Source organism: Epinephelus lanceolatus, chromosome 5 (genome assembly GCF_041903045.1).
Source record: "Epinephelus lanceolatus isolate andai-2023 chromosome 5, ASM4190304v1, whole genome shotgun sequence".
In the NCBI taxonomy this organism is placed as follows: Eukaryota; Metazoa; Chordata; class Actinopteri; order Perciformes; family Serranidae; genus Epinephelus; species Epinephelus lanceolatus.
In genome coordinates this window covers 446,961-585,000 of record NC_135738.1, presented here as the reverse complement: position 1 = coordinate 585,000, position 138,040 = coordinate 446,961, and the positions used below count along the sequence as shown (strand labels likewise).

The window sequence follows — 138,040 nt, the reverse complement described above, 5'->3', positions numbered from 1 at the left end:
GAGAACGGTGAGCAAAAATCCCAGAACTACACGGGGGGACCTGATGAATGACCTGCAGAGAGCTGGGACCAAAGTAACAAAGGCTACCATCAGTAACACACTACGCCGAGAGGGACTCAAATCCTGCAGCGCCAGGCGTGTCCCCCTGCTTAAGCCAGTACATATCCAGGCCCGTCTGAAGTTTGCCAGAGAGCACATGGATGATCCAGAAGAGGATTGGGAGAATATCATGTGGTCAGATGAAACCAAAATAGAACTTTTTGGTAAAAACTCAACTCGTCGTGTTTGGAGGAAGAAGAATGCTGAGTTGCATCCCAAGAACACCATACCTACTGTGAAGCATGGGGGTGGAAACATCATGCTTTGGGGCTGTTTTTCTGCAAAGGGGACAGGACGACTGATCCGTGTTAAGGGAAGAATAAACGGGGCCATGTATCGTGAGATTTTAAGCCAAAACCTCCTTCCATCAGTGAGAGCATTGAAGATGGAACGTGGCTGGGTCTTCCAGCATGACAATGATCCCAAACACACCGCTCAGGCAACAATGGAGTGGCTCCGCAAAAAGCATTTCAAGGTCCTGGAGTGGCCTAGCCAGCCTCAGACCTCAACCCCATAGAAAATTTGTGGAGGGAGTTGAAAGTCTGTGTTGCCCAGCAACTGCCCCAAAACATCACTGCTCTAGAGGAGATCTGCATGGAGGAATGGGCCAAAATACCAGCTACAGTGTGTGCAAACCTGGTGAAGACTTACAGGAAACGTTTGACCTCTGTTATTGCCAACAAAGGTTATGTTACAAAGTATTGAGTTGAACTTTTGTTATTGACCAAATACTTATTTTCCACCATAATTTACAAATAAATTCTTTAAAAATCCTACAATGTGATTTCCTGGATTTTTTTTCTCATTTTGTCTCTCATAGTTGAAGTGTACCTCTGATGAAAATTACAGACCTCTCTCATCTTTCTAAGTAGGAGAACTTGCAAAATCAGTGGCTGACTAAATACTTTTTTGCCCCACTGTAACTATGTGTTCAAAAGAAGAGCTGAAGATCGTGCACTTGGTACATATTTTTTGAATCCAGTACCTTTTTTGTTTTGTGGTAGTTTGTGATCGTTTAGCCAAAGTGTTGCTAAAACATTTGAAGAAAAGTCAGTCTGTAATTTTTCATTCGATAGCGATGATGTCATTAAACGTAGCTCCAGTACAGAGTCGAGACTGATGTGTTGCACAGAGAGGTTTTAGCTGTTGTCCCTAGTTTGGCTTTTATATGTCGACCTACAGTGTTATTTAAAATATACAGTCTAAATCATCATGACATTCAAACTTTAAATAAATAAAATGTCTCCATAGTTACAGAGTCATTTCATTTGATCCAATCAGGTGCAGTGAGGTCTCAGAGATTATAACTCTGTCTTTTGGCTCTGATTGGAGCTCCACACCTTTCTGTTCATATGAATATCAGAAGTCATATTGTGTGTGAACGCTGCAGCTGCAGCTGCAGCTGCGTCAGCTTTGACTCTTTCACCTCTCTGACGTGTCCAGATAACATTTACATCTAACGTCTTATATCAGGTTATATTTCCTCTTCCTCTCTGTCTCCTCTCTTCCTCTGTAAAACACACTTTATTTCATGTCTCCCAGTAAAAACTGGCTGTGTCCCTCCACCACTGCCTCCTCTGCCGCCTCCTCTGCCACCTCCTCCACTGCCTCCTCTGCCGCCTCCTCCACTGCCTCCTCCACCGCACTGTTCCGCGCCGCTGCCCTGCGATCTAACATGGCAGCAACATTACCATCTCTATGTAAATTGCTCTTTGACACACAGACGAGAGGGTGCAGAGTGTTTGTCAAAGCCTCCTCCTCCTCCTCCTCCCTGACAGGGGAAATTACAACGGCTGCTGAGTGGAGGAGCGCCCGTCTGGCCTCCTCTGTTAGAGATACTTGTAGACAGAATAAAGACTCTTTCTTTAAGAGGGGAAGCCAATGTGTGTTTAAGTGTGTGTGTGTGTGTTTAAGTGTGTGTGTGTGTGTGTGTGTGTGTGTGTGTGTGTGTTTCAAGGCCAAAACACACTGGCGCCGTACGTCGCGCATCAAAACAGCCGCCCCCATTATTTTCTATTTACAAACCCACACCGGCGGCAGCTCGACGCGTGGCGACGTGCCGCTCTGCGGCACTTTATGCTATTGTCCTATTTTTCCAGCATCACCGCCCTTGGAAAAGCACTATTTTGTACTTCCCAGCTCCCGTAGTTAATTAATAACATAAAGACAACTACAAAAAGCAACGTATCGTCGTTGTCTAGTTGTCGTGGCCGTCCTGCGTTGTGTGTTTTCTTCTTGCGCCCCATCTTCTTCCTCATCTTTTGTTCTAATTGGCAGTTGGCAACCAGTACCTCCACCTAGCGGACTGGAGTGTGCAATAGAAATCCGGTTGATGCCCCACAGCGCGATGCTTTTTGTGTGTGTTGGGGGCGGCACTTGACTCGTGTCAATGACGCCGCCGTCATATGACGCCGCCGTCATATGACGCCGCCAGTGTGTTTTGGCCTGAAGTGTCTGTGCGTGTGTGTGTGTTTTTTTGTGTGTGTGTGTGTGTTTCCTCCCAGATGTTACAGCGTACGTTTAACCCTCGGCCTGTCAGGACTGATTCATGTCTCTCTGAGAGTCAGTTTTGTGGCTGTGCAGCAGCACCTGAACAGGTAGATGTGACCCGGCCGGGCGGTCGGCAGATGTTCCTCAGAAACAGTGTGGCGTGTTCTTCCTCCATCAAACAGCAGCAGATCTGAGTGATTCTCCAGCACATCAAAGTGAATATGTAATTAACGTGCTGTAATTGCTGGCAGTATCTCTTTTTATTCCAAGATGAAATGATGCTGAGTGCTCTCCCAAGCCAAGGTCAGCGGCCCGAGCCTATGCAGTACATATTTAATGCGGAGAGACTGGATCCTACTGTATTTTAAAACCATCCTCAGCTGCTCATTTCAGCTGTCGGATAAATAACTCTCTGACTCTTTACTCTGCATTATTTATTCTCCTCTCAGTGTCGTTAACAAGATCGTTCAGTCCTCTCAGTGATTGTTCATTTCCTGCAGAGCCACCAGTAGCCAGACCACAACCAGAAAACACTTAACATTAAAGTGAATGGGCTACCTCTGCCTGGTGTGCTGACGTGGTTTCGTGGCTCATTCTTCATCTCAACATCGTTTCAGCGTCGCCGCCATGCTCTATAAACCTCGTCCCGACCGCCACTAGTACCAGCGCTCCCTGCAAACGGCATCATGGGCTCTCTGCACGCTTCAAACGTATAAACTGAGGAGCGCTGAGCTTTGCGAGCGGCCCCTGAGAATCCATGTAGGCTGAGACAAGACAGCATTGTTGGATGGAGAACACCCTAAAGTGGTGCGGTGGGAGATGGAGCTGGTTAAATTAGCGTCTCTGTGCCAATGATATCAGATGAAGCAGAGCTTTCAGGGCCTCGTCCGGTGCTGGCTACACGCATGACCTCATCAGCTGTGGCTCGGGCGGTTTGGCAGCGAGGGAGCGTGTATAAGCTGTGGCAGCAGATGACAGAGAACACAGCAGAGACATTGGTGCCGACACTGGCAGCGCTCTGATCCTTAAATGCTTTATTTGATAGAGTTAAGTCAACAGGAGTAATGTGCTGGAGTAATGTGCTGGAGTAATGCGCTGCAGTAATGCGCTGGACGCATCTCCTCTCAGAATCACACACATGATGTCAAACTGTTTGTTCACTTGTTTGAGACGCAGCATGGCAGCTTTGTGTCGAGCGACGGCAGTTTGGAAAACCTCAACGTTTTCTGCTCAGTGTGGCTCAAATACATAATCCACATTATAATAATATTAATTTAATCATCAAAGTCTTTTGTGATGATGAGATGACACACAGCGACCTCCCAACAAAACCCAGCTGTGAGCAATCAGTGACACTCAAAGAATAATAAAACAAAACTCAATAAAACGCCTTTAATATGCTGAAAATGGCCGACGCAGAATAATAGTTACTCACATTGAACCCTCTGAATGGTCGTCACACGTGTCTCCTTTCAAAGGGAACTCTTTATAGTCTATCAAACATTAGGTAAGTGTTACTGAATCAAACTCTGCACTTTGTTTTAAACATGGGGTGACACAGTGTGACACAGGTCAGAGGTCGCCAACCTTTAACACCATTTTTTTAATCTGTCTGGAGCTGCAGTACATATTTGTTCCTTATGATGAAGCTAACAGTCTATTAAATCTAAATTAGCCTATCATCATTATTAATCGTTGTAAATGAGCAGACATTGCTCTGCAGCGGGCTGTTCATGAATATTTGGTACTTTTAATTTTGCAGCTTTGGTGGTGAAAGAAATCAAATCTGTTCCTCATCTACAAATCTGTCCAAACAACATTAGAGTCTTGATTTTCCTCTGATCCGAGCTCGGGAGACTCAAAGCTATTGAGATTCACCAAAGTGTAGGAAACAGCAGCAGGCTGTTCATGTGACACGTTTCAGTTTTATTGAGTGTGCAGGCTGCAAAATTTCACAGCTGGAAAATGTAATAATCACTTTTGGTTTTTGATAAATGAAAATTAAAACGTTAAAAATAATTAATTTAATTCTGTATATTTTTTGTCAAAGCTGCAGTGAGCCACAGGAGAGCAGATGAAGAGCTGCAGGTTGTGATGGTTTCTTTTCCACTGCCAACAGTAGATGATTCTGTTGTACTGGTGCGTCACATTCAGCGTCACAGACGGGTCAGAAAAACAGGTTAGTGACCAGCAGAGAGCAGCATGGAGGTTACTTCTTTTATTATATCTCTCTAACCTGTTCAGTCACTCTCAGACAGACGGTATTTTGTGGCAGTGTGTTCGTTGCGTCTCGCCGGCTAAAAGGCTAAAATTTCCATCAATGCCAATCAAAACTGATCAGAGCCGGAGCCAGTAACCACTGCAGAATCATTTCACCCAGGACTGTAACCTTTCCCATTAAATAAAGATGTCAGATGTTAGTTGGTTTTTGTCCGGTGTGAGAGGAGCTGTACTGAGGCTCAAAAATGTTTGGAAAAAAAATCTAAGTTGTTAGAGTAAAAACTGAATTGTTTAACAGAGTCTATAATTCTACAACAGACAAAAAACAGATGAACAAAGTGATTAAAACTTTTCAGACCTGCACAGTGAGCTGACGGAGAACTCCTCATCCTGCTTTTATTTAACAGATTTTATTAATCAGCTAAAGGAAAGTTTCAAGGTAAATTACAGGATGTAGGACTGCCTCTAATTTAGCTGGTCTCTGAAGTCAAAGAAAAATGCTTTACTGACACAGTGATCAATTGTATATCAGTGACTCACCTGTGTGACTTCAGTCTGTTTTTCTCTGGTTCCTCGACGGAGAACGAAGAATCCAAAAATGTAGAAAATCATTGATGAATTTGAGTGAACGACAGGGTTCAACTTTAAAACCAGCAAAACTACATTTAAAACATCAAACTCTCACAGCTGCTGCAGTTTAATCTGTAAAGTCTCATCGAGCCAGTCGGATCATCACCAAAAATCTGTCGTCATCATCTTGATGAAAGGTTGTTGGAAATACATTTTTTATCCTAACCCTGAAACAGTCAGATACAGTAATCTCCTTGTGTGTTTAATACAGCTGGTTGAGAGCTGTAGATTTGTGTCCTCCGTCTGTCAAGAACAGGGCACTGTTAGAAAAGAGATTTTTAATCTCAAGCTTTTTCTGGTTAAATACATAAAATAAATCAAACCCCAAATGTATTTGTCAGAATAAAAACAAAAGGTTTTTAATTTTGGTGTCTTTGATTCTGAGAGGAGCTCCAGTGTTTCACAGCACTGAAAAAACCTGCAGCAGAACTCAGCGCTGCCTTTAAGTGCAGCAGTAAACGTGGGTGAAATGATGGATGTACAGTAAGCGCACTGCTGCAGCCGCTCAGAGACGTGATGCACGTCAGCACAGAGCAATGTGACAGAAAACATCCCGTCCACGTCCCTGATGTGTCGCTGCCAGGGGACAATTAATAGCAGTTACAAAGTATTTTCTGTTCCCATGTAGATCAACAATGTCTCGGGCACCCCGTCCCCTCCCCCGTCCCCCCGAGGACTGTGGCCTGAGTCCTGCATGTCAGCCTCTTCACATAATGAGGAGACAGCGGGTGTCATGTCTGGACTTGGCAATCTGTTAGCGACATGAGAGTTAGAGTATTAAATGGACTAACTGCCGGCTTTACTGTCGAGGAACACCGGTGTCTGAGCCCAATGATTACCGCCGCCCCAAACAAAAATGACATTTGTCTGACAATAAAATTGGATACTAACCTGTCTGAAAGCCGTCTCCATTTGCCTAGAACAAACGTTGGCGTCAGCAAACAGTTTGACACACTTTCTCCCCTTGAATGCACAGAGAAGGCGAAGCCATCCTCTGGCTCACGGTAATGGCCCCTCATTGTTGGCCGCAGAGGATGTGGCGCTATTCATACCGGTGGATGATTGAAAAGAAAATTGAATCCCTTTTGATGTGATAAATGTGTCTATTACTGCATTTGCACACAAAATGTCGGTGGAAATTATAGTGGGGAGGCAGGGCTCACAGGAGAAAATACATAGGGATGGCATATTGGCTAGCTTTGATTGGAGCTGAAATATAAATATACTGTACCGGTGGATGTAATGAGTCCAAGCTCCCTGATTTTTCCACAGGAACTTCACAAATGAAAGGCCTTGAGAGCCCCAATTGTGAGACTATATAAAAAGGTTAAATGTCTGCATAGCTCTCCCTCTCTGTCTCTCCTCAGAGAGCTGTCTGATAAAGGACACCAACAACTGTTTGCCTCGTAATAAAAGGAAATTTTCTCCTTTCAAAAACTTGTGAAAGACAGCAAGAAGCTGCAGGAAGAAAGGAGCCACGGCAGTTTGTGTTGCAGCCTGAAGGACAAACTCGTTTCAGATGGTTAAGACAGTCGATGAAGAGCTGCGATGTTTATGTTTGTCACAATGTTCCCTCCATGTTCCTCCTGTCGCTCTGGAAACATCTGGAATCAGTTTTACATTTTATTCTTCTCAGTTCACCATCTGTGTCATTTCAGGTGTCTCGTCCACATATTTAAATATCATTATGATATTAATGTGACAGGTCTTTATGAGGAGACGTTTCCTCTAAATAACGAGTGCTGTGTTTAAATCAGAGCCAAGTCTCAACGGTTCCCTTCAGGCTCATTTATTCTCCCTTTACATATGAAAACAGATCCGTCTGTTTCAAAGGTTGTAAACATCACTGCACTCGTACTTCCATGTGTCCTGTATGATGTCATAGATAAAGCCAATAGAGGTCACTAGAGGGCGGAGTCAAAAGTTTCACACAATAACAAACAAGGTGATGGAGGAGGTCATAATAATGAACCTTTAAACAGAGGCAGTGCTATAGACATGGTGGACTATGCAGACATTAAATACATCCTGATGTGGACGGAGAATTATTTTCACTAGATTACCAAATTTATTATTTATATTAATCATTTCATTATCTTCCACCATTATTTAAATGTCTTTGTCGTCTCCTGCAGTCGTATCTTTCCTGAACTACGCTACACCAGAGATAATGGATAAAGGAGATACCCCACCGTAGGCTTATCCCATGTTAAGAAAACAGTTACTCTTCCTGTCTCCTAAGTGGGTGTGGTTAGCTCTCCCTCCAGTCAGAGCCTGTTCTCTCTCAACCCCCCAAGAGGAACTGCTCTGTTTTGTCTGTAGCCCATTGTTTTCAGAAAATGTGAAGGCAGAGTACAGACAGGAGGCGCTGTCTGTTTCTGTGTCCAGTGCTGAGCATTAATGAGTCCTTAGCTGAAAGGGACAGAACAGGGACTGCCTACTAAGTCGGGTGACATGTTCTCCCTGTGTCAGTGTGGGTTTCCTCCAGGTGCTCTGACATGTTCTCCCTGTGTCAGCGTGGGTTTCCTCCAGGTGCTCTGACATGTTCTCCCTGTGTCAGCGTGGGTTTCCTCCAGGTGCTCCCACATGTTCTCCCTGTGTCAGCGTGGGTTTCCTCCAGGTGCTCCGACATGTTCTCCCTGTGTCAGCGTGGGTTTCCTTCCTCCAGGTGCTCTGACATGTTCTCCCTGTGTCAGTGTGGGTTTCCTCCAGGTGCTCTGACATGTTCTCCCTGTGTCAGTGTGGGTTTCCTCCAGGTGCTCTGACATGTTCTCCCTGTGTCAGCGTGGGTTTCCTCCAGGTGCTCCGACATGTTCTCCCTGTGTCAGCGTGGGTTTCCTTCCTCCAGGTGCTCTGACATGTTCTCCCTGTGTCAGTGTGGGTTTCCTCCAGGTGCTCTGACATGTTCTCCCTGTGTCAGTGTGGGTTTCCTTCCTCCAGGTGCTCTGACATGTTCTCCCTGTGTCAGTGTGGATTTCCTCCAGGTGCTCCGACATGTTCTCCCTGTGTCAGTGTGGGTTTCCTCCAGGTGCTCTGACATGTTCTTCCTGTGTCAGCATGGGTTTCCTCCAGGTGCTCCGACATGTTCTCCCCATGTCAGCGTGGGTTTCCTCCAGGTGCTCCGACATGTTCTCCCTGTGTCAGCGTGGGTTTCCTCCAGGTGCTCTGACATGTTCTCCCTGTGTCAGCGTGGGTTTCCTCCAGGTGCTCTGACATGTTCTCCCCGTGTCAGCGTGGGTTTCCTCCAGGTGCTCCGACATGTTCTCCCTGTGTCAGTGTGGGTTTCCTCCAGGTGCTCCCACATGTTCTCCCCGTGTCAGCGTGGGTTTCCTCCAGGTGCTCTGACATGTTCTCCCCGTGTCAGCGTGGGTTTCCTCCAGGTGCTCCGACATGTTCTCCCCGTGTCAGCGTGGGTTTCCTCCAGGTGCTCCCACATGTTCTCCCTGTGTCAGCGTGGGTTTCCTCCAGGTGCTCCCACATGTTCTCCCTGTGTCAGCGTGGGTTTCCTCCAGGTGCTCCCACATGTTCTCCCTGTGTCAGCGTGGGTTTCCTCCAGGTGCTCTGACATGTTCTCCTTGTGTCAGCGTGGGTTTCCTCCAGGTGCTATGACATGTTCTCCCTGTGTCAGCGTGAGTTTCCTCCAGGTGCTCTGACATGTTCTCCCTGTGTCAGCGTGGGTTTCCTCCAGGTGCTCCGACATGTTCTCCCTGTGTCAGTGTGGGTTTCCTCCAGGTGCTCTGACATGTTCTCCCTGTGTCAGCGTGGGTTTCCTCCAGGTGCTCTGACATGTTCTCCCTGTGTCAGCGTGGGTTTCCTCCAGGTGCTCTGACATGTTCTCCCTGTGTCAGCGTGGGTTTCCTCCAGGTGCTCTGACATGTTCTCCCTGTGTCAGCGTGGGTTTCCTCCAGGTGCTCTGACTCGTTTCCTGGTCCAAAAAACTTCATCTGGCCAAAAACTGTGACGTTAACTGACTTCAATAATAAGAACAAGACAGAAATGTGACAAATGTTAAGATGTGCTGCTGATTTTGGAGAAATGTGAAGACTTTAAAAGATGAAATGTGCTACAGAAATAAATATCTGAACACAATATGACACTGGAAATGAAAAACGGGAGCACACACACACACACACACACACACACACACACACACACACACACACACTCTTCTTCCTCTGTGTTTTAATCCTCATTATTCCATCAGAAAGAGTCTTTGTTGATGTTAATGAAATTTTTTCCTTGAACGAGTCCTGAGTTCTTGAAACTTCTCAACATCTCTTTATAAAGAATTTATCAACAATTCATATTTTAAATCTGATCTCCTACAATTTTACCGACAGTTCATTAAATCCTACGACAGGAACAATCTGAGGTCACGGCGCTGAAAAATGGAGGTCATCCTTTATGTTGGACACGCCCACAGCACAGGCTCAGGTGACTCAGGAGGTGTATCAGACATTTTAGACACTGTCTTCACTTTTTCTTTTATGTTGCTTTAAACAAAATTGTTTTCCTGTTTAACAAATCAGATCCCCCAGTGATCCTCCATATATCACTCTGACACCACAGCTCATCACATTAAGAGGCGGTTAGGTGGTTATTTAAGGTACAAAAAAGACCCCATGCAACCGTCGGCCGTATGTGGTGGTCTTGTTTAAAACTTGCTCTCTTCTGGTCATCTTTATTTGACACACATTTCCCAGATATGTGGCTGTGATATTCTCCTTCAGGTGTAATCTCAGGGGTGCTGGAGAGTGGAAAAAATTGACTTTCCCCTCGGAGTTGAATACAGTATGTCTTCTTCTTCTTCTTCTTCTTCTTCTTCTTTGAACGGATGCTGCACATTTCATAACATATGATAGGCCACAAAAATCTATGAGACTGCTGGACGGTATCAGTTTGAAACACTGCCGGTAGCTACGTAACATAAGCTGCTGAAAGTCCTCGTCAGGCCGGAGAGGAGGTGGACTTTCACCAAGAAGCCTGCAGTTCACTTCCCGTGTGCAGTTTATTTTGAAAAAGACTGTCTACATCTAATGAGCAGACACCAAACATATCCTGTGTAAGAGGAAGTTTATTCTGAAAAGACACAATGCATGTACCTGGTGTAAATTGCTACAGTGTACCAGAAGGTCAACAGCAGACGCAGGAGGAGACCTAGTGCGTCATACGTAGACGTCAAAGTTCACCGACAATAGTTGGGATCTTCCTGCAGGCCAACAGGGCGCCACCCAGAGGGGGTGCCAGAACTGACCCATGGCTAAGCCCCGCCCTCAAACGCGATGAGCCAATCACAGTGCGTATAGCCATTCCCATACACTGGGACATTCTCTGCCTGGACGTCCATTGAAATGCATTACAGAAAGTCAGTTTTGTTGGGTTTTATGAGCTTTTTCTGAGATTTGAAGTTTAAAAATGGTCAAACGGTGTGCATGGGGTACATGCAACTCTGACACAAGGTATCCTGAGAGGGTGGGCGACCAGGTGTATTTTTTACACTTTAAACCACATCTCAAGCGAGAAAAGTGTCTCCTTTGGATAAAGTTGTGTGGTAACGTTAGACCACAACATCAACTCAACGTGAATAAGATTAACAATGATGTCTACATCTGTTCTAAGGTAAGTCAACATTGTGTTTGAGGCAACATATTGTCACTTTGCTGGAAAGAAATATAAAGTTATCTTTAACATCTCTAGCTAACGTTAGCTAAAGTTAGCCTAACGTTAGCTCCTAGCTGCGTTGTTCATCATGTCACCTTGTTTGCTGGGAGTTCATTAGCCTATTTTGTTCTAGTTTTGTACTTTGGTGATCGTACATCATTGTTAGCTGTTGTCCAAAGGGCTCTAGTTAAGCTAATGTTAACTTCTGGAGCTTAGCTTCATTAACTTATCTGTAATGGCAGAGATAACAAAGGTTGGCAAACGTTATGCTGAATGATTCAGTGTAAATACTGTAGCACCAAACTAACGGAGAGACACTCTTGGTAAAGATGGTAAAAAGGCCGTTATCCTTTTCTCATATTCTGAGCCAAAAACCTTAACTTCAGTGGCACTTTAACTTGTTGTCTTTGATGGTGACGGCAACCAGATGCGGTTCACAAGCGTACACTGTGACCTGTAAATTTTGGCTTGTAATTTAAGCTTTTCATCGACCTTCTCAACAATAAAATGATGAATATATCCCTCCAATGCGTAGTTTAGGCCCTTTTGGTTACTTCTCAATGGCATCTGATCGTTATGTCTCCAAAAATCATCAGTTGCCTCCTGTGAAATGCCGTGTACTGTGACACCTGCCATAGCGCCGGGCACTGAATGAGTGGAGGGGGGCGTGGCTTAGCCATAGGTCAATTGCAGCCCCTGTTTTTTTTGACATTCAGAAAAGTTGACCAAACTGATCCACAGATCTAATGCTGACGGTCGGGCTGTAATGACACCTCCTCCGGTGCCAGAAGAAGCTCACCTACAGGGTGCTGGATGTTTTACGTCCGGCCCTGTCAGCAGGTCAGAGTTTTACCTTGTCAGTGAAATATCTCAGCAGTTATTGGATGGATGGCCGTAACATTTTGTGCGCAGAGGATGATTCACACTGACTCTTCCTCCAGAATAAAAGCATGAGGTCCACATCTACAGTTCAGAATGAATCGATTCTTTATCCAGAAATCTTAGAAAGCTTTGTAGCTGTTTCCATAAGAAGGAAAGTGAGGACACATGATCCTTTATCAGCAACAAAATATATTCTGTAAATAATGAAATCCTCTGCTCCTCTATTCTGCCTCCACTCATTTGATTTCCTCGTTCTGCTGAATAGACGCAGCTCCTGCTTCCAGTGCTTTAATGAGTCGCGTGAAAAAGACTCATAGTCGAGATAATGTCAAGAAGTCAAGCGAAACTCCAGCAACATTAACTCAGTTTTGATACTCTTTCATGCTGTCTTCAACACAACTGGTACTTTGTTGATCCTTTCATAAATGATTAATTTTCAAGGCTCAAAGGCCCAAATGTTAATGTCTTCATTCTTGGTGTGAACAATGAGGACGAAGAGCAGAGAAAGAGGAGCCAGACATACAGTAAGTGAATCTGTCTGAAAAGTGTCAGAACAGTGTATGTATGGATGCCTGGCTCATTGTGTGTGTCATCTCTTTTTCAACGAGCCCTCTCGTTCAGCTGTACTTGAGAGGTACATGCACTAACACAAACACTGACTCCACTACTCCATTCTACCGCCTGACCCTTACATTTTTAATCGAGACACTCATCTCTCTTTCAATACACAACATCTTTGATGATGAGACGCTCTTTGATGGCAAGTGAATTTCATTTTCGTCTAAAAGCTTGCAAAGTATTCGGTTCAAGACGATCACCACATTCGTGACTTCTAGGCAATTACTGTAATGATGCAAAATGGTAAACATTGGCCCAACATCTAAATAATTTAACAGGCTGAAAACATGCTGCTCCAATGTTTATGAGATTCATTTAGTGTTTACACAGTGATCCTGGTGAAATGTTCCATGGCATTGAGCGAGCATGAAAGGTCATGTTTGAATGAACTCACTCTATGATATTTAAATGGTTCCTGCAGATTACATGCCGACTCCGCTCAGACAATAGACTCCACCCATTTCAAGTCTTTGCTGCTGCAGCCAAATGAAATGCATCTGAAAATTATTTACAGCATCTCAGAGTCCTCTCGTTCGGCCTGATTTCTGTGCTGTGTTCACTTTGGAGCTTGAATTGAGTTCAGTAAAGTAAACTGAGATCTGAATCCTTGGTGCGGCCCGTGGGACTGTGCCGCAGTGATGTTTGCAGCGTGTCAGAACAGTGCGGTGGGGCGGCGAGTATCAGAGCTGTGCTGAAATGAACTCTCTGTTTGGAGAGAGAAAACGCTGAGCTCCATTTGGACTCATGTGTTACGTCTTTGTGGCTGACTGATGTCTGTTTGAATGCATTACAGACATCCCATAATGAAAATTTAATTAATTGCAGCTTTTTATTCTCGTGTTGCGATTCACTGGACACTTGAAGAATGTTGAATGAAGTAGTAATTTCAAGTGCAGTTGAATTTTTTTTATTTTTTTTATTTTCAGGGACTTATTTACATCTTTCAGTAAATTTTGAGTTTCACTTCATTATAAAGTAAAGTTCCCTTCGGAGGCATTTTTTCATTAGCTGAGCCTCTGATGGAGCATAATACATGATTAAATACGTAAGTACAGAAAAGTGAAAGAGGTTTACTGAAGCACAAACTTCACTTCATCATCAGGCCTCATCACACAGCTTCAACATCAACATTTGTTTCTCCCACTAACGACGCTCACATGCTCAAATATTCTGAGTTTTTCCCCTTATTCCAAAAAGACAATGTTTCCAGTAAAGTTCATTTATGCTCAGTGTTGGATACAGAGACACACTCGTGTTCATTTGGACTGTATTTGTGCACAGTTTGTGGAAACTCAAAGGCTCATTTATTCTCCCTGTACGTATGAAAACCGATCAGTGTGTTTCAAACATCACTGCCCTCATACTTCCATGTGTCTTTAATGACGTCACAGCCAACAGGTGACACTTAAAGTAAGTAAGTAAGTGAAATGTATTTGTATAGCACTTCTCACAGAGAGAACTCACAAAGTGCTTCACAACTAATTAAATACAACCAAGAATACATACATCCAAACATACAGAGACACAAAATGAAACAGCAGCAGTTGTTGCAAAACTAAATCACTTAAGACAAGTTGAAGAATGCCTGCCTATACAGGTAGAGAAAGTGCTTCTTAAAAACTTCGGCAGATGCTGTGGCTCTCAGATCCTGTGGGAGGACATTCCACAATCTGGGCGCAATGGACTCAAAGGCCCGGTCACCTCTAGTTCTGAGCCTAGTGTGAGGAACTGCCAACAGGCCGTGATCGGCAGACCTAAGTGTCCTACTAGGAGCGTATACATGCAGCAGGTCAGACAGATACTCAGGTGCCTGACCATGAAGGGCTCTATATGTTAAAACAAGGATTTTGAACTGGATCCTAAAGCTGACAGGAAGCCAGTGTAGGGAGGCCAGGACGGGAGTAATGTGGCAGTTTTTGGGTGATTTGGTGAACAGCCTGGCAGTGGCATTCTGCACCAACTGAAGGTGATCTACAGAAGTTTTAATGAGACACATGAAAAGAGAGTTGCAGTAATCCAGACGTGATGACACAAAGGCATGAATGATCATTTCCAGTTCAGCATGTGATACAACAGATCTCAGTTTTGCAATGTTTATAAGGTGGTAAAAGCATGTACGGGTCAACACATGGATGTATCAAGGCCTGGTCAAAAATAACTCTGAGATTTCTCGGGTTAGAGCGGATATTTGAATTCAGGGACCCAATAGGGACAGCTAGCCACCTTAGAACCAGTACAGTCAGGAGCGACAATAAGGACCTCGGTCTTTGCAGCGTTAAGCTGGAGGAAACTGTGGACCATCCAGTCATTAATTGCAGACAAACAGTCATGCAGTACATTCAGACTGTCGGTCCTGTCAGGATTAAAGGAAAAATACAGCTGAATATCATCTGCGTACATATGATATGATACACCCTCAAACCTGCTGATAATGATTCCAAGAGGAAGCATATACAGAGCAAACAAATTGGACCCAAATTCAATCTTTTCACTCTATTGTCATACATACACACACACATACACCCACACACACACACACACCCCAAATACACACACACATGCACAAACAGGACCTATACATGCACTTGAACCAGTGACCCTCCACCTCCCAAGCCAAGTCTCTATGGACTGAGCTACTGCCGCCCAAACTGACGCTAGGATCGATCTTCAAAATGAAAATGTTGCATTGAGAGTATTGATATTTAGGGATCGATCTGTCCCCCTACTGTAGACAGCTGTGGTCTGTGAGGACATTAAATACATCATGACACGTGGACGGAGAATTCTTTCCACTTCATGTACTATTCATTAGCGATTTGTTCCTTTCCATCATTTGTTAAAAGTCTTTGTTGCCTCCTACAGTCATACCTCGCTCGAACTACACCACGCTGCCTCTATGAGCTCCAGGTGTCCAGTTGTTCTGCTCCATTTAATCTGCATCTCTATGCTTTTAGAAAACTTGCACAAATAGAGATGAAATGAACGCAGAGTGCAGACAGAAGGCTCCGTCCGTCTTTGTCTCCATATGTAATGCTGAGCATTAATTAGCCCTATGGATACTGATGAACCGTTGGCAGTGAAATACAACTGTAGGAGACAATGAAGAGATTTAAATAATGGTGGAAAAGAACAAATCAGAAAAAAAATAAATTCTCCCTCTACGTGTCAGTATATATTTAATGACCTCACAGACCTACAACGCTGCCTCTGTTTAAAGGTAAAACATTACGACCTGTTGACTCCGCCCTCTAGTGCCATCTATTGACTGTATCTATGACATCATGAAGGACACATGGCAGTCTGAGGGCAGCGACATTTACAATGTTTGAAACGGACAGATCTGTTTTCATATGTTAAGCAAGTATGAATGAATCTTAAGCTGCGTCAGGCTGGCGTTGTGATATTTGATCAGATCCTTAAAGCTTCGGATCTCTGAGTCTTTAATCGTGTTTAAAAGCAGGTGTGTTTTTGTTCTTCCAGCAGAACTGTGGGCTGTTTTCTTTTGGAAATACATTCTTGTGTCAGTCTCACAAACTGTTGGCAAGCTGGTTTGTGCACAAAGCATGAAGACAACACACATTCTGTAAACACGTCCAAAGAAAGGTCGAATGATGTCAACATTATCCCACGTCTTCATCAGGAAAAGGCTTGATTCAGAATATGTAAACAGAAGATGCTGCTGACATGACCACGTGTACCTGCTGCAGAGCTCCAACCGGCAGAGGTTAATGTGTAAACTCAGGGCGAAGATGTCCAAAGGAACATTGTCCCCTGATAAGCAGGCTGGACTGCTGAGTCACTGGACACACAAGTGGACACTCTCAGTGACCTGCAGATCCCAGCCATGTCTCTGGAATAGTTCTGACAAAGCAGATCTTTGAGTCCTCTTGTGGATTTTATCGCCATCATCAAGACAGAGATTAAACCTTCATCCACGTGTGGAGGATGTTTTAATGTCTCTGGACAGAGAAGGACTGTTCTGACAAGTTCTGGACCTGAAACTTTGTGAAGGTGAAATTTCTTAAGACTTTAAATCAGCTGAGCTGAAAATGGACAGCGTGTCATCTGGTGACCAGCTTCTCCATGTGGACCTCCTCATTGATGAGCAGGAACCTCGGAGAGGAATCCTGGAGCTCCTCAGCCGACTCCGTCCTCACTGGAAGGCACAGGACATTCAGATGAAGGCAAGTCAACGGTTGTGTCTCATGTCTCTGCAGCGTGTCCTCATACTACGAATTAGCATCCCACTAATGATGTTAAATACTCATCATAAAGTTACGCAGTTCAGGTTTAGGAAAGGAAACATGGTTGGGTGTCTTTAGGTTCAGGCAAGTAAAGTTTCGTTTGTGAAGTCTATTAAAGGAAACATGGAGACGATGTACCTTACAGTGACTCAGCGTTCACACGGTCCTGAACACCTGTCTCCTCAGGTAAAGTCCCATCAACCACCCCAACCTTCCTCCTTCCTGTACCGCTTCATACTCCCATTGGTGCATTGTTCACGTGATCACAGCCTTCCCAAACACGTGGGTTTTACATGTTGTACTGGCTCATGATTACGCGGGATATGTACAAATGTTGGTGCATCACTTTTGATAGGAAAATAAACAGACAAAAGAATGTTGATAAATCTTGGAGGGAATCCAGAAGATGAATCGATGAAATCCTCCAGGCTTTTCTTTTGCGTTTCAGCCTAAACTGCCTGATTTCATGCAGCTTTTCTGAAACATTTCAGTGCGTGTTGTGATGTTTTGGACGTTTGTTTTGCAATGAAACTGCAGAAGCAGCTTGAAATAGCAATTTCTTTTTTTTGTGGGTAAAATTGATTAAAAATCAAAGATAAATTCTTCAAGTGAGAATAAAACCACACTCTTCTGAGTCTGTGAATAATACTACACTATGTTTACCACTAACCTGCATATTTCTGAGTCTGTAGTCTATCCAGGTGTGTCTTTGTGGAAAAGTGTTTTGTCAGTCGATCTTTGTGTCCCATCACAACATAGCACACGGTGCAGAACAATTTACCCTTACCTTTGTGCAGAACATCAGGGGATTGTTATGCGCCGTCTTTAAAGGTATTTTTTGTTGGTAAATGTGGGACGTCAGCATGTCTGGATCGTCAGGTGAGTTTGGTGACGTTGTGCGGGCGACTGCGGTTATTTGTAAAACTTCCAGCAAGTTACAATGAATGGTTAAACTTGTGGAAAAGTTGGAGTGATTGGACAAAGAAATTGCAAGGTCGTGCAGAATTGGTTGGGTTTGCATTAAATGTTGTGATTGTGACATGGGCACATCCTGGAGAGAATAAAGAGTGAGCATGTACGCAGGATTTTTAAACACGGGACGACTCAATAGAAATAGGCGAAAGACTCCGCTGCATTGTCAGTAGATCAGAGCGGCTCTGCAGCAGACGAACATGGAAAACAGAAAGCAGCATGGAGGCCGATGAAAATGATGCTGTGTTTACTTCCTCCTTTTATATCTTTTACTTATTCCGTCTCTCTTTCAAACTCAGTGCAGACTAATCTGGATCCATGTTTTGATGCTGCTTGGACGGAGATGGACGGTATTGTGTAGCAGTGCATTTCATCGGTAAAGGGGCTAAAGTTAGCACGTTGTGTTTACATCACTGCCAATCAGAGCCGGAGCCAATGAATATCCATGACTACTGCAGAGTCATCTGACCCAGGTGTGAATGCTGATTGTTACCTTTCCCACTAAAAGCCAGACTTTGTGCAGTGGGAGGGGCTTAAATGTTTAGCATCTCTGTTGAATGTCTGAAGCTTTGCAGTTCAGATAAACTTCATTTCCTGTGACTTGACTTCACATTGAACCTGTGTTCACCTTGTGTTAAACTGACAGAGCGTATTGGGGAGTTTTTCCTGATCAGCTGTGAGGGTCATAAGGACAGAGAGATGTCGTATGCTGTAAAGCCCTGTGAGGCAAATTGTGATTTGTGATATTGGGCTTTATAAATAAAATTGATTGATTGATTGATTGATTGATATACATTGTATCATCCCTGAGGGGAGGTAAAGCTTCTTTCCTGTGGACAAGAAAGGTCAGAGTTCAGGGTTCATGTTTTGGGGGTTTTGTTCTTCCATCAGACAAACACTGATTAGAGTTTAACATGGGAATGTTTGACAGACTCTAAACTTCACTGTGCCCAGTGTTTACCAGCCTGGTCTGGTCTGGTCTGGTCTGGTCTGGTTTGGCTTGGTCTGGTCTGGCTTGATCTGGTCTGGTCTGGTTTGGCTTGGTCTGGTCTGGTCTGGTCTGGTCTGGTCTGGTCTGGCTTGGCTTGGCTTGGCTTGGCTTGGTTTGGCTTGGTCTGGTCTGGTCTGGTTTGGCTTGGTCTGGTCTGGTCTGGCTTGGCTTGGCTTGGCTTGGCTTGGCTTGGCTCGGTTTTCTTTGGTTTGGTTTGAGCCGTCAGCCCAGCAGGGATCTGCATCTCCATGACAACAGGTCTACCTGCTGAAGGTGTGTCTTTACCTGATGAAAGCAGCGGGCTGATTCACGGCTAAAGTCCCTGTTATTGTTGCTGCAGGTGTTTTTCCATCACACAGCAGGGCGGGTTAAAGAAGTTTACCTGTTGGAGGTGAGCTGTTTGTCTGCAGCTCTTCATCATCATCATCATCATCATCATCATCTCCTCACTGTAGCTGTTTCTGATTTCACTCTTCCTCCCTGCCGTATTATTAGACTCAGGTGCTGTCAGAGTTTTGCTAATTCAGTGATGAACACATTTCACTTCCTGTAGATTCGTCACAATAAAAGTCTCCTGTTATTTTGTTACGTAAAAACTTTTATCGTGAAGCAGCAGAATAAGGAAATGTTGAGTTTTTCACTGATAGCGGAGATACTGGATGAAGCGAGATACCCCACTCAGCTCACTTCCTGATTCAGTGACGTCAGCGCCACGCCCCCGTAGGAGACTTGCGGCAGCTCTGAATGTATTGTCGTCAATGAGGAAAATGAACGTGATCACAATTTATGGTCAATTCTTTAGCCCTGTAGTCACTAAAGTAAATATTGGGTTCATTTTCCACAAGCCACACATCTTACCAACATTCTGACACTAAAGCTGCATTTTTCATCCGCACAGATCAAGAGAAAGTTAACTTTGTTTGAGCCCTGTCCATCTCAGAAAACAAGTTCTCGCGAGATCTTGTGATCTTGATAAACAGGCGGTAAAATCACAGTTAGCTTACAAACAGTTATTTACCGCTAGTAATAAATAAAAAATGCCCAAGATTTGTGCAACAATAGGCTGCAATAACAGGAAGAATGTATTTTCATTCCTCCTGCTTCTCGATCCGCATACACAGACATCCACAGAGCCTCTGTTCAACACGGTGGTGGTGGTGGTGGGGGGGGGGGGGGGGGGTTGAGGGAGAACAGGCTCTGATTGGAGGGAGAGCTAACCACGCCCACTTAGGAGACAGGAAGAGTAACCGTTTTTTTAACATTGGATAAGCCTACAGTTGGGTATCTCCCTTCATTAAATATCTCTGCTGATAGCGAACATGAACCAGTAAAAACAGGATGCAAACCACAGAGCGTCAGTCAGAAGCTACAGACGTACTGAGAGCTGAACTTTAAAGACACCTGTCTCTCTGGTCTCCTGCAGACAGAGGGGAGGAGAGTCTGCAACACACACAGCTAGTTTCAGAAGGGGGGTCGTTGGGGGTCGGCTGTGGTCGGCAGCACGTCATCACTTCCTGCGCGAGGGTGGGTGGCCTGGCTTTAGGACCTACACTGGAGAAGGTCCATCTCTGGAGCAGCTCAGCGTGGCACGACGTGTCTAAACTGACGATGGAAACACAAGTCAGTGCAGCATGACTCGACTCAGTGGCCAAACGTGACCGTGGAAGAGGTCCAGTTGTCACCGCGTCATGAGTGTCACTGTGACTTGTGTAAATATTTTCCATCCAGCTGTGTGTGTTTAGTGTCTGCAGCCAGAAACTACAGCTGATAAGTTACAGCAACACTACATCTGATTTTTATCTCCCTGCTGTCATTTTCATGTTGAGTGTAGAATTAATGTGAGGTTCATGTGTTCACCGGGGACGTGAAGCTGAAGCCTTTTGTATTACTGCAGCTGAAGCAGTTTCACAGAGCGATTTCCCTCGTGGCTGCCGTCCAGTAAAGTGAGACTTGTCTCAGTATTACTGAGGTGGTATTTTACACACTGAGATTGCTGTGATACAAAAGTGAAGGTGGCTGCAGAGCAGACAGAACATATTGTCTCTGTAATTTCATTTTACAGCTCCATGCTCTCTTTTTCCTGCTGTAACTGAACAGAGGAGTCTGAACGCTGCCTCTCTGTCAGTCTGTCTGTCTGTCTGTCAGAGTTCTGTAAGGATGAACTTGTGTTGTCTTGTTTGAATAATCTTTATTGGGACTTCTGTGCTGACGTTCAGCTCCACATCGTGGTGGCTCAGTTGATCTAATCAGTGTGCACAGAAACGCAGCAGGTTCTGAATATGTGAAAGGTTTATTTAACCTGAAGTGTGAGTGAAGAAAACCAGCTCTCTCTTTAGCTGAAGTAAAGCCACGCCTGACAGAGGAACTCACCAAGAGCCAGATACTGAAACTCTGTGTGGACTCATGACTCAAACTGTGAGTACGCACCAAGACAGAAATGTGCCAACGCTTTGTTTTGGTCACGTTTATAACGACGTGTTTATGTTTGATCCTAAACCTGAGTCACTGTAGCGCTGTTCATTCTGACAGCTAATTTAGATTTAGTCTGAGTCTTGAGTCTGTAACGTTTATTAGTTTTAGTCACATTTTATCCTTCATTGTTTTAGTTGATGAAAATTCAAAACAATTATGTCTGTTTTCATCAATGACTGTGTCACATGGAGAAGGTTCTCCAACAGTCCAGATCAGCCGTCAGTACACACAGCTGTAGATAACTGCAGCATCCTCAACACTAATTCATCACATTTCTACAAACCACCATTGCGGTAAAATCTCGATCATCATCATTATTAAACATCAGAAGGACGATCAGTGATTCCTTCATGTTCAAACTGAGAACCATCACATACAGACAGGTCAATTAAAATCATGCTGACATTTAAATAAATGATTTTGGATCAACTTTATAAATGTTCCTTTGACATTTTACAGAACGCTGTGTTAGCTGCAGAAATAATAAACCAATCAGTGAAGTTGTCAAACCACCAGAAATCAATGTTTCCTGTCTCTCAGCTAATATTTAATCTCCTCCTCCTCCTCCTCCTCCTCACCTGCAGCTGTCTCAGGTAAAAGTGTGTGTACACCTGGTCTGAAGAACACCTGAGGTGTGTGACAGTGTGACATTCACGTAATATAGTAAACAGGCTCACGGCGCTGATGACGGATCGGACGTGTGCAGCAACTGTGTTGAATGAAGAAGAGAGAAGATGGTGTTACCTCAGAGTTTCTCCTCCTCTGTGTCGCTGCATCACGTCCGTCTGTGCCAAAGACAGTGTGAAAGTCGAGAGTGCTCACTCTGCAGGAAAATCTGGAGACCAAAACATCCCAGGGTTGAGTTCACTGTACAGCACTGACTCACAATAAAAACACTGCTGGACTTGAAACACTCTGAGCTGACTGAGGAGTCTCTGACTGATGATTTCACTCTCTGCCTTTAAAGCTTTGTGTCTTCAGTAGGAACCAATGTGTCGGGAGACGAGAGCCAAAGTTCGGGGAGTTCATTAAGAGACGGACTCACACATCGTTGGTCTTTCGTTGACAGTAACAGAAATGTAGAATATCACCAGCCGAGTGCTTTAATATGGAAACTTCTGACCTGCTGACGAGACATGTTTTCATTTTTCAAAATAAAAGCACTCTGTGGAGTCGATAAATTAAAAGCACACACGGTAAATATGAGACTGTACAGAAATACAGAGTAAAGAAAAGAAAAGCGAGATGAGAGACAACAACAGCAGAGGGTTTACTTTATTTGAACCCAGAGAACAGAAGCGTGGTGCGTTCAGGTCCCATGTGCAAACACAAGGTCCAATCTGTGAGAGAAATAGGGTTTCTGTTTGTAAGGTGAAGGCACTCTGGGCTGGTGACCTCTCCATCTGCAGCAGGTCCAGTAATGTACACAGACCACTACATGTTTCCCCTCAGTCCCTTTAATGATGGATTGTGTTCAGTCTACACACACACACACACACACACACCTCCTCCTGTTACACCTGTGATATTAACTGTCTGCTGCTTCACCTCTGTATCGGCAGGTGTGGCTTCAGTATTTGTGGGGACATATGGGCAGCGGGGCGTTTGGGGCTCCTCCGTCTGAAACATTTGAACATCAAACACTTCATTTCACTTCTTTCATTTATTTTTCTCCTGCTTTCATGTTTTTATTGAGGGGGACTTTTTAAATATTGACGGGGACATGTCTCTTGTGCCCCCCACAAAGTCTGCACTTGTTTTATGATCTGTCCTACGTCTCTTGTTTTTATTTCTTCATGTGAAAAATTTTCAATTAGTTTTCTGAGGAAATCTGAGTTTCACATCCATATTAACCTGAAAAATAAAAACCTAAGGAAAACAAGAGAAACAAGACAGGAATTATAAGGGGAGCATCTTATCTCCTATTCTGTTTAATTTCTACCGAGTGAGTTATCTAAACAGTTAAACTCCTATAAAACACATACAATACAAAAAAATCAACAAACACAATAAAAAAAAATAGTCTAGTGACCTATTTTTAAAAGGCACTTATAGCAGTGCTCCCAAAGCTGCAGCGTGCAGCGTGTGGCACTGTACACAATGTTTACCAGAACCAAAACAATTTTATATCCAACATCAGAGGCCGACCTGAGGATCTGCAGGGCCTGTTGTTAATCTGCATTTCTCTGTGCACAGAAAGGACTTCAGGAAATTCTCTAAATAAATAGTTTTTGTTTTTAAATGACAGGAACTGAATAATATCAAATGAAACACAGAAGCTTTCCTGTAAAGATCAGATCTGGAAAGCAGAGAGGAAAAGAATCTGACGATAATGTCAGAGGGAAAATATCCAAGTGTCCTCTTTATAAATACTTGATCAGATGTCGAGGTGGCTGTTTGTTCACTTTATATCTGTGTGATGGAGGGATGATGGGATGGAGGGATGGTGCGTTCAGGGCTCAGAGGGGTGTTACGTTCAGGGCCCATGTGAGGCTCAGTAAAAATCAGTGCAGACTGTGGCACAGAGTGAGAGACTGTGAAACCACTGAATGACAACAAGAGTCTGTCAGGAACCTTTGAGACAATCAGTGGTCACTGTGGGATCATTGTACGTCTGTCTCTGTCCTCCACCTGCTGCTGTCCGTCTGTCTCTGTCCTCTACCTGCAGCTGTCCATCTGTCTCTGTCCTCTACCTGCAGCTGTCCGTCTGTCTCTGTCCTCTGCCTGCAGCTGTACGCCTGTCTCTGTCCTCTGCCTGCAGCTGTACGTCTGTCTCTGTCCTCTGCCTGCAGCTGTACGCCTGTCTCTGTCCTCTACCTGCAGCTGTACACCTGTCTCTGTCCTCTACCTGCAGCTGTACACCTGTCTCTGTCCTCTACCTGCAGCTGTCCGTCTGTCTCTGTCCTCTGCCTGCAGCTGTACGCCTGTCTCTGTCCTCTACCTGCAGCTGTCCATCTGTCTCTGTCCTCTACCTGCAGCTGTACACCTGTCTCTGTCCTCTGCCTGCAGCTGTACGCCTGTCTCTGTCCTCTACCTGCAGCTGTACGCCTGTCTCTGTCCTCTACCTGCTGCTGTACGTCTGTCTCTGTCCTCTGCCTGCAGCTGTACGCCTGTCTCTGTCCTCTACCTGCAGCTGTACGCCTGTCTCTGTCCTCTACCTGCAGCTGTCCATCTGTCTCTGTCCTCTACCTGCAGCTGTACACCTGTCTCTGTCCTCTGCCTGCAGCTGTACGTCTGTCTCTGTCCTCTACCTGCAGCTGTACGCCTGTCTCTGTCCTCTGCCTGCAGCTGTACGTCTGTCTCTGTCCTCTGCCTGCTGCTGTACGTCTGTCTCTGTCCTCTGCCTGCAGCTGTACGTCTGTCTCTGTCCTCTGCCTGCAGCTGTACGTCTGTCTCTGTCCTCTGCCTGCAGCTGTACGTCTGTCTCTGTCCTCTGCCTGCAGCTGTACGTCTGTCTCTGTCCTCTACCTGCAGCTGTACGTCTGTCTCTGTCCTCCACCTGCTGCTGTACGTCTGTCTCTGTCCTCCACCTGCTGCTGTACGTCTGTCTCTGTCCTCCACCTGCAGCTGTACATCTGTCTCTGTCCTCCACCTGCTGCTGTCCGTCTGTCTCTGTCCTCCACCTGCTGCTGTACGTCTGTCTCTGTCCTCTACCTGCAGCTGTACGTCTGTCTCTGTCCTCCACCTGCAGCTGTACGTCTGTCTCTGTCCTCCACCTGCAGCTGTACGTCTGTCTCTGTCCTCCACCTGCAGCTGTACGTCTGTCTCTGTCCTCTACCTGCAGCTGTACGCCTGTCTCTGTCCTCCGCCTGCTGCTGTACGCCTGTCTCTGTCCTCTACCTGCAGCTGTACGCCTGTCTCTGTCCTCTACCTGCAGCTGTACGTCTGTCTCTGTCCTCTACCTGCAGCTGTACGCCTGTCTCTGTCCTCTACCTGCAGCTGTACGTCTGTCTCTGTCCTCTACCTGCAGCTGTACGCCTGTCTCTGTCCTCTACCTGCAGCTGTACGTCTGTCTCTGTCCTCTACCTGCAGCTGTACGTCTGTCAGAACACAGATCAGCAATATTTGCTGAAAGATCCGTACGTTCTTTTTTCTGCAGTCGTGTGTCTTTAATGAAATTTCGGGTCAACGAGCCGTGACGGTGGTAAATTAGCAGCTTGTAAATGGATCCGGTACCAAAAGAGTCCTGAAAGCAAACATGTTGCATTTATTTACCTCTGAAGCTCCAAGTGGAACCGTGTTTACTGTGATTGATCCAAGATGGTCGAGGATAAACAGGAAGTGAGACTCAGAGGAGGAACATTTCTCTGACACAGTAAGATATGACTGTCTGTAACTGTAACACAAGAAGCGTCTTGTTTTTGAGGCTTAGTCGTTTCATCACAGTGTCATCATCTGTAAACAGACGCAGAAGCACCTCTTAATGCTTTTGTAGAGAATCAGTGTCTGACTTCCTGTCTGACTTCATGTCCCTCCAGACGTTCACAGAGGGCATCACCAACCAGCTGATCGGCTGCTATGTGGCGCCTCTGCAGGAACCCGGCTGCGTTCTGGTGCGACTGTACGGCAGAATGACGGAGCTCTACGTCAATAGGGACCGGGAGGTGGAGATGTTCCAAGTCCTCCACGCCCACAGGTGTGGTCCCCAGATCTACTGCAGCTTCCAGAACGGCATCTGCTACGAGTTTGTGAGAGGGACGGTCCTGGACGATGATCTGCTGCGGCAGCCGTCCATCTACAGGTCGGTGCCAGAACAGCTTTCAGATTCACCCTGGATCAGAGACTGTGAGCTGAGTGTGTGTGAACTGAGAGTGTGAGCTGAGTGTGTGTGTGAGCTGAGTGTGTGTGAGCTGAGAGTGTGAGCTGAGAGTGTGAGCTGAGAGTGTGAGCTGAGTGTGTGTGTGAGCTGAGTGTGTGTGAGCTGAGAGTGTGAGCTGAGTGTGTGAGCTGAGTGTGTGTGAGCTGAGAGTGTGAGCTGAGAGTGTGAGCTGAGTGTGTGAGCTGAGAGTGTGAGCTGAGAGTGTGAGCTGAGAGTGTGAGCTGAGAGTGTGTGAGCTGAGAGTGTGTGAGCTGAGTGTGTGTGAGCTGAGTGTGTGAGCTGAGAGTGTGAGCTGAGTGTGTGTGAGCTGAGTGTGTGTGAGCTGAGAGTGTGAGCTGAGAGTGTGAGCTGAGAGTGTGAGCTGAGAGTGTGAGCTGAGAGTGTGTGAGCTGAGTGTGTGAGCTGAGAGTGTGAGCTGAGAGTGTGAGCTGAGAGTGTGTGAGCTGAGAGTGTGAGCTGAGAGTGTGAGCTGAGAGTGTGAGCTGAGTGTGTGTGAGCTGAGTGTGTGAGCTGAGAGTGTGAGCTGAGAGTGTGTGAGCTGAGAGTGTGAGCTGAGTGTGTGAGCTGAGAGTGTGAGCTGAGAGTGTGAGCTGAGAGTGTGTGAGCTGAGAGTGTGTGAGCTGAGAGTGTGAGCTGAGAGTGTGTGAGCTGAGAGTGTGTGAGCTGAGTGTGTGAGCTGAGAGTGTGAGCTGAGAGTGTGTGAGCTGAGAGTGTGAGCTGAGAGTGTGTGAGCTGAGAGTGTGTGAGCTGAGTGTGTGAGCTGAGAGTGTGAGCTGAGAGTGTGTGAGCTGAGAGTGTGAGCTGAGAGTGTGTGAGCTGAGAGTGTGAGCTGAGAGTGTGTGAGCTGAGTGTGTGTGAGCTGAGAGTGTGAGCTGAGTGTGTGAGCTGAGAGTGTGTGAGCTGAGTGTGTGTGAGCTGAGAGTGTGAGCTGAGAGTGTAAGCTGAGAGTGTGTGAGCTGAGAGTGTGTGAGCTGAGAGTGTGAGCTGAGAGTGTGAGCTGAGTGTGTGTGAGCTGAGAGTGTGTGAGCTGAGTGTGTGTGAGCTGAGAGTGTGAGCTGAGAGTGTGTGAGCTGAGAGTGTGTGAGCTGAGAGTGTGAGCTGAGAGTGTGAGCTGAGAGTGTCTGAGCTGAGTGTGTGAGCTGAGAGTGTGAGCTGAGAGTGTGTGAGCTGAGAGTGTGAGCTGAGAGTGTGTGAGCTGAGTGTGTGTGAGCTGAGAGTGTGTGAGCTGAGAGTGTGAGCTGAGAGTGTGTGAGCTGAGAGTGTGAGCTGAGAGTGTGTGAGCTGAGTGTGTGTGAGCTGAGAGTGTGAGCTGAGAGTGTGAGCTGAGAGTGTGTGAGCTGAGTGTGTGTGAGCTGAGAGTGTGAGCTGAGAGTGTGAGCTGAGAGTGTGTGAGCTGAGTGTGTGTGAGCTGAGAGTGTGAGCTGAGAGTGTGTGAGCTGAGTGTGTGTGAGCTGAGAGTGTGAGCTGAGAGTGTGAGCTGAGAGTGTGTGAGCTGAGTGTGTGTGAGCTGAGAGTGTGAGCTGAGAGTGTGAGCTGAGAGTGTGAGCTGAGAGTGTGTGAGCTGAGTGTGTGTGAGCTGAGAGTGTGAGCTGAGAGTGTGAGCTGAGAGTGTGAGCTGAGAGTGTGTGAGCTGAGTGTGTGTGAGCTGAGAGTGTGAGCTGAGAGTGTGTGAGCTGAGTGTGTGAGCTGAGAGTGTGAGCTGAGAGTGTGTGAGCTGAGAGTGTGAGCTGAGAGTGTGTGAGCTGAGAGTGTGAGCTGAGTGTGTGTGAGCTGAGAGTGTGAGCTGAGAGTGTGTGAGCTGAGAGTGTGAGCTGAGTGTGTGAGCTGAGAGTGTGAGCTGAGAGTGTGAGCTGAGAGTGTGAGTTGCGTGTGTGAGCTGAGAGTGTGTGAGCTGAGTGTGTGTGAGCTGAGAGTGTGTGAGCTGAGTGTGTGTGAGCTGAGAGTGTGAGCTGAGTGTGTGTGAGCTGAGTGTGTGAGCTGAGAGTGTGAGCTGAGAGTGTGAGCTGAGAGTGTGAGCTGAGAGTGTGTGAGCTGAGAGTGTGTGAGCTGAGAGTGTGTGAGCTGAGAGTGTGAGCTGAGAGTGTGTGAGCTGAGTGTGTGAGCTGAGAGTGTGAGCTGAGAGTGTGTGAGCTGAGAGTGTGTGAGCTGAGGTGTGTGAGCTGAGAGTGTGAGCTGAGAGTGTGTGAGCTGAGAGTGTGAGCTGAGAGTGTGTGAGCTGAGTGTGTGAGCTGAGAGTGTGTGAGCTCAGTGTGTGAGCTGAGAGTGTGAGCTGAGAGTGTGTGAGCTGAGAGTGTGTGAGCTGAGAGTGTGTGAGCTGAGAGTGTGTGAGCTGAGAGTGTGTGAGCTGAGAGTGTGAGCTGAGAGTGTGTGAGCTGAGTGTGTGAGCTGAGAGTGTGAGCTGAGAGTGTGTGAGCTGAGAGTGTGTGAGCTGAGTGTGTGAGCTGAGAGTGTGAGCTGAGAGTGTGTGAGCTGAGAGTGTGATCTGAGAGTGTGTGAGCTGAGTGTGTGAGCTGAGAGTGTGTGAGCTCAGTGTGTGAGCTGAGAGTGTGAGCTGAGAGTGTGTGAGCTGAGAGTGTGAGCTGAGAGTGTGAGCTGAGAGTGTGTGAGCTCAGTGTGTGAGCTGAGAGTGTGAGCTGAGAGTGTGAGCTGAGAGTGTGAGCTGAGAGTGTGAGCTGAGAGTGTGAGCTGAGAGTGTGTGAGCTGAGTGTGTGTGAGCTGAGAGTGTGAGCTGAGAGTGTGAGCTGAGAGTGTGTGAGCTGAGTGTGTGTGAGCTGAGAGTGTGAGCTGAGTGTGTGTGAGCTGAGAGTGTGTGAGCTGAGAGTGTGAGCTGAGTGTGTGTGAGCTGAGTGTGTGTGAGCTGAGTGTGTGTGAGCTGAGAGTGTGAGCTGAGAGTGTGTGAGCTGAGAGTGTGTGAGCTGAGAGTGTGTGAGCTGAGTGTGTGTGAGCTGAGAGTGTGAGCTGAGAGTGTGAGCTGAGAGTGTGTGAGCTGAGAGTGTGAGCTGAGAGTGTGTGAGCTGAGTGTGTGAGCTGAGAGTGTGTGAGCTGAGAGTGTGTGAGCTGAGAGTGTGTGAGCTGAGTGTGTGTGAGCTGAGAGTGTGAGCTGAGAGTGTGTGAGCTGAGAGTGTGTGAGCTGAGTGTGTGTGAGCTGAGAGTGTGAGCTGAGAGTGTGAGCTGAGAGTGTGTGAGCTGAGTGTGTGTGAGCTGAGAGTGTGAGCTGAGAGTGTGAGCTGAGAGTGTGAGCTGAGAGTGTGAGCTGAGAGTGTGAGCTGAGAGTGTCTGAGCTGAGTGTGTGAGCTGAGAGTGTGAGCTGAGAGTGTGTGAGCTGAGAGTGTGAGCTGAGAGTGTGTGAGCTGAGAGTGTGAGCTGAGAGTGTGAGCTGAGAGTGTCTGAGCTGAGTGTGTGAGCTGAGAGTGTGAGCTGAGAGTGTGTGAGCTGAGAGTGTGAGCTGAGAGTGTGTGAGCTGAGTGTGTGTGAGCTGAGAGTGTGTGAGCTGAGAGTGTGAGCTGAGAGTGTGTGAGCTGAGAGTGTGAGCTGAGAGTGTGTGAGCTGAGAGTGTGAGCTGAGAGTGTGAGCTGAGAGTGTGTGCGTGAGAGTGTGTGAGCTGAGAGTGTGAGCTGAGAGTGTGAGCTGAGAGTGTGTGAGCTGAGTGTGTGTGAGCTGAGAGTGTGTGAGCTGAGAGTGTGAGCTGAGAGTGTGAGCTGAGAGTGTGTGAGCTGAGAGTGTGAGCTGAGAGTGTGTGAGCTGAGTGTGTGTGAGCTGAGAGTGTGTGAGCTGAGAGTGTGAGCTGAGAGTGTGTGAGCTGAGAGTGTGAGCTGAGAGTGTGTGAGCTGAGTGTGTGTGAGCTGAGAGTGTGAGCTGAGAGTGTGAGCTGAGAGTGTGAGCTGAGTGAGTGTGTGTGAGCTGAGAGTGTGAGCTGAGAGTGTGAGCTGAGAGTGTGTGAGCTGAGTGTGTGTGAGCTGAGAGTGTGAGCTGAGAGTGTGTGAGCTGAGTGTGTGTGAGCTGAGAGTGTGAGCTGAGAGTGTGAGCTGAGAGTGTGTGAGCTGAGTGTGTGTGAGCTGAGTGTGTGAGCTGAGAGTGTGAGCTGAGAGTGTGAGCTGAGAGTGTGTGAGCTGAGTGTGTGTGAGCTGAGAGTGTGAGCTGAGAGTGTGTGAGCTGAGTGTGTGAGCTGAGAGTGTGAGCTGAGAGTGTGTGAGCTGAGAGTGTGAGCTGAGAGTGTGAGCTGAGAGTGTGTGAGCTGAGTGTGTGTGAGCTGAGAGTGTGAGCTGAGAGTGTGTGAGCTGAGAGTGTGAGCTGAGTGTGTGAGCTGAGAGTGTGAGCTGAGAGTGTGTGAGCTGAGAGTGTGAGCTGAGTGTGTGAGCTGAGAGTGTGTGAGCTGAGTGTGTGTGAGCTGAGAGTGTGTGAGCTGAGTGTGTGTGAGCTGAGAGTGTGAGCTGAGAGTGTGTGAGCTGAGTGTGTGAGCTGAGAGTGTGAGCTGAGAGTGTGAGCTGAGTGTGTGTGAGCTGAGAGTGTGAGCTGAGTGTGTGTGAGCTGAGTGTGTGAGCTGAGAGTGTGAGCTGAGTGTGTGAGCTGAGAGTGTGAGCTGAGAGTGAGCTGAGAGTGTGAGCTGAGTGTGTGAGCTGAGAGTGTGAGCTGAGAGTGTGTGAGCTGAGTGTGTGTGAGCTGAGAGTGTGAGCTGAGAGTGTGTGAGCTGAGTGTGTGTGAGCTGAGAGTGTGAGCTGAGAGTGTGTGAGCTGAGAGTGTGTGAGCTGAGAGTGTGAGCTGAGAGTGTGTGAGCTGAGTGTGTGAGCTGAGAGTGTGAGCTGAGAGTGTGTGAGCTGAGAGTGTGTGAGCTGAGTGTGTGAGCTGAGAGTGTGAGCTGAGTGTGTGTGAGCTGAGAGTGTGAGCTGAGAGTGTGTGAGCTGAGAGTGTGTGAGCTGAGAGTGTGTGAGCTGAGAGTGTGTGAGCTCAGTGTGTGAGCTGAGAGTGTGAGCTGAGAGTGTGAGCTGAGAGTGTGAGCTGAGAGTGTGTGAGCTGAGAGTGTGTGAGCTGAGTGTGTGAGCTGAGAGTGTGAGCTGAGAGTGTGAGCTGAGTGTGTGAGCTGAGAGTGTGTGAGCTGAGAGTGTGAGCTGAGAGTGTGAGCTGAGAGTGTGTGAGCTGAGTGTGTGAGCTGAGAGTGTGAGCTGAGAGTGTGTGAGCTGAGTGTGTGTGAGCTGAGAGTGTGAGCTGAGAGTGTGTGAGCTGAGTGTGTGTGAGCTGAGAGTGTGAGCTGAGAGTGTGTGAGCTGAGAGTGTGAGCTGAGTGTGTGTGAGCTGAGAGTGTGAGCTGAGGTGTGAGCTGAGTGTGAGCTGAGTGTGTGAGCTGAGTGTGTGAGCTGAGAGTGTGTGAGCTGAGTGTGTGTGAGCTGAGTGTGTGTGAGCTGAGAGTGTGAGCTGAGTGTGTGAGCTGAGAGTGTGAGCTGAGAGTGTGAGCTGAGTGTGTGAGCTGAGAGTGTGAGCTGAGAGTGTGTGAGCTGAGTGTGTGTGAGCTGAGAGTGTGAGCTGAGAGTGTGTGAGCTGAGAGTGTGAGCTGAGAGTGTGTGAGCTGAGTGTGTGTGAGCTGAGTGTGTGTGAGCTGAGAGTGTGAGCTGAGAGTGTGAGCTGAGAGTGTGTGAGCTGAGTGTGTGTGAGCTGAGAGTGTGAGCTGAGAGTGTGTGAGCTGAGTGTGTGTGAGCTGAGAGTGTGAGCTGAGAGTGTGTGAGCTGAGAGTGTGTGAGCTGAGTGTGTGTGAGCTGAGAGTGTGAGCTGAGAGTGTGAGCTGAGAGTGTGTGAGCTGAGTGTGTGAGCTGAGAGTGTGAGCTGAGAGTGTGTGAGCTGAGAGTGTGAGCTGAGAGTGTGAGCTGAGAGTGTGAGCTGAGAGTGTGTGAGCTGAGTGTGTGAGCTGAGAGTGTGAGCTGAGAGTGTGTGAGCTGAGAGTGTGAGCTGAGAGTGTGTGAGCTGAGTGTGTGTGAGCTGAGAGTGTGAGCTGAGAGTGTGAGCTGAGAGTGTGTGAGCTGAGAGTGTGAGCTGAGAGTGTGTGAGCTGAGAGTGTGTGAGCTGAGAGTGTGAGCTGAGAGTGTGAGCTGAGAGTGTGTGAGCTGAGTGTGTGTGAGCTGAGAGTGTGAGCTGAGAGTGTGAGCTGAGAGTGTGTGAGCTGAGTGTGTGAGCTGAGAGTGTGAGCTGAGAGTGTGAGCTGAGAGTGTGTGAGCTGAGTGTGTGAGCTGAGAGTGTGTGAGCTGAGTGTGTGTGAGCTGAGAGTGTGAGCTGAGAGTGTGAGCTGAGAGTGTGTGAGCTGAGAGTGTGAGCTGAGAGTGTGTGAGCTGAGTGTGTGTGAGCTGAGAGTGTGAGCTGAGAGTGTGAGCTGAGAGTGTGTGAGCTGAGTGTGTGTGAGCTGAGAGTGTGAGCTGAGAGTGTGAGCTGAGAGTGTGTGAGCTGAGAGTGTGAGCTGAGAGTGTGTGAGCTGAGAGTGTGTGAGCTGAGAGTGTGAGCTGAGAGTGTGAGCTGAGAGTGTGTGAGCTGAGAGTGTGAGCTGAGAGTGTGAGCTGAGAGTGTGTGAGCTGAGAGTGTGTGAGCTGAGAGTGTGAGCTGAGAGTGTGAGCTGAGAGTGTGTGAGCTGAGAGTGTGAGCTGAGAGTGTGAGCTGAGAGTGTGTGAGCTGAGTGTGTGAGCTGAGAGTGTGAGCTGAGAGTGTGTGAGCTGAGAGTGTGAGCTGAGAGTGTGTGAGCTGAGAGTGTGTGAGCTGAGAGTGTGAGCTGAGAGTGTGAGCTGAGAGTGTGTGAGCTGAGAGTGTGAGCTGAGAGTGTGAGCTGAGAGTGTGAGCTGAGTGTGTGTGAGCTGAGAGTGTGAGCTGAGAGTGTGTGAGCTGAGTGTGTGTGAGCTGAGAGTGTGTGAGCTGAGAGTGTGAGCTGAGAGTGTGTGAGCTGAGAGTGTGAGCTGAGAGTGTGAGCTGAGTGTGTGAGCTGAGAGTGTGTGAGCTGAGAGTGTGAGCTGAGGAGTGGGTGTGAGCTGAGTGTGTGTGAGCTGAGAGTGTGAGCTGAGAGTGTGAGCTGAGAGTGTGAGCTGAGAGTGTGTGAGCTGAGAGTGTGAGCTGAGAGTGTGTGAGCTGAGTGTGTGTGAGCTGAGAGTGTGAGCTGAGAGTGTGAGCTGAGAGTGTGTGAGCTGAGTGTGTGAGCTGAGAGTGTGAGCTGAGAGTGTGAGCTGAGAGTGTGAGCTGAGAGTGTGTGAGCTGAGTGTGTGTGAGCTGAGAGTGTGAGCTGAGAGTGTGGAGCTGAGTGTGTGAGCTGAGAGTGTGAGCTGAGAGTGTGTGAGCTGAGAGTGTGAGCTGAGAGTGTGAGCTGAGAGTGTGTGAGCTGAGTGTGTGTGAGCTGAGAGTGTGAGCTGAGAGTGTGTGAGCTGAGAGTGTGAGCTGAGTGTGTGAGCTGAGAGTGTGAGCTGAGAGTGTGTGAGCTGAGAGTGTGAGTTGCGTGTGTGAGCTGAGAGTGTGTGAGCTGAGTGTGTGAGCTGAGAGTGTGTGAGCTGAGTGTGTGTGAGCTGAGAGTGTGAGCTGAGTGTGTGTGAGCTGAGTGTGTGAGCTGAGAGTGTGAGCTGAGAGTGTGAGCTGAGTGTGTGTGAGCTGAGAGTGTGAGCTGAGTGTGTGTGAGCTGAGTGTGTGAGCTGAGAGTGTGAGCTGAGTGTGTGAGCTGAGAGTGTGAGCTGAGAGTGTGAGCTGAGAGTGTGAGCTGAGTGTGTGAGCTGAGAGTGTGAGCTGAGAGTGTGTGAGCTGAGTGTGTGTGAGCTGAGAGTGTGAGCTGAGAGTGTGTCAGCTGAGTGTGTGTGAGCTGAGAGTGTGAGCTGAGAGTGTGTGAGCTGAGAGTGTGTGAGCTGAGAGTGTGAGCTGAGAGTGTGTGAGCTGAGTGTGTGAGCTGAGAGTGTGAGCTGAGAGTGTGTGAGCTGAGAGTGTGTGAGCTGAGTGTGTGAGCTGAGAGTGTGAGCTGAGAGTGTGTGAGCTGAGAGTGTGAGCTGAGAGTGTGAGCTGAGTGTGTGAGCTGAGTGTGTGATCTGAGAGTGTGTGAGCTGAGTGTGTGAGCTGAGAGTGTGATCTGAGAGTGTGTGAGCTGAGTGTGTGAGCTGAGAGTGTGTGAGCTGCAGTGTGTGAGCTGAGAGTGTGAGCTGAGAGTGTGTGAGCTGAGAGTGTGAGCTGAGAGTGTGTGAGCTCGAGTGTGTGAGCTGAGGAGTGTGAGCTGAGAGTGTGAGCTGAGAGTGTGTGAGCTGAGTGTGTGAGCTGAGAGTGTGAGCTGAGAGTGTGAGCTGAGTGTGTGAGCTGAGAGTGTGAGCTGAGAGTGTGTGAGCTGAGTGTGTGTGAGCTGAGTGTGTGTGAGCTGAGAGTGTGAGCTGAGAGTGTGTGAGCTGAGAGTGTGAGCTGAGAGTGTGTGAGCTGAGTGTGTGTGAGCTGAGTGTGTGTGAGCTGAGAGTGTGAGCTGAGAGTGTGAGCTGAGAGTGTGTGAGCTGAGTGTGTGTGAGCTGAGAGTGTGAGCTGAGAGTGTGTGAGCTGAGTGTGTGTGAGCTGAGAGTGTGAGCTGAGAGTGTGTGAGCTGAGTGTGTGTGAGCTGAGTGTGTGTGAGCTGAGAGTGTGAGCTGAGAGTGTGAGCTGAGAGTGTGTGAGCTGAGTGTGTGTGAGCTGAGAGTGTGAGCTGAGAGTGTGTGAGCTGAGAGTGTGAGCTGAGAGTGTGAGCTGAGAGTGTGAGCTGAGAGTGTGAGCTGAGAGTGTGTGAGCTGAGTGTGTGAGCTGAGAGTGTGAGCTGAGAGTGTGTGAGCTGAGAGTGTGAGCTGAGAGTGTGTGAGCTGAGTGTGTGTGAGCTGAGAGTGTGAGCTGAGAGTGTGAGCTGAGAGTGTGTGAGCTGAGAGTGTGAGCTGAGAGTGTGTGAGCTGAGTGTGTGTGAGCTGAGAGTGTGAGCTGAGAGTGTGAGCTGAGAGTGTGTGAGCTGAGTGTGTGTGAGCTGAGAGTGTGAGCTGAGAGTGTGAGCTGAGAGTGTGTGAGCTGAGTGTGTGTGAGCTGAGAGTGTGAGCTGAGAGTGTGTGAGCTGAGAGTGTGAGCTGAGAGTGTGTGAGCTGAGTGTGTGTGAGCTGAGAGTGTGAGCTGATAGTGTGAGCTGAGAGTGTGTGAGCTGAGTGTGTGTGAGCTGAGAGTGTGAGCTGAGAGTGTGAGCTGAGAGTGTGTGAGCTGAGTGTGTGAGCTGAGAGTGTGAGCTGAGAGTGTGTGAGCTGAGAGTGTGAGCTGAGAGTGTGAGCTGAGAGTGTGATCTGAGAGTGTGTGAGCTGAGTGTGTGAGCTGAGAGTGTGTGAGCTCAGTGTGTGAGCTGAGAGTGTGAGCTGAGAGTGTGTGAGCTGAGAGTGTGAGCTGAGAGTGTGAGCTGAGAGTGTGTGAGCTCAGTGTGTGAGCTGAGAGTGTGAGCTGAGAGTGTGTGAGCTGAGAGTGTGAGCTGAGAGTGTGAGCTGAGAGTGTGAGCTGAGAGTGTGTGAGCTGAGAGTGTGAGCTGAGAGTGTGAGCTGAGAGTACGTGAGCTGAGTGTGTGAGCTGAGAGTGTGAGCTGAGAGTGTGTGAGCTGAGTGTGTGAGCTGAGAGTGTGAGCTGAGAGTGTGAGCTGAGTGTGTGAGCTGAGAGTGTGAGCTGAGAGTGTGAGCTGAGAGTGTGTGAGCTGAGAGTGTGAGCTGAGAGTGTGAGCTGAGAGTGTGAGCTGAGAGTGTGTGAGCTGAGAGTGTGAGCTGAGAGTGTGAGCTGAGAGTGTGTGAGCTGAGGGTGTGAGCTGAGAGTGTGAGCTGAGAGTGTGAGCTGAGTGTGTGAGCTGAGAGTGTGAGCTGAGAGTGTGAGCTGAGAGTGTGTGAGCTGAGTGTGTGTGAGCTGAGAGTGTGAGCTGAGAGTGTGAGCTGAGAGTGTGTGAGCTGAGTGTGTGTGAGCTGAGTGTGTGTGAGCTGAGAGTGTGAGCTGAGAGTGTGTGAGCTGAGAGTGTGAGCTGAGAGTGTGTGAGCTGAGAGTGTGTGAGCTGAGAGTGTGAGCTGAGAGTGTGTGAGCTGAGAGTGTGAGCTGAGTGTGTGTGAGCTGAGAGTGTGTGAGCTGAGAGTGTGAGCTGAGTGTGTGTGAGCTGAGTGTGTGTGAGCTGAGTGTGTGTGAGCTGAGAGTGTGAGCTGAGAGTGTGTGAGCTGAGAGTGTGTGAGCTGAGAGTGTGTGAGCTGAGTGTGTGTGAGCTGAGAGTGTGAGCTGAGAGTGTGAGCTGAGAGTGTGTGAGCTGAGAGTGTGAGCTGAGAGTGTGTGAGCTGAGTGTGTGTGAGCTGAGAGTGTGTGAGCTGAGAGTGTGTGAGCTGAGAGTGTGTGAGCTGAGTGTGTGTGAGCTGAGAGTGTGAGCTGAGAGTGTGTGAGCTGAGTGTGTGTGAGCTGAGTGTGTGTGAGCTGAGAGTGTGAGCTGAGAGTGTGAGCTGAGAGTGTGTGAGCTGAGGTGTGTGAGTGAGAGTGTGAGCTGAGAGTGTGTGAGCTGAGAGTGTGAGCTGAGAGTGTGTGAGCTGAGAGTGTGAGCTGAGAGTGTGAGCTGAGAGTGTGAGCTGAGAGTGTGTGAGCTGAGAGTGTGAGCTGAGAGTGTGTGAGCTGAGAGTGTGAGCTGAGAGTGTGAGCTGAGAGTGTGTGAGCTGAGTGTGTGAGCTGAGAGTGTGAGCTGAGTGTGTGTGAGCTGAGAGTGTGAGCTGAGAGTGTGTGAGCTGAGTGTGTGAGCTGAGAGTGTGTGAGCTGAGAGTGTGAGCTGAGAGTGTGTGAGCTGAGAGTGTGAGCTGAGAGTGTGTGAGCTGAGTGTGTGAGCTGAGAGTGTGTGAGCTGAGAGTGTGAGCTGAGAGTGTGTGAGCTGAGTGTGTGTGAGCTGAGAGTGTGAGCTGAGAGTGTGTGAGCTGAGTGTGTGAGCTGAGAGTGTGTGAGCTGAGAGTGTGAGCTGAGAGTGTGTGAGCTGAGTGTGTGTGAGCTGAGAGTGTGAGCTGAGAGTGTGAGCTGAGAGTGTGTGAGCTGAGAGTGTGAGCTGAGAGTGTGAGCTGAGAGTGTGAGCTGAGAGTGTGTGAGCTGAGTGTGTGTGAGCTGAGAGTGTGAGCTGAGAGTGTGTGAGCTGAGTGTGTGAGCTGAGAGTGTGAGCTGAGAGTGTGTGAGCTGAGAGTGTGAGCTGAGAGTGTGAGCTGAGAGTGTGTGAGCTGAGTGTGTGTGAGCTGAGAGTGTGAGCTGAGAGTGTGTGAGCTGAGAGTGTGAGCTGAGTGTGTGAGCTGAGAGTGTGAGCTGAGAGTGTGAGCTGAGAGTGTGAGTGAGTGTGTGTGAGCTGAGAGTGTGTGAGCTGAGAGTGTGTGAGCTGAGAGTGTGTGAGCTGAGAGTGTGTGAGCTGAGAGTGTGAGCTGAGAGTGTGTGAGCTGAGTGTGTGAGCTGAGAGTGTGAGCTGAGAGTGTGAGCTGAGTGTGTGTGAGCTGAGAGTGTGAGCTGAGTGTGTGAGCTGAGTGTGTGAGCTGAGCTGAGTGTGTGAGCTGAGTGTGTGAGCTGAGAGTGTGAGCTGAGAGTGTGAGCTGAGAGTGTGTGAGCTGAGAGTGTGAGCTGAGAGTGTGAGCTGAGAGTTGTGAGCTGAGTGTGTGAGCTGAGAGTGTGAGCTGAGAGTGTGTGAGCTGAGTGTGTGTGAGCTGAGAGTGTGAGCTGAGAGTGTGTGAGCTGAGAGTGTGTGAGCTGAGAGTGTGAGCTGAGAGTGTGAGCTGAGTGTGTGAGCTGAGAGTGTGAGCTGAGAGTGTGTGAGCTGAGAGTGTGTGAGCTGAGTGTGTGAGCTGAGAGTGTGAGCTGAGAGTGTGTGAGCTGAGAGTGTGAGCTGAGAGTGTGAGCTGAGAGTGTGTGAGCTGAGAGTGTGAGCTGAGAGTGTGAGCTGAGAGTGTGAGCTGAGTGTGTGTGAGCTGAGAGTGTGAGCTGAGAGTGTGTGAGCTGAGAGTGTGAGCTGAGAGTGTGAGCTGAGAGTGTGAGCTGAGAGTGTGTGAGCTGAGTGTGTGTGAGCTGAGAGTGTGAGCTGAGAGTGTGAGCTGAGAGTGTGAGCTGAGAGTGTGTGAGCTGAGAGTGTGAGCTGAGAGTGTGTGAGCTGAGAGTGTGAGCTGAGAGTGTGAGCTGAGAGTGTGTGAGCTGAGTGTGTGAGCTGAGAGTGTGAGCTGAGAGTGTGAGCTGAGTGTGTGAGCTGAGAGTGTGAGCTGAGAGTGTGTGAGCTGAGTGTGTGTGAGCTGAGAGTGTGAGCTGAGAGTGTGAGCTGAGAGTGTGTGAGCTGAGTGTGTGTGAGCTGAGAGTGTGTGAGCTGAGAGTGTGAGCTGAGAGTGTGTGAGCTGAGAGTGTGAGCTGAGAGTGTGTGAGCTGAGGTGTGTGAGCTGAGTGTGTGTGAGCTGAGTGTGTGAGCTGAGTGTGTGAGCTGAGAGTGTGAGCTGAGAGTGTGAGCTGAGAGTGTGAGCTGAGAGTGTGAGCTGAGAGTGTGTGAGCTGAGTGTGTGTGAGCTGAGTGTGTGTGAGCTGAGAGTGTGAGCTGAGAGTGTGTGAGCTGAGAGTGTGAGCTGAGAGTGTGTGAGCTGAGAGTGTGTGAGCTGAGTGTGTGTGAGCTGAGAGTGTGAGCTGAGAGTGTGAGCTGAGAGTGTGTGAGCTGAGTGTGTGAGCTGAGAGTGTGAGCTGAGAGTGTGTGAGCTGAGTGTGTGTGAGCTGAGAGTGTGAGCTGAGTGTGTGAGCTGAGTGTGTGTGAGCTGAGTGTGTGAGCTGAGAGTGTGAGCTAGAGTGTGAGCTGAGAGTGTGTGAGCTGAGAGTGTGAGCTGAGAGTGTGAGCTGAGAGTGTGTGAGCTGAGAGTGTGAGCTGAGAGTGTGAGCTGAGAGTGTGTGAGCTGAGAGTGTGTGAGCTGAGTGTGTGAGCTGAGAGTGTGAGCTGAGAGTGTGTGAGCTGAGAGTGTGAGCTGAGAGTGTGTGAGCTGAGTGTGTGTGAGCTGAGAGTGTGAGCTGAGAGTGTGAGCTGAGAGTGTGAGCTGAGAGTGTGTGAGCTGAGAGTGTGAGCTGAGAGTGTGTGAGCTGAGAGTGTGAGCTGAGAGTGTGAGCTGAGAGTGTGTGAGCTGAGTGTGTGTGAGCTGAGAGTGTGAGCTGAGAGTGTGAGCTGAGAGTGTGTGAGCTGAGAGGTGTGAGCTGAGAGTGTGAGCTGAGAGTGTGAGCTGAGTGTGTGTGAGCTGAGTGTGTGAGCTGAGAGTGTGTGAGCTGAGAGTGTGTGAGCTGAGAGTGTGAGCTGAGAGTGTGAGCTGAGAGTGTGGAGCTGAGAGTGTGAGCTGAGAGTGTGTGAGCTGAGTGTGTGAGCTGAGAGTGTGAGCTGAGAGTGTGAGCTGAGAGTGTGTGAGCTGAGTGTGTGTGAGCTGAGAGTGTGAGCTGAGAGTGTGAGCTGAGAGTGTGTGAGCTGAGAGTGTGAGCTGAGAGTGTGTGAGCTGAGAGTGTGAGCTGAGAGTGTGAGCTGAGAGTGTGTGAGCTGAGTGTGTGTGAGCTGAGAGTGTGAGCTGAGAGTGTGAGCTGAGAGTGTGAGCTGAGAGTGTGAGCTGAGAGTGTGAGCTGAGAGTGTGAGCTGAGAGTGTGTGAGCTGAGAGTGTGAGCTGAGAGTGTGAGCTGAGAGTGTGTGAGCTGAGTGTGTGAGCTGAGAGTGTGAGCTGAGAGTGTGTGAGCTGAGAGTGTGAGCTGAGAGTGTGAGCTGAGAGTGTGAGCTGAGAGTGTGAGCTGAGAGTGTGAGCTAGAGTGTGTGAGCTGAGAGTGTGAGCTGAGAGTGTGAGCTGAGAGTGTGAGCTGAGTGTGTGAGCTGAGAGTGTGAGCTGAGAGTGTGTGAGCTGAGTGTGTGTGAGCTGAGAGTGTGTGAGCTGAGTGTGTGAGCTGAGAGTGTGTGAGCTGAGAGTGTGAGCTGAGAGTGTGAGCTGAGTGTGTGAGCTGAGAGTGTGTGAGCTGAGAGTGTGAGCTGAGAGTGTGTGAGCTGAGTGTGTGTGAGCTGAGAGTGTGAGCTGAGAGTGTGAGCTGAGAGTGTGAGCTGAGAGTGTGTGAGCTGAGAGTGTGTGAGCTGAGAGTGTGAGCTGAGTGTGTGAGCTGAGAGTGTGTGAGCTGAGTGTGTGTGAGCTGAGAGTGTGAGCTGAGAGTGTGAGCTGAGAGTGTGTGAGCTGAGTGTGTGTGAGCTGAGAGTGTGTGAGCTGAGAGTGTGAGCTGAGAGTGTGTGAGCTGAGAGTGTGTGAGCTGAGAGTGTGAGCTGAGAGTGTGAGCTGAGAGTGTGAGCTGAGAGTGTGTGAGCTGAGTGTGTGTGAGCTGAGAGTGTGAGCTGAGAGTGTGTGAGCTGAGTGTGTGAGCTGAGAGTGTGAGCTGAGAGTGTGTGAGCTGAGAGTGTGAGCTGAGAGTGTGAGCTGAGAGTGTGAGCTGAGAGTGTGAGCTGAGAGTGTGTGAGCTGAGTGTGTGTGAGCTGAGAGTGTGAGCTGAGAGTGTGTGAGCTGAGAGTGTGAGCTGAGTGTGTGAGCTGAGAGTGTGAGCTGAGAGTGTGAGCTGAGAGTGTGAGCTGAGAGTGTGAGCTGAGAGTGTGTGAGCTGAGTGTGTGTGAGCTGAGAGTGTGAGCTGAGAGTGTGTGAGCTGAGAGTGTGAGCTGAGAGTGTGTGAGCTGAGTGAGTGTGAGCTGAGAGTGTGTGAGCTGAGTGTGTGAGCTGAGAGTGTGAGCTGAGAGTGTGAGCTGAGAGTGTGTGAGCTGAGAGTGTGAGCTGAGAGTGTGAGCTGAGAGTGTGTGAGCTGAGAGTGTGAGCTGAGAGGTGTGAGCTGAGAGTGTGTGAGCTGAGTGTGTGTGAGCTGAGAGTGTGAGCTGAGAGTGTGAGCTGAGAGTGTGTGAGCTGAGTGTGTGTGAGCTGAGAGTGTGAGCTGAGAGTGTGTGAGCTGAGAGTGTGTGAGCTGAGTGTGTGTGAGCTGAGTGTGTGAGCTGAGAGTGTGAGCTGAGAGTGTGAGCTGAGAGTGTGTGAGCTGAGTGTGTGTGAGCTGAGAGTGTGAGCTGAGAGTGTGAGCTGAGAGTGTGTGAGCTGAGTGTGTGTGAGCTGAGAGTGTGTGAGCTGAGAGTGTGAGCTGAGAGTGTGAGCTGAGAGTGTGTGAGCTGAGTGTGTGTGAGCTGAGAGTGTGAGCTGAGAGTGTGTGAGCTGAGAGTGTGAGCTGAGAGTGTGTGAGCTGAGTGTGTGAGCTGAGAGTGTGAGCTGAGAGTGTGAGCTGAGAGTGTGTGAGCTGAGAGTGTGAGCTGAGAGTGTGTGAGCTGAGTGTGTGAGCTGAGAGTGTGAGCTGAGAGTGTGTGAGCTGAGAGGTGTGAGCTGAGTGTGTGAGCTGAGAGTGTGAGCTGAGAGTGTGTGAGCTGAGTGTGTGTGAGCTGAGAGTGTGAGCTGAGAGTGTGTGAGCTGAGTGTGTGTGAGCTGAGAGTGTGAGCTGAGGAGTGTGTGAGCTGAGAGTTGTGTGAGCTGAGAGTGTGAGCTGAGAGTGTGTGAGCTGAGTGTGTGAGCTGAGAGTGTGAGCTGAGAGTGTGGCTGAGCTGTGAGCTGAGAGTGTGTGAGCTGAGTGTGTGAGCTGAGAGTGTGAGCTGAGAGTTGTGTGAGCTGAGAGTGTGAGCTGAGAGTGTTGTGAGCTGAGTGTGTGAGCTGAGTGTGTGATCTGAGAGTGTGAGCTGAGTGTGTGAGCTGAGAGTGTGAGCTGAGAGTGTGTGAGCTGAGTGTGTGAGCTGAGAGTGTGTGAGCTCGAGTGTGTGAGCTGAGAGTGTGAGCTGAGAGTGTTGTGAGCTGAGAGTGTGAGCTGAGTGTGTGAGCTGAGTGTGTGAGCTGAGAGTGTGAGCTGAGAGTGTGAGCTGAGAGTGTGTGAGCTGAGTGTGTGTGAGCTGAGAGTGTGAGCTGAGAGTGTGAGCTGAGTGTGTGAGCTGAGAGTGTGAGCTGAGAGTGTGTGAGCTGAGTGTGTGTGAGCTGAGTGTGTGTGAGCTGAGAGTGTGAGCTGAGAGTGTGTGAGCTGAGAGTGTGAGCTGAGAGTGTGTGAGCTGAGTGTGTGTGAGCTGAGAGTGTGAGCTGAGAGTGTGAGTGAGCTGAGAGTGTGAGCTGAGAGTGTGTGAGCTGAGAGTGTGAGCTGAGAGTGTGAGCTGAGAGTGTGAGCTGAGAGTGTGTGAGCTGAGAGTGTGAGCTGAGAGTGTGTGAGCTGAGTGTGTGTGAGCTGAGTGTGTGTGAGCTGAGAGTGTGAGCTGAGAGTGTGAGCTGAGAGTGTGTGAGCTGAGTGTGTGAGCTGAGAGTGTGAGCTGAGAGTGTGTGAGCTGAGAGTGTGAGCTGAGAGTGTGAGCTGAGTGTGTGTGAGCTGAGAGTGTGAGCTGAGAGTGTGAGCTGAGTGTGTGAGCTGAGTGTGTGTGAGCTGAGAGTGTGAGCTGAGAGTGTGAGCTGAGAGTGTGTGAGCTGAGTGTGTGTGAGCTGAGAGTGTGAGCTGAGAGTGTGAGCTGAGAGTGTGTGAGCTGAGAGTGTGAGCTGAGAGTGTGTGAGCTGAGAGTGTGTGAGCTGAGAGTGTGTGAGCTGAGAGTGTGAGCTGAGAGTGTGTGAGCTGAGTGTGTGTGAGCTGAGAGTGTGAGCTGAGAGTGTGAGCTGAGAGTGTGTGAGCTGAGTGTGTGAGCTGAGAGTGTGAGCTGAGAGTGTGTGAGCTGAGGTGTGAGCTGAGAGTGTGTGAGCTGAGAGTGTGTGAGCTGAGAGTGTGAGCTGAGAGTGTGAGCTGAGAGTGTGTGAGCTGAGAGTGTGTGAGCTGAGAGTGTGAGCTGAGAGTGTGAGCTGAGAGTGTGTGAGCTGAGTGTGTGAGCTGAGAGTGTGAGCTGAGAGTGTGTGAGCTGAGAGTGTGAGCTGAGAGTGTGAGCTGAGAGTGTGAGGCTGAGAGTGTGTGAGCTGAGTGTGTGAGCTGAGAGTGTGTGAGCTGAGTGTGTGAGCTGAGAGTGGTGAGCTGAGAGTGTGTGAGCTGAGAGTGTGAGTGAGAGTGTGAGCTGAGAGTGTGTGAGCTGAGTGTGTGAGCTGAGAGTGTGAGCTGAGAGTGTGAGCTGAGAGTGTGTGAGCTGAGAGTGTGAGCTGAGAGTGTGAGCTGAGAGTGTGTGAGCTGAGAGTGTGTGAGCTGAGAGTGTGAGCTGAGAGTGTGAGCTGAGTGTGTGTGAGCTGAGAGTGTGAGCTGAGAGTGTGTGAGCTGAGTGTGTGAGCTGAGAGTGTGAGCTGAGAGAGTGTGAGCTGAGTGTGTGAGCTGAGAGTGTGAGCTGAGAGTGTGAGCTGAGAGTGTGTGAGCTGAGAGTGTGAGCTGAGAGTGTGAGCTGAGAGTGTGAGCTGAGAGTGTGTGAGCTGAGAGTGTGAGCTGAGGTGTGAGCTGAGAGTGTGTGAGCTGAGTGTGTGAGCTGAGAGTGTGAGCTGAGAGTGTGTGAGCTGAGTGTGTGAGCTGAGAGTGTGAGCTGAGAGTGTGAGCTGAGAGTGTGTGAGCTGAGTGTGTGTGAGCTGAGAGTGTGAGCTGAGAGTGTGAGCTGAGAGTGTGTGAGCTGAGTGTGTGCTGAGAGTGTGTGTGTGAGCTGAGAGTGTGAGCTGAGAGTGTGTGAGCTGAGAGTGTGAGCTGAGAGTGTGTGAGCTGAGAGTGTGTGAGCTGAGAGTGTGAGCTGAGAGTGTGTGAGCTGAGAGTGTGAGCTGAGGAGTGTGAGCTGAGAGTGTGTGAGCTGAGAGTGTGAGCTGAGAGTGTGTGAGCTGAGTGTGTGTGAGCTGAGTGTGTGTGAGCTGAGAGTGTGAGCTGAGAGTGTGAGCTGAGAGTGTGTGAGCTGAGAGTGTGTGAGCTGAGTGAGTGTGAGCTGAGAGTGTGAGCTGAGAGTGTGAGCTGAGAGTGTGTGAGCTGAGAGTGTGAGCTGAGAGTGTGTGAGCTGAGTGTGTGTGAGCTGAGTGTGTGAGCTGAGAGTGTGTGAGCTGAGAGTGTGTGAGCTGAGTGTGTGTGAGCTGAGAGTGTGAGCTGAGAGTGTGTGAGCTGAGTGTGAGCTGAGAGTGTGTGAGTGAGCTGTGTGTGAGCTGAGAGTGTGAGCTGAGAGTGTGTGAGCTGAGTGTGTGTGAGCTGAGAGTGTGAGCTGAGAGTGTGTGAGCTGAGAGTGTGAGCTGAGAGTGTGTGAGCTGAGAGTGTGAGCTGAGAGTGTTGAGCTGAGAGTGTGAGCTGAGAGTGTGTGAGCTGAGGAGTGTGAGCTGAGAGTGTGTGAGCTGAGAGTGTGAGCTGAGAGTGTGAGCTGAGAGTGTGTGAGCTGAGTGTGGTGAGCTGAGAGTGTGAGCTGAGAGTGTGTGAGCTGAGAGTGTGAGCTGAGTGTGTGTGAGCTGAGTGTGTGTGAGCTGAGAGTGTGTGAGCTGAGTGTGTGAGCTGAGAGTGTGTGAGCTGAGAGTGTGAGCTGAGTGTGTGTGAGCTGAGAGTGTGTGAGCTGAGAGTGTGAGCTGAGAGTGTGAGCTGAGTGTGTGAGCTGAGTGTGTGTGAGCTGAGAGTGTGAGCTGGAGAGTGTGAGCTGAGTGTGTGAGCTGAGTGTGTGTGAGCTGAGAGTGTGAGCTGAGAGTGTGTGAGCTGAGTGTGTGTGAGCTGAGAGTGTGAGCTGAGAGTGTGAGCTGAGAGTGTGTGAGCTGAGAGTGTGAGCTGAGTGTTGTGAGCTGAGAGTGTGAGCTGAGAGTGTGTGAGCTGAGTGTGTGTGAGCTGAGAGTGTGTGAGCTGAGAGTGTGTGAGCTGAGAGTGTGTGAGCTGAGAGTGTGAGCTGAGAGTGTGTGAGCTGAGTGTTGTGAGCTGAGAGTGTGAGCTGAGAGTGTGTGAGCTGAGTGTGTGAGCTGAGAGTGTGAGCTGAGAGTGTGTGAGCTGAGAGTGTGAGCTGAGAGTGTGAGCTGAGAGTTGTGAGCTGAGAGTGTGTGAGCTGAGAGTGTGAGCTGAGAGTGTGTGAGCTGAGAGTGTGTGAGCTGAGAGTGTGTGAGCTGAGAGTGTGTGAGCTGAGAGCTGTGTGAGCTGAGTGTGTGTGTGTGAGAGTGTGAGCTGAGAGTGTGTGAGCTGAGTGTGTGAGCTGAGAGTGTGAGCTGAGAGTGTGAGCTGAGAGTGTGTGAGCTGAGAGTGTGAGCTGAGTGTGTGAGCTGAGTGTGTGAGCTGAGAGTGTGAGCTGAGTGTGTGAGCTGAGAGTGTGAGCTGAGAGTGTGAGCTGAGAGTGTGAGCTGAGTGTGTGAGCTGAGAGTGTGAGCTGAGAGTGTGAGCTGAGTGTGTTGTGAGCTGAGAGTGTGAGCTGAGAGTGTGAGCTGAGTGTGTGAGCTGAGTGTGAGCTGAGGTGTGAGCTGAGAGTGTGAGCTGAGAGTGTGTGAGCTGAGTGTGTGTGAGCTGAGTGTGTGAGCTGAGAGTGTGAGCTGAGAGTGTGTGAGCTGAGAGTGTGTGAGCTGAGTGTGTGAGCTGAGAGTGTGAGCTGAGAGTGTGTGAGCTGAGAGTGTGAGCTGAGAGTGTGAGCTGAGAGTGTGTGAGCTGAGAGTGTGAGCTGAGTGTGTGAGCTGAGAGTGTGTGAGCTGAGTGTGTGTGAGCTGAGAGTGTGAGCTGAGAGTGTGTGAGCTGAGAGTGTGGCTGAGTGTGAGCTGAGAGTGTGAGCTGAGAGTGTGTGAGCTGAGGTGTGTGAGCTGAGGTGTGAGCTGAGAGTGTGAGCTGAGAGTGTGAGCTGAGAGTGTGAGCTGAGAGTGTGTGAGCTGAGAGTGTGAGCTGAGAGTGTGTGAGCTGAGAGTGTGAGCTGAGAGTGTGAGCTGAGAGTGTGTGAGCTGAGTGTGTGAGCTGAGAGTGTGAGCTGAGAGTGTGAGCTGAGTGTGTGAGCTGAGAGTGTGAGCTGAGAGTGTGTGAGCTGAGTGTGTGTGAGCTGAGAGTGTGAGCTGAGAGTGTGAGCTGAGAGTGTGTGAGCTGAGTGTGTGTGAGCTGAGTGTGTGTGAGCTGAGAGTGTGAGCTGAGAGTGTGTGAGCTGAGAGTGTGAGCTGAGAGTGTGTGAGCTGAGTGTGTGTGAGCTGAGAGTGTGTGAGCTGAGTGTGTGTGAGCTGAGTGTGTGAGCTGAGAGTGTGAGCTGAGAGTGTGAGCTGAGTGTGTGAGCTGAGAGTGTGAGCTGAGAGTGTGTGAGCTGAGTGTGTGTGAGCTGAGAGTGTGTGAGCTGAGAGTGTGAGCTGAGAGTGTGAGCTGAGAGTGTGAGCTGAGAGTGTGTGAGCTGAGTGTGTGTGAGCTGAGAGTGGTGTGAGCTGAGAGTGTGAGCTGAGAGTGTGAGCTGAGAGTGTGTGAGCTGAGTGTGTGTGAGCTGAGAGTGTGAGCTGAGAGTGTGTGAGCTGAGTGTGTGTGAGCTGAGAGTGTGCTGAGAGTGTGAGCTGAGTTGTGTGAGCTGAGTGTGTGTGAGCTGAGAGTGTGAGCTCAGTGTGTGAGCTGAGAGTGTGTGAGCTGAGTGTGTGTGAGCTGAGAGTGTGAGCTGAGAGTGTGTGAGCTGAGAGTGTGAGCTGAGAGTGTGAGCTGAGAGTGTGAGCTGAGAGTGTGTGAGCTGAGTGTGTGAGCTGAGAGTGTGAGCTGAGAGTGTGTGAGCTGAGGTGTGAGCTGAGTGTGTGAGCTGAGAGTGTGTGAGCTGAGAGTGTGAGCTGAGAGTGTGAGCTGAGAGTGTGAGCTGAGAGTGTGTGAGCTGAGAGTGTGAGCTGAGAGTGTGTGAGCTGAGAGTGTGTGAGCTGAGTGTGAGCTGAGAGTGTGAGCTGAGTGTGTGAGCTGAGAGTGTGAGCTGAGAGTGTGAGCTGAGAGTGTGTGAGCTGAGTGTGTGTGAGCTGAGAGTGTGAGCTGAGAGTGTGAGCTGAGTGTGTGTGAGCTGAGTGTGTGAGCTGAGAGTGTGTGAGCTGAGTGTGTGTGAGCTGAGAGTGTGAGCTGAGTGTGTGAGCTGAGAGTGTGAGCTGAGAGTGTGAGTGAGAGTGTGTGAGCTGAGTGTGTGTGAGCTGAGCTGAGAGTGTGAGCTGAGAGTGTGTGAGCTGAGAGTGTGAGCTGAGAGTGTGTGAGCTGAGAGTGTGAGCTGAGAGTGTGAGCTGAGAGTGTGTGAGCTGAGAGTGTGTGAGCTGAGAGTGTGAGCTGAGTGTGTGAGCTGAGAGTGTGAGCTGAGAGTGTGTGAGCGCTGAGTGTGTGAGCTGAGAGTGTGAGCTGAGAGTGTGTGAGCTGAGAGTGTGAGTTGAGAGTGTGAGCTTAGAGTGTGTGAGCTGAGTGTGTGTGAGCTTAGAGTGTGAGCTGAGAGTGTGTGAGCTGAGAGTGTGAGCTGAGTGTGTGAGCTGAGAGTGTGAGCTGAGAGTGTGAGCTGAGAGTGTGAGTTGCGTGTGTGAGCTGAGAGTGTGAGCTGAGAGTGTGAGCTGAGAGTGTGAGCTGAGTGTGTGAGCTGAGAGTGTGAGCTGAGAGTGTGTGAGCTGAGTGTGGTGAGCTGAGAGTGTGTGAGCTGAGTGTGTGTGAGCTGAGAGTGTGTGAGCTGAGAGTGTGAGCTGAGAGTGTGAGCTGAGTGTGTGAGCTGAGAGTGTGTGAGCTGAGAGTGTGAGCTGAGAGTGTGTGAGCTGAGTGTGTGTGAGCTGAGAGTGTGAGCTGAGAGTGTGAGCTGAGAGTGTGAGCTGAGAGTGTGTGAGCTGAGAGTGTGTGAGCTGAGAGTGTGAGCTGAGTGTGTGAGCTGAGAGTGTGTGAGCTGAGTGTGTGAGCTGAGAGTGTGAGCTGAGAGTGTGAGCTGAGAGTGTGTGAGCTGAGTGTGTGTGAGCTGAGAGTGTGAGCTGAGAGTGTGAGCTGAGAGTGTGTGAGCTGAGTGTGTGTGAGCTGAGAGTGTGAGCTGAGAGTGTGAGCTGAGAGTGTGAGCTGAGAGTGTGTGAGCTGAGTGTGTGTGAGCTGAGAGTGTGAGCTGAGAGTGTGAGCTGAGTGAGCTGAGAGTGTGAGCTGAGAGTGTGTGAGCTGAGAGTGTGAGCTGAGAGTGTGTGAGCTGAGAGTGTGAGCTGAGAGTGTGAGCTGAGAGTGTGTGAGCTGAGTGTGTGTGAGCTGAGAGTGTGAGCTGAGAGTGTGAGCTGAGAGTGTGAGCTGAGTGTGTGAGCTGAGTGTGTGAGCTGAGAGTGTGAGCTGAGAGTGTGAGCTGAGAGTGTGAGCTGAGAGTGTGTGATGAGAGTGTGAGCTGAGAGTGTGAGCTGAGAGTGTGTGAGCTGAGTGTGTGTGAGCTGAGAGTGTGAGCTGAGAGTGTGAGCTGAGAGTGTGTGAGCTGAGTGTGTGAGCTGAGAGTGTGAGCTGAGAGTGTGAGCTGAGAGTGTGAGCTGAGAGTGTGAGCTGAGAGTGTGAGCTGAGAGTGTGTGAGCTGAGTGTGTGTGAGCTGAGAGTGTGAGCTGAGAGTGTGAGCTGAGAGTGTGTGAGCTGAGAGTGTGTGAGCTGAGAGTGTGAGCTGAGAGTGTGAGCTGAGAGTGTGTGAGCTGAGTGTGTGTGAGCTGAGTGTGTGAGCTGAGAGTGTGAGCTGAGAGTGTGAGCTGAGAGTGTGTGAGCTGAGTGTGTGTGAGCTGAGAGTGTGAGCTGAGAGTGTGAGCTGAGAGTGTGTGAGCTGAGTGTGTGTGAGCTGAGTGTGTGAGCTGAGAGTGTGAGCTGAGAGTGTGAGCTGAGAGTGTGTGAGCTGAGTGTGTGTGAGCTGAGAGTGTGAGCTGAGAGTGTGTGAGCTGAGAGTGTGAGCTGAGTGTGTGAGCTGAGTGTGTGAGCTGAGAGTGTGAGCTGAGAGTGTGAGCTGAGAGTGTGTGAGCTGAGAGTGTGAGCTGAGAGTGTGTGAGCTGAGTGTGTGAGCTGAGAGTGTGAGCTGAGAGTGTGTGAGCTGAGAGTGTGAGCTGAGAGTGTGTGAGCTGAGAGTGTGAGCTGAGAGTGTGTGAGCTGAGAGTGTGAGCTGAGAGTGTGTGCTGAGAGTGTGTGAGCTGAGAGTGTGTGAGCTGAGTGTGTGAGCTGAGAGTGTGAGCTGAGAGTGTGTGAGCTGAGAGTGTGAGCTGAGAGTGTGTGAGCTGAGAGTGTGAGCTGAGAGTGTGTGAGCTGAGAGTGTGTGAGCTGAGTGTGTGAGCTGAGAGTGTGTGAGCTGAGAGTGTGAGCTGAGAGTGTGTGAGCTGAGAGTGTGTGAGCTGAGAGTGTGAGCTGAGAGTGTGTGAGCTGAGTGTGTGTGAGCTGAGAGTGTGAGCTGAGAGTGTGAGCTGAGAGTGTGTGAGCTGAGAGTGTGTGAGCTGAGAGTGTGAGCTGAGAGTGTGTGAGCTGAGAGTGTGTGAGCTGAGTGTGTGAGCTGAGAGTGTGAGCTGAGAGTGTGTGAGCTGAGAGTGTGAGCTGAGAGTGTGTGAGCTGAGAGTGTGAGCTGAGAGTGTGTGAGCTGAGAGTGTGAGCTGAGAGTGTGAGCTGAGAGTGTGAGCTGAGAGTGTGTGAGCTGAGAGTGTGAGCTGAGTGTGTGTGAGCTGAGAGTGTGAGCTGAGAGTGTGAGCTGAGTGTGTGAGCTGAGAGTGTGTGAGCTGAGAGTGTGTGAGCTGAGTGTGTGTGAGCTGAGAGTGTGAGCTGAGAGTGTGTGAGCTGAGAGTGTGTGAGCTGAGAGTGTGAGCTGAGAGTGTGTGAGCTGAGTGTGTGTGAGCTGAGAGTGTGAGCTGAGAGTGTGAGCTGAGAGTGTGTGAGCTGAGAGTGTGTGAGCTGAGAGTGTGAGCTGAGAGTGTGTGAGCTGAGAGTGTGAGCTGAGAGTGTGTGAGCTGAGAGTGTGAGCTGAGAGTGTGAGCTGAGAGTGTGTGAGCTGAGAGTGTGAGAGCTGAGAGTGTGAGCTGAGAGTGTGTGAGCTGAGAGTGTGTGAGCTGAGAGTGTGAGAGCTGAGAGTGTGAGCTGAGAGTGTGAGCTGAGAGTGTGAGAGCTGAGAGTGTGAGCTGAGAGTGTGAGCTGAGAGTGTGTGAGCTGAGAGTGTGAGCTGAGAGTGTGTGAGCTGAGAGTGTGAGCTGAGAGTGTGTGAGCTGAGTGTGTGTGAGCTGAGAGTGTGAGCTGAGAGTGTGTGAGCTGAGTGTGTGAGCTGAGAGTGTGAGCTGAGAGTGTGAGCTGAGAGTGTGAGCTGAGAGTGTGTGAGCTGAGTGTGTGAGCTGAGAGTGTGAGCTGAGAGTGTGAGCTGAGAGTGTGTGAGCTGAGAGTGTGAGCTGAGAGTGTGTGAGCTGAGTGTGTGAGCTGAGAGTGTGAGCTGAGAGTGTGTGAGCTGAGAGTGTGAGCTGAGAGTGTGAGCTGAGAGTGTGTGAGCTGAGTGTGTGTGAGCTGAGAGTGTGAGCTGAGAGTGTGTGAGCTGAGAGTGTGAGCTGAGTGTGTGAGCTGAGAGTGTGAGCTGAGAGTGTGAGCTGAGAGTGTGTGAGCTGAGAGTGTGAGCTGAGAGTGTGTGAGCTGAGAGTGTGTGAGCTGAGAGTGTGAGCTGAGAGTGTGTGAGCTGAGAGTGTGAGCTGAGAGTGTGTGAGCTGAGAGTGTGAGCTGAGAGTGTGAGCTGAGAGTGTGTGAGCTGAGAGTGTGAGCTGAGAGTGTGTGAGCTGAGAGTGTGTGAGCTGAGAGTGTGTGAGCTGAGAGTGTGAGCTGAGAGTGTGTGAGCTGAGAGTGTGAGCTGAGAGTGTGAGCTGAGAGTGTGTGAGCTGAGAGTGTGAGCTGAGAGTGTGTGAGCTGAGAGTGTGAGCTGAGAGTGTGTGAGCTGAGAGTGTGAGCTGAGAGTGTGAGCTGAGAGTGTGTGAGCTGAGAGTGTGAGCTGAGAGTGTGTGAGCTGAGAGTGTGTGAGCTGAGAGTGTGAGCTGAGAGTGTGTGAGCTGAGAGTGTGTGAGCTGAGAGTGTGTGAGCTGAGAGTGTGTGAGCTGAGAGTGTGAGCTGAGTGTGTGTGAGCTGAGAGTGTGAGCTGAGAGTGTGTGAGCTGAGTGTGTGAGCTGAGAGTGTGAGCTGAGAGTGTGTGAGCTGAGAGTGTGTGAGCTGAGAGTGTGAGCTGAGAGTGTGTGAGCTGAGAGTGTGTGAGCTGAGTGTGTGAGCTGAGAGTGTGAGCTGAGAGTGTGTGAGCTGAGAGTGTGAGCTGAGAGTGTGTGAGCTGAGAGTGTGAGCTGAGAGTGTGTGAGCTGAGAGTGTGAGCTGAGAGTGTGAGCTGAGAGTGTGAGCTGAGTGTGTGTGAGCTGAGAGTGTGAGCTGAGTGTGTGTGAGCTGAGAGTGTGAGCTGAGAGTGTGAGCTGAGTGTGTGAGCTGAGAGTGTGTGAGCTGAGAGTGTGTGAGCTGAGTGTGTGTGAGCTGAGAGTGTGAGCTGAGAGTGTGTGAGCTGAGAGTGTGTGAGCTGAGAGTGTGAGCTGAGAGTGTGTGAGCTGAGTGTGTGTGAGCTGAGAGTGTGAGCTGAGAGTGTGAGCTGAGAGTGTGTGAGCTGAGAGTGTGTGAGCTGAGAGTGTGAGCTGAGAGTGTGTGAGCTGAGAGTGTGAGCTGAGAGTGTGTGAGCTGAGAGTGTGAGCTGAGAGTGTGAGCTGAGAGTGTGTGAGCTGAGAGTGTGAGAGCTGAGAGTGTGAGCTGAGAGTGTGTGAGCTGAGAGTGTGTGAGCTGAGAGTGTGAGAGCTGAGAGTGTGAGCTGAGAGTGTGAGCTGAGAGTGTGAGAGCTGAGAGTGTGAGCTGAGAGTGTGAGCTGAGAGTGTGTGAGCTGAGAGTGTGAGCTGAGAGTGTGTGAGCTGAGAGTGTGAGCTGAGAGTGTGTGAGCTGAGTGTGTGTGAGCTGAGAGTGTGAGCTGAGAGTGTGTGAGCTGAGTGTGTGAGCTGAGAGTGTGAGCTGAGAGTGTGAGCTGAGAGTGTGAGCTGAGAGTGTGTGAGCTGAGTGTGTGAGCTGAGAGTGTGAGCTGAGAGTGTGAGCTGAGAGTGTGTGAGCTGAGAGTGTGAGCTGAGAGTGTGTGAGCTGAGTGTGTGAGCTGAGAGTGTGAGCTGAGAGTGTGTGAGCTGAGAGTGTGAGCTGAGAGTGTGAGCTGAGAGTGTGTGAGCTGAGTGTGTGTGAGCTGAGAGTGTGAGCTGAGAGTGTGTGAGCTGAGAGTGTGAGCTGAGTGTGTGAGCTGAGAGTGTGAGCTGAGAGTGTGAGCTGAGAGTGTGTGAGCTGAGAGTGTGAGCTGAGAGTGTGTGAGCTGAGAGTGTGTGAGCTGAGAGTGTGAGCTGAGAGTGTGTGAGCTGAGAGTGTGAGCTGAGAGTGTGTGAGCTGAGAGTGTGAGCTGAGAGTGTGAGCTGAGAGTGTGTGAGCTGAGAGTGTGAGCTGAGAGTGTGTGAGCTGAGAGTGTGTGAGCTGAGAGTGTGTGAGCTGAGAGTGTGAGCTGAGAGTGTGTGAGCTGAGAGTGTGAGCTGAGAGTGTGAGCTGAGAGTGTGTGAGCTGAGAGTGTGAGCTGAGAGTGTGTGAGCTGAGAGTGTGTGAGCTGAGAGTGTGAGCTGAGAGTGTGTGAGCTGAGAGTGTGTGAGCTGAGAGTGTGTGAGCTGAGAGTGTGTGAGCTAAGAGTGTGAGCTGAGTGTGTGTGAGCTGAGAGTGTGAGCTGAGAGTGTGTGAGCTGAGTGTGTGAGCTGAGAGTGTGAGCTGAGAGTGTGTGAGCTGAGAGTGTGAGCTGAGAGTGTGAGCTGAGAGTGTGTGAGCTGAGTGTGTGTGAGCTGAGAGTGTGAGCTGAGAGTGTGTGAGCTGAGAGTGTGAGCTGAGAGTGTGTGAGCTGAGAGTGTGAGCTGAGAGTGTGAGCTGAGAGTGTGAGTTGCGTGTGTGAGCTGAGAGTGTGTGAGCTGAGTGTGTGTGAGCTGAGAGTGTGAGCTGAGAGTGTGAGCTGAGAGTGTGAGCTGAGTGTGTGTGAGCTGAGAGTGTGAGCTGAGAGTGTGTGAGCTGAGAGTGTGAGCTGAGAGTGTGAGCTGAGAGAGTGTCAGCTGAGAGTGTGAGCTGAGAGTGTGTGAGCTGAGAGTGTGAGCTGAGAGTGTGTGAGCTGAGAGTGTGTGAGCTGAGAGTGTGAGCTGAGAGTGTGAGCTGAGAGTGTGAGCTGAGTGCGTGAACTGAGAGTGTGAGCTGAGTGTGTGAGCTGAGAGTGTGAGCTGAGAGTGTGAGCTGAGTGTGTGAGCTGAGAGTGTGAGCTGAGAGTGTGAGCTGAGAGTGTGAGCTGAGAGTGTGAGCTGAGTGCGTGAGCTGAGAGTGTGAGCTGAGTGTGTGAGCTGAGAGTGTGAGCTGAGTGTGTGAGCTGAGAGTGTGAGCTGAGAGTGTGAGCTGAGAGTGTGAGCTGAGAGTGTGAGCTGAGAGTGTGAGCTGAGAGTGTGAGCTGAGAGTGTGAGCTGAGAGAGTGTCAGCTGAGAGTGTGAGCTGAGAGTGTGTGAGCTGAAAAAAGGCACATTCTGTATAAACTAAAGCGGGCAGGTGGTATTTTGCTGCATTCCCCGATTTTGTTTTTATACTGCCAATGCCGAACAAAGACTGATTGGTCTTTCCTGCAAATTTGCACAACTGCTGTTTAAAAAGGGCTTCTGTCGGGTGGAGAGTCAAACTGCCTCCTGTGGAGAACATGTGGCATTAGGCCCCTCTATAGGTGACTGAACTATGCCTGCTTAAAATGAACAATAACCAGTTAAGGAGACAGTACGACTGGCAGCCTCTAGAGGGCACTGAAAGGATACACTCTGTGGTGAAACTTTTGTACAGTGATGCCAGAGTGACGCCATCGCGGTGTGCGTGTTTCCCCAAGTGTCTATCTTTTAGGGCATGATGGCTGCGCCTTGAGATCAACAGTTCAGCTTTGGGACATAGCAGTGCACGTCGTATGTCATGTGACAAGGACCAACCAATTACAGCCAACAAATATCTTTCCCTTCTTCAGTAAATATAAGTGACCACAGTACAAGGGAACCAGACAGCCCTGACTACCAGCCAGGTCAGAAAACATTCTGTTGCTGCTGTTACACAGGTTAGGCCTGATGCTACTGCTGTGACACCTGGAGCTGGGGTGTGTCTGCTGACCACTACAGCCGCCGTCTGAAGGTCCGCCTCCTGAGATGCTGTGCTCTCTTTTCTCAGGGACGTAGTCCGAAGCAGCGGGGAGGGAAGTGAGGGGAGGGAGGTGAAGGGAGGGAAGTGAAGGGAGGGAGGTGAAGGGAGTGAGGTGAAGGGAGGGAAGTGAAGGGAGTGAGGTGAAGAGAGAGAGGTGAAGGGAGTGAGGTGAAGAGAGGGAGGTGAAGGGAGTGAGGTGAAGAGAGGGAGGTGAAGGGAGTGAGGTGAAGGGAGGGAAGTGAAGGGAGGGAAGTGAGGGGAGGGAGGTGAAGGGAGGGAAGTGAAGGGAGGGAGGTGAAGGGAGTGAGGTGAAGGGAGGGAAGTGAAGGGAGTGAGGTGAAGAGAGGGAGGTGAAGGGAGTGAGGTGAAGAGAGGGAGGTGAAGGGAGTGAGGTGAAGAGAGGGAGGTGAAGGGAGTGAGGTGAAGGGAGGGAAGTGAAGGGAGGGAAGTGAGGGGAGTGAAGTGAGGGGAGGGAGGTGAAGGGAGGGAAGTGAAGGGAGTGCAGCAGTGGGAACCTGGCGGAGGGAGCGTTTGGCGACTAGCAGCTAATTCTTGTCTCATCTGTGGTGTGAGAGAATAAAATAAGATGATATAAGTTAATGTATGGAAACACTAAGTTAAAAACGTGTGTTTATGCCCGTGGTCGTCTGGTGGGAGGAGCTTAGAAGAGAGAAGATAGAGCTGCTGGAGGAGGGATTTATTATCTACATGTTTTAATTTTCCAAGTAAAAGCCCCCGGATGAAAAAACTCTAATTAAAATCATGTAAAAACAAGTAAAAGAAATGTGATCACAAAAGCAAGACAATCTGAGCGTTCACTAACGCTCTGCACTGTTTACAATATGGATTTATTTCATTATTTTGTTGTGAATATTTTATTCCTTCAGCTGTCTGTTCATATTTCTGTTGTAACAAACAAACACTCATCAATTCAATCAGTTCATATTACATCATCATATGAAAACAATGTGTTCAGTCAGAGTCCGAATAAATTTATGAAATGGCCCAAAAATGAGCAGACATGAAAAAGTTTTCAGAAGTAACTTTCGTAAGAAATGACCAAAAAAGTAAAAGTGAAAAGCCAAATTCCCCCCAAAATTACCCTTATTTAATTCTAAAAATTAAATAAGGTAATATCTATATCTGTTTTCTGTAACACAATTTTAAATATTTATGTAGAACTTCACATTTCCACAGTTTTTTGATAAAAAACAAACAAACATTTTTCCAGGAGTTGATCGTTTCAGGTTTTTAAACACAGCACAAGAAAACCAGCTGCTTTTGTGAAGGCTGATCACATGATGTCATCAGTGTCACAAACAGATCAATAATTTATTTCAGGTCCATTTTGGCAAACTGTGAATTCAGCAGAAAATTAAAAAACTTAGACTGTTTTCTATGAAAACAGTCGCTGGAAGCTGGAGGTTGTGTGTGTGTGTGTGTGTTTTAATTGTGCTGATGCAGGTGTTTTGTAAATGATTGAAGTCATGTTTCATGTTGAGCGATGTTGTGATGTCATGGCCCCGGGTTCATTCATCACCGTGGTGATAAGAGGCCGGCGTCATTATTCTCACTGCAGGACAGACGGACACAATGCAGGCTCAACATCCAGGGCCACGATACACATCAATCAGCCTCACTGTGCGGGGAATACCCACCAAACTTTATGTCACTGCTCAGATGCACTCAAGTAGTCAAAGGTCAGCGCAGCAACAAGGCCCATTTTTTGAAGAGAAGAACAAGATAAGAGTGCTAAATGGAAGGGAGTCGTCTCTCTGCTCTGATAATGGTTGTTTGTGCAATAACAGCGTCAGCCAGGCTCATCGCACAAAATGTTTTCTGTCCGCAGATTGATCGCAGCAGAGATGGGGAGAATCCACTCCATCCAGCCAAAGTGTGGTCGAACTGTTGAACCTTTTCTCTGGACCAAAATGTCTCACTTTCTCACACTGGTGAAGAACAGCAGCAGCGGCGGCGGCCTGGCTGAGCAGCGCTGCACAAACAGGTATAACTCTTAAGAAAATCTATGCATGTGAGATATCACACATCAGCAATCAGCATGTTTCCTTCCTGCACACACGTGAGCAAGTGAAGACTAACCTTCTTGCTCAAGAGCACCTCGGCAGTAGCTTCATTCAACCAAACTGCTGCCCAGTTTTTTTTACGTCCCCACACTGGCATAGCAGTGACCAGAGGAATTATGTTTTCAGGTCCATCCTCCCCGTCCTCGTAAACATGATATCTCAAGAACACCTCAGGGGAATTTCTTTAATTTGGCACAAATGTCCGCTTGGACTCAACGATGAGCTGATTAGATTTTGGATTTTTTAGGTCAAAAGTCAAGGTCACTGTGATCTCATCTGCCTCATTTTTGTGAATGCAATATCTCATGAACACCAATACAGAATGTTTTCAAATTTGGCACAAACGTTCACTCGGACTCAGTGATGAACAGGTGGATTTTGGTGGTTAAAGGCAGTGTTGGGAACGTTACTTTAAAAAAGTAATTAGTTATAGTTACTCGTTACTTTCCCCAAAAAGTAACTGAGTTAGTAACTGAGTTACTGCACTATAGAAGTAACTAATTACCTGGAAAAGTAACTATAGCATTACATTTTTATAAAATGCTCACATATGTCAGATTGTATGTAATGGAACTCAACACTGAATATGTTACATGAATGAAACTGACACTTAATAGAAAAAATCATTATTATAACACATTGTACACTTCTCTACACTACACTGCATTGTTGTGTGTGTGTGTGTGTGTGTGTGTGTGTGTGTGTAAGAACCTTGATAAATCACACAATTTAAATGTGAAAAGTCTGATTGACTGACCGTCACCTGTGTGTATGTGACAGCACACATGTTACCGGTTATAACTGAGTCAGTGACCTGCTGACAGCACACGTGTTACCGGTTATAACTGAGTCAGGGACCTGCTGACAGCACACGTGTTACCGGTTATAACTGAGTCAGGGACCTGCTGACAGCACACGTGTTACCGGTTATAACTGAGTCAGGGACCTGCTGACAGCACACGTGTTACCGGTTATAACTGAGTCAGGGACCTGCTGACAGCACACGTATTACCGGTTATAACTGAGTCAGGGACCTGCTGACAGCACATGTGTTACCGGTTATAACTGAGTCAGGGACCTGCTGACAGCACACGTGTTACTGGTTATAACTGAGTCAGCGACCAGCTGACAGCACACGTGTTACCGGCTATAACTGAGTCAGTGACCTGCTGACAGCACACGTGTTACTGGTTATAACTGAGTCAGCAACCAGCTGACAGCACACGTGTTACCGGCTATAACTGAGTCAGCAACCAGCTGACAGCACACGTGTTACCGGCTATAACTGAGTCAGCGACCAGCTGACAGCACACGTGTTACCGGCTATAACTGAGTCAGTGACCTGCTGACAGCACACGTGTTACCGGCTATAACTGAGTCAGGGACCTGCTGACAGCACACGTGTTACCGGTTATAACTGAGTCAGTGACCTGCTGACAGCACACGTGTTACTGGTTATAACTGAGTCAGCGACCAGCTGACAGCACACGTGTTACCGGCTATAACTGAGTCAGCGACCTGCTGACAGCACACGTGTTACCGGTTATAACTGAGTCAGCAACCAGCTGACAGCACACGTGTTACCGGCTATAACTGAGTCAGTGACCTGCTGACAGCACACGTGTTACCGGTTATAACTGAGTCAGGGACCTGCTGACAGCACACGTGTTACCGGCTATAACTGAGTCAGGGACCTGCTGACAGCACACGTGTTACCGGTTATAACTGAGTCAGTGACCTGTTGACAGCACACATGTTACCGGCTATAACTGAGTCAGGGACCTGCTGACAGCACACGTGTTACCGGTTATAACTGAGTCAGGGACCTGCTGACAGCACACGTGTTACCGGTTATAACTGAGTCAGGGACCTGCTGACAGCACACGTGTTACCGGTTATAACTGAGTCAGTGACCTGTTGACAGCACACGTGTTACTGGTTATAACTGAGTCAGCAACCAGCTGACAGCACACGTGTTACCGGCTATAACTGAGTCAGTGACCTACTGACAGCACACATGTTACCGGTTATAACTGAGTCAGTGACCTGCTGACAGCACACGTGTTACCGGTTATAACTGAGTCAGTGACCTACTGACAGCACACATGTTACCGGTTATAACTGAGTCAGCGACCAGCTGACAGCACACGTGTTACGGGTTATAACTGAGTCAGTGACCTACTGACAGCACACGTGTTACCGGTTATAACTGAGTCAGTGACCTACTGACAGCACACGTGTTACGGGTTATAACTGAGTCAGGGACCTGCTGACAGCACACGTGTTACGGGTTATAACTGAGTCAGTGACCTACTGACAGCACACGTGTTACCGGTTATAACTGAGTCAGTGACCTGCTGACAGCACACATGTTACCGGTTATAACTGAGTCAGTGACCTACTGACAGCACACGTGTTACCGGTTATAACTGAGTCAGTGACCTACTGACAGCACACATGTTACCGGTTATAACTGAGTCAGCGACCTGCTGACAGCACATGTGTTACCGGTTATAACTGAGTCAGTGACCTACTGACAGCACACGTGTTACGGGTTATAACTGAGTCAGTGACCAGCTGACAGCACACGTGTTACGGGTTATAACTGAGTCAGTGACCAGCTGACAGCACACGTGTTATGGGTTATAACTGAGTCAGTGACCAGCTGACAGCACACGTCTAACGGGTTATAACTGAGTCAGTGACCTACTGACAGCACACGTGTTACCGGTTATAACTGAGTCAGTGACCTACTGACAGCACACGTGTTACCGGTTATAACTGAGTCAGTGACCTGCTGACAGCACACGTGTTACCGGTTATAACTGAGTCAGGGACCTACTGACAGCACACGTGTTACCGGTTATAACTGAGTCAGTGACCTACTGACAGCACACGTGTTACGGGTTATAACTGAGTCAGTGACCAGCTGACAGCACACGTGTTATGGGTTATAACTGAGTCAGTGACCAGCTGACAGCACACGTGTTATGGGTTATAACTGAGTCAGTGACCAGCTGACAGCACACGTGTTACGGGTTATAACTGAGTCAGTGACCTGCTGACAGCACACGTGTTACGGGTTATAACTGAGTCAGTGACCAGCTGACAGCACACGTGTTACGGGTTATAACTGAGTCAGGGACCTGCTGACAGCACACGTGTTACGGGTTATAACTGAGTCAGTGACCTACTGACAGCACACGTGTTACGGGTTATAACTGAGTCAGTGACCTACTGACAGCACACGTGTTACGGGTTATAACTGAGTCAGTGACCTGCTGACAGCACACGTGTTACCGGCTATAACTGAGTCAGTGACCTACTGACAGCACACGTGTTACGGGTTATAACAGCACACGTGTTACGGGTTATAACTGAGTCAGTGACCTACTGACAGCACACGTGTTACCAGCTATAACTGAGTCAGTGACCTGCTGACAGCACACGTGTTACCAGCTATAACTGAGTCAGTGACCTGCTGACAGCACACGTGTTACCGGCTATAACTGAGTCAGTGACCTACTGACAGCACACGTGTTACGGGTTATAACAGCACACGTGTTACGGGTTATAACTGAGTCAGTGACCTACTGACAGCACACGTGTTACCAGCTATAACTGAGTCAGTGACCTGCTGACAGCACACGTGTTACGGGTTATAACTGAGTCAGGGACCTGCTGACAGCACACGTGTTACCAGCTATAACTGAGTCAGTGACCTGCTGACAGCACACGTGTTACCGGTTATAACTGAGTCAGGGACCTGCTGACAGCACACGTGTTACGGGTTATAACTGAGTCAGTGACCAGCTGACAGCACACGTGTTATGGGTTATAACTGAGTCAGTGACCAGCTGACAGCACACGTGTTACCAGTTAGAACTGAGTCAGTGTTGGGAGGAAACTTCAGAGTTAAAAACATCAGGAGCTAATTTCCTTTTTAGATTCTCTGACAGAAACCAGCTACGTCTTTATTTCTGAGGCAGCACCACTGATGTCTTATCATCTGCTCCTCACTGCTACTCTCTGCTCCTCACTGCTCCTCACTGCTCTTCTTTGCTCCTCACTGCTCCTCACTGCTCCTCTCTGCTGCTCACTGCTCCTCACTGCTCCTCTCTGCTGCTCACTGCTCCTCACTGCTCTTCTTTGCTCCTCACTGCTCCTCACTGCTCCTCTCTGCTCCTCACTGCTCTTCTTTGCTCCTCACTGCTCCTCTCTGCTCTTCTTTGCTCCTCACTGCTCCTCACTGCTCCTCACTGCTCCTCTCTGCTCCTCACTGCTCCTCTCTGCTCCTCACTGCTCTTCTTTGCTCCTCACTGCTCCTCTCTGCTCTTCTTTGCTCCTCACTGCTCCTCACTGCTCCTCACTGCTCCTCTCTGCTCCTCACTGCTCTTCTTTGCTCCTCACTGCTCCTCTCTGCTGCTCACTGCTCTTCTTTGCTCCTCACTGCTCCTCTCTGCTGCTCACTGCTCCTCTCTGCTCCTCACTGCTCTTCTTTGCTCCTCTCTGCTCCTCACTGCTCTTCTTTGCTCCTCACTGCTCCTCTCTGCTCCTCACTGCTCTTCTTTGCTCCTCACTGCTCCTCTCTGCTGCTCACTGCTCCTCTCTGCTCCTCTCTGATCGTAACATTGTCTGTTAAGTAACTGAATGTTCCCACTCTGACCTCTGTGACCATGGGGGCCATCACTGTGAGCTGTCATTGGTCAGAGGGACGAGGCGGGGGAGTGGCCTCTGTGGCGCTGACATTGCGTTATCTCTGGCAGGGGTCACGGGGTCATGGGGTGAGAGGGGTTCCTCCAGACGCTGGGCCATGAGCTTCCTGCATTGCTGTGCCTTATCGGCCAAACGTTCAGGCCTGTTCCTGAACACAGCCAAGGGGTCGGGAGTCCACGCTGACCCAGGTCTCTGAGCCGCTGCACGATAACTGGATCCTGAGTTTGAGGACACAGTTTGACTCATGCATTAAAGACAGGGACTGTGGAGGAGACACTGATGATGAAGAGTTTGAGCTTCCTCGATTCAGAAAGACAAAAGTCACAACAAGAAAAAGTAAAAACCCGTTTACCAACAAGATCAGCACGTGTATGCACGTTTTTTAAACACGGGTAAACATGTTATAGACTCCTTTCACATTAGGTCAGAGCTGAGTGCACGACTCTGCAGCACACGTGTGTGTGTGTGTGTGTGTGTGTGTGTTTGTGTTTGAGTGTGTGTTGGACATCACAGACAGGCAGTGTGCAGTGTGTTGTTGTGTGTGCAGTGTGTTGTTGTGTGTGTGGTGTGTTGTGTGTGCAGTGTGTTGTCGTGTGTGAAGTGTATTTTTGTGTGTGCAGTGTATTTTTGTGTGTGCGTTGTGTTGTGTGTGCAGTGTGTTGTTGTGTGTGCGGTGTGTTGTGTGTGCGGTGTGTTGTTGTGTGTGCAGTGTGTTGTTGTGTGTGCAGTGTGTTGTGTGTGCGGTGTGTTGTTGTGTGTGCAGTGTGTTGTCGTGTGTGTGGTGTGTTGTGTGTGCAGTGTGTTGTCGTGTGTGCGGTGTGTTGTGTGTGCAGCGTGTTGTGTGTGCAGTGTGTTGTGTGTACAGTGTGTTGTCGTGTGTGCGGTGTGTTGTGTGTGCGGTGTGTTGTTGTGTATGCAGTGTCTTGTCGTGTGTGCAGTGTGTTGTCATGTGTGCAGTGTATTTTTGTGTGTGCGTTGTGTTGTGTGTGCAGTGTGTTGTTGTGTGTGCGGTGTGTTGTTGTGTGTGCAGTGTGTTGTCGTATGTGCAGTGTATTTTTGTGTGTGCGTTGTGTTGTGTGTGCAGTGTGTTGTTGTGTATGCGGTGTGTTGTGTGTGCAGTGTATTGTGTGTGCGGTGTGTTGTTGTGTGTGCAGTGTGTTGTGTGTGCGGTGTGTTGTGTGTGCAGTGTGTTGTTGTGTGTGCAGTGTGTTGTTGTGTGTGCAGTGTATTGTGTGTGCAGTGTGTTGTGTGTGCGGTGTGTTGATGTGTGTGCAGTGTGTTGTTGTGTGTGCAGTGTATTGTGTGTGCAGTGTCTTGTCGTGTGTGCGGTGTGTTGTGTGTGCGGTGTGTTGTTGTGTATGCAGTGTGTTGTCGTGTGTGCAGTGTATTTTTGTGTGTGCGGTGTGTTGTGTGTGCAGTGTGTTGTTGTGTGTGCGGTGTGTTGTCGTGTGTGCAATGTGTTGTCGTGTGTGCAGTGTATTTTTGTGTGTGCAGTGTATTGTGTGTGCAGTGTGTTGTGTGTGCAGTGTGTTAATGTGTGTGCAGTGTGTTGTTGTGTGTGCAGTGTGTTGTGTGTGCAGTGTGTTGTTGTGTGTGCAGTGTGTTGTGTGTGCAGTGTGTTGTTGTGTTGTTGTGTGTGCAGTGTGTTGTGTGTGCGGTGTGTTGTTGTGTGTGCAGTGTGTTGTTGTGTGTGCAGTGTGTTGTGTGTGCGGTGTGTTGGTGTGTGAGCAGTGTGTTGTTGTGTATGCAGTGTGTTGTTGTGTGTGCAGTGTGTTGTTATGTGTGCAGTGTGTTGTTATGTGTGCGGTGTGTTGTCGTGTGTGCAGTGTGTTGTGTGTGCGGTGTGTTGTCGTGTGTGTGTGATACCTGTGGGGTTGATTGTTTGGATGAATCAGGATGTGACACAGTGTTTCTGCAGCCACAGGACACAGACTGCACTACAGGTAGAGGCCCAATAGATGGTGCTATACTGTGACATTCATGTGACTGACACAGTTGGTCCATCACTGCTCAGAGACGAGCCCAAACTGATCAGGAACATATCAATAATCAGGATCTTTGATCACAAAGTGAAGCAGGAGAGATGACGTTTAATTTATGGTTGAAACACACGTCTTTTTGTGTGTGTGTGTGTGTGTGTGTGTGTGATGTCACTTGCACATTTAAGAGATGAGTGAACATACACACACACACACACACACACACACACACACACACAGAGCAGCGGAGACAAAAAGTGATTTTAAACAGGCATCAGAGAAACTTTTGTACTTGAATGTAGAGAGCGGGTTTGAATGTGATGTTGAGAGGAAATGGTAAAAGAAAAGCAGAGAGCAGGAAGAGGCTGCACCTGCAGAGGAGGTCTTCAGCTCTCAAACCCCCCGCTGTGCAAACAGAGAGGAGAAGAAGAAGAAGGAGAAGGAGAAGAAGAAGAAGAAGAAGAGAGGGAGGGAAGAGGCAGCAGCAGCTGCGAGGCTCGGAGAGAGACGGAGAGAGTGCAGCAGCACAAGTCAGAGAGAAAAGAGAGAAAAGCAAAAGAAAGCACGAGTGCAACCTCTTCTTCTCCCAAAGGCCCCCCGCTACGTCTCCGTTTGCTCCCGCGAATTGCATCAAACTGCAGAAAGGGGAAAAAAAGCAGAGTTCTCGGCTGGTGTTTGAAATCATATGTAAATAAGGCAGATTGATAATGAAGCGCCAGAGGAGGAAATTCCACTAATTACCTTCCAGAGACTTGACAAGGAGCAGGAGGCGAACGCACTTGACGTAGTGTTTCTCATGAAAAGGACAGAAAAGAGAGAGGAAAAGATCTGATGGCAAGACGACAGGTTTCCATTTAAAGTCTTTCATTTCCACTAATTGTGGGTTTTCTATGGTAAAGTCAGTTTGTTAAGTTAAGGCACTGGATGGGCTGAAAAGGAATCAGGGTGATTCACCATTCAGCCGTGTGTTTGAATTCATATTAGAGAGGCGACAGATAAATGATGCATGTCAGAGGGGGTCGGTCTGAGCTGCCTGAAAGGTTTCAGAGCGAGGAGATGGTGCTGTATATTCTGGGCCTACAGCTTCTAAAAATGCACTTTGGAATTAAGATTAACAGCGTGGCAGCTATTTCAGCTGACAGTCAGTCAAAGAAGAAGCAAAGTGGAGCAGGAAGCAGCTATTTTAACAGAATCTATATCTCTCTCTCTGCAGGTACGCACACTGAGCCGCCAGCTTTGATTCAATCACTGTTTCTAGATGTGTAGGAGGAAGCTGTACGTACCACAGAGCGCCTGTGTCACCGCAATAAACAAGGCTGTGCTCCTCTGCTTTTATTGTGCCTCCTTCCAACAGGCCTCACTAAATTATGTCTACAAGTGTGTGTATAATACAGAGCGTCTGTTTGTTCCCCCTCCAATAAATAGGTAGGGTTTAAATTACACTGTTTAAATTACCCTCTTATCGCCGCCTGACGACTCAAAAGGAAACATGAAAATTAATTAGGAGACGGATGCTTGCGCAGCATTTCTTCCAGGTGCATTTTGCACTGACTGACGTTAGTGCTTCCTTTGATGAACCGAGGAATCAGCAGAGTGAAAACAAGGCATGTAACCATGTAACCTCTCCACCAGGCGCCCAGCGCCTTCGCCTCACAGACACGGGGACAAACTTTCTGTCCACGACTAAACTCTTCTCCTCCCTCAACTGCTACACACACACACACACACACACACACACACACACACACACTGTCTTTATCTAATATTATCTTTCAGAAATGTTGGAAACATCCCATCAGCCAAGAGGATTTCTGAAGGCCAAAATTTGAAGACTCTTTTTTTACAAACATATTTTTTTATGATTAAATCCAAGTTTTTTTTTTAACTTTAAATATTTCAAGTCTTTTTTCTTCCGCTGTAATTTTCCACCCTCTGAAACAGATTTACAGTCGACAACAATTCAGATTCTTTTAGAGTGAACAATACTCACAGGCAGGTGACTCACTGTGTGTGTGTGTGTGTGTGTGTGTGTGTGTGAGGGGAAGTTCTGGTTTAATTGAGTCTTTATAAAAACATGTGAAGAAGGAGAAAAAACAGAATCGTGTCACATTGAGACATGCTGTGTCGTCTCTTCTCTCTGTGACTATCACACACGTCTTTTGTCTTTGTTTAATGTAGCCTGTAATTAATCAGGACAGACCCTTCCGATGTCTCGTGTCTCTGAAGACGGTCCACACCCACTGCTGGAATTTAACACGACTCTTTACTGGACTCAAACTGATTTCTGTTTTCACTTACTTTTACTACATTTCAGATGAAATATTTTATGCCGCTACATGTTGTCTGTCAGCAACAGTTAACACATGATCATTTTATATTTTTACGATATATAGTTACAGCTTAACTATTAACTTTAAACACATTCTGCTGATCGTACTTTTGTACTTTTACTTAAGCAGGATTTTGATGTAATATTTTAACTTGAAATGGAGTATTTTTACTCTGCTGTACTACTTTCATTTAGGTAAAAGATCTGAAAACTTCTTCCTGTCCATTCCAGTAAAGCACGAAAACCAGCACTTGGGAAATGGATTATTGTGTTAAGCTGAAAACACACCAGCACCACAGGCGGCGAGGCACGTCATGTGATGTGTGTCATGTGATGTGTGTCATGTGATGTTACGAGCACACACCGGAGGCGTCACACTGCAGCTCGTCAATAGACGACACCACAAAGTTATTACTACATTTACTGAGGTATCTGTACTTCCTCCACCTCTGTGTGGACAGCCACTAATTTAAGTTGATTTCTCACCTGAAGAGCTGAACAGGAAGTGTCTTTTTGGACATTGGCTTTATGATGACAGAACTGTGGGTCGTTTAGCTCGAGATATTTCTAACCTCAAGGACAAGTCTCTCCTCACCCAGTCTTCATCACACATGACACACAGCAACAGCTGCAGAGTTCTGTTTGTACATCCATGGTGAGGAGAGAAGTCGAGCTGCCACAGGAGTAGAGAAGAAGAGCTGCTATGGGAGCTGGTCTGTACAAGCAGAGAGCGAGTGGAGGAAATGTATTAAGTTCAGGGGGCGGCGAGGATGGAAACAGGACAGTGACGTGAAGCGCCACAGGCCACGTGTCCAGGAGCGCCGATGTCTGCAGTTACAGACCTGCTCCCCCTGTGATTAATCAGAAGGTTTCACAGATCATAAATATTTTTTAATGAAATGTGGAAACCTCAAACTGCTTTTTTATTTCACTCCTTTAATGGAGTTTTGTAAAGGTCACCAGTTCAGCTTTTCCTCAAGCAGCTGTTGGTCTGATATCTGTCTGCTGATAGGTTTAGGAAAAGGATCACACCTGGGCGTCGTCGGGTCACGTACCAAACACGAGAGGACAGAAACAAGTCCCCTGGTTGAGCTTCGGACTGAAGCCAAACTGTGTGACTATAACTTCCAGCTCCATCACGTGGTGTCATGGGGCGCAAACCACACACTGGTGGAGGTGGTGATCATGGACGTTGAACTGGAGCGTCCAAGTGTCCATTTCCGCCCCTCTGTCATCAAGCCGTCCTCACAGTCCATCTCTCCTCTGTTTCAGTGACAGCGGGGGTTTCACCTCCTCCAGTCCGCTTTTCAGCTTTGAGACTTTGTCGGCTGAGATGGAGTCACTGAAGAGACACCTCTCACAGATCGACTCGCCGACCGTCCTCTGCCACAACGACCTCCTCACAAAGAACATCATCTACAACCACACAGAAGGTGAGACACAGCCGCACACATCTCTGACACATCAGAGACACACACTGCAGACAGCACCAGGACACACACTGCAGACAGCACCAGGACACACACTGCAGACGACACCAGGACACACACTGCAGACGACACCAGGACACACACTGCAGACAGCACCAGGACACACACTGCAGACGACACCAGGACACACACTGCAGACAGCACCAGGACACACACTGCAGACAGCACCAGGACACACACTGCAGACGACACCAGGACACACACTGCAGACGACACCAGGACACACACTGCAGACGACACCAGGACACACACTGCAGACGACACCAGGACACACACTGCAGACGACACCAGGACACACACTGCAGACGACACCAGGACACACACTGCAGACAGCGGTAGTACAGGTAGTACAGCGTGTTGCTGATGGACACGTAGCAGATATTTGTCAGTCAAAAGCAACAGTCTGGAGTTGTGTGATCAATGTGTCAGTCTGAAGCTGAAGCTGATGTTTTGTAATATGGAGTCTTCAGACCTTTTCTTATATAACGGACAGAAGCAAAGCTCTGCTCCTCTCCACTCATCGAACATCTCACCTCATCTGTCGTTTCCTTTCATTGTGATTTTATTTCTCTCTCACATATTACGAGTGTGTCCAGGGTGAGACTCAAAGAGACGCCTTGTCCCTTTGACTCTCACAAGGCTCTGTACTTTGCATAAAAGGAGGGAGAGTTCTATATCCCTACCTGAGATGTGTTAGACATGTTGTCATGGTAACCGCTGCCTCTCTCCCTCTCCTCCATCAGGAACGGTGAAATTCATTGACTACGAGTACGCCGATTACAACTACCAGGCCTTCGATATTGGCAATCACTTCAATGAATTTGCAGGTGGGTCTGAGCTCAGATGAAAAACAGGTTCAATCTGTTTCCAGGTCTGTCTGTAGATATCAGATGAAGATGTGGGATAATATAATATGGGATATTATAATGTGGGATATGGAGCTGTTTATGTACAGTGTGAGTGGTCGGCCCTGTCTAACCATGAACGTGTCCGTCTGATGCTGCCAGGACCAATCGCTATATTTACTGTGCATTCTCTGAAGGCTTTGATGAAGCAGCTGTGTCACAGTGAAGCTCGACAGGCTTCATTTTAACATCTGTTGAACAATCAGCAATTTATCACTTCCACAGGCGTGTCGTGGTGTCGTGGTGTCGTGGTGTCATGGTGTCATGGTGCCGTGGTGCCGTGGTGTTGGCTCTCAGCTCTCAGCTGAGGTCCGACCCCCAAACTACCACCGAGCCAAACTGAGTGTGGAACGAGCCCAACGTCACAAACGTGCACACAGTTGTTTATATGCCGGAGCTTTTTATAGTGACGACACGTAAATCCCTTTTTCATTTCCTGTTAATAAAGAGACGTTCACTCACCGACAACTGCAAAACCACTTTTCCTTCATTTGCACCAAACACATCTCACCAACATTTTCAAATATCAGCCAGTTTCCACACGTCTGACTCTGCTGCTGTTTGTAGGTTAGCACACCGTCTGCAGCAGGAAACATATCAGCACATATACTGTACAAATATTCAAGTCCTGCTTTAAACATCAGACCATAGAAATATATTCTGCAAAATCTACCTACAAGTATAAAAACGAAAGGTACCTGATGCATAATGATGCTCCCTGGGAGTATTATAACATGTATATATTATTCTTATTTCAATTTCTGTTTAGAGTAAAGATGGAGGAAGTTACAGCTCATCATAATCGTCTTTTTTGAAACTAAAGTAATAAAGTGATCAAATAAAAAGCAAACATTTGTTTTATGATTATTCACATATGCAGAGATGGTCTTGGTGGTATAATAAATATAATATAATAATATAAGGAGAAAACTGTAGTAAGAAAAAATATCAGGCAGGACGAAATAAACAAAACAATCCATTCAAATAGATAAATAAAAACAAATACTTAAACAGGCATGTGAAAATAAACAAAATAAAGGCTAAATGGTTAAAAACAAAAAACAAAGCAGTAATAATAGAAGCCACTTTTTAAACCATTTCTTGAACTCGACATTTATTAGATTAAACCAGGCAATGATTTTCAAAAACCTTCTGAGCTATATTCAGTCCTCAGATATTTAATGTTCAAACTGATTCACTTTATTGTTTTTTGTAAATCTACACTCAGGTTTTAATAAAGTTGTGACAGGAGCCTGATGACCACTCAGTGACATCATCACCTCTCAGTGACATCATTACCACTCAGTGACATCATCACCCTCTCTTCAACAACACTCAGCGTCAGTGGGAACTGACGACAATTCAATTTTATTTATAAAGCCCAATATCACAGATCACAATTTGCCTCACAGGGCTTTACAGCATACGACATCCCTCTGTCCTTAAGACCCTCACAGCTGATCAGGAAAAACTCCCCAAAAAACCCTTTAACGGGGAAAGACAACACTGTTGAAATTTTCAAAGTGACATTTATTTCTTAAAATTCACAAGTTAGCTCCCAAAACTTTTGAACAGAGGCTTTTCTAATACAAGTGTTAAATGTTGTGATTCCTTTATCAGAGGAGTTTTATTGAATTAATACTGTAGTCTGGTCTGAATGTCGTGTGAAAGCTGCACTGGAAATGTGTTCAATGAAAAGAAAAGTGGACATGTTGAATATTAATTTCCTCCACTGTGTGTCAGAGAGGATTTACAAATCACTGAAATCACTGCTCTCTGATTTTATCTGAGGTTTTCACAGCATTCAGTGTTCAGATGAATCGTAGCTTTAAAGTGCTCAGGTTTGACGTGGAGCTCATTGACAGTATTTTACACACTGCTGAATGAATGAGTGAATGAATACATTTTTTTTATCACTGTGTAATCACACAGAAATCTGCCCGGCCCACACAGCCCTACAAGATACAATAAACATGAAGGTTAACCAGGACCAGAGTCCAGCTGACACATTTTCAGACAGTAGTTTGTTTTTTAATAATAAATCATATTTATAAGATCATATTCATGTTTCCTGTCTAAACTCTTCATCTGAAAATATCTAGGTTAATGTAGTAAAAAGTAAAACGTACACAATTTTATTCTGAAATGTAGAATAAGTTAACAAAAAACAGAAAAATAAATTTGTGCTTGAGTACAGCTGTAAATGATCTTTGTTTCATCGCACAGCTGACACGATGAGTTCTTAAGTTTTGTCATTTGAAAAATTATTTTTCAATATTTTCTGACACGTTCAGACTGAACAGTTAATCACAGAGACTAAAGTCAAATAAAAGTTGAGTCCTTTTCTCCTCCTCTCAGAGACGACACAGTTTATGACTGTTTCATGCATCATATCGACCTCACTCAGATTTTAAAGGATAAATAACGCCATTTTTAAAATAACACGTTCTTCCTGTGGCCTGAGACGATCCGAAGAACAATCGAAATCTAAAATCTACAGTTATGAAAAACAAACTGAAACATGGCCTCAGATATTGAACATGATGTCACACACACACACATGTATATATATATATATATATATATATATATATATACATATATATTTACATGTATCTTCTCTGCACTGTGTTTCTTGTTTGGATTGGATCATTTTTACCCTGACAGCTCAGTCTATATTTCTTTTCTTGTATTTTTCTGTGTAATGTTAGTTGTTGTCTGTGTACCTCCTGACGTGGTGTCTGCACCAGCCTGTGGCTCCTCCACCTCTCCTGACACATTTTTGTATCTTTTCTTTTTTAATATTTGGATTTTCTGTAGTTTTATGTGTATAAATTTTAAGAATAATGAAATTAAAATCTGTGATGTCATCAGGTATAAAGATATGGAGCTGCTCCACAGACACTGAAGGTGAAAGTCATTGTAGATTTCTGATGATGGGAACATGTCAGTGTCAGGGCGGAGAACACACGACAGGATAAAGATCATTTGGGTGTAAAAAGAGAAAACATTGGTTGTCTGTGGAGCAGCTCCAGGTGACATCACAGGTGTGAGACGTCCTTCTGTGGTTTGTCAGAGATCAGCTGATGTTCACTGATACTGACTGAACTCCACCTAAATATATAAAACAGGTGGAGTTCTCCTTTAAAGTCAGTGTTGGTCCAGCTCCCACGCTCCTCTGTAGTTACTCCATCCAGAGATGAGGACACGGAGCTGGAACGGTTTCTGTGGAGCTGACGAGTGTTGACTGGCGAGCAGAGATGATGTCACTCTGCGGCAGATCTTCAGACTATCAGTTAGTTTCGGCCTGGTGTCGGCCTGCTCGGCTGACAGTAGCTCCACTGACGTGTGCACATGTGTGTGTGTTTTGTGTCTGAGGTGTGAACGACGTGAACTACAGCCTGTACCCGAGCCGGGAGCTGCAGAGGGACTGGCTGACGGCCTATCTGGAGAGTTACAAGCAGAGCTCAGGACATGAGGTCACTGTGACAGAGGCAGAAGTTACGCAGCTCTACATTCAAGTCTGCAAATTCTCACTGGTGAGTGTTTGTTGAAATGTGTCATTACGAGAGCCTCAGCACTTTGGAAAGACTTTGGAAAGTGACAAATCTCTCAGCACTTATTTCCTTTCTTTAAGTTCTGCTCTCAGAGAGACTCAGTATTATGAGATGTGTGTGTGTGTGTGTGTGTGTGTGTGTGTGTATGTGTATGTGTGTGTGTGCAGAGCTCTGAAACAACATGTGGCAACACCTCCCCATCACAATTTAACAATTTACTTTTCCAGCCTCCCAAAGCAAATCGTCTGGGCCGGGCCGGGCTCGGCAGCTGACCCTCCACTGTTCAGAGTCTGATGGACTCCATCTGAGCTGATTAGAAACTGCCGCAGGGAAAAAATGAAAGACAGCAGCCAAAATTATGTTTCTTATGACCACAATTTTCATTCTTTGGTGGCTCAAATGGAGCTGGGCGATCCGTCTAAAAGTGCTTTCATAGCTCAACACAATATGCACAATTGTCCTGAGCAATTTCAGGGTTTGGTGTGAATGTCTCTTGAAATAGCCCAGAAATGATGAGGAGGCATATTACTTTTTAAAATAACTTGCGCCGCGGCCAAAAAACAGAGAGGGACAAGTGAGAGCGGGGAAAAGAAATAAAGCCTGGAATGGAGCAAGAGGCGATAATATCATGTTGATTGAAATCAGATTTTCTAGGACAAACTGAGGAGGACTCTCGACTCGAGGGAAGTGGGAGAAATTGATCACTGACGCTTAACAAGCCAAGTTTCCAGCTCCGCTCATTTTGACAAGCCGCGTGTCAAATGAAGGAAACTGAGCCTGATAACAGAGAAAAATCACAGCCGCTATTTTTCATCATTTCAAATAACAGAGCTCAAACTTCTGTTTTTAAAAATATCCACAAATATTAGAATTGTATAAACCAAGTGTCTTTATGAACCTTACTTCACGTTTATCCTCACAGTCTGTCATCACCTGGTTTTCCTTCGTCACGGAACAAAATATTCCATATTTCTCTCACATCACAATGACCTGAAAACACGTCCTCACTGTGACCTCGTCACATGTCCACGTTTGGTCATGGACTTTCCACGTCCACATATGACGTCCAAGGTACCCTGGGTGTGTTGGTTGTTGACGTTCTGGGACGCCGTGTCAACTTCAGCCTGTTACATGCATTGTCTGTTTTCAAAATACACTTCTGTTTTCACAGGAAATGTACAGTTTGATACAGTCTCTTTCAAAATAAAAGCACTACGTCAGTACAACACCACCAACTGATGTTTTTTTTCCTTCAACAACACACACACACACAGTTACATTTATCAATCAATCAATCAATCAATCAATTTTATTTATAAAGCCCAATATCACAAATCACAATTTGCCTCACAGGGCTTTACAGCATACGACATCCCTCTGTCCTTATGACCCTCACAGCTGATCAGGAAAAACTCCCCAAAAAAAACCCTTTAACGGAGAAAAAAAACCAGTAGAAACCTCAGGAAGAGCAACTGAGGAGGGATCCCTCTTCCAGGACGGACAGACGTGCAATAGATGTCGTACAGAACAGATCAACATGATAAATTAACAGTAATCCATATGACACAATGAGACAGAGAGAGAGAGAGAGAGAGAGAGACAGAGAGAGAGAGAGAGATGCAGGTAATGACAGTAGCTTACAACAACATTATTGAAAGTAATAATATTATAGTTATAGTTCTGGCTACTGTGGTACAATATGTTGAAAGTATGTATTAATATCTGGCAGTATACATGTGTGACAATAGTCATATGTGTATAATAACAGTAGAAGTATGACTAATGACTAATGATGGCAGCAGCAGCAGGAGGCATCTGGCAGGACCACGGCAGCAGCACAACCACACACGTCACGCTGTCCAGGCACCGCTGTGATATGAGTTAATCTGAGAGACAGTGGAGCACAAAGGCTCCGGAGTAGAAGCCGAGTTAGTGACATCCAGAATGGCCGAGTTAGCAAGATGCAGTAATAGGATATGAGAGAGAGAGAGAAAGAGAGAGAGAGACAGAGAGAGAGAGAGAGAGAGAGAGAGAGAGAAGGTGCCCGGTGTATTATAGGGGGGTCCTCCGGCAGACTAGGCCTAAGTCAGCCTAACTAGGGGCTGGTACAGGGCAAGCCTGAGCCAGCCCTAACTATAAGCTTTATCAAAGAGGAAAGTCTTAAGTCTAGTCTTAAATGTGGAGACGGTGTCTGCCTCCCGGACCGTAACAGGAAGATGATTCCACAGGAGAGGAGCCTGATAGCTGAAGGCTCTGGCTCCTGATCTACTTTTGGAGACTTTAGGGACCACGAGTAACCCTGCGTTCTCAGAGCGCAGTGTTCTGGTGGGATAATATGGCACTATGAGCTCTCTAAGATATGACGGAGCTTGACCATTTAGAGCTTTATAAGTTAACAGTAGGATTTTAAATTCAATTCTGGATTTTACAGGGAGCCAGTGCAGAGAAGCTAAAACAGGAGAAATATGATCTTGTTTCTTAGTTCCTGTTAGTACACGTGCTGCTGCATTCTGAATTAGCTGGAGAGTTTTTAAGGACTTACTAGAGCTACCTGATAATAGAGAGTTACAGTAATCCAGCCTAGAGGTAACAAAAGCATGGACCAATTTTTCTGCATCTTTTCGGGTCAGGATAGGCCTAATTTTCGCAATATTACGCAGATGAAAAAATGCAGTCCGTGAGGTTTGTTTTAAATGAGAATTAAAAGACAAATCTTGATCAAATATTACTCCGAGGTTTCTTACGGTAGTGCTAGAGGCCAGAGCAATGCCATCTAGAGAAACTATGTCATCAGATAAAGAGTCTCTGAGTTGTTTGGGGCCAAGAACAATAACTTCAGTTTTGTCTGAATTTAACATCAGGAAATTGATGCTCATCCAGTTTTTTATGTCTTTAAGGCAGTTATGAAGTTTAGTTAATTGATTACTTTTTTCTGGCTTCATCGATAAATACAACTGTGTATCATCCGCATAACAATGGAAATTTATAGAGTGATTTCTAATGATGTTACCTAAAGGAAGCATATATAGAGTAAATACGATTGGTCTGAGCACAGAACCTTGCGGATCTCCAAAACAAACTTTGGTACGTAAGGATGATTCATTATGAACGTCAACAAACTGAAAACGATCAGATAAATAAGATTTAAACCAGCTTAGTGCTGAACCTTTTAGGCCAATTAAGTGATCCAGTCTCTGCAGTAGAATTTGATGGTCAATTGTGTCAAACGCCGCACTAAGATCTAATAAAACAAGTACAGAGACAAGTCCTTTGTCTGAAGCAATCAGAAGGTCATTTGTAATTTTAACTAGTGCTGTCTCAGTGCTATGATGCACTCTAAATCCTGACTGAAATTCCTCAAATAAATTATTATCATGGAGAAAATCACACAGCTGGTTTGCGACTACTTTCTCAAGGATCTTTGACATAAAGGGAAGATTAGATATTGGTCTATAGTTGGCTAACACCTCTGGATCCAGGGTGGGCTTTTTTAGTAGAGGTTTAATTACAGCTACCTTAAAAGACTGTGGTACATAGCCTGTTAATAAGGATATATTGATCATATCTAATATATGAGTGTTAACTAAAGTGTTAACCTGAGAGACAGACTTAAAACACAACACTACTGACAGATGGCATTGCTCTGGCCTCTAGCACTACCGTAAGAAACCTCGGAGTAATATTTGATCAAGATTTGTCTTTTAATTTTCATTTAAAACAAACCTCACGGACTGCATTTTTTCATCTGCATAATATTGTGAAAATTAGGCCTATCCTGACCCGAAAAGATGCAGAAAATTGGTCCACGCTTTTGTTACCTCTAGGCTGGATTACTGTAACTCTCTATTATCAGGTAGCTCTAGTAAGTCCTTAAAAACTCTCCAGCTAATTCAGAATGCAGCAGCACGTGTACTAACAGGAACTAAGAAACGAGATCATATTTCTCCTGTTTTAGCTTCTCTGCACTGGCTCCCTGTAAAATCCAGAATTGAATTTAAAATCCTACTGTTAACTTATAAAGCTCTAAATGGTCAAGCTCCGTCATATCTTAGAGAGCTCATAGTGCCATATTATCCCACCAGAACACTGCGCTCTGAGAACGCAGGGTTACTCGTGGCCCCTAAAGTCTCCAAAAGTAGATCAGGAGCCAGAGCCTTCAGCTATCAGGCTCCTCTCCTGTGGAATCATCTTCCTGTTACGGTCCGGGAGGCAGACACCGTCTCCACATTTAAGACTAGACTTAAGACTTTCCTCTTTGATAAAGCTTATAGTTAGGGCTGGCTCAGGCTTGCCCTGTACCAGCCCCTAGTTAGGCTGACTTAGGCCTAGTCTGCCGGAGGACCCCCTATAATACACCGGGCACCTTCTCTCCTTCTCTCTCTCTCTCTCTCTCTCTCTCTTTCTCTCTCTACTATACTTCTACTGTTATTATACACATATGACTATTGTCACACATGTATACTGTCAGATATTAATACATACTTTCAACATATTGTACCACAGTAGCCAGAACTATAACTATAATATTATTACTTTCATTAATGTTGTTGTAAGCTACTGTCATTACCTGTATCTCTCTCTGTCTCTCTCTCTCTCTCTCTCTCTCTCTGTCTCTCTCTCTGTCTCATTGTGTCATATGGATTACTGTTAATTTATCATGTTGATCTGTTCTGTACGACATCTATTGCACGTCTGTCCGTCCTGGAAGAGGGATCCCTCCTCAGTTGTTTTAAGTTTTTCCTGACAGAGGGATGTCGTATGCTGTAAAGCCCTGTGAGGCAAATTGTGATTTGTGATATTGGGCTTTATAAATAAAATTGATTGATAGATTGATTGATTGATTGATTGACAGCAGCAAATGCAACACAAAACAGACCCGGCTCCTTAACACAGCTCTGAATCAGCAGTGATGGAAGAACAGTACCCAGGTGGATGTGCTAACTTTCCTCGTTTACCGCCACGATGTGATGACAGAAAATAGCGTCTGTCTTTGTCTGAGCAGCACTAAAACATCACTTGGTATTTAGCCTGCACCGAGTTTGAAAGAGAGACAGAGTAAGTTAGAGAAATAAAAAAGAAGTAACCACCGTTACATTGTCACTGGCCTCCATGCTGATTTCTACTGTTCACTAACCTGGGCTGCAACCAGGCGACAACACCCCGACCGAGACTGTGTTCACAGCTGGGGTCTACGATGGGAGGGAACTCTGTCACCAGGTAACCCACGTTAAAAACAAACTCGTACACGTGTTGATTTTGGTTGGTTAAAGATTTTAAAAACATTTCTGGTCATCCCACCTGGTGAAACCCAGATGATGGATTTCATGATGTGTAAGTGAGTTTGGAAACTTTCCAAACAGCAGCGATGGCGTCGTCAGTCTGCTGCTGTTGTTTTGTGTGTGAGCTTTTTGTTCTGCCTTTTTGATGAACTGCATTAAACTCCATTATGTCTTTTTGTGTGCTGCTGGTGTCACTTGGTAATTGCTGTGAATAATCAGACTACATTGAAGTGACACTATAGTTCAGCATAGACGAGAATACAGATGAGGGAAGCAGCCTGCACTGGAGGAAGCTGTGTGCCATCCACAAAGTCTGGCCTGGTGCCAAAGCTCTGCGGCGTGAAGCTGCCTCCCTCCCATCTTAATCCCTGGCACGCTGTGCCAAGACGCAGTGGGGTCTTTACGACTTGCCTCCTCCGCAGGGATCCCCCCTGATGTGGAGGCTGAAGCCTGCGGTTCTGTGATGTCACCCTGCCCGTTTCTCATCTGCGTTTTTCTCAATGGCTGCGTGTCACCGCCGCTCTGAGTGCAGCGTTCGCCTCTTAATGGAGAGCAGTTATTAATCATAATGGAAACACGCTCAATCTCTCCCTCCAACTAGAGACAGAGATTAGAGATGAAAATCTGCCAGTGAGGAGGAGAACGCCAAGGGAAAACCGCACATTGCTCTTCAAGTATTTCATTCCAGCCTTTATTTGATTATCAAATAAAAATGTGATTATATCACTGGGCCGCAGAACAGAGGCCTGTCTGGATCTTATTAGGACTCGCTATTAGTGGTCCTACCATGAAGATTTACAATAAGGGTGGAGAACAACAGAAATTTATGGAGGCAGGGAAGTCCGCAAGCCTAAGTGAGCAAAGCCATTAAGGAGGGAACCATTCAATACAGAGGTTTGTCATCCTGACTGAGCAGCAGCAGCAGCAGCAGCAGGGGCGGCGGCGGCGTGCAGCAGCAGTTAGAGGATGATCGGAGGTCATCGCAGTGTTTTTACAGTTCTGCTCTGTGGAGCACAGAAATAAAGCAAAGCATCAAAGACAAACAAACTTTATGAAAGCATACAACACCTTTTAATTTACAACAGTCACTGACACACGTTAATGTGCAGACACCACAAGATTTATACAGTTTCTTAAAGTCCTGCAGGAAAATCACAGACTACAGTATGTTAATGAGTTTGATCACTCTCTATCGGCCAATCAGATCCGTGCTGAAGACACTAGTTTGAACACTCCGGACTGTGTTTTAGTTTGAACACTCCGGAGTGTGTTTTAGTTTGAACACTCCGGAGTGTGTTTTAGTTTGAACACTCCGGAGTGTGTTTTAGTTTGAACACTCCGGAGTGTGTTTTAGTTTGAACACTCTGGAGTGTGTTTTAGTGTGGACGAGCATCCAGGTTCTCCTCCTCAGTGAGTCATATCAGTCACAACCAAGTGTTGACCTCCAGGGCCAAAACATGATGCATCACAACCTGCAGTTCCTTTGATATCCACTAGAGGCTGGCTCCCCACGGACCTTCATGTTCACATGTAGAAATCAACATGTTTACAGCCTGTTTGGTCTCTGGAGATCATTTCAACATTCATCATCACAGACTGTCCTTGGCCTCTCAGTCAGCTCCACCCCTCACTCCTCCACAGCTCCACCCTCTCATCCAAATATGGTCACTGGCTCCAAAACACCAAGATGGAGATGGCTGAAACGTGGAACTTGAAGCTTCAAAACAGGAGTCTACGAACCAAAGAGTGACATAATGGCGGCTACGTCCATTATCTTTACAGTCTGTGGTCACGACACGTCAAGCCAAAACATGACAGTGAACTCTTCATTACCTTTCATGATTTCATCCTTCCTGTGTGGGAAACTTTACTCTTTTCCCATCGTCATGACTTCCTGCAGTGCTGGATGATGCTCCTGGTATTGCCAACATGTCGCTGTGTTGCTTTGTAACGCCTCATATCTGTTTTCTGCCACCTTGACCTCCGTATACTCGCGTGTTACTTTCAGTAATGTCTCCACCTCATCATCAGTCCAAACAAAGAAATCTCTGCTCTCACTTTCTGCCATCTTCTTCGTGTTTTCTGTAACTTAGCAACCAACCATGGACAATCTGCTTCCTGTTTACATTGGGGGGCAGTGTATGGCAGTGGTCATGTGATATGTGTTTTCAGGTATGTAGTAGATTGGACATCTCACATTCTCCTCTTTAATGTCACTGCTGTAGTTTTAATGAAACCTTCTCATTCTCTGCATTTGACTGTTTTTATTGTTGCTGTGTATCCGTCAGTTATGGCAGATTTTGTTCTTGTTATTTCATGTTTTTGTCTTTTTCCTGTTTTTTTTCATAATTCCTTGATAGACGTTGCTGCTCATGTTCTTATGGAGTTTTTTCATCATTATTTTGGGATTTCTTTTATATGTTTGTTTCCTTGCAGCACATTGGGTGTGAACTCAACTCAGTGCATTGCTGTGAGAGTTTAATGCTCAGCCAGTTTTTTCTTAATAAACAGTGGTTTGATGATGATGAAACACACACACACACACACACACACACACACACAGTTTGTATGATTCAATTCAATAATTTCTACCTCTTCAACAATAAAATCAGACATGATGTTCACTGTCATGGATCATACCAAGTCCAGTATTTTCATGTTGTGATAAAATGAATAAAAACCAGTGAAACATTCAAACACTTTGAAAACCAGTCTGAATCATGAAAACTGTTGCTGTGGCTCTTTAATGTGTTTTTCTTTCTCTTCCAACAGGCCTCCAACTTCTTCTGGGGTCTTTGGGCCATCCTGCAGTCACGCTTCTCCTCCATCGACTTTGACTTCCAAAGGTTTGTATTTGTGACGCAGGCCACTCAAAGGTCCCATCACGCTTAGAGTGTGTGGGTGTCACTTTGTATAAATGCTTCTCCAGTTTCTTTTGAGCATTAAATGCTGCACAAAACAGAGAAACTGTCAATATTCAGGTGGACGTGCTCCTGACATGAAGCATTAACACCTCGTCAGCTGCGGTTTAACGCAGAGGAAAGTATGACATTAGTACGACTTGATGGGACCGTCTTGTTATTTAACATCAGCATGCATCACTGAAACACTCACACATGGAAAAATATATCCTGAGCATTCCATTCAAGCTCTCAGTATTTTACTGCAGTGTTTAGACAAACAGGATCTTCATTAGAGTTTCCTGACAAAGAATTTGTTGGCAGAGTAGTTGCAATAAAGAGTCGGGAACTTGAGCCCAGAGTGTGGAAATATTTCAGACTTTGTGTATCCAGAATCTGGCACAAAGCAGGCAGGACGAGCACACGTCTTCCTGTCACCTCCAAAAGCAGGCAAACTGTTTACACATGACGTTCTTTGCTCTGAAACCACAGATCCTGAAGAGATGAAAGCCCCGGCCTCCACAAAGGAATCAGAAGTCATTTCTTTTATTTTCAGATGGATCATGATCCACACAGTTATCTTTAAACAGGTCCAGGAGACATTCCTCTCGACCAGCCAGCAGACAATAAAGTTCAGGAGGGCCAAATGTTTCCCTGCACCCCCACTCCCAGCGCCCCACACCCGCCACAGTTGTGATCGTGATCCTAATCACTATTGACATACGGCACCCTCCCCTCTGTGTGGCTTTCTCTGCTCGCCTGCTAGATCAGCGACAGGGCCCCCGCCTCATTTCGATCTGGACCTGGGAGGAAATGTGATCCAGAGGGGTGCCGAGGCACAGAGGCGCTATTGTTCCCGGGCTGTCGGTCCTCCCTTACATATACGTCTCTCATCCCGGGCCGGGCCACATGCGCCTGCTAGACGTCTGCTCCCCTAAGCCGCCGCCGGAGGTTGTCCATAAGTGCACGCTGAGGGTCGGGTTACCTTCCTTTAACTGAAATGAGCTCAGAGAGCAACAGTAACGATGGAGAACCAGGTTTAAAACCTTCACCGTCCAGCCGACCTCCAAACACTCACACAAACCCATATGTGATAATTCCCTGAGCCAACGCTGCTCTGAGGAGTCTCCATCATTCAGCCTGCAGACAAAGAGACAATATGGACGTCTCGCTGTCATATGGATCACTGCACATTCATTCTGTTGATCTGTTCTACTGTCAGCGTGTCCGTCCTGAAGAGGGATCCCTCCTCGGTGTCTCTTCTTGAGCTTTCAGCCATGTTTTTGGGGAGTTTTTCCTGGTGAGCTGTGAGTGTCCAAGGACAGAGGGCCCTCTGAGCCGCACTGTGCTTTGTCATATGAGGCTGTTAAAATAAAACTGAAATGAATTGATAGTTTGTCCAGCCTTTCATCTTGTGCTTTAAATACAGCAACAATGAGCACCACAGTCACAGCACAGCGCCTCCTGAGGCTGTCCTTGTCATTTGTTTAAATAGCATAAAGAAAGCTACATTTACATTGAATAGATGAGCAGTAAGTAATGTAGCCGTGACTTTCGTATTCTGTCTTGCAGAGGAGGTTTAATTGGATGCATAAAGGCCAGGTCACATCCGGATTTACAATAGCTAGCTGACAGTCAGTGAGCTGCTTCTCTTCTCAGAGCTTTTTATTCATCTGCAGAGTGAATTGATTGAAATCCTGCACATACTGAGAACAAAATGCCGGGGGGGGGGCTAAACTGCACAGGACAGAGGTGATGGAAGGAGGAAGCTCTGGGAGCTAGTAGCGTTAGCATGTCACAGCTGGTTGGTGTGCGTTCTGTGAGTAGTCACCTGTCTGCCGTGACCTGAAAGGTCCTGACACACCAAGCCAACAGTAAGTCTTCGGTCAGTGTTGGGCCGTCAGTGAGCCTCTGTCACCCTCAACAGTGTGGTGAGTTCACATCAGCCACTGGCAGCTTTTTGTTTTTGGCCGATTCAGCACGATGAATCAGAGCCAATCAGAGCCAATCAGAGCCTGTTGGTGAACATTTGTCCTCATCACAGTGGTGTGTCCAGCACTGTTGCCCCTCATCGGCCCACAGTGGCTTCTTTTTGGCCGATTTACGGTGTTGAATCTGCAGCGATGATGGCAGAGCCCGTCAGTGAATGACCTCTCTCTGACTGTGAGCTGAGCTCAGGTGAGGGGCAGAGGAGCGTCAGTGAGTAAAGGAGGAGCTAAAGTCCAGAGGGAGTGAGACCAAAACCAACTTGTTCCATAAGGTCAGATTATTTTTCTCTTTAGCAGAAATGTTTCCTGATGGTTTGTGTTATTGTTCACTGGTGCACGGTAAATATGCTCTGATTGTGTTGTTCATGTGCTAACTGGCTAACTAGCATCAAGACGCTCTTCCTGTTTCCCTTTTTCAATGATGGATACAGACGACCGCCGTCTGCTGCTGTGGAGACTTGTTTCCTCTCAGCAGGAGCAGAACAGATGCTCGTCCTTTACCTGACAGTGAACGCATCACACTGCTGCTCTCTGCCTTTATGATGAAGCAGTTGTTTTTGCTGAAGGAGATAGGAAGTCAGAGTTCAACCCTGAATGTGTGTGTGTGTGTGTGTGTTTCCTCTCTTCGTTATCCCCCTGAGCCAAATCTGTGCAGACTTCCCAACGAGTGACAGGCGTCTCCTCGGCCTCGTGCGGTAACCAGGGCCAGATGGAGATGTGACAATAGGGAGCCACAAGGGGAATGCAAACCCGCCCTCTCTCCGCCGGCCATATTTACTCTCCTTATATGATTTTCTTCATGTGTTGAAAGTGTCTTCGAGTCAGCGGTTTAGATTTGTGGACTTGTTGGCGAGGTGAGCCGCTGTTTGACAAAGACATTATTATGAGGAAATGAAGAGGAGGAGGCCCACTGTTTGGAAAAGCCCCGCTGCAAAATGGAGCGACGTGTGCACAAAAGCACATTGTGAAATGAAATACCTGCTTTTTTCTTCTACTCCTGCTAAACAGAGAGACGTCTCAGTTTCATCTGTGATGATGATAAATGTTCAGCACGCCAGTTTGAGGTGTCGGCCTCAATAAAAACAGGGCTGAATGGGATCACCTGTGGACGCTGCTGTTCTTTAAATGATTATAATTTGACCTGTGGAGGGTTGGGGTGTGACGGATAATTACATTAACACTGACTTCTTATTTCATTGTTTTGAATTAGTCAACATTTTATAGCTCTTTTCAGGTTTTATTTGAACTGACTGAAGGTCCATATGATGACATTGTAAATTCACCAAGTGCATTTTTCACCTTTCCAGTGTAGAAGCAGAAATAATGTGAATGTGTGTGAAGGTATTTTATAGATACAGTGCTGCGAGTTCAGAGAGAATAACTTACAGAGACAGTCTTTGATTCTAAATGCTGTGGATTGACATTTTGGGACATTTTGACTTCTTAAGAATAAAAGCCAATAATCATGTGGCTGACATAGTTAATGGGACTGTTTTTCACAAGCTGCTTGATCCAGGTACTGAAGGTGCTGCTTCAGAAACAATAAACATGATCATCTTAAAGGATTAATCTCATATCAATGAAAGTTTATCTGTGAACATGTGACTGTTGAGATTGCCATCAGTCCGTCAGTGGATTGTTTCCTCTGGGTTCAGAGAGAGTAACTGCCCCAAGCGAGGGAGTTCAAGTATCTCAGGGTCTTCAGGTTCACAGTGAGGGTAAAATGGAGCGTGAGATGGATTGATGGTTTCGTGCAGCTGTGCTGGACCAACGTGGTTCAGAAGGAGCTGAGCAAGAAGGCGAAGCTTTCGATTTATTGGACCATCTATGACAACCCTCACCTATGGTCATGAGCTCTGGGTAGTGACTGAAAGAATGAGGTCACAGATACAAGCGTCTGAAATGAGTTTCCTCTGTAGGGTGTCTGGGCTCAGCCTTAGAGATAGGGGGAGGAGTCAGACATCTGGAGGGAGCTCGGAGTAGAGCCGCTGCTCCTTCATGTTGAGGTGGTTCAACATCTGATCAGGATCCTCCTGGTCCAGCTGGTAGGAGGCCCCGGGGCAGATCCAGAACACACTGGAGGGATTATAGATCTCATCTTGTCTGGGAACACCTCGGGGTCCTCCAGGAGGAGCTGAGGAAGAAGCTGAGGAGAGGGACGTCTGGAGGACTTTGTTCAGTCTGCTGCTCCAGAGACCTTCCCCGGATAAGCGGATGGATGGATGGATGGATGGATGGATGGATGGATGAAATTGCCATGATCTGAAACAGGTGTGTATTGTTCCTCCAGAGGTGACCCTAAGTGAAGACAGAAACACGTGTGTGAGCAGACAACAGAAGTCGGCCTCTGACACAATAATTAGAAAGCAGTTCTACCCAGAGATACAGGTGGGGAATAGAGTGAAGTAACTAAAAGGCATGTGTCTGAATTATCTTTTTGTCTCAGTGAGCAATAAAAGATAGAAAACTGATTCGGCATTGAGGAGTTCAGTGAAAGCACTGATTAAAGGACAAACTCCTCTCTGTGCCTCCATTTTCTGTGCTTTTCAAACTTCACTTCATTTCAAAGGGGATAGTATAATGGCCAAGGGCAACAGCGTACTCAGACATCAGATTTACTGAAGCGTTCGATAATATGGTTTCAACAAATACAAAACCACTTTTCTTGCAGTTAAGTTCTGAGGCTTTGGCACAGCTTTCAGACTCGCTGCTGTACTGAATAGAGACTGGATGCTATATTGTTATGCAAGTTTGCAAACAAATGGTGGCCACCTTGAGCTGTAAGCAGGGGCTGCAGAGTGACCCGGAGTGAACGCCGGACAAACACATTATTGTATCTTCACTTCAGACTGATGAAGAGTCTACATCTTTAAGATTTATGCTGCTACATCTTAATGTTAGACACATTGAGGGTGAAACGCAGACACACAACATCAATCAATTCAATTTTCAATCAATCAATTTTATTTATAAAGCCCAATATCACAAATCACAATTTGCCTCACAGGGCTTTACAGCATACGACATCCCTCTGTCCTTATGACCGTCACAACTGATCAGGAAAAACTCCCCAAAAAACCCTTTAACGGGGAAAAAAATGGTAGAAACCTCAGGAAGAGCAACTGAGGAGGGATCCCTCTTCCAGGACGGACAGACGTGCAATAGATGTCGTACAGAACAGATCAGCATAATAAATTAACAGTAATCCGTATGACACAATGAGACAGAGAGAGAGAGAGAGAGAGAGAGAGAGAGATGCAGGTAATGACAGTAGCTTACAACAACATTATTGAAAGTAATAATATTATAGTTATAGTTCTGGCTACTGTGGTACAATATGTTGAAAGTATGTATTAATATCTGGCAGTATACATGTGTGACAATAGTCATATGTGTATAATAACAGTAGAAGTATGACTAATGACTAATGATGGCAGCAGCAGCAGGAGGCATCTGGCAGGACCACGGCAGCAGCACAACCACACACGTCACGCTGTCCAGGCACCGCTGTGATATGAGTTAATCTGAGAGACAGTGGAGCACAAAGGCTCCGGAGAAGAAGCCGAGTTAGTGACATCCAGAATGGCCGAGTTAGCAAGATGCAGTAATAGAATACCAGAGAGAGAGAGAGAGAGAAGGAGAGAAGGTGCCCGGTGTATTATAGGGGGGTCCTCCAGCAGACTAGACCTAAGTCAGCCTAACTAGGGGCTGGTACAGGGCAAGCCTGAGCCAGCCCTAACTATAAGCTTTATCAAAGAGGAAAGTCTTAAGTCTAGTCTTAAATGTGGAGACAGTGTCTGCCTCCCGGACCGTAACAGGAAGATGATTCCACAGGAGAGGAGCCTGATAGCTGAAGGCTCTGGCTCCTGATCTGCTTTTGGAGACTTTAGGGACCACGAGTAACCCTGCGTTCTCAGAGCGCAGTGTTCTGGTGGGATAATATGGCACTATGAGCTCTCTAAGATATGACGGAGCTTGACCATTTAGAGCTTTATAAGTTAACAGTAGGATTTTAAATTCAATTCTGGATTTTACAGGGAGCCAGTGCAGAGAAGCTAAAACAGGAGAAATATGATCTTGTTTCTTAGTTCCTGTTAGTACACGTGCTGCTGCATTCTGAATTAGCTGGAGAGTTTTTAAGGACTTACTAGAGCTACCTGATAATAGAGAGTTACAGTAATCCAGCCTAGAGGTAACAAAAGCGTGGACCAATTTTTCTGCATCTTTTCGGGTCAGGATAGGCCTAATTTTCGCAATATTACGCAGATGAAAAAATGCAGTCCGTGAGGTTTGTTTTAAATGAGAATTAAAAGACAAATCTTGATCAAATATTACTCCGAGGTTTCTTACGGTAGTGCTAGAGGCCAGAGCAATGCCATCTAGAGAAACTATGTCATCAGATAAAGAGTCTCTGAGTTGTTTGGGGCCAAGAACAATAACTTCAGTTTTGTCTGAATTTAACATCAGGAAATTGGTGCTCATCCAAGTTTTTATGTCTTTAAGGCAGTTATGGAGTTTAGTTAATTGATTACTTTCTTCTGGCTTCATCGATAAATACAACTGAGTATCATCCGCATAACAATGGAAATTTATAGAGTGATTTCTAATGATGTTACCTAAAGGAAGCATATATAGAATAAATAGGATTGGTCCGAGCACAGAACCTTGCGGAACTCCAAAACAAACTTTAGTACGTACGGATGATTCATTATGAACGTCAACAAACTGAAAACAATCAGATAAATAAGCCCACGGCTCACCACCAGCCTGTTCACGTTTCCAACTGCTTTTCCCCACTCAGCGACACACCCGCTGAGGATAAAACTCTGGTTATTGGCAGCTCTATTCTGAGGAACGTGAAGTTAGCAACACCAGCAGCCATAGTCAAATGTATCCCTGGGGCCAGAGCAGGCGACACTGAGTCAAATTTAAAACTGCTGGCTCAGGCTAAACGTAGATTCAGTAAGATTGTTATTCACGTCGGCGGCAATGACACCCGGTTACGCCAATCGGAGGTCACTAAAATTAATATTGCCTCGGTGTGAGAATATGCAAAAACGATGTCAGACTCCGTAGTTTTCTCTGGACCCCTCCCAAATCTGACCAGTGATGACATGTTTAGCTGCATGTCATCATTTAATCGCTGGCTGTCCAGGTGGTGTCCAGCAAACGATGTGGGTTTTGTTAATAATTGGCAAACTTTCTGGGGAAAACCTGGTCTTATTAGGAGAGACGGCATTCATCCCACTTTGGATGGAGCTGCTCTCATTTCTAGGAACCTGGCAAACTTTATTAGTAAATCAAATCCCTGACAACCCAGAGTTGAGACCAGGACTCGGAGACGCAGTCCTATACGCCTCTCTGAGCTTCTAGTTCAGTTACCCAGCCATAGTTTTCATAGTTTTATACAAACGGTGTCTGTCCCCCGACCACCTAAATTATTTAAATCTAAAATTAAACAAAGAGGAGTTGTGCATAACAACCTCATAAAAATTAAAACCTCTTCTGTGACAGAAAGACAAAACAGGAGAATTAAATGCGGACTGTTAAATATCAGGTCTCTATCGTCTAAAGCAGTGTTAGTAAATGAATTAATATCAGATAATCATATTGATTTACTCAGTCTCACTGAAACCTGGCTGTGTCAAGATGAATATGTTAGTCTAAATGAGTCCACTCCTCCCAGTCATAATAATACCCACATTCCTCGAGGCAGCAGCCGAGGAGGGGGAGTTGCAGCCATTTTTAACTCTAGTCTGTTAATCAGCCCTAAACCTAAACTAGATTATAATTCATTTGAAAGCCTCGTTCTTAGTGTTTTACATCCGACCTGGAAAACCTCGCAGCCACTTTTATTTGTTATAGTGTACCGTGCTCCTGGCCCGTATTCTGAATTTGTATCTGAATTCTCAGAGTTTTTATCCAGTTTAGTTCTTAAATCAGATAAAGTTATTATTGTAGGCGATTTTAACATTCATGTCGACGTTGATAATGACTCCCTGGCTACCGCGTTTATCTCATTAATAGACTCCATTGGCTTCAGTCAGGGTGTACATGAACCCACTCATTGTTTTAACCATACCCTCGATCTAGTTCTGACGTATGGAATTGAAATTGATAACCTAAAAGTCTTTCCACAGAATCCCTCGCTATCAGATCATTATCTGATTACTTTTGATTTCTTTTTACTCGATTACACGCCACTCAGCAACAGTTACTATACTAGATGTTTATCAGATAGTGCTGTCGCAAAATTTAAGGAAAAGATTACTCCGTCGTTAAATTCAATACCAAGTCCCTCAGTAACAGAGGTTTCCTGTACCGACTTTGATCATTTTGTCGATAGCGCCGTAGGCTCGCTGCGAACAACACTTGACTCTGTAGCTCCTCTTAAAAAGAAGTTAAAAAAGCAAAGAAAGTTCGCTCCTTGGTATAACTCTCAAACCCGTAAGTTAAAATAAATATCGCGAAAATTTGAAAGGAATTGGCGATTAACCAAACTGGAAGAATCTTGTTTAATCTGGACAGACAGTCTCAAAACTTATAAGAGGGGCCTCCGCAATGCCAGAGCAAACTATTACTCAGCATTAATAGAAGAAAACAAGAACAACCCCAGGTTTCTTTTCAGCACTGTAGCCAGGCTGACTGAGAGTCAAAGCTCTATTGAGCCTTGTATTCCTTTAGCCCTTAGCAGTAATGATTTTATGAGCTTTTTTAATGACAAAATTCTAACTATTAGAGGCAAAATTCATGACCTCCTGTCCTCAGATAGTACCTATCTAACCTCAAACACAGCTGTAAGACCTAATATATATTTAGATTGCTTCTCCCCAATTTCTCTTCAAGAATTGACAGTAGTGATTTCTTCATCTAAATCATCAACGTGTCTCTTAGACCCCATCCCAACTAGGCTACTTAAGGAGGTCTTTCCTTTAGTTAACACTCATATATTAGATATGATCAATATATCCTTATTAACAGGCTATGTACCACAGTCTTTTAAGGTAGCTGTAATTAAACCTCTACTAAAAAAGCCCATCCTGGATCCAGAGGTGTTAGCCAACTATAGACCAATATCTAATCTTCCCTTTATGTCAAAGATCCTTGAGAAAGTAGTTGCAGACCAGCTGTGTGATTTTCTCCATGATAATAATTTATTTGAGGAATTTCAGTCAGGATTTAGAGTGCATCATAGCACTGAGACAGCACTAGTTAAAATTGCAAATGACCTTCTGATTGCTTCAGACAAAGGACTTGTCTCTGTACTTGTTTTATTAGATCTTAGTGCGGCGTTTGACACAATTGACCATCAAATTCTACTGCAGAGACTGGATCACTTAATTGGCCTAAAAGGTTCTGCACTAAGCTGGTTTAAATCTTATTTATCTGATCGTTTTCAGTTTGTTGATGTTCATAATGAATCATCCTTACGTACCAAAGTTTGTTTTGGAGTTCCGCAAGGTTCTGTGCTCGGACCAATCCTATTTACTCTATATATGCTTCCTTTAGGTAACATCATTAGAAATCACTCTATAAATTTTCATTGTTATGCGGATGATACTCAGTTGTATTTATCGATGAAGCCAGAAGAAAGTAATCAATTAACTAAACTCCATAACTGCCTTAAAGACATAAAAACTTGGATGAGCACCAATTTCCTGATGTTAAATTCAGACAAAACTGAAGTTATTGTTCTTGGCCCCAAACAACTCAGAGACTCTTTATCTGATGACATAGTTTCTCTAGATGGCATTGCTCTGGCCTCTAGCACTACCGTAAGAAACCTCGGAGTAATATTTGATCAAGATTTGTCTTTTAATTCTCATTTAAAACAAACCTCACGGACTGCATTTTTTCATCTGCGTAATATTGTGAAAATTAGGCCTATCCTGACCCGAAAAGATGCAGAAAAATTGGTCCACGCTTTTGTTACCTCTAGGCTGGATTACTGTAACTCTCTATTATCAGGTAGCTCTAGTAAGTCCTTAAAAACTCTCCAGATAATTCAGAATGCAGCAGCACGTGTACTAACAGGAACTAAGAAACAAGATCATATTTCTCCTGTTTTAGCTTCTCTGCACTGGCTCCCTGTAAAATCCAGAATTGAATTTAAAATCCTACTGTTAACTTATAAAGCTCTAAATGGTCAAGCTCCGTCATATCTTAGAGAGCTCATAGTGCCATATTATCCCACCAGAACACTGCGCTCTGAGAACGCAGGGTTACTCGTGGTCCCTAAAGTCTCCAAAAGTAGATCAGGAGCCAGAGCCTTCAGCTATCAGGCTCCTCTCCTGTGGAATCATCTTCCTGTTACGGTCCGGGAGGCAGACACCGTCTCCACAATTAAGACTAGACTTAAGACTTTCCTCTTTGATAAAGCTTATAGTTAGGGCTGGCTCAGGCTTGCCCTGTACCAGCCCCTAGTTAGGCTGACTTAGGCCTAGTCTGCCGGAGAACCCCCCTATAATACACCGGGCACCTTCTCTCCTTCTCTCTCTCTCTCTCTCTCTCTGGTATTCTATTACTGCATCTTGCTAACTCGGCCATTCTGGATGTCACTAACTCGGCTTCTTCTCCGGAGCCTTTGTGCTCCACTGTCTCTCAGATTAACTCATATCACAGCGGTGCCTGGACAGTGTGACGTGTGTGGTTGTGCTGCTGCCGTGGTCCTGCCAGATGCCTCCTGCTGCTGCTGCCATCATTAGTCATTAGTCATACTTCTACTCTTATTATACACATATGACTATTGTCACACATGTATACTGCCAGATATTAATACATACTTTCAACATATTGTACCACAGTAGCCAGAACTATAACTATAATATTATTACTTTCAATAATGTTGTTGTAAGCTACTGTCATTACCTGCATCTCTGTCTCTGTCTCTGTCTCTGTCTCTGTCTCTCTGTCTCTCTCTCTCTCTCTCTCTCTCTCTGTCTCATTGTGTCATACGGATTACTGTTAATTTATTATGCTGATCTGTTCTGTACGACATCTATTGCACGTCTGTCCGTCCTGGAAGAGGGATCCCTCCTCAGTTGCTCTTCCTGAGGTTTCTACTGGTTTTTTTTCCCCGTTAAAGGGTTTTTTTGGGGAGTTTTTCCTGATCAGCTGTGAGGGTCATAAGGACAGAGGGATGTCGTATGCTGTAAAGCCCTGTGAGGCAAATTGTGATTTGTGATATTGGGCTTTATAAATAAAATTGATTGATTGATTGAAATTGATTGATTTAAACCAGCTTAGTGCAGAATCTTTTAGGCCAATTAAGTGATCCAGTCTCTGCAGTAGAATTTGATGGTCAATTGTGTCAAATGCCGCACTAAGATCTAATAAAACAAGTACAGAGACGAGTCCTTTGTCTGAAGCAATCAGAAGGTCATTTGTAATTTTAACTAGTGCTGTCTCAGTGCTATGATGCACTCTAAATCCTGACTGAAATTCCTCAAATGAATTATTATCATGGAGAAAATCACACAGCTGGCGCAATGCGGCGCACAGTGCAGCACAGCCTGTCATTGCCGGTTTCAGTCCAACACAGTTTTCATTGTCACAGCCAGCACCCACGTCTGTGCGCCCATTGGTATGTAGGTGTAAATGAGGTGTGGTCAGGTGTATTGTTGATGCATTTCTGTGTTAATAGAGCAGAAACCTAGTCTGAAGTCAGAATGGTGTCATATTTTCCTGCTGTTTTAAGGTTATATTATCCAGACAGTACAGTGTGCCTACAGAGGTGGGTTCACAATGTGCGCACACTCTGCTCATGAAACACACAGGGGTGTGTAAATGAAATAGTACATCATTAATGAGGAAAATGTGGATGACATTCTGTAAATTGTGAACATAGCAGAGATCAGAGCAGAGCTGCAGAGAGATGCCGTCTCCATTACACACGAGGAGCAGCATAACATCACTGATCATTTCGGAAGCTAAAAGTGAAGTTCTGTTGCCTCTGTCAAGTTTATTTGGATATTTGCTGCAGTGAGATTTTGTAAAATGTGAATGTAGCAGAGATCAGAGCAGAGCTTCAGAGAGACAGATCAGCAACACTTTATTAATTATTTAAGAAGCTAAAAGTTTGCTTCAGGTTCCTCTGTCAGGTTTATAACTACAGTTTTTACTTTGGATATTTGCTGCAGTGAGATTCTGTAACATATGAACATAGCAGAGATCACAGAGGAGCTGCTGTCAGACTCCACATTAAGAGAGGTGAGACTGGGGACATTTACCATCATCCATCCATCCATCATCCATCCATCCATCCATCCATCCATCCATCCATCCATCATCCATCCATCCATCATCCATCCATCCATCCATCCATCCATCATCCATCCATCCATCCATTCATCCATCCATCATCCATCCATCCATCCATGATCCTCTTTTTGATTTGAGTTTTTATTCACAGAGAAAGTTTATTCTGAACTGACTGACTGCAAAGAGCTGAAAACCAAATCTGACACAAGAGAAGAGGAAAGGTTACAGAATGATTGGATTTAAACTCTTTTGGTTAAATTCCATTTCTTTAGTTCGAAGCTGGTGAAGTTAAATGGTGGAGTTCAGTTAATGCTTCCATTGATGTTCTTCGTGAAATGAATTACAGGAGCTGTATGAATCTCAGAATGGACACAGCTCTGCCTTTGTGTCATTCACTGGTGTCTGAAGTCCTGGTTTAACATTTGACTCCATTACATTGTGATCTGCACCATAAACATCCAAGGACAGAGGCTGGTGTATTCTGACTAAAAGCTTTGGAGAGAAATCTTATGGTTTATTTTCTCTTCTCTCCTCCTGCAGATACGCTACGGCACGACTCAACTTCTACTTTGAGAAGAAAGAGGAATATTTTGGATTGACTATAATCTAGAAACAGAGGACCAAGGACCGGCATTTTTTAAATCAGACGCTGCATCACTGCTCTGTGAGACCAAGAAGATGTGGCAAACATCATATAATACTCCTGTACAGTGGAAACAAAGGCACAGACCGAGTGTATACATGTTCTCCCCCTGTGTGTTATTGCAGGCTGTAGTGTGAGATAATATGTTTTGCTATCTCTGTGATTTTTAGAATATTTGTTTGACCACAGTCAGTATGCCGATAAGCCTTTTTGGCAAATTGAGCCAAAGCTGGTGCCAGAAACACATTAATTGTTCCCACATTTAGCCGAGTCGCATGAAGCCACAAAAACTGAGCCTGATCATAAAACCCATAAGAGGCTTATTTGCATGCTTATTCAGTGTGCACCGCAGCTCTGATGGAAAACAACTTTCTAGTTCAACTTATTTACTGGACCCAGCGGTGCATTATTTTAACTGGCTCTCTGTCCTCTACACTATTGTTGTAAAACCTGACAGGATGTTCTCACACTAAATCTCAATTTTTGTTGACTTATTTAAGTGTTTAAAACAGTATCTGATTCTGAATGAGCTCTGTGCAGTTAATATATGAATCATATCACAAATCAGTCTGTATTGTAGCAGCTATAGTGAAATACTCAGCATCAGACATTTGTTAGAAATATTCACTGTAAAAATCATCTGTGCTCAGTGACTGACTCAAAGTGCTGTTACCTGACGTTAACAGAACAAACTCTGCAGCAGCTTATTGAATTAATAACAGGTGGGTTTGATGAGCTGGTGCTACTGAACTAAAACACTGTTATTAATGATTTTATTCCAAATTAAACTCACACATGAATTCAATGAGCTGCAACTGGTTTCTGTTAATGACAAGTTTCCTTTGGCTCTCCTACATCAAATACATACATGAATATGTTTAAGCAATATATTTATTATTCATAACTTATAGCCGACAACTATAAAACCTTTTCACACAGAGATGGCGCTATAGAGCTGCTGAGAAGTCCCTTCTTTGTGCCTCCTTTGTATTATTACACAGAACCAAACGACGGCGGCATCATGTGGCTCCAGTGTGTGATTTGATACAGCGTGATGACATCATAGAATCAGAAGGGGTGTGAGGTGTAACTATGCAGTGTGTGAAGGCACCAGGTGAAATCAAAGAGTCTCCAGTCAGTGACCGTCTGAGAACTGACAGCAGGAGAGACATGTTGGCATCCAAAACAACTTGTTCTCCAACGCCAAGTTATGTTTCAGGGAGCAGACTCTGTGTTTTCTGATGCTATTGATATTTGATTTTGGTAACCATGAGTGGGTATATTTTGTCTCCTCTCCAAAACCAGAGGTCAGAATGTGACCCGTCAGTCAGCCAAGTCTTCTTCATCTCAAACATTTATCTGTCTGATCATGAAATGTAAGAAATGAGTGTTTTTCTTTGATTATAAATCACAAATAAAACAATATCAGAGACAGAAATAAGCCGTGTGATTAAAGGTTTCCACACATGTCAAATTTACCTTCTTTCTGTGTGATCTGAGGCTGTAGGACGTTTTAAGATCAAAAACTTCTTCTTTTTCTTCTTCTTTGGTGTTTGAAGGTGTTTCAAAGTTGTTTCTAATGTGGTTCATGTGTGTGATCCTGAACCTTGGATCAATAGGTGTGTGTATTCTTATGTGCAGGGCACAGAGGTGCAGCTGAATCACTGACACAACCTGCAGTGTTTTCCTTCTGTGTTACGTTTACTGGCGACATGTTGCTCTGATGCAGAGACGCTGTACCCCTGCAGTGAGTGTTGGTGGAGATGATGGAGGGTGAAGGGCAGAGCGTACAATGCTCATTAGTTCCACTCTCTAATCCTTCAAATCAGCGCTGACTTTTTCAGAATTTAACCAAGACCACAACCTTTCTCACAACTTAACCAAGTGCTTCGGTCGCCTCCCCCTGTGATGTGTTTGCCATTACCACAATATTTCCAGAACCTTCACCAAGTACTTTGAGTTGCCCAAACATGATCCTGAGGCCTTTAATCATTCTTTAGCTGCCAGGAGCAGGAAAACAAGTCTGAGAGTAAATCTGAACAATGTCACCACAGGAGCCAGCGTTCAGTCGCTGTTCTCTCATCAGTGGTTCAGGAGTTCCCCATCTGCACTGCTGTCAATCAATAAATACCCAAAACACTTCTGGGACGTCTCGTCCTGTTTGACTTCAGAATTGAAAATGGACATTTGTTCTTGACTTTAGTGACGGCAGCTGACACCTGTTTATTGTTTTGTTGTTTTTGGCTTTTGTGTTGGTGTTTTGAGTGTGTGTCAGCGTTCTGGTCGACTGCCTTTGTTTTTAAATGTGCTTTAAAAGTGAAGTTTGACTTGACCTGGTGATTTTGCATCATAATCGCACATCATCATCATAGCGCATCACTGTGTTTGCTCCAAAACATCTTGCCGATAAATGCAATCCACAGAAATTGGCGTGTGGGAGACATCAGATATTTCACACAGAGAGGAGCTTCTATCAACAAGCCAAAGCAGGTGAAGAAGATTTACATACAATGCATTGTTAAATATTGATAAGTTAAACTGTTGCAGACCTGCAGAGAGATTAAACATGTTGTGACATGGTGTATATGCTGAAATGTTGCTGCTTTGATGCTATTGAGTTTGAAACTTAACGTGTTCGGACTGACGTCGCACACTTGCTGTTGTTTTAACCCGAGGCTGCCGAGAACAAACTGTTAGCCTGCAGTGTTTCACACCATGTTGAACAGCGAACAACACATTGGCATGTCGTCAATGAAACAAACATGTCAGACTGTGCAAAATGGAAGCAGCATGCTCGGATGTGTCAGTGAGTCCCCTCCTCTGCATCACTGCCTCAGCGTCTGTATCTGTGAGGAAGCACAAAAGAGAATGTGATTGTAAAATCAGTAGAAAGGATTATGGCGGGTAAAACGAGGGGAGGACGGGCAACAATGATGTTCTTTACCTCCTCATGGTCGCGCACAGTTCCACTCATCAAGGCTGCAGCCGTGTCTTTGAGTCAAACAATCCAGCTGCTTTCAAACTGCATTTTTCGTTAAACATATAATATTTAATTAGCGGACTAATGCACTTAAAAAGACCCAAGGACTTTGCCTCAAAAAGGAAAAATTGGCCTTTTGTCCATTGCCCATCCAAAAAGTGCTGTAGATTTTGTCTTTCAGGACTAATTGCATTAAAAAAAAAGAAGTATAGGCCTTTATGCAATGTTTCAAAGACACTGAAACACAAACGCAGCCAAAGCAACTCCTTTTAAAGGGTTTTTTTTTTGTATGATTTCCTTTTATTCACATATTACATTTAGTTTTGTAGTTATTGTTGAAGGCCTCTCAAGGCTGCTGACCCCTGGAATTCTAATAAGACCTCCCAATTTGCAATTGTCATCAGTTTTCATTGAAACGGTCCAACCATGTAGTCAAGGAAAGCTTATACATCACACCAGCTAATGCACAGGATATTGTTCAAAATCTGGATCCATCAGAATGTTGAAAACCCTAATTAAAACATACAGTTCACATCCTTGTACTGTACAAAGTCCGACCACCTTTTTAATTTGTATCTGAAAGCAAATTAAAGCTGTGCTGATGTTACATCTCCATTCAGATTCATTTCGAGTTACCCAGTTGTCTTTATTCTCTAAGAATGTCCATACATGCTGTTGGAAATATTAACTGGATCACCTTATTGCATGCCGTCATTTCAGCTCCACCAAGCAGGACCCTCTGAGGCTGAACCATGAATCTAAGACCTGTAGTTCCTCTAACATCCACTAGGGTGCGGCCCCACAGACCTCCATGTTATCATATAGAAAGTAACATGTTTACAGCCTGTTCGGTCTCTGGACATCATTTTTTTTCATCATCATCATTTTTTGTAGACATTTACGGACTCCAGAGGATGAGTCTTACTGGCTCTTCCCTCACCATCACCATGAAAATGTCTCAACAGCTAGGGAGCAGATTTCCATAACATTCAGTACAGACGTTGGTGTTTCCTGCAGGATGAACTTTGTTGATCCCCCTGACTTTTCATCTGACGCCATCTTTACTTTGGTTTGTGATTAAATACTTATAAAATGATTGCCGTCAGTCTTGGCTGTATTTTGTGTATATTGATGATTAGAAAATATTACCATGCTAACATAGTAAGTCTCCTTTTAGTCTTGTTTCCCAGCAAAGACGAACCAGACAATATGTTACTTACAGTGTGACCGTGTGTGTTGAATACAACTTTTCTTGTCTTGTTGGGGAAAATATTTGAAAGAAAAGACACCTTAAATTAAAACAAACTACTGCAAAAATCAAATTTATATTTATGATTTGAAGAAGAAACCTTTCCATGAACTCAGTTTAGATTTCATACAGCATTAAACCTGCCCCATGATGTAATGCAGGTAAAGCAACAGTCAAACGTACCTGTACGTTAACTCTTAACTACATCCAGACTTAAAGGTGACTTTTTACCTGCTGAACGACCTAAACAGAGCTCACTGTGGAACATAGTCGGCTCAGTGTAAGAGCAAGGGTCAATTATTCTCCTCTTGAATCAAAAGCATTTGAATGATTAAGTATCATGCGCTCAAAGAAGATGGGCAGCGTGCTGCAGCACTGGGACCATTCTGTTGGCTTTAATGAGTGGTGGAGCCTCCATGATCTTAAACAGGGTGGCTTTGATGCCTCATTGAAGAACACGTCTGAAGGGGGCTCCTCCTTTGTAATAACAATTTATAATTCTCTTGATCTAACAGGCCTGATTGGTAAGGAGAGAAAAAAGAAAGGATTTTGTTCTCTCTGCTCTTCAAGATGGGTTTTACAAATCAAAAAGTGAATTTGCCGAGAGGGAAAGAGTGGCCTTTGATGAAGAAAGTGTGTGATTATGACTGATCACACAAAAACCACAAGAAGAGAGAGGTACATTTAAAGTCTGCATAGTGTCAAAAATCAAACACTGATGAATTCATTAAGACAAAATTAAAAAGTATCCGAAAGTCTTCAAGCAATTTTCAGGAGTTCTGAATTCTGACGTCATACTATACTATGACATTTTTCATGACATTTTGACGTCATACTATACTATGACATTTTTTATGTAATTTTGACGTCATACTATACTATGACATTTTTCATGACATTTTCACATCATACTATACTATGACATTTTTCATGTAATTTTGACGTCATACTATATAAAATTACTATGACATTTTTTTGGATTTTGACGTCATACTATACTATGACATTTTTCATGACATTTTGACGTCATACTATACTATGACATTTTTTATGTAATTTTGACGTCATACTATACTATGACATTTTTCATGACATTTTCACATCATACTATACTATGACATTTTTCATGTAATTTTGACGTCATACTATATAAAATTACTATGACATTTTTTTGGATTTTGACGTCATACTATACTATGATATTTTTCATCAAATTTTGATGTCATACTATACTATGACATTTTTTTTTATGAAATTTTGACGCTATACTATACTATGGCAATTTCCATGACATTTTGACGTCATACTATACTAAACCATTTTTTATGACATTTTGACGTCATACTATACTATGACATTTTTTTATGAAATTTTGACGCCATTCTATACTATGATATTTTTCATCAAATTTTGATGTCATACTATACTATGACATTTTTTTATGAAATTTTGACGTCACACTATAGTATGACATTTTTCATCAAATTTTGACGTCATACTATACTATGACATTTTTCATCAAATTTTGACGTCATACTATACTATGACATTTTTCATCAAATTTTGACGTCATACTATACTATGGCAATTTCCATGACATTTTGACGTCATACTATACTATGACATTTTTTTATGAAATTTTGACACCATTCTATACTATGATATTTTTCATCAAATTTTGATGTCACACTATAGTATGACATTTTTCATCAAATTTTGACACCATTCTATACTATGATATTTTTCATCAAATTTTGATGTCACACTATAGTATGACATTTTTTTATGAAATTTTGACGTCACACTATAGTATGACATTTTTCATCAAATTTTGACGTCATACTATACTATGACATTTTTCATCAAATTTTGATGTCACACTATACTATGGCATTTTTCATCAAATTTTGACGTCATACTATACTATGACATTTTTCATCAAATTTTGACGCCATACTATACTATGACATTTTTCATCAAATTTTGATGTCATACTATACTATGGCAATTTCCATGACATTTTGACGTCATACTATACTATGACATTTTTTTGTGAAATTTTGACGTCATACTATACTATGACATTTTTTTTTATGAAATTTTGACACCATACTATACTATGGCAATTTCCATGACATTTTGACGTCATACTATACTAAACCATTTTTTTATGAAATTTTGACGTCATACTATACTATGGCAATTTCCATGACATTTTGACGTCATACTATACTATGACATTTTTTTATGAAATTTTGACGCCATTCTATACTATGATATTTTTCATCAAATTTTGATGTCACACTATAGTATGACATTTTTTTATGAAATTTTGACATCACACTATAGTATGACATTTTTCATCAAATTTTGATGTCATACTATACTATGACATTTTTCATCAAATTTTGATGTCATACTATACTATGGCAATTTCCATGACATTTTGACGTCATACTATACTATGACATTTTTTTTATGAAATTTTGACGCCATACTATACTATGGCAATTTCCATGACATTTTGACGTCATATTAAACTAAAACATTTTTTTGTGAAATTTTGACGTCATACTATACTATGGCAATTTCCATGACATTTTGACGTCATACTATACTATGACATTTTTTTATGAAATTTTGACGTCATACTATACTATGACATTTTTTTATGAAATTTTGATGCCATACTATACTATGGCAATTTCCATGACATTTTGACGTCATACTATACTATGACATTTTTTTGTGAAATTTTGACGCCATACTATACTATGATATTTTTCATCAAATTTTGATGTCATACTATAGTATGACATTTTTTTATGAAATTTTGATGTCACACTATAGTATGACATTTTTCATCAAATTTTGACGTCATCCTATACTATGGGAATTTCCATGACATTTTGACGTCATACTATACTAAAACATTTTTTTGTGAAATTTTGACGTCATACTATACTATGACATTTTTTTATGAAATTTTGATGCCATACTATACTATGGCAATTTCCATGACATTTTGACGTCATATTATACTAAAACATTTTTTTGTGAAATTTTGACGTCATACTATACTATGGCAATTTCCATGACATTTTGATGTTATACTATACTATGGCAATTTTCATCAAATTTTGATGTCATAGTATATTATGGCTTTTTTTTAAAAAAATTTTGACGCCATACTATACTATGATATTTTTCATCAAATTTTGATGTCATACTATACTATGGCAATTTTCATGACATTTTGACGTCATACTATACAATGAAATTTTTTTATGAAATTTTGACATCATACTATACTATGATATTTTTCATCAAATTTTGACGTCATATTATACTGACATTTTTTTTTATAAATTTTGATGCCATACTATACTATGATATTTTTCATCAAATTTTGACGTCATCTCATACTATGGCAATTTTCATGACATTTTGACGTCATACTATACAATGACATTTTTTTTATGTAATTTTGGCGCCATACTATACGATGATATTTTTCATCAAATTTTGATGTCATACTATACTATGGCAATTTCCATGACATTTTGACTTCATACAATACAATGACATTTTTTTTATGAAATTTTGACGTCATACTATACTATTACAATTTTCATCAAATTTTGACGTCATACTATACTATGGCTTTGTTTTTTTAATTTTGACGCCATACTATACTATGACATTTTTTTTTATAAATTTTGATGCCATACTATACTATGATATTTTTCATCAAATTTTGACGTCATCTCATACTATGGCAATTTTCATGACATTTTGACGTCATACTATACAATGACATTTTTTTTATGTAATTTTGGCGCCATACTATACGATGATATTTTTCATCAAATTTTGATGTCATACTATACTATGGCAATTTCCATGACATTTTGACTTCATACAATACAATGACATTTTTTTTATGAAATTTTGACGTCATACTATACTATTACAATTTTCATCAAATTTTGACGTCATACTATACTATGGCTTTGTTTTTTTAATTTTGACGCCATACTATACTATGGTATTTTTTTTAAAATTTTGACGCCATACTATACTATGATATTTTTCATCAAATTTTGACGTCATCTTATACTATGGCAATTTTCATGACATTTTGACGTCATACTATACAATGACATTTTTTTTATGAAATTTTGACATCATACTATACTATGATATTTTTCATCAAATTTTGAAATCATACTATACTATGGCAATTTTCATCAAATTTTGACGTCATACTATACTATGGCATTTTTTTTAAAATTTTGACGCCATACTATACTATGATATTTTTCATCAAATTTTGATGTCATACTATACTATGGCAATTTTCGTGACATTTTGACGTCATACTATACAATGACACTTTTTTATGAAATTTTGACGTCATACTTCTATGATATTTTTTATCAAATTTTGACGTCATACTATACTATGACATTTTTTTTTTAAATTTTGACGCCATACTATACTATGATATTTTTCATCAAATTTTGATATCATACTATACTATGGCAATTTTCAAGACATTTTGACATCATACTATACAATGACATTTTTTTATGAAATTTTGACATCATACTATACTATGATATTTTTCATCAAATTTTGACGTCATACTATACTATGGCATTTGTTTTAAAAATTTTGACGCCATACTATACAATGATATTTTTCATCAAATTTTGATGTCATACTATACTATGGCAATTTTCATGACATTTTGACGTCATACTATACAATGACATTTTTTTATGAAATTTTGACATCATGCTATACTATGATATTTTTCATCAAATTTTGAAATCATACTATACTATGGCAATTTTCATCAAATTTTGACGTCATACTATACTATGGCATTTTTTTTAAAATTTTGACGCCATACTATACTATGATATTTTTCATCAAATTTTGATGTCATACTATACTATGGCAATTTTCGTGACATTTTGACGTCATACTATACAATGACACTTTTTTATGAAATTTTGACGTCATACTTCTATGATATTTTTTATCAAATTTTGACGCCATACTATACTATGATATTTTTCATCAAATTTTGATATCATACTATACTATGGCAATTTTCAAGACATTTTGACATCATACTATACAATGACATTTTTTTATGAAATTTTGACATCATACTATACTATGATATTTTTCATCAAATTTTGACGTCATACTATACTATGGCATTTGTTTTAAAAATTTTGACGCCATACTATACAATGATATTTTTCATCAAATTTTGATGTCATACTATACTATGGCAATTTTCATGACATTTTGACGTCATACTATACAATGACATTTTTTTATGAAATTTTGACATCATACTATACTATGATATTTTTCATCAAATTTTGAAATCATACTATACTATGGCAATTTTCATCAAATTTTGACGTCATACTATACTATGGCATTTTTTTTAAAATTTTGACGCCATACTATACTATGATATTTTTCATCAAATTTTGATGTTATACTATACTATGGCAATTTTCATCAAATTTTGACGTCATACTATACTATGGCATTTTTTTTAAAATTTTGACGCCATACTATACTATGATATTTTTCATCAAATTTTGATGTCATACTATACTATGGCAATTTTCATGACATTTTGACGTCATACTATACAATGACACTTTTTTATGAAATTTTGACGTCATACTTCTATGATATTTTTCATCAAATTTTGACGTCATACTATACTATGACATTTTTTTTAAAATTTTGACGCCATACTATACTATGATATTTTTCATCAAATTTTGACATCATACTATACTATGACATTTTTTTATGAAATTTTGACATCATACTATACTATGATATTTTTCATCAAATTTTGACGTCATACTATACTATAACATTTTTTTTTTTAAATTTTGACGCCATACTATACTATGATATTTTTCATCAAATTTTGATATCATACTATACTATGGCAATTTTCAAGACATTTTGACATCATACTATACAATGACATTTTTTTATGAAATTTTGACATCATACTATACTATGATATTTTTCATCAAATTTTGATATCATACTATACTATGGCAGTTTTCATGACATTTTGACATCAATTCAATCAATCAATCAATCAATCAATTTTATTTATAAAGCCCAATATCACAAATCACAATTTGCCTCACAGGGCTTTACAGCATACGACATCCCTCTGTCCTTATGACCCTCACAGCTGATCAGGAAAAACTCCCCAAAAAAACCCTTTAACGGGGAAAAAAAACCAGTAGAAACCTCAGGAAGAGCAACTGAGGAGGGATCCCTCTTCCAGGACGGACAGACGTGCAATAGATGTCGTACAGAACAGATCAACATAATAAATTAACAGTAATCCGCATGACACAATGAGACAGAGAGAGAGAGAGAGAGAGAGAGAGAGAGAGAGAGAGAGAGAGAGAGAGAGAGAGAGATGCAGGTAATAACAGTAGCTTACAACAACATTATTGAAAGTAATAATATTATAGTTATAGTTCTGGCTACTGTGGTACAATATGTTGAAAGTATGTATTAATATCTGGCAGTATACATGTGTGACAATAGTCATATGTGTATAATAACAGTAGAAGTATGACTAATGACTAATGATGGCAGCAGCAGCAGGAGGCATCTGGCAGGACCACGGCAGCAGCACAACCACACACGTCACACTGTCCAGGCACCGCTGTGATATGAGTTAATCTGAGAGACAGTGGAGCACAAAGGCTCCGGAGAAGAAGCCGAGTTAGTGACATCCAGAATGGCCGAGTTAGCAAGATGCAGTAATAGGATACGAGAGAGAGAGAGAGAGAGAGAGAGAGAGAGAGAGAGAGAGAGAGAGAGAGAGGGAGAGAGAGGGAGCCCGGTGTATTATAGGGGCGTCCTCCGGCAGACTAGGCCTAAGTCAGCCTAACTAGGGGCTGGTACAGGGCAAGCCTGAGCCAGCCCTAACTATAAGCTTTATCAAAGAGGAAAGTCTTAAGTCTAGTCTTAAATGTGGAGACGGTGTCTGCCTCCCGGACCGTAACAGGAAGATGATTCCACAGGAGAGGAGCCTGATAGCTGAAGGCTCTGGCTCCTGATCTACTTTTGGAGACTTTAGGGACCACGAGTAACCCTGCGTTCTCAGAGCGCAGTGTTCTGGTGGGATAATATGGCACTATGAGCTCTCTAAGATATGACGGAGCTTGACCATTTAGAGCTTTATAGGTTAGCAGTAGGATTTTAAATTCAATTCTGGATTTTACAGGGAGCCAGTGCAGAGAAGCTAAAACAGGAGAAATATGATCTCGTTTCTTAGTTCCTTTTAGTAGTTGGCTTGTTAACCACAGTAAACACGTGACGTGCTGACGTATTGCGGTAAGCGAGTTGTGTCATTTCCGGTGTTTCTGTGACAGTGTCTCTGTACTGCTCTGGTGAATTCTGCTAGCCTGCTTTCTCACCTCAGTTGCTTTAACGCTGCTTTAACGTCTACTTCAAGTCATAACCCACAGTGGTTCTGTTTAAGCACTTATAGCTCTCCTTCTTTCTACGACTTTCTCGCTAATCTCTTAGCTGTTGTTTGCACGCTCTTAGCCTTGTTAGCTACTTTAGCTTAGCCATGGCTTCTCCTCCTGCTCTTTCTTGCCCGGTGTGCCAAATGTTCAGTTATGCCTCTGCCTCCTTTAGCGACAGTGGTAATTGTAATAAGTGTAGCTTATTTGCTGCGTTGGAGGTGAGGCTTAGTGAATTAGAAGCGCGGCTCCGCACCATGGAAAACCATTCAGTAGCTGCGGTAGTTAGCCAGCCCCCTGTAGCCGGTGCGGAGCCACATAGCATAGCCTTAGCCTCAGCTAACTGTCCTCCGGTAACTCCCGTTCAGCCGGGAGGTTGGGTTACGGTTCGCCAGAAGCACAGCTCCAAGCAGAAGCCCACGGCTCACCACCAGCCTGTTCACATTTCCAACCGCTTTTCCCCACTCAGCGACACACCCGCTGAGGATAAAACTCTGGTTATTGGCAGCTCTATTCTGAGGAACGTGAAGTTAGCAACACCAGCGGCCATAGTCAAATGTATCCCTGGGGCCAGAGCAGGCGACATTGAATCAAATTTAAAACTGCTGGCTAAAGCTAAACGTAGATTCAGTAAGATTGTTATTCACGTCGGCGGCAATGACACCCGGTTACGCCAATCGGAGGTCACTAAAATTAATATTGCCTCGGTGTGTGAATATGCAAAAACGATGTCGGACTCCGTAGTTTTCTCTGGACCCCTCCCAAATCTGACCAGTGATGACATGTTTAGCCGCATGTCATCATTTAATCGCTGGCTGTCCAGGTGGTGTCCAGCAAACGATGTGGGTTTTGTTAATAATTGGCAAACTTTCTGGGGAAAACCTGGTCTTATTAGGAGAGACGGCATTCACCCCACTTTGGATGGAGCTGCTCTCATTTCTAGGAACCTGGCAAATTTTATTAGTAATTTAAATCCCTGACAACCCAGAGTTGAGACCAGGACAGAGAGTTGCAGTCCTAAACGCCTCTCTGAGCTTCTAGTTCAGTTACCCAGCCATAGTTTTCATAGTTTTATACAAACGGTGTCTGTCCCCCGACCACCTAAATTATTTAAATCTAAAATTAAACAAAGAGGAGTTGTGCATAACAACCTCATAAAAATTAAAACCTCTTCTGTGACAGAAAGACAAAACAGGAGAATTAAATGCGGACTGTTAAATATCAGGTCTCTATCGTCTAAAGCAGTGTTAGTAAACGAATTAATATCAGATAATCATATTGATTTACTCAGTCTCACTGAAACCTGGCTGTGTCAAGATGAATATGTTAGTCTAAATGAGTCCACTCCTCCCAGTCATAATAATACCCACATTCCTCGAGGCAGCGGCTGAGGAGGGGGAGTTGCAGCCATTTTTAACTCTAGTCTGTTAATCAGCCCTAAACCTAAACTAGATTATAATTCATTTGAAAGCCTCGTTCTTAGTGTTTTACATCCGACCTGGAAAACCTCGCAGCCACTTTTATTTGTTATAGTGTACCGTGCTCCTGGCCCGTATTCTGAATTTGTATCTGAATTCTCAGAGTTTTTATCCAGTGTAGTTCTTAAATCAGATAAAGTTATTATTGTAGGCGATTTTAACATTCATGTCGACGTTGATAATGACTCCCTGGCTACCGCGTTTATCTCATTAATAGACTCCATTGGCTTCAGTCAGGGTGTACATGAACCCACTCATTGTTTTAACCATACCCTCGATCTAGTTCTGACGTATGGAATTGAAATTGATAACCTAAAAGTCTTTCCACAGAATCCCTTGCTATCAGATCATTATCTGATTACTTTTGATTTCTTTTTACTCGATTACACGCCACTCAGCAACAGTTACTATACTAGATGTTTATCAGATAGTGCTGTCACAAAATTTAAGGAAAAGATTACTTCGTCGTTAAATTCAATACCAATACCTTCAGTAACAGAGGTTTCCCGTGCCGACTTTAACCTCTCCCAAATTGATCATTTTGTTGATAGCGACGTAGGCTCGCTGCGAACAACGCTCGACTCTGTAGCTCCTCTTAAAAAGAAGTTAACAAAGCAAAGAAAGTTTGCTCCTTGGTATAACTCTCAAACCCGTAGGTTAAAACAAATATCGCGAAAATTTGAAAGGAATTGGCGATTAACCAAACTGGAAGAATCTCGTTTAATCTGGACAGACAGTCTCAAAACTTATAAGAGGGGCCTCCGCAATGCCAGAGCAAACTATTACTCAGCATTAATAGAAGAAAACAAGAACAACCCCAGGTTTCTTTTCAGCACTGTAGCCAGGCTGACTGAGAGTCAAAGCTCTATTGAGCCTTGTATTCCTTTAGCCCTTAGCAGTAATGATTTTATGAGCTTTTTTAATGACAAAATTCTAACTATTAGAGGCAAAATTCATGACCTCCTGTCCTCAGATAGTACCTATCTAACCTCAAACACAGCTGTAAGACCTAATATATATTTAGATTGCTTCTCCCCAATTTCTCTTCAAGAATTGACCGCAGTGATTTCTTCATCTAAATCATCAACATGTCTCTTAGACCCCATCCCAACTAGGCTACTTAAGGAGGTCTTTCCTTTAGTTAACACTCATATATTAGATATGATCAATATATCCTTATTAACAGGCTATGTACCACAGTCTTTTAAGGTAGCTGTAATTAAACCTCTACTAAAAAAGCCCACCCTGGATCCAGAGGTGTTAGCCAACTATAGACCAATATCTAATCTTCCCTTTATGTCAAAGATCCTTGAGAAAGTAGTCGCAGACCAGCTGTGTGATTTTCTCCATGATAATAATTTATTTGAGGAATTTCAGTCAGGATTTAGAGTGCATCATAGCACTGAGACAGCTCTAGTTAAAATTACAAATGACCTTCTGATTGCTTCAGACAAAGGACTCGTCTCTGTTCTTGTTTTATTAGATCTTAGTGCGGCGTTTGACACAATTGACCATCAAATTCTACTGCAGAGACTGGATCACTTAATTGGCCTAAAAGGTTCAGCACTAAGCTGGTTTAAATCTTATTTATCTGATCGTTTTTAATTTGTTGACGTTCGTAATGAATCATCCTTACGTACCAAAGTTTGTTTTGGAGTTCCGCAAGGTTCTGTGCTCGGACCAATCCTATTTACTCTATATATGCTTCCTTTAGGTAACATCATTAGAAATCACTCTATAAATTTCCATTGTTATGCGGATGATACACAGTTGTATTTATCGATGAAGCCAGAAGAAAGTAATCAATTAACTAAACTCCATAACTGCCTTAAAGACATAAAAAACTGGATGAGCACCAATTTCCTGATGTTAAATTCAGACAAAACTGAAGTTATTGTTCTTGGCCCCAAACAACTCAGAGACTCTTTATCTGATGACATAGTTTCTCCAGATGGCATTGCTCTGGCCTCTAGCACTACCGTAAGAAACCTCGGAGTAATATTTGATCAAGATTTGCCTTTTAATTCTCATTTAAAGCAAACCTCACGGACTGCATTTTTTCATCTGCGTAATATTGCGAAAATTAGGCCTATCCTGACCCGAAAAGATGCAGAAAAATTGGTCCACGCTTTTGTTACCTCAAGGCTGGATTACTGTAACTCTCTATTATCAGGTAGCTCTAGTAAGTCCTTAAAAACTCTCCAGCTAATTCAGAATGCAGCAGCTCGTGTACTAACAGGAACTAAGAAACGAGATCATATTTCTCCTGATTTAGCTTCTCTGCACTGGCTCCCTGTAAAATCCAGAATTGAATTTAAAATCCTACTGTTAACTTATAAAGCTCTAAATGGTCAAGCTCCGTCATATCTTAGAGAGCTCATAGTGCCATATTATCCCACCAGAACACTGCGCTCTGAGAACGCAGGGTTACTCGTGGTCCCTAAAGTCTCCAAAAGTAGATCAGGAGCCAGAGCCTTCAGCTATCAGGCTCCTCTCCTGTGGAATCATCTTCCTGTTACGGTCCGGGAGGCAGACACCGTCTCCACAATTAAGACTAGACTTAAGACTTTCCTCTTTGATAAAGCTTATAGTTAGGGCTGGCTCAGGCTTGCCCTGTACCAGCCCCTAGTTAGGCTGACTTAGGCCTAGTCTGCCGGAGGACCCCCTATAATACACCGGGCTCCCTCTCTCTCCTCTCTCTCTCTCTCTCTCTCTCTCTCTCTCTCTCTCTCTCTCTCTCGTATCCTATTACTGCATCTTGCTAACTCGGCCATTCTGGATGTCACTAACTCGGCTTCTTCTCCGGAGCCTTTGTGCTCCACTGTCTCTCAGATTAACTCATATCACAGCGGTGCCTGGACAGCGTGACGTGTGTGGTTGTGCTGCTGCCGTGGTCCTGCCAGATGCCTCCTGCTGCTGCTGCCATCATTAGTCATTAGTCATACTTCTACTGTTATTATACACATATGACTATTGTCACACATGTATACTGTCAGATATTAATACATACTTTCAACATATTGTACCACAGTAGCCAGAACTATAACTATAATATTATTACTTTCATTAATGTTGTTGTAAGCTACTGTCATTACCTGCATCTCTCTCTCTCTCTCTCTCTCTCTCTCTCTCTCTCTCTGTCTCATTGTGTCATATGGATTACTGTTAATTTATTATGCTGATCTGTTCTGTACGACATCTATTGCACGTCTGTCCGTCCTGGAAGAGGGATCCCTCCTCAGTTGCTCTTCCTGAGGTTTCTACCGTTTTTTTTTCCCCGTTAAAGGTTTTTTTTGGGGGAGTTTTTCCTGATCAGCTGTGAGGGTCATAAGGACAGAGGGATGTCGTATGCTGTAAAGCCCTGTGAGGCAAATTGTGATTTGTGATATTGGGCTTTATAAATAAAATTGAATTGAATTGAATTGAATAGTACACGTGCTGCTGCATTCTGAATTAGCTGGAGAGTTTTTAAGGACTTACTAGAGCTACCTGATAATAGAGAGTTACAGTAATCCAGCCTTGAGATATCAAAAGCGTGGACCAATTTTTCTGCATCTTTTCGGGTCAGGATAGGCCTAATTTTCGCAATATTATGCAGATGAAAAAATGCAGTCTGTGAGGTTTGTTTTAAATGAGAATTAAAAGACAAATCTTGATCAAATGTTACTCCGAGGTTTCTTACAGTAGTGCTAGAGGCCAGAGCAATGCCATCTAGAGAAACTATGTCATCAGATAAAGAGTCTCTGAGTTGTTTGGGGCCAAGAACAATAACTTCAGTTTTGTCTGAATTTAACATCAGGAAATTGGTGCTCATCCAGTTTTTATGTCTCTAAGGTTATACTATGCTATGTCAGTTTTTTTTAATGAAAGTTCGATGTCATACTATACTATGTCATTTTTTTTATCACATTTTGTCATCATTCTATCCTAAGACATTTTTCATGAAATTATGACATCATAGTATACTATGACATAATTTAAGAAATTTACACATCATATGATACTATGACATTTATTTTAAAATTTTGTCATCATGCCATTCTAAATTTTTCAGGAACTTTTTGATGTCATACTATTGTATTACATTTTTTATGTTTTTTTTTCTTTTATTACATAATATAATATTTCCTCCTATTTCTTTGTTGTCATGCTCTTCTATATTTCAGTGGTTCCAATAACGGGAGCCAACCCATGCTTGAGCGCATCACAACGAAGTGTGCCCACATGAAACCAAAATAACTTTTCATCTCACCTTCACATTTGACTGCTGTTGATTTGTAGATAATTTTAAACTATGTCCATCAATTTGATTGAATTTTTTGTACACTGTAAAAATAATCAATTAGTGAAATCTGCAGTGCTCATAAACTGAGAATGACTTTCCAGTGATATAAGAGACATTTTGTGTTCAGTAATTTAACTTTAAATTCAATTTACAGTATTTACACTTTCAATATAAGAGATTGAGTTTATATTATGTTTTTATTATAATTTTTGACTCGGGCACATTAAAATTTTTAAATGTTTTTTAAATGTTTTTCTGAGGCTTCATCTCTGTATGTTCAGTCACCAGCAGCTTCAACGAGCAGGAAATCCTCCAGACTGAATGTAAAAATGTGAATCATGTCAGTCTCATCCTACAATAAGTTCACATATATATAGGTGAACACATCAATCTATGAAATGATGACTGCACTGAAACAAATTGCGCTCTCCTTTATTACGGCCCTAAAAGCTTCACACACGCACACACACACACACACACACACACACACACACAGTTGTGCACACACAGAAACAATCTGTCAACTTGCAAACAGCTAAATGTTCATCCTGCAGAAAGGAAAAAGGAAATGTAAATTATGATGACTTATTTAACGAGATTAGCATGGCAACAGCACAAGTATGATTTCAAACACCCCTCCCAGCTAAAAGCCACGCTGCGCACGCACACACACACACACACACACACACACATCAGTGCACACAAAGGAGTGTGTGACAAACTCGCCGGCGCCCCTCGCAGGGTGACGCTACAGTTGATTTGGGAATTACAATTAGATTTATGATGTGGCTGCATATGGCTGAGCCCTCTGTTTCTCTCTCTCAAATGCTGGGATTGGCTGCAGCGAACACCGGCGCCGTGGCGTATACACCACAGCACAGTCAGAATGTGTGGCGTTACCTCACACACACACACACACACACACACAATGGAACAATAGGCCACATTTACTGTAATGGGCCACCAAAATATAAAGCCGGAGTGGAATAGCTCGACTTTGGAAACAGAAAGCCTTGTGTTGGAAATTATTAGATGCCTGGAAAGTAAGAGCACTATTTGGCGTAATGGAAATAATAATTCATGAAACACTACCTGTAACTTGTGCTCAGTCTTTTCACATGCTCAACACAATAGGTTTGAATGCTGCTCTGCACATCAACACTTTGATCTTTCCACAGCAGTCAGATGAAGAGTTGAAAAAATGAAGAGACAGATTTTTAGGGAAAATCTCAAGTTTTTAATTTTTATTTCTTTATTTTTTTTGATTGTCTTTCTCACCAAGTTGTACTGACACTTTTTAGAGCCAAAGCTGGCTAATAAATACAATGAAATGTTAAAACGCACAATTGAATTTCAAATACAATACTCATCACAAAATGTATGTGACCAGGAAACTGACGTCCCACTTCTGCAGGTCACAACTGACAAGAGCATGAGGTCTAAAGAGATCAGAGGTGACGTGACCCCTTCAGGCGGCACGAGAGCTGCGGCAACAAAACTTGCTTCGGTAAATGAAATGCTTCTAAAGAAATGACATTTTACTTGTGCCTGGCGTGTCTGAGGCATCCTATTGAGTCCAAACATGTGACTTTGACTGTTCTAATTTATCATGTTGAAAATCAAACAACATCTTCACATTAGTCCATACTTAAAAAAACAACATAGAATTTATATCCAGTGCTTAGGATGACAACAACAGAAATGTCTATGCATGAGGCTTTTTTTTTCTTTTCCTGCAATGCGAGTAAAAACCAAAGTTCAGTCCCAGCTTGTGAAGCTTTCTGAGTAAAGACTGCCAGGTATGGTCAGAGATATGAAGACGTGTGAAACAGCTGAACAGAAACCACCCGAGGTCCCAGGTGCTGAAAATATTCAGAATGCAGAGTGTGGTGAAAAGAGACAAAGAATATACTGTGTGTCGTCAGAGAAGTGACATTGGAGTAAAACAGAGCAAAAAGCGTGCACGGCGCTGAGCACAAGGCCGCGCTGACACAAGAGGAGAACATCTCAGTTCAGACTGTGGAAAAACTCTGCAGCTTTTTTTCCTCCATTCTTCTCTTAATAATTTACTTGTCTTCAAAATATACATGCACTGTAGAAAAGGTACCCTCTTTGAAATAACAGACCTCTTTTTGCAGCTCAATAAATTCTTTCTTAAAACACATGTTTGGTGAATCTGTCCCACGTGATGCTCAGAAGACATTTACAAATATGAACAGGCTAATAATAAAAATAGGAACATTTTGTACCGATTCAAAACACAATTCAAAATACAGCCAAGGGATCCAGAATATTAGAAACTCTCATCCTACAGCAGGTAACTGTGGCGCTGCTAGACCCCGCCCCTCTGCCCGCCGCCCGCTGCTGACTGGACACGTTTAAGTGTTAAAGTGTCTCAGCAGAAATGAAGCCAAATAAATGTTTGTACCTTTGGCCAGATTGGAAGGGATAAACTCAAACACTGAAGGTCGGCATTTGGTTGCGCCTCTCTGAACCTACAGCACAATGTGCCGAGTGTTTTGCCTCAAGGAACTGTGGGAAATGTGGTTCATAAAAGCACCAATGCAGTGAGTGGAACTGAGGAGCAGATCTCAGCATGGAGGAGCTGTCAGAGATTGAAGTGTGACATCACATCCTCACTGAGCTCTGCCGGTGATCGGGTCAGGAGGGGGGCCAGCAGTTACCGAGTCGGAGCATCATCATCATCATCATCATCATCACCACCATCATCATCATTATCATCATCACCATCATCATCATCATCAGATAGAAAAAGCTGATTGTATAAGACTTTTTTGCAGCATTGGAAGTTAAGACTACGACATCCCGAGTGTATGTGAATGTAGGTTTGGCACATTTGAAGTAAATCTGTACAATGCCTGGGTTCGTGCTTCCTTACACACCTACTCAGTAATAGTAATAATAGTAATAATAGTAATACTACTACTACTACTAATAATAATAATAATAATAATGTGATATAAGGGATTTTGCTCCCTTTATTTCATCGACAGTCTGAAAAGACCTACCACTCTTTCTGTATGAAAACGAAACAAAAAAAGAAACACATTCACAAGCTGGCACATCATACCTGAGCTGGGATATAAAAAAAACTCTAACAGTAATGTAATGTAAGCAGTCTGTCAGAAAACAAGATGGAGATGCACGGTGTACTGGTAAGAAACAAAAGTAAGACTATAAGATTACAATAGCTAGGATTTATATTAAAACTTTTCATATTTCAAGTTCCGACAGTCCAGAGTTCGTACAGGCAGCGACCTGTCAGAGGAAAACAGAACAAAAAGAAAACACAAAAAAAGTAAATACATGAAGATAAAAACGAAACCACTCCTTAAACATTTAAGACCAAATAGCTGTTGAAGACCAACTCCTGATGCTTCAAATCCATGCATGCTCTTTACAAACCACACAACAATGTGTTCGTCGCTCATGTGTCTCATCCTGTCTCATCCTGTCTCATCCTGTCTTCATCCTGTCTCTTCCTGTCCTCATCCTGTCTCTCTGTCTCCGTCTCTTCTCGGCTCCTGTTAAGATTGTCAGAGTTGAAGGAAACTGAAGTTTGTCGTCAGCTGGATGTCTGAATGTCTGTCAGCTTGTTTTTCTCGGGTCACATTTTGTCCATCGGCCGTCTTCTTCAAATGGACGTCCATCAACTGTCCGAGAACTCAGTGAGCATGTGAATCCTGTCTGGGCATGCTCAGTGCGTGATGCCACATGTCCTGAAGGTCTTTATAATAAACTGTGATTTTAAAAAGTGTCTCTGAGTAGAACAGGAGTTTTGTTTTTTCTCTTTTTACAACCGACACCCTGAGCGCGCTCAGTTGGCGCTGACGGCCTCCTGTGTCTCGTGGTCGCTGCTATAGTCTGACTTGGGCTCGTCCTCAAAGTCCTCGTACATGTCCATGTCGTCGTCTCCGTTGGCGGGGTCGCTGGGCAGATCCAAGGCTCCCATACCGCCACCATTGCTGCCTCCGCCGCCGGGCTCGGACTTCATCCCGTACGTGCTCTGAATGACCGGGATGGCGGGTTCGGGGCTGGCTGAGTTGCTGGAGCAGTCTGAGGTCAGGTGCGGGGACGGTGTGGCTGTCGTTGCCATGGTAATGGCACCCGGGTAAACTCCCACTCCGCCTGGGCTGCTGCCGAGAGGCATCGGTGGCTGAGGCCTGAAAGACAAGACAGGAAGAGGGTTTTTCTCTCTCGTGTCTCAAAGGTGAGCAAAGAATAAAAAAATGGAGAAAAGACCGGAGCAGCTAGCACACACACACGCACACACACACACGCACGCACACACACGCACGCACGACACACACACACACGCACACACACACACGTGCACACACGCACGCACGCACACACACGCACGCACACACGCACACACACACACACACACACGCACGCACACGCACGCACGCACGCACGCACGCACGCACGCACACACACACACACACGCACCACAGTGTATAGTGTAACTTTAGCTTATTTTAACACATTTAAATCTAAATTTTCAGACATGTTATTAACTTTTTTTTTGTCTGTTCCATTAATACTTTTTGAACATTTTAATAATTGTTTCTGACATTTAATCATAATTTTTTCCAGAATTTTTCTAAACTTTTTTGACAAGTATTTTTTTGACATTTTTTTCAAAAAACAAAATTTGAAAATATTTTTCGACCATTTTAATTATGTTTTTTAGAAATGTTTTTTCATGATAATAATTGCATTAGTTTAATTAGTGTTCCCCTCTATGTTGAGCTTCACAGTAGAAGTAATAACCCTGCAGCATCACTCAGTGTGTGAAGCTGTTGCAGCGTAAGTTGTAGCCTGTGATTGTGTCATCCAACAGTCTGCAGGCATCAAACTGGATGTTTATTAGAGTCATGTTGCACAGTGCACAGCTGCACTAAATTTAGAAGACTGATCAAATCTCACAATCTGTAGGAGGATTAAAGCCGGACCACAGTGGTGGACTGACCAACAGACAAAGACAGGCTGCATGTAAATCTTTTTTCTCTTTAAATAATGAAATAATAAAAACAAACAGGTCACAGGAACATATCAGCTGGTTAGTGCCAGATGAGTGTTTGATCAGACTCTGATTCATTCTCAGCTCCTTTGAACAAAAACATGAATTGTGAAGCCACTTAAAGAGCAGAGCTCCTCGTCAGGTCGGGCATGTCCTGACACAGAGCGCTCGCTGCCAGCTCACAGCAGCTAAATAACCTGTTCACATAGAATAGAGGAGGAATGAGGGTGACGGCCCATCAGTCAAAGGGCCCCTCTGGCTCCTCACTGAGCCTCATAAAGCAGGAAAACTGCTGTCACTTTTCTCACCTAACAGTTTTCCCTCCTCCGTCTCCTGAAACAATTACAGCCGTCCGCTCTGACAGACTCATTTTCACATTAGACGCTTTAAAACAACACTGGTTTAGTTGTGTGGAATGTGCCAGTAACTGGTCGAGTGCCGGCTCCCAGTAGCTATTTGATTTAGCAGTGATTGAAAGAGCAGGCTCAGAGAATCAGGAGCGTTTTTCTGCAGTTACTGACCACACACAGTAAATGTGGCATTCAGCCCGTGACGTCTGCCTGGCTCTCGCTCCCTCTTAAACATCTGCTTACATTTCATATTCCACTATGTCTGTCTGTGTCCAATTTCACTGCCCGCAAGCGCCCAGCATTGTCCTAATTTAATAAATGACAAGCTATTAAAAATCGCTCCTATTCAAAGCCGTGGCCTCTGGTAAATCCATCTGAAGCCCAGGCCACTGTGATGGCTTTAAACACATCCATGGCTGGTTCCTATTAAGACAATGCCACTGTTTTTCCCCCTCTCTGCACCCACTACACTGAACACAACGCTCCTCAGCAAACCTTTAAAAGCTTTCACAGAAACAAGCAGAAGGTTGCACCAGGAGACCTCTACTGAATAAACCCTGATGGTCACCCCTCAATCCTCCAGGAAAAATCGGTCTTTTATATTGATGCTGTGACACACGGTAAGAAAAAAGACCTGAGATAAAGTGCAGAGAAACAACATAATTAAAAAATAAACCCTGACTGAAATGCCCCCAAATCCTCTTTATGAATAACAGTATCTTTATCCTGCTGAATGTGTTTGATAAAAAACCCACGGTGAGGTCAAGGTGGCGAGCGCGATGGGAAGTTTAACTGAACTGAGAGGTCGCAGGAGCAACAGTAAATTAGTCAAAGTGTTATTGAGCGACATACAAAGCGTGTGTGTGAGCCGAGGCTCGTCGCTGTCGCTGCACACACTGATGGAGGAAAATGTTTCTGTGGAAAAATACCTGGAGGTGCACTTTGAAACTTTATATAAGACACTGCGTGTTCATTGTGTTACATACAGACACAGGAAGCTGACTGTGATGTTCAGGGTCAGCTGACAACACACACGCACACACACACACACACACACACACACACACACACACACATGTAGACTTAGTTTGGTCTGGCTGAGTTTGGCATCTTGGATTTTTGGATTCTGAGTCGACCACGTTTGGACATACAGTATTTAGTGTAGAAATTCAGCCCTGCACAGCTGAGAGGGAATCAGCTTCAGAGCAGGGCTGGCTGATCTGGACATAATCTAATATCACAATATATTTGACCAAAGAACTGGGTGTTGATATGGTGAGGATACTGTGGGGCTGACTGTTGGTGCTTTCACACTCACATTTGTTACAACCATCAGTAATGTGGATATAAATGTTAATAAGAGAAGAGTTCAGACAATAATGTCACTTTAAAACCAGGAAACTTTGGAAATTAAAAGATTCATAATCAAGACAGTACGTCGTCCCATATCATGATGTAGTTTGTATGTACAGTACCAGGCTGTAAACGTGTTGATTTCTACATGTTAACATGGAGGTCTGACTTGCTCTTGGAGCCAGCCTCTAGTGGACATTAGAGGAACTGCAGGATTGACGTCTGACGGTGCTCACCCGACAAAGAACTGCCTCATCTCCTGACGCCGTGACCTCATCATCTGCTTGTACTCTCCGATGCGCAGCTTCTTGCCGTCGATGATGCAGGTTCTCTTGGGCCGCGGCTTGTACTTGTAGTTGGGATATTTCTCCAGATGGATTTTACTCAGGCGGGCCTGCTCCTCGTAGTACGGCTGCTTCTCCTGGTTGGTCATGGATTTCCAGCGAGAGCCTGGAGAGGATGATGCAGATTAGTTTTTCTCTTTAGTTTAGCTTGACTCAGCTTGGTCATAAAACATATGTCAATATCTCAAATGTTTTCTGTGCAGATTTTCCTGGAAACAAAGAACAGACTCAAACAGAAGTAAACCCTCTCAGTCATCACTGATGACCTGCTAGAAGTGTGTGATGGTGTATTTATCTGCAGAGAGCCTGTTCTCTTCAGGCTGTGAGCACAGTGCACAGGTGAGGTCGGGCCTTATAGAAAGGTAGTGACCAGGTGTCAGATTGTAACCAGATCAAAGAGGAAGCTACAAACATCCTCAACACAGCGCTGAAAAACACCGACCAGAGACACTGACTGTCACCTTCACTGTCTCTGGTGATTCTGTTTACAGCCATCATCATCCTCACTGTGACCTCATCACATGTCCACGTTTGGTCATGGACTTTCCACGTCCACATATGACGTCCAAGGTACCCTGGGTGTGTTGGTTGTTGACGTTGTGGGACGCCGTGTCAACTTCAGCCTGTTACATGCATTGTCTGTTTTCAAAATACACTTCTGTTTTCACAGGAAATGTACAGTTTGATACAGTCTCTTTCAGAATAAAAGCACTACGTCGGTACAACACCACCAACTGATGTTTTTTTCCTTCAACACAAACAAACGTGGTTACGTTTAGCCCACATGCACACACACGTGGTTACGTTTAGCCAACACGCCAACACGCACACACACGTGGTTACGTTTAGCCAACACACACACGTGGTTACGTTTAGCCAACACGCCAACACGCACACACACGTGGTTACGTTTAGCCAACACACACACACGTGGTTACGTTTAGCCAACACACACACGTGGTTACGTTTAGCCAACACACACACACGTGGTTACGTTTAGCCAACACGCCAACACGCACACACACGTGGTTACGTTTAGCCAACACACACACCTGTGGTTACGTTTAGCCAACACACACACGTGGTTACGTTTAGCCAACACACACACATGTGGTTACGTTTAGCCAACACACACACGTGGTTACGTTTAGCCAAGACACACACACATGGTTACGTTTAGCCAACACACACACGTGGTTACGTTTAGCCAACACACACACGTGGTTACGTTTAGCCAACACAGACACGTGGTTATGTTTAGCCAACATACACACACATGGTTATGTTTAGCCAACACACACACGTGGTTACGTTTAGCCAACACACACACACGTGGTTACGTTTAGCCAACATGCCAACACGCACACACACGTGGTTACGTTTAGCCAACACACACACGTGGTTACGTTTAGCCAACACACACACACGTGGTTACGTTTAGCCAACACACACACGTTACGTTTAGTCAACACACACACGTGGTTACGTTTAGCCACCACACACACGTGGTTACGTTTAGCCACCACACACACACGTGGTTACGTTTAGCCAACACACACACACGTGATTACGTTTAGCCAACACACACACACGTGATTACGTTTAGCCAACACACACACATGGTTACGTTTAGCCAGCACACACACACGTGATTACGTTTAGCCAACACACACACACACGTGGTTACGTTTAGCCAACACACACACACACGTGGTTACGTTTAGTCAACACACACACGCGGTTACGTTTAGCCAACACACACACACACACGTGGTTACGTTTAGCCAACACACACACACGTGGTTACGTTTAGCCAACACACACACACGTGGTTACGTTTAGCCAACACACACACGTGGTTACGTTTAGCCGACACACACACGCGGTTACGTTTAGCCAACACACACACACACATCGTTACGTTTAGCCAACACGCACACGTGTGATTATGTTTAGCCAACACACACACGTGGTTACGTTTAGCCAACACACACACACGTGGTTACGTTTAGCCAACACACACACACGTGGTTACGTTTAGCCAACACACACACGTGGTTACGTTTAGCCAACACACACACGCGGTTACGTTTAGCCAACACACACACACACATGGTTACGTTTAGCCAACACGCACACGTGTGATTATGTTTAGCCAACACACACACGTGGTTACGTTTAGCCAACACACACACACGTGGTTACTTTTAGCCAACACACACACGTGGTTACGTTTAGCCAACACACACACACGTGATTACATTTAGCCAACACACACACGTGGTTACGTTTAGCCAACACACACACACACGTGGTTACGTTTAGCCAACACACACACACGTGGTTACGTTTAGCCAACACACACACGTGGTTACGTTTAGCCAACACACACACGTGTGATTATGTTTAGCTAACACACACACACGTGGTTAAGTTTAGCCAACACACACACACATGGTTACGTTTAGCCAACACACACACACGGTTACGTTTAGCCAACACACACACGTGGTTACGTTTAGCCAACACACACGCGTGGATACGTTTAGCCAACACACACACACGTGGTTACGTTTAGCCAAGACACACACACGTGGTTAGGTTTAGCCAACACACACACACACGTGGTTACGTTTAGCCAACACACACACGTGGTTATGTTTAGCCAACACACACACATGGTTACGTTTAGCCACCACACACACGTGGTTACGTTTAGCCAACACACACACATGTGATTACGTTTAGCCAACACACACACATGTGGTTACGTTTAGCCAACACACACACACACGTGGTTACGTTTAGCCAACACACACACACGTGGTTACGTTTAGCCAACACACACACACATGTGGTTACGTTTAGCCAACACACACACACGTGGTTACGTTTAGCCAACACACACACACACGTGGTTACGTTTAGCCAACACACACACGTGGTTACGTTTAGCCAACACACACACACGTGTGATTACGTTTAGCCAACACACACACACGTGGTTACGTTTAGCCAACACACACACACACGTGGTTACGTTTAGCCAACACACACACACGTGGTTACGTTTAGCCAACACACACACACATGTGGTTAGGGTTTAGGAAAAAAGAACAGGGTTTGGCTTTACAATCTTACAGGACGTGAACACCGGCCTCCCGAGTGAGAGAAGGAGGTCCCACTCTTCTCAGATGTCCGCCATCTTAATTTTCATTGCTGTCCCGGCGCATTTCCCCCAAGCTGTTGGTCGCCATTATTGCCGCGTATCATGCCGACATGAAAGGGTGGCTTTCTTTTGTTTGCCTGATGCTGTAAGTCACTGACCAAGACTTCAGTGTGAGACCAAGTTGTGACAAACAGTAACCAACAATTCCTGCATGGTATATATTTAAGAGAGCTTTTTTATTTCATTTAGGTTCTGATGAAAGTGATATGTAGACTCTGTGGTAAAATATACCAGTGATCAGAATGAAACCAAAGATTCCAACGGCTCACAGAGTCTCAGCTCGAACAGAAACGTCAGCGTTCCTTCAGGTTGGATGTTGTCATGTGAACAGACACCATCAAATCTTTAACCAGGGAGGCTGTTTAAAATCAGGAGTGGATTACACTCTGCTCCCTCTTGGCTCCAGAAGAATGACGCATTGTGTACTTGTTATTTTCCCAGTAAGAGGACCTTCTGAACAAGTGGACAGGGCCATTACCGCAGGAACGCAGCACATCTGCGAAGCACTCCGACAACTGATTATACACACTCCGCCTCGCTCCTCTGTTTATCAAGGTTTATCACAAACCCGTCCTGTACTTTTGTCACACAGGAAATACACAGGAGGGTTTTAAAGCCTGCCACCCACTCCCCAGAGTCCAGCTGTGTTATTACATCCATTGTACACATGCAGTCGTGCACACGTACACAAACGTGCACTCTAAACTCTGCTTTTTGTTCCTATCTCTGCCGCAGATGCTTGATAGATCACTTATTTCTCATGATTCCCACAAACTGCATCACTGATTCATTCTGATGAGGAAATCATCACCTGACTTTGATTTAGTTTAACATCATATAAATGCAGGAAGTCTTTGGTCAAACACAAGACGCCTCTTGAGTCAGAAACACAAACCCAGCTCAGAAGCAGCAATTTGTTAGCGTTGCTCAGGAGGAGGATTTACATTCAGAGACCCTCCAGCTCAGCAGAGCTCTGCGTCGGACACTGGAGGTCTTCACAACATTTCATGAACAACCGCTACGCTCAGCGCTGCCTGAATGGCTATCTGTGTGAGGCAGTTAGTATCAACACGGCTACTTTAGAGCTGAATGCATCCATCACACTCGTCAGGCCGACACAGTGGAGCTCTGTGTGTCGAGTGTTCCAGGTCTAACAGCACACTGCTCCTTCTTATAGTCCTCAGCCTGCCGCTGATATAGACCCTGTGAACTGTGGAGGACAGTGAAGCCTCCTGAGCGCCGAGTCCAGTGACAAATACAAGTTTCAGACCTTCAGCTGTGTGTGTGTGTGTGTGTGTGTGTGTGTGTGTGTGTGTGTGTGTGTGTGTGTGTGTTAAAAGGTTGGATTAAACTGATCTTCACACAGACTTTGTGTCCTGACACGTCCAGAAGGTGACGAGTTCTCTAAGATAACAAACTGATGTCACAGTTCATAAAACATGAAGACAAACAGCCTAGAAAATTCTTCCAGTAACAGAAATACGCTGCTGATAATTATCAAAGAGCTCATTTACAAACTTCTGTTTTCATCTGAATCATTTGATCACTGATTATTTCCTCCCATTATATTACATTCAACACAAACACTGATACGTTTCCTCAGGGGAAAATAAAAAACAGTTATAGGGTCACCCCCGACCCACCAGTGCTCCAGAAGCACAACATTAAAGGTACAGTTCACCCCAAAACCAACAGCGTTCATTGTTGTTTCTGCTGCACTGCACCGAACAACTGAATCATGGTGCAGAAGGAAGCATCTTGTGCTCGCTCCTCGAGCAGCCAGAGGCGTCGAAATGTTTGCAGCTTCTTATTTTGAAGTAATTAGTGTTGTAACTAAACTAAATTTGGCTGAATTAAATCAGCTGAGAGACTGAACTTGATTTTTTTAAAAACAGTGCAGGCCCCTGTCATCCCTCTTACAACAGGCGCACGGTGGTGATGGGACACAGAGATGGTTTACAGGTCAGGACCCAGAATATGATTCTTACTCTCGCTAACAGCACTGAGCAAGCTAACGTTACAGCTCAGCCAATGAGGATGCCGTTTACATCTCAACCCCAAACATCATTAGTAGATGCCCGCTCCCCTCTGTGCAGTGATACAGTTGGTGGGTGTAGTTTGGTAGAGGAGGAGGAGGAGGAGGAGGAGGAGGAATATGTGATTTGATTTTGGGGTGAACTGTCCCTTTAATGTCAAACGCACCTGTTGAATATAAACCTGTGAAAGCTCACCGAGGATCTTGCTGATGTTGGAGTTGTGCATGTCGGGGAAGGTCTGCAGGATCTTCCTCCTCTCGTCTTTGGCCCACACCATGAAGGCGTTCATGGGTCTCTTGATGTGAGGCTCGGCGTTGTTCCTGCCCCGCGCCTCCCTGAACACTCGCGCCTCTGTGATGTTACTTCCTGTGTGACACAGAGGAAAACAGTTCTCTGTGTGATGATGCGTGTGATGGCGGTCTGGATGAGATGCCCTCAGCACACTCACACAAACACACCATGGTCAGTTAGCTTCCTCCTGATAGGATGTGAGCGTCGCTGCTCCTGTGTTTACTCCTCTGACTGTAAACTAACCCACAACGAGCCGTCCGCAGCTCCTCGCCGCCTGTAAACACCACAGCTTTATGAGGAACAGGTGGGCCGACGGCGTTTAACATCCAGTCGCTCACGCTGCGTTGACACAAGGTGTTTCATTTATTTAAAAAAGCTCATCTATTCATTTTAACGTTTAGCTCTGACACGCTTTGGCTCTTTGAAATCTTGGATCTGACTTGATTTTATGATTTTACAGTTCTATGATTTGATGATGTCATGATGTTTTTCATCTTATGATTTTAAAAAAAGGTTTCAGACTTGTGGTTTTGCTCTGATCAGTGGGTGACTGATGAGTTCTGTTCCATCCACAGTGTCACAGCTGTGGGCCGTACGCGGCACAGACGATGCCTGCAGTGAGAAGGTGTTCTCTTATTTCAGTGAGTCAGTGTCTGTTGGGACTTCAAGGCTCTGACAGTTAAAGATGTCAGAGGAGGTGACACAGGAAGAAACACTATGAAAGTTGGATCAACAGAATCTCAGATCACTTTGAAATGAATCAGCTAATTCTTGTTTTAAACTCTTTCTGAATGTGCTTTTATATTGAATGAATGTTTTAGGTTCACTGTAGAGGCCGCTGAGCTGCACTCCCTGTATGAAAAGAGTGAGCTGTATAATAAAGTTTATTATTATCATTATTAGTGTAACAGTACCTGCTGACTGCAGGCAACACACAGGATGTTAAGTGTCTCGCTTTTACTCATTAATATTTTTTACAAATGATCTTCACAGTAAACTTTATTGAGCATTAAAGGGAAAGTTATAGTGGTGCTGAACTGATCCACAGTCAGTGTGTGTTCTCCAGCAGACGTCAGGTTAGAGAAGCAGCGGGAGCTCTGCTGAAGAAGCTCATCAACGCACTGCTGTGGACGGAGGCAGCAGTTAGTTCACCTGAATGTCAGTTTAGGTTTTCACTGCTTCACCTTTCTGTCACACAGACCGATCCAATGTGGCCTCAGCTGCCATGTGAGCTCTTGTCAAAGCACAGAGTTTAACATGAGTGAACACGGAGCTGCTGCCCCATCAGTGAGTGTGTCTGCGTGACTTTGGTGAATCTGAATTAACCCTATAAACGTCCCACAGACACACAGACTGATGGAGGCAGCAGTCGAGCAGCAGCTCCGTGTTCACTCATGTTAAATCACTGTTTCTCTCGAGCGACGCAACAGCTTCAGTTCAGTTCTCCACCAGAGATCAGCGTCTGACATTAAAGTAAAGCTGTGAAAACACTGTCAGTATAACGACTCTCACACTGACACTGATTGTTTCATGTGGGACTTTTCTGCACTAGTGATAATACGTCTTGTTGCTGACTCCGCCCACAGCAGTACGTTGATTAGCTTCCCAGCCGGTGTGGTATCCAGCACACCCCGACTGTTAGAGATCTGAACCGTCCCTTTAACGGACTCGTCTTCGCCTGCTGCTGTTTGCAGACGTGTCCTGGGTGGGATTTCATGTCATGAGTTGTGAGCAGCGTGTGGTGCTCCTGCAGGAATAATAACAGTGTCAGGTTTTTAAGAGATGTTGATGTTAAAGAGTCTGTTTAGCTGTTTCAGTGTCCTCCAGCAAAGCTTCCTGAGGAGCACAATAAATATTTGTGTTCCCTGAATACCTGCATGTTGTGCAGCTCTGGAAGACGCCTTCGTCTTTATTGTGGATTTTCTGAGATGGCGGACCACGAGAGGCACCAGAGGCAGGGCCTCTTCTGTGAGGGGCCCCGGGTTCAGGGTCACTGCTATCAATTTAGTCTGAACAGGATGTGACTGCCTCTAAGTCAAACCTCAGCAGCTCCTTCCTCCTTCACCCCACCCCCCTCCAGTCTGTCACGTCTCTGTGCTTCTGAGTTACCCACATTATACTGGAGGCAACTAAACATGAGGAGTGCAACACGTTGAACAAACCACCAGAGGAGTGAATCAAAGGTGCTGTTACCATCCAGATCTTCTGGTCTCGTCAGGTCGATAACTCGATGGACCATCTTCCCAGCATCGTCCCCAAGCTTCCCCAGGTGCTGGCTCAGAGTCTCGTAGTGCAGCCGCTCCTGAAACACAGGAAATATCAAAGGTTCTTTAATGAATGTGAGAAACGTGACGCCAGCTGCCAAAACTAAAGCCCTAAGCACTAAGCCCTGTGTGTGAGCCTGGCACCTCTCAGTTGGGTCACGGGGGAAGACTGTGATGGTCATGACAATAAAACTAACTGCTGGGTTGAGCTGAGAGACAAAAAATAAAAGAAAGACACAGGCTGTTTATTTTAATGCAGTTTTTTATTGAGGGAAATGAGTCATGATGTTGGTTCTATGATAAGTTAAGAGACAAGTCAGAGCTCCTTCAGGCCTACGCTAATCAACCTCCCATCATCATCATCATCATCATCATCATCATCCTCATCCTCTTGCCTTCTGCCTGCCACTCCACTTCTGAGACACATAACGTCTGCGAGCAGCCCGCCTCGGGGCCTTCCAGCTAAAATTACCCCACCACGCTCCCAAACTGTGGTGGAAAACATCGAACCCTCCGTGGAGCTACCGCACAGCTACGCTCCTCCTCTCCCTCCCCCTCTCCCTCCCTCCTTCCTCCTCCCTCTCGGCTCTCCTCCTTTTTCTGGTGACAGAGGCATTTTGTTTGACGCAAGGAATGGTTGCCGGGTGAAGTCATGCCGCGGTAGCCGCTGGCAGAGTTGGTGGAACTTAGGGGCCGGTGTGTATGTGTGCGTATGTGTGCGTATGTGTGTGTGTGTTTATAGATGAGGAGTCGGCGCGGGCCAATGTCAGCACTACGGCAGGGCTGTAATCAGGCCCACCGCAGAACATGTGCCTGGGCAGTGCCACGCTCACCGCAGGAAGCAACCGCCTAACAAAGGACTAAAGAAAAGACACAAGGACGGACAGAGAGACTGAGAGACAGACAGAGGGACAGATGAAGAGACAGAGGGACAGGGGGACAGACAGACGGAGAGACAGAGGGACAGAGGACGATGGAGGGAGCAAAGAAAAAACAAAGAGGAGTGGACAACCAGATCAATTTGTAGAGTTTAGGGACCGTTTGTTATTTATTGGGGGGGGGGCCTTACAACTGAAAATGGCTGTATCTTGTATTTACCACCCTGCAGCTTTGGAAGGGATGTTTTCTTCAAAAATGTGGGTGATTTTTTTTTCTTTAAAGTGCTGGAAATTTTTAAAGAAAATGTTCATGTTTTCTCTAAAATTTTTCATTGTTTTTTTTCTCTCTTTGTTTTTAATTTTTGCTTTTCTTCAAAAATGTGGGTGAACAAAAACCCAGAAATTATTATCAGATTTTCTGACGTCAGACGCTCCCTCGACACATCATGTGTATCAAACACTTCACGAGTGAATGGATTTTCCTCCTCTGATAAGTAAAGAACAGTCCCTAAACAACAGCCTGGTGAAAAGCCTCTCAGACTTGTGGCAGTTTAAGTTTGGTGTTTTAAAGATCAACAGTTTTCACAGAATGAATTTAAAGTTCTTTAAATGTGACAGCTGTGCAGGAGTTTCCTCAGATGTGCCTCACAGTGTCATTTAAAAACATGTGAAGCAGTCAGAGACGTCCGAACGCTGCTGGTAAATGGGAGGAGAGCGATGGAAAAGTAACGCAGAGTGGAGTTAGGCTTTTGGAAAATGGACTAGGACAGCATCAATAGAGGTGGACTGATCCAAAATACAGATTAACAGCAGACCTGGGTCATAATTTGCAAATATTCCCTGCGGTTGGTCTACTTTTGGTCTACTTGAAAGTTCTTGTGGCAAATGCAATAAGGAGCTGTCTTTGCTTTGTTTAGTCAAGATTGAAATAGGTTTGGCTGCTGCGCCTGCTGGTTTGATTCTGGCCCGCTGCCTCCTGGAGCAGCTTTACAGACTCTCTCTGTCATGAGACTCCATTTGTCTCCTGTCTTTATTCCTTTGTCTTCATCAGGGAGCGACGGCCTGCTTAGAAACAGTCCTGATGTTCAGGCGGTTATACTCTGTGTGTGTGTGTGTGTGTGTGCGTGTGTGTGTGTGTGTGTGTGAAAGGCTTCGACGCAGCACCACATCACATATTACATTACTATTTAGCGCGGTGTGAATCGGAGCACTTGAGTGCAGAGCAGGCAGGTTGATGAACCAAGGACTAAAATAATTAAACACAATGAAGGCCACGTGAAGAGGCTGCGCTGAATTAAAGTGTCACAAGATGGACGAGTAATTAAAAAGATCAAGTTAAATAAGAACAACAGGAGGACGTGTGGATGTGAACACGCTGCTGCTGCTACTACTGCTGCTGCTGCTGCTGCAGCCTCGTGCTGCTGCTGCTGAATGTATATTTCTAAATTTAAGAGACACCCGACTCTTTTTGTTCCGCCTGGTCTCTCCTCCTCTTGGCGTGTGCATTGCCGTAGTAACGCTCCAAACATGGCTGTTTTTTTTTATCCACACCGTATTGAGCTCATTACCACAGTTACAACTCGCCTACCGCCAACGCGGCCTGCCTCCAGCTGACCCGCAACCGTTTACTGTCTCCTCCCGGACCAATCAAGTTTGGCAGCCTCCTCCACCCCCCCCCCCCCCCCCCCCACCCCCCCCAGCCCCCACCCCCCCCCTCCTCCTCCCAGCGTTCCCTCTCTCTTCCTATTTCCTTCATCTCTTCTTCTTCAGACTTCACTGTGTGCGATAGAGCTGTCAGTCAGCCCCACTCTCCCTTTCACCATCCCTCCTATTCATAGCTCTTCACACTCGCCGCCACCCCGGAGGCTCCAGCCCAAACACTCAGACACTCAACAGTCTATTTGCAGGTGCCAGAGCGGCCTTTGTAGTCAACATTATTATAATGTCGCTAAATCATTCAGGCTTCAAACACACCAACGTTACGGCGACCTTTAATCAAGACTTGGAAGCGTCTGAGCTGTCGGTGTAACGGGCTCCATCCTACAGCCAACATAAACTTCTATACAACCATTTCCTCCCTGGTCACCTTCCTGCAGACTCTCTCCGCTGCACCAACTTTACTCAACAGGCTCAACACATTTCTCTTTAGCGGCCTCGGTACATTCAACACCCTCACATTCATACATCTGGTCAGTTTCAAACTGTGCAAGAGGCGAGAATGAGTCAAGAAATGTTCAAGAAACAAAGCTGCTGAATTTAAACAGGCTGAAACAAAATGAAATGACGATAACGTCTGCTCACTTCTGGTCACAAATAAATTTAACCTTCACTTTCTGAGTCCATCTGCTTTCTGTTTTTCTGCCTCAAGTCTTAGAGACCAAAATAAATATATATATATTTTTTAATTTCAAATTTGCGACAGTGTCCAAAATCCTGCAACAAAGACTGTCAAACCTGCCAGCTGTTTTCAGTCGTGGAGAAATCAGTTCACTTGTTTATCTCTGTCGTCACTTTAGCTGTAGCAGATAAAGATATGAAGCTAAACGTGGTGTCCGACCTGACAGACATTACTGTGATGCTTTGCTAGCATCTCTGATACATCTAGAAATAAAAGGTTTTAAATGTGAAGATCTGAGTTGCAGTACAAGAGGGGAGAATAAATCACAAAGGATTAAACTGACCAATAAAAACTCTGCAAGATAAAACAGTTTAATAAACAAGAACAAAATAAAATGACTGATAAACAGTGAGACAATAAACCTCTGTTCACTCTGACTTCTGATGGCAAACCAATTTTCTATTGACGGGAAGCTTCATTACAATTCTTTTACATGTTTAAATACTTTGTGTTTGGTGAAGTTATTTGTCAAATATCTCACGGACCAAAATACTTTAAATTTAAACTTCTTGCAAAGTGTCCAAAATCCAAACCACGTCCCGCTAACAACATCAATCACATCAGGGTAGAAAACTGGAAATTGTTTTTAACTGCGAAGTTATTTGAAATCAGCAAACTTGTATATTTCTATTTCCAAGTTGAACCTGCAACAGATAAAGATATAAAATCAACACGGTGGTTGACTGCGGAGCTCGACGATGTCCTGCTGTGGACGAAACATATTTTAGACAAAAATCTGTTTACGCTACATTTGAAATATTTTCACTGGCTGGAGGCGGCGGGTGTCTTCTGCTAAATAAATGTGTGTTAATAAGTGTTTGTGTCAGTGTAGTCTGGTGGCGTTTGAATAACAGGAAGGTAGAACTGTGACAATACGCTAAATACAGTTTACACTGATATGGACGTTTTCTTTTTTTAGGTGGTTAAAACTCAATCAGCTGGGGCAGCTGTCTGTTCAGTTACTGAACACAGACACTGTGACTGGGTCTGACGGATCAGCTGACGGCTTCAGAGGATTACAGCAGGTTTCAGTCAACTGTGTCCCATCATGCAATGCTCCCAGTTTACAATCAGCTGTGGAGTGACTGTTTACATCCCAGCTTCATCTGAAGTGAGGAAACAGTTTGTGCTGCTTCTTCTGTGGTGTATAGCTCGACCTGCACTCCATCTGCCATTACCTGCCACGTTCACCTCTGCTGGAGACAGGAAACGGTTTTCTCTCATGTTTCATGTAAACTTTACGGAGCTCCTGTGCAGAGCTGTCGCACATTTCTAAGATAAGCTCTACATGTTGTCGACTGAGCCGCAGTGAAGCGTCTGCAGGAACACATCCTGGATTGAATGTTTTCAGCTGAGTAACATGACAGGCTCTGAAAAACTTGGTGCTTTCCTTTCAGTGGCTTCAGGGAGTGTTTTGTGGCTGTTTAGATGAAAAAAAAAATGCACAAGCTTCAGCGCACACATACGCGCGCACACATAAACATGCATGTGCACACCCACACAGTCACACACAGTGGCTATTTCAGTGAGCTCTGGCAGCCGCGGGCCAGCTGGAAGCAACGTAAGCGTAAGGTGATACTCAACAATGCCACTAACTGGCCAGGCCTCTCGTCTGTACACCAGCTATAATGACATTAACATGGCCAAGGCCTGAGCAGAGCCAGGACACACACACACACACACACACACACACAAAAGACTAAAGGATCACTTTACGCTCTCAGAGAAACATTCATGTCGTCTGTGCTTAAAATGAACTCTGTGGGACAAAAATACACAAACAGAGTGAAATCAGCACAAACACACACTGAGACGTCGAATCAGCGACAAACAGCTCAGCGTCCTGCGTCACACTGAGATACAGCAGTGATCTGATTCCCTCCTGACGCACCGTGTGAGCACAGTGCCATAAAACAGAAGGGCCTGGACGAGGCTTCAAAGTTTCTGAGTAACAAATTTATTGGACCGACAGAAAACAACACAGAAATCCAAGGTAAAGAAAACGAGGCGGCATTGCTGCCTCCCGAGTTGGAGCGGCTGAGTCACACTCTCACTATCCAGCAAGTTCCATCCATGAATTGTTTAAGACAGAGCAAAGCCTCTGAGCGCTGCAGAAAGAAGACAAACTATGTATTTAAAGCTAAAAGAGAGAAAGAAAGAGTCTTTGAGCTGCTGTTGTCAGGGAACCAATAACAAACTGACAACAAACAGCGAGGCCTGCTGTCGTCCTCCGACCGGAAACAATTACTTTGAGACTTTCCAAATGAGCTTTTTATTAGGAGGCATGGAGCTATAAACCAAATTACTGCACTGCTTTGGTTTTGTTCTTATAAAGTTGGAAAATATAGAGCTGGGAAACACACAGGGCTCTCCCTGAAACACACACCTTGGTCTGTCGTCATCTCACACTCAACTCGCTGCAAAACGCTCCTTAAAGCTCAAACTTGTTTCTCCAGACCTGCAGCAGACAACTCAAATTAAATCTTAATAAACAATTTATTGGTATAGGCTGTTGTATAATTTATATTTAGCAGTTGCTCAGTGTTTACCAGCATAATGACTTCTAAAAACATTGGCAGGGGAGCGGGCAGAAGTACAGCACACATATATTTTGCCAGATTTTGGATGTTTTGCGCAAACAAGTCAGAAACATTCAAAACAGCCTATCCTTGAAATGCACCAATCATGACCTACTTGGGGTTGATGGGTTCAAATTCTCCACCCCTAAAATATTCATGAGTTCCTCTCCTCCTCCTCCTCCTCCTCATCCTCATCTTCACAAGCAACATGGGATCAATTGCGCAGGAGAGCCGGTCTAATCATGTTCCCTGTTTTCCTGAACGTCTGATCCCTGGAATCTGTGATTGGCCGATCAGACTGATTGAAGATGTTTTGGAGTGCAGACGTCCCTCTGGATATAAGATCCTGGTACAAAGGCCCTGTCTCCTCCCGCCCAGAGGGCGAGAGATGAGCAAGGAGGGGGAGGGGGGAGGTCCCTTCCCCCAGAAAGGCCCTTTAATTGGGCTAAAACCCCGAGGCCGGGATCCCCCCTCCAGGGCCAGAGGAGAGCTGGACTCTATTACACACACACACACACAAACACACACACACTAATGCTAACACCGGCTCTGCTCCCAAAAAACACCCACTCAGTCTCAGTTGAGGCACACACACACACACACACACACACACACTCTCTCTCACACACGCCAAAACCATCACTTGTCATTGGCCCAGCTGCTCCCTCTTCAAAGCTGTTGGCTTCTGGGTGGCCGTGGAGATGAGAGGAGAAAAGAGAAGTCCTCAAGAGCTGCAGCTCGAGCCAAATAACACCAAATATCATCCATGAACCTTCTTCACACTCAGACACAAGCTGAGCACAGAGCTGCAGCACACTGGAGAAAATCAGAGCACATCCACAGAAGTGTGTCCGTGCACACAGCCGTGCACGTTCAGAGCTCAAACTGAAGCAGTTCACGTTCACAGCTCAAACTGAAGCAGTTCACGTTCACAGCTCAAACTGAAGCAGTTCACGTTCAGAGATCAAACTGAAGCAGGTCACGTTCACAGCTCAAACTGAAGCAGGTCAAGTTCACAGCTCAAACTGAAGCAGGTTAATGTTCACAGCTCAAACTGAAGCAGGTCACGTTCAGAGCTCAAACTGAAGCAGGTCACGTTCACAGCTCAAACTGAAGCAGTTCACGTTCAGAGATCAAACTGAAGCAGTTCACGTTCAGAGCTCAAACTGAAGCAGTTCACGTTCAGAGATCAAACTGAAGCAGGTCACGTTCAGAGCTCAAACTGAAGCAGGTCACGTTCACAGCTCAAACTGAAGCAGTTCACGTTCAGAGCTCAAACTGAAGCAGTTCACGTTCACAGCTCAAACTGAAGCAGGTTAATGTTCACAGCTCAAACTGAAGCAGGTCACGTTCAGAGCTCAAACTGAAGCAGTTCACGTTCAGAGCTCAAACTGAAGCAGGTTAATGTTCACAGCTCAAACTGAAGCACTTCACGTTCAGAGCTCAAACTGAAGCAGGTTAATGTTCACAGCTCAAACTGAAGCAGTTCACGTTCAGAGCTCAAACTGAAGCAGCTCACGTTCAGAGCTCAAACTGAAGCAGTTCATGTTCACAGCTCAAACTGAAGCAGGTCACGTTCACAGCTCAAACTGAAGCAGGTCACGTTCACAGCTCAAACTGAAGCAGTTCACGTTCAGAGCTCAAACTGAAGCAGGTCACGTTCACAGCTCAAACTGAAGCAGTTCACGTTCACAGCTCAAACTGAAGCAGCTCACGTTCACAGCTCAAACTGAAGCAGGTCACGTTCAGAGATCAAACTGAAGCAGTTCACGTTCAGAGATCAAACTGAAGCAGTTCACGTTCAGAGATCAAACTGAAGCAGGTCACGTTCAGAGCTCAAACTGAAGCAGGTCACGTTCAGAGCTCAAATTGAAGCAGTTCACGTTCACAGCTCAAACTGAAGCAGTTCACGTTCACAGCTCAAACTGAAGCAGTTCACGTTCAGAGATCAAACTGAAGCAGGTCACGTTCACAGCTCAAACTGAAGCAGGTCACGTTCACAGCTCAAACTGAAGCAGGTCACGTTCACAGCTCAAACTGAAGCAGGTTAATGTTCACAGCTCAAACTGAAGCAGGTCACGTTCAGAGCTCAAACTGAAGCAGGTCACGTTCACAGCTCAAACTGAAGCAGTTCACGTTCAGAGATCAAACTGAAGCAGGTCACGTTCAGAGCTCAAACTGAAGCAGTTCACGTTCACAGCTCAAACTGAAGCAGTTCACGTTCAGAGCTCAAACTGAAGCAGTTCATGTTCAGAGCTCAAACTGAAGCAGGTTAATGTTCACAGCTCAAACTGAAGCAGGTCACGTTCAGAGCTCAAACTGAAGCACTTCACGTTCAGAGCTCAAACTGAAGCAGGTTAATGTTCACAGCTCAAACTGAAGCAGGTCACGTTCAGAGCTCAAACTGAAGCAGGTCACGTTCAGAGCTCAAACTGAAGCAGGTTAATGTTCACAGCTCAAACTGAAGCAGGTCACGTTCACAGCTCAAACTGAAGCAGGTCACGTTCACAGCTCAAACTGAAGCAGGTTAATGTTCACAGCTCAAACTGAAGCAGTTCAAGTTCAGAGCTCAAACTGAAGCAGGTCACGTTCACAGCTCAAACTGAAGCAGGTCACGTTCACAGCTCAAACTGAAGCAGGTCACATTCAGAGCTCAAACTGAAGCAGTTCACGTTCACAGCTCAAACGGAAGCAGGTCACGTTCACAGCTCAAACTGAAGCAGGTTAATGTTCAGAGCTCAAACTGAAGCAGTTTACGTTCACAGCTCAAACTGAAGCAGTTCACGTTCACAGCTCAAACTGAAGCAGGTCACGTTCACAGCTCAAACTGAAGCAGGTTAATGTTCAGAGCTCAAACTGAAGCAGTTTACGTTCACAGCTCAAACTGAAGCAGGTCACGTTCACAGCTCAAACTGAAGCAGTTCAAGTTCAGAGCTCAAACTGAAGCAGGTCACGTTCACAGCTCAAACTGAAGCAGGTCACGTTCACAGCTCAAACTGAAGCAGTTCACGTTCAGAGCTCAAACTGAAGCAGGTCACGTTCACAGCTCAAACTGAAGCAGGTCACGTTCACAGCTCAAACTGAAGCAGGTCACGTTCACAGCTCAAACTGAAGCAGTTCACGTTCAGAGATCAAACTGAAGCAGGTCACGTTCACAGCTCAAACTGAAGCAGGTCACGTTCACAGCTCAAACTGAAGCAGGTTAATGTTCACAGCTCAAACTGAAGCAGGTCACGTTCAGAGCTCAAACTGAAGCAGGTCACGTTCACAGCTCAAACTGAAGCAGTTCACGTTCAGAGATCAAACTGAAGCAGGTCACGTTCAGAGCTCAAACTGAAGCAGGTCACGTTCACAGCTCAAACTGAAGCAGTTCACGTTCACAGCTCAAACTGAAGCAGTTCACGTTCACAGCTCAAACTGAAGCAGGTTAATGTTCACAGCTCAAACTGAAGCAGGTCACGTTCAGAGCTCAAACTGAAGCAGTTCACGTTCAGAGCTCAAACTGAAGCAGGTTAATGTTCACAGCTCAAACTGAAGCACTTCACGTTCAGAGCTCAAACTGAAGCAGGTTAATGTTCACAGCTCAAACTGAAGCAGTTCACGTTCAGAGCTCAAACTGAAGCAGCTCACGTTCAGAGCTCAAACTGAAGCAGTTCACGTTCACAGCTCAAACTGAAGCAGGTCACGTTCACAGCTCAAACTGAAGCAGGTTAATGTTCACAGCTCAAACTGAAGCAGTTCACGTTCACAGCTCAAACTGAAGCAGGTCATGTTCACAGCTCAAACTGAAGCAGGTCACGTTCACAGCTCAAACTGAAGCAGTTCACGTTCAGAGCTCAAACTGAAGCAGGTCACGTTCACAGCTCAAACTGAAGCAGTTCACGTTCACAGCTCAAACTGAAGCAGCTCACGTTCACAGCTCAAACTGAAGCAGGTCACGTTCAGAGATCAAACTGAAGCAGTTCACGTTCAGAGATCAAACTGAAGCAGTTCACGTTCAGAGATCAAACTGAAGCAGGTCACGTTCAGAGCTCAAACTGAAGCAGGTCACGTTCAGAGCTCAAATTGAAGCAGTTCACGTTCACAGCTCAAACTGAAGCAGTTCACGTTCACAGCTCAAACTGAAGCAGTTCACGTTCAGAGATCAAACTGAAGCAGGTCACGTTCACAGCTCAAACTGAAGCAGGTCACGTTCACAGCTCAAACTGAAGCAGGTCACGTTCACAGCTCAAACTGAAGCAGGTTAATGTTCACAGCTCAAACTGAAGCAGGTCACGTTCAGAGCTCAAACTGAAGCAGGTCACGTTCACAGCTCAAACTGAAGCAGTTCACGTTCAGAGATCAAACTGAAGCAGGTCACGTTCAGAGCTCAAACTGAAGCAGTTCACGTTCACAGCTCAAACTGAAGCAGTTCACGTTCAGAGATCAAACTGAAGCAGTTCATGTTCAGAGCTCAAACTGAAGCAGGTTAATGTTCACAGCTCAAACTGAAGCAGTTCACGTTCACAGCTCAAACTGAAGCAGGTCACGTTCAGAGCTCAAACTGAAGCACTTCACGTTCAGAGCTCAAACTGAAGCAGGTTAATGTTCACAGCTCAAACTGAAGCAGGTCACGTTCAGAGCTCAAACTGAAGCAGGTCACGTTCACAGCTCAAACTGAAGCAGTTCACGTTCACAGCTCAAACTGAAGCAGGTCACGTTCACAGCTCAAACTGAAGCAGGTCACGTTCAGAGCTCAAACTGAAGCACTTCACGTTCAGAGCTCAAACTGAAGCAGGTTAATGTTCACAGCTCAAACTGAAGCAGGTCACGTTCAGAGCTCAAACTGAAGCAGGTCACGTTCAGAGCTCAAACTGAAGCAGTTCACGTTCACAGCTCAAACTGAAGCAGGTCACGTTCACAGCTCAAACTGAAGCAGGTTAATGTTCACAGCTCAAACTGAAGCAGGTCACGTTCACAGCTCAAACTGAAGCAGGTCACGTTCACAGCTCAAACTGAAGCAGGTTAATGTTCACAGCTCAAACTGAAGCAGTTCAAGTTCAGAGCTCAAACTGAAGCAGGTCACGTTCACAGCTCAAACTGAAGCAGGTCACGTTCACAGCTCAAACTGAAGCAGGTCACGTTCAGAGCTCAAACTGAAGCAGTTCACGTTCACAGCTCAAACGGAAGCAGGTCACGTTCACAGCTCAAACTGAAGCAGGTTAATGTTCAGAGCTCAAACTGAAGCAGTTTACGTTCACAGCTCAAACTGAAGCAGTTCACGTTCACAGCTCAAACTGAAGCAGGTCACGTTCACAGCTCAAACTGAAGCAGGTTAATGTTCAGAGCTCAAACTGAAGCAGTTTACGTTCACAGCTCAAACTGAAGCAGGTCACGTTCACAGCTCAAACTGAAGCAGTTCAAGTTCAGAGCTCAAACTGAAGCAGGTCACGTTCACAGCTCAAACTGAAGCAGGTCACGTTCACAGCTCAAACTGAAGCAGTTCACGTTCAGAGCTCAAACTGAAGCAGGTCACGTTCAGAGCTCAAACTGAAGCAGGTCACGTTCACAGCTCAAACTGAAGCAGGTCACGTTCACAGCTCAAACTGAAGCAGTTCACGTTCAGAGCTCAAACTAAAGCAGGTTAATGTTCACAGCTCAAACTGAAGCAGGTCACGTTCACAGCTCAAACTGAAGCAGGTCACGTTCAGAGCTCAAACTGAAGCAGTTCACGTTCACAGCTCAAACTGAAGCAGGTCACGTTCACAGCTCAAACTGAAGCAGGTTAATGTTCACAGCTCAAACTGAAGCAGTTCACGTTCACAGCTCAAACTGAAGCAGTTCAAGTTCAGAGCTCAAACTGAAGCAGGTCACGTTCAGAGCTCAAACTGAAGCAGGTCACGTTCACAGCTCAAACTGAAGCAGTTCACGTTCACAGCTCAAACTGAAGCAGGTCACGTTCACAGCTCAAACTGAAGCAGGTCACGTTCAGAGCTCAAACTGAAGCAGTTCACGTTCACAGCTCAAACTGAAGCAGTTCACGTTCAGAGCTCAAACTGAAGCAGGTCACGTTCACAGCTCAAACTGAAGCAGGTCACGTTCACAGCTCAAACTGAAGCAGTTCACGTTCAGAGCTCAAACTGAAGCAGTTCACGTTCAGAGCTCAAACTGAAGCAGTTCACGTTCACAGCTCAAACTGAAGCAGGTCACGTTCAGAGCTCAAACTGAAGCAGTTCACGTTCACAGCTCAAACTGAAGCAGTTCACGTTCACAGCTCAAACTGAAGCAGTTCACGTTCACAGCTCAAACTGAAGCAGCTCACGTTCACAGCTCAAACTGAAGCAGGTCACGTTCAGAGCTCAAACTGAAGCAGGTCACGTTCAGAGCTCAAACTGAAGCAGGTCACGTTCACAGCTCAAACTGAAGCAGCTCACGTTCAGAGCTCAAACTGAAGCAGGTCACGTTCACAGCTCAAACTGAAGCAGCTCACGGTCACAGCTCAAACTGAAGCAGTTCACGTTCACAGCTCAAACTGAAGCAGGTCACGTTCACAGCTCAAACGGAAGCAGGTTAATGTTCACAGCTCAAACTGAAGCAGCTCACGTTCAGAGCTCAAACTGAAGCAGTTCACGTTCAGAGCTCAAACTGAAGCAGTTCACGTTCAGAGCTCAAACTGAAGAAGGTCACGTTCAGAGCTCAAACTGAAGAAGGTCACGTTCAGAGCTCAAACTGAAGCAGGTCACGTTCAGAGCTCAAACTGAAGAAGGTCACGTTCAGAGCTCAAACTGAAGAAGGTCACGTTCAGAGCTCAAACTGAAGCAGGTCACGTTCACAGCTCAAACTGAAGCAGGTCACGTTCACAGCTCAAACTGAAGCAGTTCAAGTTCACAGCTCAAACTGAAGCAGGTCACGTTCAGAGCTCAAACTGAAACAGTTCACGTTCAGAGCTCAAACTGAAGCAGGTCACGTTCACAGCTCAAACTGAAGCAGGTCACGTTCACAGCTCAAACTGAAGCAGTTCACGTTCACAGCTCAAACCGAAGCAGGTCACGTTCACAGCTCAAACTGAAGCAGTTCACGTTCACAGCTCAAACTGAAGCAGTTCAAGTTCAGAGCTCAAACTGAAGCAGTTCACGTTCACAGCTCAAACTGAAGCAGGTCACGTTCAGAGCTCAAACTGAAGCAGGTCACGTTCAGAGCTCAAACTGAAGCAGGTCACGTTCACAGCTCAAACTGAAGCAGCTCACGTTCAGAGCTCAAACTGAAGCAGGTCACGTTCACAGCTCAAACTGAAGCAGCTCACGTTCACAGCTCAAACTGAAGCAGTTCACGTTCACAGCTCAAACGGAAGCAGGTTAATGTTCACAGCTCAAACTGAAGCAGGTCACGTTCAGAGCTCAAACTGAAGCAGCTCACGTTCAGAGCTCAAACTGAAGCAGCTCACGTTCACAGCTCAAACTGAAGCAGCTCACGTTCACAGCTCAAACTGAAGCAGGTC

The 138,040-nt window shown here is 45.4% G+C and overlaps 2 protein-coding genes across 6 annotated transcripts in view; one reads left to right on the top strand and one right to left on the bottom strand.

The window, feature by feature from the left end:
* Positions 1 to 16,380: 16,380 nt before the first annotated feature.
* LOC117261913 (ethanolamine kinase 1) lies at positions 16,381 to 93,058 on the top strand. 2 transcript variants are annotated; one of them, XM_033634504.2, is made up of 8 exons: positions 16,381 to 16,784; positions 25,758 to 26,020; positions 55,975 to 56,130; positions 66,506 to 66,666; positions 67,467 to 67,550; positions 71,007 to 71,167; positions 79,237 to 79,310; positions 92,153 to 93,058. In XM_033634504.2, the coding sequence occupies exons 1-8, from the start codon at positions 16,650 to 16,652 to the stop codon at positions 92,220 to 92,222; spliced, it is 1,104 nt and encodes a 367-aa protein (XP_033490395.1). In that variant the 5' UTR covers positions 16,381 to 16,649; the 3' UTR covers positions 92,223 to 93,058. The 2 variants fall into 2 exon arrangements, with proteins under 2 accessions (XP_033490395.1, XP_033490396.1); XM_033634505.2 differs by lacking the exon at positions 16,381 to 16,784 and adding an exon at positions 21,089 to 21,222.
* A 17,950-nt stretch (positions 93,059 to 111,008) lies between these two features.
* The window catches only part of LOC117261997 (transcription factor SOX-6-like), a 188,190-nt gene continuing 161,158 nt past the window's right edge, over positions 111,009 to 138,040 (bottom strand). For all 4 annotated transcript variants that reach the window (XM_078167556.1, XM_078167559.1, XM_078167558.1 and 1 more), the window contains exons 13-16: positions 124,638 to 124,746; positions 122,349 to 122,519; positions 116,781 to 116,994; positions 111,009 to 113,978 (exon numbers count right to left, since the gene is read on the bottom strand). In XM_078167556.1, coding sequence (XP_078023682.1) covers positions 113,633 to 113,978; positions 116,781 to 116,994; positions 122,349 to 122,519; positions 124,638 to 124,746 — 840 coding nt within the window. In that variant the 3' untranslated portion in view covers positions 111,009 to 113,632. The remainder of the gene's footprint in view (positions 113,979 to 116,780; positions 116,995 to 122,348; positions 122,520 to 124,637; positions 124,747 to 138,040) is intronic.

Coding starts and splice junctions, on each gene's coding strand:
- LOC117261913 (XM_033634504.2), top strand. CDS start 16,650: ATGGACAGCGTGTCATCTGGTGACCAGCTTCTCCATGTGGACCTCCTC. Junction 16,785..25,757: donor CACAGGACATTCAGATGAAG/GCAAGTCAACGG, acceptor ATGTCCCTCCAG/ACGTTCACAGAGGGCATCAC. Junction 71,168..79,236: donor AAGTCTGCAAATTCTCACTG/GTGAGTGTTTGT, acceptor CTCTTCCAACAG/GCCTCCAACTTCTTCTGGGG.